We start from the raw sequence: 144179 nt of genomic DNA, 5'->3' as shown, positions 1-144179 counted from the left end.
ACCCAGCTTAAAACGCCTCTATTCTTGTCGCTGAAGAATGCCATCGGACTTGCGACATGAAGTTCGTTTACCTTTCGCTAGTTGAGCCATCTTTAAATGTGCTGGGGGTGGGGACCTCGAGTTCTTTTCGATTTTTTAAGCGGCTTTGCAAAACAAGTAAAATTTGCATAAATATGAACAATTACAAAAACATCCAAAAAGGAACTTCACACGTTATAAACAAGGCGTAATTTGCATAAGAGTTCAAGGAAGCTTAGCTACCAAACTTTCTTTCAATTTCATTTGAAACTAGTGGTACCCGCACGGCTTTGCCCGTTATAGAAAAATTAAAAGGTCTTTTGGTTCGCCAGTATATTTACAAATAATGTGTGGTGAATTTTCTCGCCAATTGACTTACCCATGCCACGGTTCCACGTTATGATAATTTCGTATCTCGCCAATTGGCTTGTGCCCATGTTACGGTTCCACGTTATGATAATTTCGTAATTTACTTGTCCATCTTATGATAATTTTGTTCTTAAAATTGGAATAGAAAAAGAACCACATCAAATTTTCGAAAAATCGCTTCGAGGTACACACCCTCATGCTACAAACTAACTTTGCCAAATTTCATGAAAATCGGCCGAACGGTCTAGGTGCTATGCGCGTCAAAGAGATCCTGACAGACAGAGAGAGAGATCCGGACAGACAGGATCCTGACAGACAGAGAGAGATCCGGACAGAGAGACTTTCAGCTTTATTATTAGTAAAGATTTCACACATTAGATGGAATTTACTCTATATGCATGTAAAGATGAGATGTGAAGACAATAGCGCTCCCACATTTTTTGTTAGAAATTAATTCCTGATAATAAGTAATTAGTATGTTTCTTGTTCAATATTTTTCTTTGTTTTCATAAACAAGATTTGTACAACGTACATTGCTTACTCGTGTTTTGGGGTTATCCTGAAAGGAGAAATTCCATTTCAACGCAAACAGTTTAGTGACAAATAATGATCACTTGCGGAACCACTATCAAAGTTCCGTGGAACCCAGGTTGAAGTTGAAGTATTGGAGATATCTGTTTTAGGCAAACCCTGTCATCGATATTCTTTGTACACTAAAAAAGTATGGCCACAAATAACAAACCAGAAAGTTCTCGGTAAGAGAAAAAAATTAGGAAGATCATTTTCCTTTTTTTTAAAACTTACATTAATCACAAAAGTTCGAAGAATGGTAAGACTCATCAAATAACAATCACCATAAATTTTGGGAAAAGATAAGACCCGCCCAATACACTGAGCGACAAGCAATAAAGATCGTAACGTTTCAGTGGGGTAACATCTTGAAAGGTGCAATGGGTATTTACTGTCGCTTGACAGGAGTCCTTTTCGCCGTAAAGATTGCTTCAGCTAAGATGCTGATTACCTTAATCGAAGGTGAAAAAGCATTCCATGGCTGCAGGGGAGCACCTTACTAGAGATTACGTATCGTGCTGGGTATTAAAATAGGCACAAAACGTCTTTTTTTAAAAAATTCTTTTCCTAAAGTTTTTTTTAAAGGTGCTTTTATTTTTAACCCTTCATAAGAGAGTAGTAAGTAATTTCGTACCAAGTTCAACAAGTGTTAGTGTCCTAAGTAACCTATAACTTATTCGACCATCTGATTAGTTAGTAGGGGAACGTGGGGCAAAGTGAAATAGCGGGGCAAATTGAAAAGGTGAAATATTTACTCTGCGTTTAGCGCCACCAATCTGGTAATGTTTTAACAAAGTCTATTGCGGTCAGGAAAGAAATGCCGCCGAAAATTAAAGCATAAGATAATACAGGCAATTTTCAGAAATTGATACTCGTATTGTTATTTACTGTAAGTCAAAAATTATTTTTGATATTGCAAAATTATAAAGTTCTTGTTATTATTATTTTAAATATTAATTGTGACCTTCTAATATGTGGTGAAATATTTATTAAGTTAATATTAAGCTTATTTGTATTTTAAATAGTCGAGTACATGCGGGTCAAAGTGAAATAGCTTATTTTGTTTACTCACTACTCACTCAACATTTACTAAAACACTTACGTATTCATTTGTTAATAGATTCATTTGCATTCCTTCATTTACTAATTTACTTATTTATTCATTTATTCACTTATTTTCTTATTCATTCACTCTTTTACTCACTCATTTATTTGTCTTCAGACATTAATTAATTAATTAGTTAATTCGTATTTTTTCTTTTCATTTATTCATTCAAAATTTTATTTACAGATTCATTTGATCAAAAATACTTTTTACAATCAAATAGAAAATATTTCATTAGAAAAATATTTCACTTTTCACTTTGCCCCATGAAAAAAAAGTGAAAATTTTCCATTTTTTTTGTGAAAGCTCCAAATTACTGCCAAATAATAATAATAATAATAATAATAATAATAATAATAATAATAATGTTTCAATAGAAGTTTTATTTTAAACACACTGTTCTTTCTTTTTGTACTGAAATTTAAAAAATAAATTTCCAACTTGTTCATTTTGAAAAGGCTCAGTCATCATAGCCATTTCACTTTGCCCCACATTCCTCTACTTTTCCAGTGTTGATGGAAGTATAATCCATGAACGTTTTAACCCGGGAGAAATAGAGAATGTTTATAAAGTTCTGCACTGATTTATATATATATATATATATGTATATATATATATATATATATATATATATATATATATATATATATATATATATATATATATATATATATATATATATATATATATATATATATAAATATATATATATAAACATTCATTCATTCATTAAAAAAAAAGAAACTACTCTCACCAGGCACTTGCGCAGCCAGAATTCACCTTCTGAGGGGTGAACGTTCTGTCATAGCAGTCCTGAAATGGATATAAACTGCCACATTAGGATTGCCAATGTGTGTGAAAATAAAATGTTCTTGGAGACTGATCTTCAAAACCCCTCCTACGGTGTCCCAAGGCCCCCCCCCCTTGACATTTTCTATGTCTTACATGCTATAAAACAGTCTAGAAATTTTTGCTATTAGAAAAAAAAAACAGTTAAAAAACTTCAGTTGGTTTTGCTGACTAATTTTCAAAAGCAAGTCTTCGTATGGTTTCTATTAATAAACTTTTCCTTCTCTCTTCAATCAAGTATCAACAATCTACTGTCACTGTTTGAACATATTTTTATTGTTAAAATATGGAAGCAGACCCCTTCTAAAACATCTTTTATTTGTCGGAAATCAGAATATTATGTCACAACCGCGAGTTTAAACCAATTAAAAAATAAAATCAAAGAATGGACGGAAGTCTAAAACGGTCAAGTGCAAAAAATAAGTAATTCGTGATTCCTCAAAAAAAAAAAAAAAAAAAAAATCCTCGCCGTACTCAAGATGGTATTAGTATTATATGCAAAAGTATCAAAAATCTTTTTACGAGATGGTTTTTTTCTCAACTTAATTGTAAAGCAACGGTTGGCTCAAAATAACCAAAATTTGGAAAATGAAGTTAAATTATGATGCTAATCACAAATAGTATGTGATCAGAAACGGAGATTCTCGTAGAAATTTTAAAGTTGATGAGTATTTTTGTATGAAGACGACCCCTTAACAACAGTAAAATAGCAGAATTGTGTGCAGTACATGATTTCTGAAAGGTAACACCTTTAATATGTCTCAAGTGTTAAAAATCTTCGAATACGAACGAGTTTTCGTTCTTCCCACCCATGACTGTTCATAATTTTAATCACTTTCGAATTTTTTAGCATTTCAAAAGCTAGATTTATTTACAATATTTCAAAAAGTTACTAGAAGGAGGATAGGGGTGAAAACAATAAATAAAAATAATAGAAATGTATAGATAACTCAGTACCTGCAACAGAGCTTGGTGCTCCTACCGACCTTAGAGTGTGTTGTTTATTTACCTTAAACGAGCTGATGTGTGCATCACATGACTTCCTTTTACACGATTTTAATGTTATTTCCCCATTATTGCAATTTTAATGTGATTCAATAGTTAACTCTCTAAATATCACCAACAGTGGCCAAATTGAAACCAGACCTAAAAAAATTAAAAAAAAAAAATCGCCAAGTTTGCGACAAAATTGGCGACCAAAAGACTGTCGGTATATCGCCAAGTGTCCGCCAAATTATAGCTTCACTTGAGTTGTACCGAAATTAACAATGATTTCCCCCCAAAAAAGGGCAAAAAACCCCTTTAGAAACACCCGAATGCAACCAAAAGGAGAGGTGCACAACTAGACCCCATTAGAAATCTACGTACCAAATGTCAAGTTTCTAGAACATACCGTTCTTGAGTTATGCGACAAACATAAGCACAAACACATACGCACATACATACGTATACGTACATACAGACGTCACGAGAAAACTTGTTGTAATTAACTCGGGAAACGTCAAAATGGATATTTTGGGCGTCTATACGTTCTTAGGTATATATGCACGTGTGGTCGGGTCGAAAAAAAAAAAAAAATCAACATTCACTCGGGGGTGAGCAAAATGGAAATTAAGGTCGATTTTTGAGTGAAAATTTTTTCGAGAATACAATATTTCTTTTTTTTGTAAAAGGAAGTACAGTCGACTCCCGCTACAACTCGATTCGACTTACGCGAAATGGCTATAACGCGAGTTTTTCCCGAGTAACGAATTTTAGGGCTAACACGAATTCCTCGTTGGCAATGCGAATTTTTTCGGAAGGAAGTATCGGTTTCCTTATTGGTTCCTAAATATTGATTTCGTGAATATATTTTATCCCTATAGCGTTTCTGATAGCGGAAGTTCCCTTCACCATACTAGTCTACACATCGCTTTGTTAGTGCATCAAGTAACCGCTCGGCGTCTTTGTTTGTTTGTTTTTTTTTCTTTCTAAATATTAAAGTTGATGAAATAAAATAGCATCTTAGTGCAATGTTTCATCTAAAGTTTGTAAAGATGGAAAGAAAAAAAAAATTCCGGTAAAAAAAACGCTTAAGATATATTTGATATGTTTGAACAACTAAAAAGTACGTTGATGTAGCACAACAATAAGTATAAGTGATGTACGTACAATTTAGTTTTATTTTATTTCTTTCTCCTGCCATTGATCATTTATTTTGTTCATCTTAACAATTTTTTATGTTGAATGAAGCATCTTTTTATTCCAAAATAAGCATCATTTTTTTTCGTGAATAAAGCATCATTTTTCTAAGCACATTAAAAGTACAGTTCTTAACAGAGCCGGCCTTAGCGCATGCGGGGCCCGATTGGAGAATTCTAGAGGGGCCCTTTACAGAATAATTGTACAAATTGAACTGTGCCGTCGATTTTTCCAAGGCGGGCAAGGAATCGAAACTGCCGCAGTTATCCGTCTTTTTTCAATTGTTTGATTTTTACTTATATGTTTTTCTTAAAAAAGAAATCAATGAATGCTCACAAAAATAAGTGAATTTTTAGAACGTAGTTAAGTAACTCTGAGGTTCTTTATACACAATCATAGGCGGCTGGTGCAAGAAAAAAGTGTGTATTGTGGAGGTGGGGGTTCAAAAAAAAGGTTGGCAAGCAGCGCCCCGATGCTAATTTTTTCCATTATTTTTGTGTAAAATCGGACTAGGTTATGGGATTTTAACATGCTAATTGAATAACTTCCAAAAAATGTGGAATACAGGCTCCAAAATCCGGACGGATGACCAACGTAGACTTCCCTCTTCCAACCCAAAGTTCTATTTTCGTGAAATAACAAGAGAAAAGTCCATTTAGTTAGAATTTTTAGTCCTTATTTGTTTTCGTGAAATAAGTCAATGCACCCAGTAAAAATCTCTTTTCTGTCGATCATTATTGTTTAACTCTGAAAAGTGAGGGAGCAAGTCCCTTCACTCTTGGAAATAAGCGGGAAGTTGCCCCCCCCCCCGTACGAGTCGCCTATGTGCGCAATTTATAGTTTTAACGGAAAAGCAAAATGCACCAAAATTTACCAGTTCTAAAAAAGCAATTTTAGACAGTCTTTGTTATGTCAGAAGTACAAAGAACGGAGTTGTAGGGAACAAGGAGCTCTTCTCAGAAATTTTTCGAAACTGAAGTTTAAGAAGGTAGTTTTGGTATGGACGTGAGGTTGGGGGGGGGGGGGACATTAGAGATCAGATAAACTGCGAACGGCTCCCGGAAGTTGTCGTCTGAAATCGCAAATTTCAGCAATTTTTTTTGTAAAACTAAGGGAAAGGGGGAAGAGCCGGAGGTTCCCTTCCTACTATTTTTTGCTATGCCCTAAATTTTTATGCCCTAATTTTTTCCGAAATTTTAATCCCAGTTAGGTGATGTTTGATGAAGATAGGGAATAAAGGGAGTTTGGTGATCCCCTAGAAAAACTTTCAAAATCAAAGGCTTTAATGCGCAATTTGTACTATCATCGTTCATCGATAACGTTAGGGGATTCGGTACTCTTCGAAAAATTTTCGATATTGAAGTCGAAAAACGCAATTTTAGACCCTGTTTGGGAACGACAGAGAAAAAGCGAAAGGATTCCTTCAGGAATTTTTTTTGAAACTGAAATCAATTTTATGCTACCCATGGGAAGGAAGGGTTCGTGGGCAGTATTTTCTAAAAGGGAAATTTTAGGCTGCCCTGATGCGAAGGAAATGGGTCATTAGTTAGGAAAAGGGATTCAGAGACCTTCCCCCGGAAATCTTTCGAAATTTAAATTTTCAAAATACTATTTTAGGCTACCTTTGGAGACATTAAAGGAGAAGGAGGGGAAGAGGGTTGTGTAACTTAAGAATCTTCCTTCCTTGAAAATGTTTTAAAATTGAAAACTTAATGATGTAATTTTTGTCAGTTTTTTGTGATAAAGTTGAGGTAAGGGAGGGCGTTCAAATAGGCGCTCGAGTAGCCTTCTCCTGATTTTTTTTTTTTTTTTTTTGATTGAATTCTTAAAAACGTACATTCGGTCACGTTAGAAGAAATATCTGGATTTGGTAGCTGCCCCAAGAAATTTTTTGGCATTGAAGATTGAAAAACCTAATTCCAGGCTGTATGTATAAGCGTTAGGAGAAGAATGGAAGCTGTAGGCAATTTGTGTTCTTTAGAATTGTTATGGAGATGTTTTACGCATATCAAGCATGCATTATTTGAGGTTTATTATTTATTCAATTATTTATTTATTTTTCGGAATTGCACCAATGTCAGTGTTAATTGTATATTAGAGAAATTGTCATTGCTGTTGAGTTTTAGCATTTTTATCAACACAAGCAAAGTAAAAAAAAAATAATAATAATAATAAATTTATAAATGAAATAGTAGATAGCTTTGGAAATTCCTAAAATTTCGGGGTCTCAAGGCAATTTCCGCATTGCCCATGAAGAGGAAGATCCTGGGATAGGGACCCTTGGCCATTATGTTATTGCTCATTGTATTAATTGCCGATAATCATAAAAAAATTGTACATTGGTTCTCCACTCTTAGTTCCTTTCTTTTGACCAGAAGTTATAGGGTACAGCGGGTGCGGCCTTGGATGTGAATTTTAAAATGTTCAACTGACTATATACTTTCATTTTTTCTTCTAGAAATTTATTTGAAACCAGTAGTTTTGGAAATATATTTTGCTAACTTTAATAGAGATGCTAAAAGCTACAGGAAATTCCCCTACTCCCTTAATCGCACTGAAAGTAGCTCCATACTTCCAGATTAAATACCAATAATTAATATCAGTTAAGTTCATTTGAACTTTTTATTTAATTTTTTTCTCATTTATTTTCGTGAGGAATGAAAAAAAAAAAGGGTTTGTTAGTACGGGGCCCCTGCTGGCGCGGGGCCCAATTGGGTCCTTTTGCTCTAATCGGCTTAAGGCCGGCTCTGGTTCTTAACTATAAGAAACTTGAGTGTATAGTTGAGAAATGCTTTAAATCAGTGTTTATAAGTGTGTTTATAAGTGTCTAAAAGAATTTGGTATAGTTCAAAAAAATGTTAATACATACCCTTTTCTACAACGCGAAATTTCGACTTACGCGAGGAGTCTTGGAACGCATCCCTCGCGTAAGTCGGGACTCAACTGTAAAATAGAAAAGAATAAAACCGACTTCGGTTAAACGAGGACTCGCCACTAGGTTTAAAGAGCTTCGGGGCGAGATACTACTGTATGATGAAAAAAACACTATGAGTGGGTTTAATTTATCATCCAGACAAGACATAGGTTTCAGAGGCAAAAAATTATTTTTAAGGAATTTATTTCGCAGAAGGAGATGTGCCCATTTGTTCACACCTCCACCTATAGGGTACGAAAGAACGTGTGTCGTGTGTATGTGTATACATTAAAAAATGAATTTGAACCTGAATATCTCATGTCCAATGAAGAAAAATGTTTGACTGTTTTAGCGCAAATAAAAAAATTTTAAATCTTACATTTTTCCATTTTTAGTTCAATAATTAGGATGATTTAAATAAGAAATTGAGACAACGAAAAGAGCCATTTTTGTAGTGCTGCCATCTAGGACTGCTAGAGGGACCAAAATAAAAACATTGGCAGTTTTCGCGCTTAAAGTTTTGTTTCCGAAAATTTTAAAATTGACTTTTAAAATTGGCTAGACTCTAAATTTTTTTTTCAAGATGGGGGGAAGGAGATTTTCAAGGGTTTCTCTTTTCTGGTGTGTGTGTGTGTGGGGGGGGGGCTCTTGTTTCTATTGGGGTTTTCATGGTATTGGGGCGGGGGGGGGGATTCCATTCCGTTTGAGAGATTGAGGAGATGGGCACAAAACTGGTCTGTGGGTAATAAATTCAGTTCTCAGTGTAAATAATTGCGTAGTAATCAGGGCCGTCGCCAGGTGCATTCGTTTGGGGGGGTGTTGAAAAACTGATTTTGCCGACTGACTCCAAACATTTTGCCGACTGCAGTGGAACAACTAGAAAAAAGTTTTTAGGGGAGGGGAGGGGGGGGGGCACATTGGAAGAAAAATGTTTTTGAACTGATAGGAAAATTTTTGAAACTTGTAGTTATAAAACGCAATTTTGAACTTTCTTTGCTGATGTTAGGTGGAAAAACGGTACAGGGGTCTGAGCGGAAAAATCTAGAAACTGAAGCCTAAAAAACAAGATTACTGGTCATATTTAGTGACGTTAGTGAAAAAGATGGAGCTCAGAGACTGTCCCCGATTAATTTTTTTTAAAAATAGATTTAAATTGACTCCTCCTCCCACTCCAAATTTTCGAAATTGAAGTTTCAAAAACGTAATTGCAGACAAACTTTGAATATTTTACGCGAAAAAGATTATGGAGCTCTTCTCTGGAAAACATATCAAATTTATAGTCCTAAAAACAAAAGCAATACTTTATGTTCAGGGCTATTCCACTTAAGTTTTTTGTAAGTGTAGTTTAAAAAAACCTAATTTTTTTGAAACATTAGAAAAAGGCAGTTCGGGGATCCTTGTTCGAATATTTTCTGAAATTCAAGTTTTAAAAACACTATTGTAAGACCATAGTTTTTAATATAAGGCCCAGTAATTTTTCGAAATTAAAGCTTGAAAACGCAATTTTAAGCAACTTTCGATATTTTCGGGTATTGTCCGTTTTTTACGAGAAGGCACTTGACTACGCCCTCGTCACGTGGTATTCGATGATTCTATTTCGCTGTTTTCGACAGAAGGCATATTCGAATCATAGCATTTTGTCTTAAAAGCAACAGCTTTTAAAATGTAAGAATAACGAAAGCAGCAACAGACAAGTGAAGGAAGTAATGGTAAGGACACTGACTTTTTTTGCACATTAAAATGCACGCCAAAGTTAAGGATTTGCGTTCAAAAAGGTAGGGTGAAGAGCCTTCTCGTGGAAAACAGAAGATATTTGGGACCGTTCTCCTGAAAATTTTGCGAAACTGAAGAGCTGGAGACGAAATTTCAGATGCTCTATATCGCTTTCGGTGTTTATGTGTGGTGTGGGGGGACTTCGGAGGACTAGCATTTTGAAGACCTTATTTTCAGACGAACCATAAAAAAGATGAGAAAAAGGACGGAAATAGGGTATGTGTGTGTTGGGAGAGACTTAGCTGACCAATGTGCAGTAACTATTGAACATTTTTAATTCAAAGATTTTTTTTAAAAAAGGAATTATTAAGATTTTCCCCTAACATAAATATTTTTTTCCTATAAAGATCACTTTGTTTTCACAAGTTGTGGTCTTTTCTTCACTTCAATAATAAAGAATAGTTTTTGAAAACATTCAACTTAGCGTTCTAGGGGGACGGTCCATGTACTCCCCCTCCCTTGTTGCGCCACTAGCCGACAGGAAGGGAAGAATCATGGAACCTTTCTTTTCCTTTAACGTCACGAAACAAAGCATAAAAGTGTAAGGCCTTCAATTTCGAACAATTTCCCCCTCCTTTTACGTCTCTGCACATAACCTAAAACTGCACTTTTGAAATTTCAGTATGGTTATCTTTCCATAGTAAGGGTTCACTTCTGCGCGGCATCTCTGAACATGCAACGCATTGATAAAACTTAAAGAGCTCCCAGTGTCTATGAGTGCATTTAGCTTCACTCCATTAATTTCCACTTGAGTGACCGATTTTTGAAGGCAATGGGGGAAGACAGAAGCAGAAGCGAGGATGTAGGACGAAGCACTGGATTGTTGTGATTTGCCTTGTTGAAATGGGGACTTACATGATCTCTGGAAATGTCCTTTCTTTCCACAATTTCGACATATCGAATCCATTGTTGGGCAAGCACTCCGAGGGTGGTATTCATTCCCACAGAAATAACACCTCTTAGAGAGATTTGGGGTAACTGCTGCAAGCTGATGAGCATCATCATCTTTCGAGCTCTCCGTGGTTGCCCCAGTGGTACAAGGGTTTTGTAAGAGGTAAGAAGCTGAGTGATGCTCAGCCAGCTCCAGGGCTCTGGCTTGATCAAACGCATTCTCCAGGGTGACAATGGAGTTCGTCAGCAGTCTTTCGCGAATGCGCGAGTTCTTGAGAACACGAATGAAGGCATCTCTGACATACTCGTTTTTGTTCTGTTCTGCATTGACAGCTTTGAAACTACAGTCCTTGCTAAGTTGCTTGAGAGCTTGAAGGTATTCCTGTATTGACTCACCACTCTGCTGAGCTCTTGATGCCAGGCAGTGTCTCGCAAAAATTTCATTGCGCTTTGTTATGTACAAAGAATCTAAGACTGCTATGGCATCTGTATACTTTGTGCAATCATTGATTGATATACATATAAACTGTTGCAGAAACATAATTGCATAATAGGGAAAGCTTGTTACCGTCTTGGATGTTCTTAATTTGCGAAATGAAGTTAGAAAAGTGCTTCCACTTTGCCTCTGCGCCAACGCTTGTAGGATCCACGTCAAACCTTTCCAGTTTTAGTAATTGCTCCATTTAGTTGCTTGCTCTAAGGTTATCAGTAAATAAAATTGTTATAAATAATCATTACAACCAGTGGCGCAGCCATGGGAGGGGTTTTGGGGTTAAAACCCCTCCCATAACACAAGCACATTCATTTCCTCCCTTAAGATCAAGGGAAAAAGCAGAGTATTTAAGCTTTTCCAAGCGGAATAGGTTTCAACAAAATATTTTACTGCTTTTAATAATCGGGAAGCAGTCAGAAATTACTTTACAATTCTTAAATATAAAAGTTGTATTTCATGATGAGCACCCCACGTTCCCACTGGTATAAGATAGCTAAAATGGTGTCAATAAAGCTCTACATGGTATCATGGTCCCTCAGCACTTCCATCTCTGCACAAATCCTTTTTAGGGACATCTAGAGAGAGGAAACCTATCGCACTCGATTTTCTGAGGAGTAGTGGGAAAATGGGGGTTCTGGGCCTTGAGGCGGCTCTGCAGCTCATAGCCGCCTCCCAATCCCCCTACTCAGCCTCCACCCCCTCCCAACTCCTCTAACTCCCCCTCTGACCTCGGGTTGTTCTTCCTCCTGATAGCCGCCTCCCAGGGCCGCCGCGAGGACTCCTAGAAAGTTACGAGGTTTTTTCCCCGCGTTTTTGAATATTTTCGCGCCTTTTTTGGACTTTGTCGTTTTTCTAGTCATAGAAGACTAGGAGGTTTTTCACTTTTTGAATGGCAACGTCAAAGTTTTTGGTTGTTATTACAACCAGAGTTTTTTAGTTTTCAGTTGGCAACACTTGTTGCTATGCTTTAACTTATGCTATGTTTAACGTTCGTGGCGCCATCTATTGAGAGGTTGATTTTTATTTCCGGACTTTTGAATATTTCTGGGAATTTAATTATTTTTATTTTTACAGAATGTCGCGGCCGGGAATCGAACACGCGTCCACCAAAAAGCATTGACGCTTTAATTGACGCGCGCATGCCAATTAAGCCACCAATGCTTTCGATCTAGAGGAAGTTAAAATGAAACTCAATAGAATTTTTTTTTCTCATGCTGAAATGGAAGATTACTCAAAAACAATTTATCTGAAAAAATCCTAACAGTGCTTTCATCTAAAATAAAAATAATAATCATATCAAAGTTTTTTTTTCTAATTTTTTGCTATCAAAAAAACATTTGTATGTTTCTGTTTTTTTTTTTTTTTTTTTTTAAGTATATGTTAGAGTTTGATAATTTTCTCGCTTGTTTTACCTTTATCCTTTTTTTTCCTGATATTTTTAAACTTAGAAATTTTTCACAAGTAGTGACAGGAATCGAACCTTCAAATTTTTCGAAACGTTATCATGTCTTCAATTTTTGCAATCATGTCAAACTTACAATCAATTTACTCGTAGTAGTAATTAACACTTATCATTAACAAATTTTTACGGATTTAAAAAAATCAACTTAATTAATTTTTTCCAGTAAGCAAATTTCGCACTCAAGTTACATTCCAACACTGCATATACGTTTCAAGAGTTTCATTGAATTGATCACATTCCATTTAATTAACTCTAATAATTACTTTTTCATTAATACTTAACTTAATCATTTTATCATACATTTATTCCAGTTACAAAATTATGCTTAAAAGTTATTTATTTTTCTTAGCACAAGAGATTTTAACATGTTCCTACTAAAATGCTTTTCACTCTAGTTTGAGTTTACTAAAATAGCAACTCATTTACGATTTAGATTCATTTAATCGTCTTTGATTCTTTTTCATTGTTATTATTTTACATTATCACATACGTTATTATTTTTATACATTTATCCATTTAATTTTCCAAAATTTACAATCAATTTACTTTTCGTATTAATTAACACTTATCACTATCAAATATTTTCATGAATTTTAAAAATTATCTTCTTAAATAATTTTTTACTGTAACCAAATTTCCCACTCAAGTTATATTTTATCACTACATATGCTTTTCATGAGTTTCATTTAATTTATCGCATTTCATTTAATGAACTCTAATAATTATTTTTTATCATCGATATTTAAGTTAATCATATTTTCCTTTCTATATTTTTTTTTTCATGCAAACACTCTTGATGGAATAAAACAAAATTTTCAACTTTCATGAATTAAATCCCCTCTGACTATTTTATTTTACTTTACCATACTTTACTATTTTACTTACTGCGTTTTACTATTTATCATTCATTACAGCTTTTCCAAAATATTACTTTACAACCAACTAATTTCATTAACAGAATTTTCATTACAATTTATAAATTTCACTTTTATTTAATTATTTTTACCTACGGTAAAATAAAACACATCACATAAAAATGTTAAACATCAATGAAGAACCCAAGAAATGTTAAAATTATAAGTCGAGTATAAAAACTTCATGTCAGCAAATTTTAAAAATAGACTTACCGAAAAATAACTTCTACTGAAGTTCATTTCAAAACTTGGAATCAATTTACTCTTAGCATTAATAAACACTTATCATTAAGAAATTTTCATGGATTTTCAAAATCAACTTATTTAATTTTTTTCCAGTAAGCAAATTTCGCACTCAAGTTACATTTTATCACTACATATGCTTTTCAAGAGTTTTATTGAATTTATCACATTTTATTTAATTATTTTTTGATTTAATTATTTAATTATTTTTTAGTATTAAACTTAGTCATTTTATCGCTTAGTATTTAACTTAATCATTTTCTTGCTTGTTTTTACTTTATCGTTTTTTTTCCGTTATTTTTAAACTTGGAAATTTTTCACAATTAGTAACAGGAATCGAACCCACAAATTTTTCGAAACATTATCAGGTCTACAATTTTCATCCAACTAATTTAATTTAAAAACTTGCAATCAATTTACTCTTAGTAGTAATTAACAGTTATCATTAACAAATTTTCACGATTTTAAAAAAAATCAACTTATTTAATTTTTTTCCGGTAAGCAAATTTCGCACTCAAGTTACATTTCATCACTTTATATGCTTTTCAAGAGTTTCATTTAATTTATCACATTTTATTTAATCAACTCTATTAATTATTTTTTGATTAGTATTTAACTTAGTCATTTTATCGCATAGTGTTTTACTTTATTATTATTTTTTTTTTCATACAAGCACTCTTGTTAGAATAAAACAAAATTTTCAACCTTCATGAATTAGAATCACTTTGACTATTTCATTTTCCCAATAATATTTTACTTTTACAACTAATTTCTTTAACAAAATCGATATCATTTATTTTAGTCTTTATCCTTTTCGAACGATACATTCAAATGGACAGCTATACGTTAAATTAAGAAACGTAATCTAAAATTTGACAAATTAAGTTATAGCTAAATACTGACTAAAATTAAGTACAAAAGACTAACCTTTTTGGGGTGAAATCCCTCAAGTACCAGCTATCGCGAAGTTATTTAAAAACAATGAATGAAATTGTAATAAGTGGATTGTTAATTATAACTCAATCTCACAAATTACAACTACACGCATGTTTTATTTGAAATCGCTGCATACGGCTGTTTGCCCATTGCCGATTTGCAGAAGGCATACCGTGAAATCGCAAATCAACGCGGCTGTTGAAAAAAACTACCGTAATCCCAAAGAACTTCGCATCGTCCACACACACCGATGCGAATTGAGGAAATGACTTTATCAATATTGCTATCAACCCCTTTACCGATAACAGATAACAAACCCCACGTGCGAGTGTTATTCATCCCCTAGCCTACGTCTTTCAAGTGATGTCACTGTTTCTGACCAATTAAAATTAGTTCACGTTTCTCAAATATCAAGCACACAGATCGACAAGAGCCTGATGTCAGGTTTTCCAAACAAAATTTTAGATTTTAATTCGTAGTTTCGAATTAATTTCTTTTTCATTTCAAACTTATAAAAAAAAAATTCCAGCTTGTAAGAATATTTCTTTCAGGAACAGATTTTTGATTCAGAACAGTATTTTTTCAAACTTGTAATATTTTTCTACTTAGAAAATGAAATCAAAAATTTTTGTTTTCTTTAATCATATAAAATGTTTTTAAGAAATAATTTCTCAAACTTGTAATATTTTTCCACTAATTAAAAAAAATCATTTTTTTTCAATCATATAAAAATAAATTTTCAATCTTACAACAATAAATTTTTCCGCAAAAATATTTTTTTCAAAACAAAATAATAATAATAATAATATTTTTGTAACATATTATATTTTTTTCTTTTCAATCTTTTTTTTTTTTTTTGCAAAACTATTTTTTTTTTTTTGCAAAACTTTTTTTTTTCAAAAATTTTCAAACTTACAAAATAAAATTTTTTCAACTGAATCTTTAAACGAAATGATTTAATTAAATTTAAAACTCAATATCACTTTACTCTTATTATTAATTACCAATAGCACTTAACCATTTACTCTTTGCACGCTAAGGGTTAATTAACACACACGCATTACAAATAATAATAATAATGTTTAAGATACTTACAAATCATCCACTCAAGCTTTCAAATATCCATCTAGCATGTTATTGTTCATTCGTGTGAGGGAACTTGTAATAAAACTTTACTCATCAACCGAAATTATAAGCGAAAATATCACATTTTTAGCACTTGATATAATCCTACAATTAACAAATTGGTTTTAACTTTGAATTTAAGAAAAATAAAAACTATTACACACTTAGTAACATTTCTATCGATGTATATTATTTCATGACAAATCACAAGTAGGTGAGGATCTTTTATCGATCATGTGACCAACTAAGTTAAGAAAGAGCGTTCTTATTTCATATGAGAATTTATAAGTCTTTAATATTTCTCTTTAATGTAAGTGTATTGATACGTACGAGTTTGTGTATGTAACTGTGTATTGTTTTCAAACCATTGACATGTTTAAGCTTTACGGTTCTAATTTTGACTTTCCACTTAGCATTAGTCGAAGTCCTTCGCATGTATTAAACTATAGAAATATCACAAAAATTATATTTTCATTCAGTCTTAATTACAAAACCATACAATAAGATGAAGACAACACCGATAGTATAAAGATTACTTACAAGAAAGTGCATATAAAAAATATATGTAAGAGTGATTTCAAAGTATAATCCATCAACCATATTCAACAACTCAATAAAAACACAAATCTCTTTTAAAATGATAAACACAATTTATTCACACACACAGTAAAAGACAATTAAATAAACTTACATCTTTAAGTAAAACTCTTCAAAACTTTCAAGCATATTTTTAACATCGATTGCATCAAATAAATCAGACACATGACATTTTAAACATGGACCATCAACATTCAAAGTAACGAAGTCACGAGTCAAGTTTTCCCAATTAACATTAAAAAGAGCTTGTTCGAAAAAAGTGTCGAACTTTCGACCCCTTGTTAATGATTCACATTCATGCACTCTCATGTAAAAAATGAATCCATTTTTACAATCCACACATTCTTTTTTAGAAAGGTAGTTTATGTTGTATATGAGCTCATCAAATAGTCACTTACGTAGAGAATCAGCCAGTTTACCAAATTCTTGTGATGTATATGTGCTGATTTTATCACATCGACAATCACAGGGATATTTTTTCTCAATTTCCGAAAGAATGCACTCTTTTAGAGTATAAGTCATAAGTTTGTCTTTGACACTACGTGAGATACAAGGGGACGCGTAACACAATTTGTCAATCTGGTTTTCCAAAAAAATTTTGAAAAAAAAATAGAACCGACTTCAAAATTGCTCTAAAAAGTGAAAAATAATTTTATTCTTTAAACACCATCGATAATACTTTTAAACATAATTTTTGAAGTTGGCGCAAAAACGATCGATAAAATCATTCACAGTCATAACTCAACTACAAGTATAAATTTAACCACGTCCAGTTTCTTCACTACCACATGCATTACGCATTGATGACAGCATATTTGAGTTACGATATAAATGTTCCGTTCCTAAGTTTGGATGATTTTTTGATAAAAATATAAACGAAGCATGGTTACAATGGATTTTACTTTTTGTTTTTGCGCCAACTTCAAAAATTATGTTTAAAAGTATTATCGATGGTGTTTAAAGAATAAAATTATTTTTCACTTTTTAGAGCAATTTTGAAGTCGGTTCTATTTTTTTTTTCAAAATTTTTTTATTTCATTCTTTTTAGTGTAAATGTAGACATTTCAGTAAAAGTAAGAAGTTACCTAGTAAGAAGTGCATCTCTATATCACTGTATTGCTTTAGAAAAGCCTTTATTCAAAATTATCATTACAATTACTATTAATGTTACAGTTATATGGCACCAAACTTTTATAACAATGAGTTTCATATTGTCGCGTAGATGAAGATAGCGAAGACAATGTGAAAGCCAAATGAAGCGAATACTCGTTAGTCTCAACTCGAGATCTTTATTCAGAACCACGAAGGAACGTTACATCTCCTTATATACAACTTGAAAAAGTGCTGGAACTTTCCAGACTTGAAAAGATACAGAAATTAATAGAACATTCGAGAAAATACGGGAAACAGTAGAAACGAAATTTTTGTAAAATTCACTTTGTCCTAGTCGGGATTTGAACTCGGATCGCTCGTGTGGGAGACGAGAATTCTACCACTGAGCCACCGTTATCCACGGATGAAAAGTGCGAACTTCGCAACAATATCATTTTAATCATTTAATAGGGAAATTTACTGTTTTTTGCCCATAACTTTTTTTTCTAAAGAACAAATATGGTCAAACGAAGTAATGGGACCTAAGTTGAGCCATCCTCTATCCATTAAAAAAAGAATCATCAAAATCGGTTCACTAGGTGGGACGCTATGAGTGGACAAACAAAAAAAAAAAAAACATACATACGGTATGAACTGATAACCGCCTCCTTTTTGAAGTCGGTTAAAAAGTAGAACTCTATCAGGCATCAACTGGAACACTTCTCGTTTCAGTTTGAACAATCTTTGCACACTAACACAGATGTTACCATTCGCACTCGACTCTCCTTTTTTATAACAAAAGCGATACACTGTCTTCGATTAATTTTTGATTTATATTTTTACGTAGGCTTGAAATAAGTTATCTCCTCACATCTGGTTCTAAGGAAACACCATCCTTAGTTGGTCGAAGAATACCATCTTTCCCACACATATATCTTCTAATATGCACGCGTGTACGTTTCCGAAAAGTATTCACCTAAAGTGAAAATACAATCACCCAAGTGTATCATATCATCAGGCTGTGGAGAAGCCTCAATGTTCATTTTCATGTTCGTTGCATCCCATCTGTTCATCTTCAGGCTTCAAAGTTTCAGAATGATTTTCACCAGCGATAGTCATTCTTAACTCTCATAGGATTAGGAGTCACAATACTAAAACAACTTCCTGTGAACTTAAAAAATAAATCAAACTAGGTTTTAACACTAGCGGGTGAAGAAAAATCCTACGTACATAGAATAAAATTTCACGACGTCTTTCAAAGTTCAGAATCACTCTGAAAATGATTCTCCAAACATCCACTATAAACCAATGAATATTCACTTTAACCAATGAGAAGTGTACATAAGTCTCTTGCTACAGACGTCATAGAATATCACACGAACTTTTGAGCAGAGTTGAGTTGTTTTCCCTAGTATTCAGATTTTTAGAAAATGCCAACACTTTGACTTCCAACTTCATCCTGACCTACTACGAGTAATTTTAAGATGGTAGTAGGTTTTCACATCACATCGAATACCGATGACGGTTTCGCATCTCATGCAAATTGACATGATCAATTACACGTGATTGACCATGTCATGCGCGAGATGCGAAACCGTCATCGACGTTCGGTGTGATGTGAAAACCTGCTACCATCTTAAAATTACTCGTAGTAGGTCAGGATGAAGTTGGAAGTCAAAGTGTTGGCATTTTCTAAAAATCTGAATACTGTGGAAAACAACTCAACTCTGCTCAAAAGTTCGTGTGATATTCTATGACGTCAGTAGCAAGAGACTTATGTACACTTCTCATTGGTTAAAGTGAATATTCATTGGTTTATAGTGGATGTTTGGAGAATCATTTTCAGAGTGATTCTGAACTTTGAAAGACGTCGTGAAATTTTATTCTATGTACTTAGGATTTTTCTTCACCCGCTAGTGTTAAAACCTAGTTTAATTTATTTTTTAAGTTCACAGGAAGTTGTTTTATTGGGTTGTTCGGAAAGTCATTTCGTTTTTTTTGGGGAACATGAAAGACAGTTTTCGTATAATGAATAAATATTTTATTAAATTATATATTGGCCATTCTGGTCCAACACCTTTTGCCATCTTTCTGGCAGTAACATAATTCTCCTCTCATAAAAGTTTTGGTCCTTGCTGGCAAAAAACTGGTTCAGGTCGTTTTTGACATCTTTATTTGAGGTAAAGGTTTTGCCATCCAAAAAATTTTGCAGGGACCGGAACAAATAGTAGTCGGAAGGCGACAGATCTGGAGAATATGGTGGATGTTGCAGTACGTCCCATTCAAACTGTAAAAGTTTTTGGCGAGTGACCAAACTTGTGTGAGGCTCCGTAAGGACATGGGGCACCCACACATCGAGCTTCGAGGTTAAGCCCATGCCTTTCAAATGGCCATAAACAGTCGAATTCGACAAATTTAATCTCTCACCGATCTCTCGTGTGGTTATTCGCCGATTTGCATCAACTAATGCCTTTATCGCATCTTTGTCAGCTTCGACCGGCCTTCCAGACCGTGGTGCATCTTCGACATCAAAATTGCCGGATCGAAATTTTGCAAACCAGTTCTGGCACTGGCGTACTGTTAACACGCCTTCTCCATACACATCCGTCATTTTTTTTCTCGCTTGGACAGCATTTTTACCTTTTCTGAAGTAAAAAAGTAAAATATGACGAAAATGCTGCTTATTGCTCTCCAAATTTAAAAGGGCACCAACCAAAAACTACTGCGTAGAATTAATAGAACTTTTTCACACACAAGCCTTGCAATATCAGCTCTCAAGACATATAATGGTTATGCGGCTTAAGTGTGAAGTTGGTTTCGAAAAAACGTAATTAAGTCCTCTGACGGGAAAAAACGAAATTACTTTCCGAACAACCCAATAGTATTGTGACTCCTAATCCTATGAGAGTTAAGAATGACTATCGCTGGTGAAAATCATTCTGAAACTTTGAAGCCTGAAGATGAACAGATGGGATGCAACGAACATGAAAATGAACATTGAGGCTTCTCCACAGCCTGATGATATGATACACTTGGGTGATTGTATTTTCACTTTAGGTGAATACTTTTCGGAAACGTACACGCGTGCATATTAGAAGATATATGTGTGGGAAAGATGGTATTCTTCGACCAACTAAGGATGGTATTTCCTTAGAACCATATGTGAGGAGATAACTTATTTCAAGCCTACGTAAAAATATAAATCAAAAATTAATCGAAGACCGTGATTTCGCTTTTGTTATAAAAAAGGAGAGTCGAGTGCGAATGGTAACATCTGTATTAGTGTGCAAAGATTGTTCAAACTGAAACGAGAAGTGTTCCAGTTGATGCCTGATAGAGTTCTACTTTTGGAAAGCCAGATTGACAAATTGTGTTACGCGTCCCCTTGTATCTCACGTAGTGTCAAAGACAAACTTATGACATACTCTAAAAGAGTACATCCTTTCGGAAATTGAGAAAAAAATATCCCTGTGATTGTCGATGTGATAAAATCAGCTCATATACATCACAAGAAGTTGGTAAACTGGCTGATTCTCTACGTAAGTGACTATTTGATGAGCTCATATACAACATAAACTACCTTTCTAAAAAAGAATGTGTGGATTGTAAAAATGGATTCATTTTTTACATGAGAGTGCATGAATGTGAATCATTAACAAGGGGTCGAAAGTTCGACACTTTTTTCGAACAGGCTCTTTTTAATGTTAATTGGGAAAACTTGACTCGTGACTTCGTTACTTTGAATGTTGATAGTCCATGTTTAAAATGTCATGTGTCTGATTTATTTGATGCAATCGATGTTAAAAATATGCTTGAAAGTTTTGAAGAGTTTTACTTAAAGATGTAAGTTTATTTAATTGTCTTTTACTGTGTGTGTGAATAAATTGTGTTTATCATTTTAAAAGAGATTTGTGTTTTTATTGAGTTGTTGAATATGGTTGATGGATTATACTTTGAAATCACTCTTACATATATTTTTTATATGCACTTTCTTGTAAGTAATCTTTATACTATCGGTGTTGTCTTCATCTTATTGTATGGTTTTGTAATTAAGACTGAATGAAAATATAATTTTTGTGATATTTCTATAGTTTAATACATGCGAAGGACTTCGACTAATGCTAAGTGGAAAGTCAAAATTAGTACCGTAAAGCTTAAACATGTCAATGGTTTGAAAACAATACACAGTTATATTCACATACACAAACTCGTACGTATCAATACACTTACATTAAAGAGAAATATTAAAGACTTATAAATTCTCATATGAGATAAGAACGCTCTTTCTTAACTTAGTTGGTCATATGATCGATAAAACATCCTCACCTACTTGTGATTTGTCATGAAATAATATACATCGATAGAAATGTTACTAAGTGTGTAATAGTTTTTATTTTTCTTAAATTCAAAGTTAAAACCAATTTGTTATTTGTAGGATTATATTAAGTGCTAAAAATGTGATATTTTCGCTTATAATTTCGGTTGATGAGTAAAGTTTTATTACAAGTTCCCTCACACGAATGAACAATAACATGCTAGATGGATATTTGAAAGCTTGAGTAGATGATTTGTAAGTATCTTAAACATTATTATTATTTGTAATGCGTGTGTGTTAATTAACCCTTAGAGTGCAAAGAGTAAATGGTTAAGTGCTATTGGTTATTAATACTAAGAGTAAAGTGATAGAGTTTTAAATTTAATTAAATCATTTCGTTTGAAGATTCAGTTGAAAAAATTTTATTTTGTAAGTTTGAAAATTTTTGAAAAAAAAAATAGTTTTGCAAAAAAAAAAAAAGATTGAAAAGAAAAAAAAATATGTTACAAAAATATTATTTTTATTATTATTATTTTGTTTTGAAAAAAATATTTTTGCGGAAAAATTTATTGTTGTAAGATTAAAAATTTATTTTTATATGATTGAAAAAAAAATTGATTTTTTTTAATTAGTGGAAAAATATTACAAGTTTGAGAAATTATTTCTTAAAAACATTTTATATGATTAAAGAAAACAAAAATTTTTGATTTCATTTTCTAAGTAGAAAAATATTACAAGTTTGAAAAAATACTGTTCTGAATCAAAAATCTGTTTTTGAAAGAAATATTCTTACAAGCTGGAAATTTTTTTTATAAGTTTGAAATGAAAAAGAAATTAATTCGAAACTACGAATTAAAATCTAAAATTTTGTTTGGAAAACCTGACATCAGGCTATTGTCGATCTATGTGCTTGATATTTGAGAAACGTGAACTAATTTTAATTAGTCAGAAACAGTGACATCACTTGAAAGACGTAGGGTAGGGGATGAATAATACTCGCACGTGGGGTTTGTTATCTGTTATCGGTAAAGGGGTTGATAGCAATATTGATAAAGTCATTTCCTCAATTCGCATCGGTGTGTGTGGACGATGCGAAGTTCTTTGGGATTACGGTAATTTTTTTCAACAGCCGCGTTGATTTGCGATTTCACGGTATGCCTTCTGCAAATCAGCGATGGGCAAACAGCCGTATGCAGCGATTTCAAATAAAACATGCGTGTAGTTGTAATTTGTGAGATTGAGTTATAATTAACAATCCACTTATTACAATTTCATTCATTGTTTTTAAATAACTTCGCGATAGCTGTTACTTGAGGGATTTCACCCCAAAATACTAAAATATAATACTAATTTAATACTAAAAATAATTAAATAATTAAATCAAAAAATAATTAAATAAAATGTGATAAATTCAATAAAACTCTTGAAAAGCATATGTAGTGATAAAATGTAACTTGAGTGCGAAATTTGCTTACTGGAAAAAAATTAAATAAGTTGATTTTGAAAATCCATGAAAATTTCTTAATGATAAGTGTTTATTAATGCTAAGAGTAAATTGATTCCAAGTTTTGAAATGAATTTCAGTAGAAGTTATTTTTCGGTAAGTCTATTTTTAAAATTTGCTGACATGAAGTTTTGATACTCGACTTATAATTTTAACATTTCTTGGGTTCTTCATTGATGTTTAACATTTTTATGTGATGTTTTTTATTTTACCGTAGGTAAAAATAATTAAATAAAAGTGAAATTTATAAATTGTAATGAAAATTCTGTTAATGAAATTAGTTGGTTGTAAAGTAATATTTTGGAAAAGCTGTAATGAATGATAAATAGTAAAACGCAGTAAGTAAAATAGTAAAGTATGGTAAAGTAAAATAAAATAGTCAGAGGGGATTTAATTCATGGAAGTTGAAAATTTTGTTTTATTCCATCAAGAGTGTTTGCATGAAAAAAAAAATATAGAAATGAAAATATGATTAACTTAAATATCGATGATAAAAAATAATTATTAGAGTTCATTAAATGAAATGCGATAAATTAAATGAAACTCATGAAAAGCATGTGTAGTGATAAAATATAACTTGAGTGGGAAATTTGGTTACAGTAAAAAATTATTTAAGAAGATAATTTTTTAAATTCATGAAAATATTTGATAGTGATAAGTGTGAATTAATACGAAAAGTAAATTGATTGTAAATTTTGGAAAATTAAATGGATAAATGTATAAAAATAATAACGTATGTGATAATGTAAAATAATAGCAATGAAAAAGAATCAAAGACGATTAAATGAATCTAAATCGTAAATGAGTTGCTATTTTAGTAAACTCAAACTAGAGTGAAAAGCATTTTAGTAGGAACATATTAAAATCTCTTGTGCTAAGAAAAATAAATAACTTTTAAGCATAATTTTGTAACTGGAATAAATGTATGATAAAATGATTAAGTTAAGTATTAATGAAAAAGTAATCATTAGAGTTAATTAAATGGAATGTGATAAATTCAATGAAACTCTTGAAACGTATATGCAGTTGTTGCGCGCCAAAGTAAGTTTCTAAATTTAAAAACTCTTACCATCTATTTAACTTCTTCAACGCTTCCAAAAGTCGCGGGGCAATGAAATCATTTGTACTGAAGTCTTCAGATATTCCTTCGTGTAGAAATTGTGACACAAACACTTGACCTTTTTAACTTAGAAAAATTTAATTACAGCACAATAAACTACAATGTTAGTTGCAAATAAGGGGATATTTCGATAATTGGGAATCTGGCGCGGTCGTATCATTTTTGGCGTAAATAATTTTATTTTGGTAACCCAGCTGATTTATAGTAACCCTATGTGAATATGTGTTTCCAGTCTCTTTGTTTAGATTTATACCTCTCGCGCAGGCGCTGGAGCAAAAAATTAACGCCAATGAAGAAAGATCGCCAGATTCCCAATTATCGAAATCTTCCCGCAAATAAAAACTTGTTAATTAATAAACACAACATAATGAAGATATCGGCAACGAACTCTCTCGAAAATAAAATCTCAAGAATTTTGAATATTACATACTGCTATAAGAACTGCTACGAGGTGCGCGAGTCCGGCTAATTTATTTAAACTTAACTACTCAGTTCAGTTCAGTTCTTGGGCGTTTTCCACACTCCCCACCTTGAGTTCAGGGCTCGGGACTCCGGAACTCAACTTCAATGCTGTCAGGCTAGGTGATGAACTGGTGGTGGTGGTGCAACACAAATCCTCAAGAACAGTCACAGGAGGGGGTTTTAACTTTTGAAGCTCACAAGATGACACCGCTCCCAACTCCAGAGAACACAACTTTTTAACAGGACGAATGAAGACACCCGTTTTTGTCTTGACTTTAGCAACTCGCACACATCCATCCTTACTTGTGAACACTTCTAGAACTCTTCCGAGTGGCCAGTCAATTCTTTTACAGTTATCTGTCCACACGATAACTAAGTCACCAACTTTTAGAACTGGAGAATTATTTCTATTAGTCACAGGTTGTCGCAACTGTCCGAGATATTCCACTCGAAATCTCGAACGGAGATTTTTTCGTATTTTCTGTGTATACGCGTGACGTTTATTTAATTTCTGATGATCCAGCACATCTAAGTCTGGAACACCGATTTCTCTAATCTCTTGCAAAAACATAGAAGGTGTAATCGGGGTAAGATCTGGAACGTCATCACTAACGTAAGTCAACGGTCGCGAATTTATGATACTCTCACAGTCGCAGAGGACTGTTAACATCTCTTCATAATCCAACGATGTTTGACCCAAAACTTTTCTTAAAATTCTCTTCAAAACTCCTACTAACCTTTCCCAAAATCCTCCCCACCAGGGGGCAGAAGGGGGGATGAAAATCCAAGCAATAGAAGAAGCAGTAGTTTCATCTTGAATCTTTTTCCAATCAATCTTGCTTAATTGGTTTTTTGCGCCAACGAAGTTCTTTCCGTTATCGGAATAGATAATTGACGGTCTGCCTCTTCTCGCGATGAATCTCCTCAACCCCAAAAGAAAGTTATCTGTAGACACTGAAGTCAACATCTCAACATGAACAGCTCTATAAACAGCACAGGTGAAAATCAAAATCCAAACTTTTGAGTTATCTTTGAGTATCAAGGGTCCTGCTAGATCTATTCCTAGAATTTCGAAAACTGATGCATCTTTTACACGATTTTCCGGTAAAACACTTTCCTGAACTTCGGGCGGTTTAGAGTTGAATCTTCGACACACAATACAGGACTTGATTGCCTTTTTAATGGTTTTCCGGCTCTTCAAAATCCAGTACTTTTCTCGAAGCGCTGACATAAGCAGTTGTACGCCACAATGTCCTAACTCTTTATGTTTCCACCGAATGAGACTAAGGACAACCGGGTGTTCGGAGGGAAGTACAACTGGAAGCTGAAAATGCATGTCATCATCTCTAAAAAATATCTTCGTTTTCACTCGAATCAAGGCATCGTCGCCTACGATTGTATTGATCGATCTTAATCTTGCGTCAGGATTTCTTCCAAAAGCTTCTGATTGAATTTGCTTTAAAATTACTTGTTCAGCCTTTTGAAGCTCTTTACTGTCAAGAACACCAAATCGTCTATCTTTTTTGAATTTTTTACAATTTTCTACAAATCTGTAAATCCACGCGGTGATTCGTAGTGGTTTAACGTAAGAAGAATATCTGTAGTAGTATTTTCCCTTATCTTCGGAGTTAGTAGCTGTGATTATAACTTTCTTCGTTTCTGCGTTCACTACTTCCATGGCAGGCAGAAATTCGTCTTTCGGCCAATATTCGGCAGATCTCTTCAACCAGTCCGGTCCGCACAGCCATTCCGTACGCAATAGCTTTCCTAAGGTACATCCTCGGGACGGAATGTCAGCTACGTTCATTACTCCTGGTACGAATCTCCACTGTTCAATTTTTGTCAGTCTTCTGATTTCTTGAACACGATTTTCTACGAATGTTGCCCACGGGCCTTCCTTTTTTATCCCAAAATAGCACATCCATAGAATCTGACCAAAAGACAGTTTTTACGGCTTCGAGACGTAAGTCGCATATGATGGTGTTTGCTAATCTAGCTCCAATCGAACAAGCTAAAAGTTCAAGACGAGGAATCGTAATCTTTTTTAAAGGAGCAACTCTAGCTCTAGCGGCAATCAAATGACAAGTTACTGGGGATCCAACCTGTTCCACTCTAAAATATATGCACGTAGCATAAGATGTCTTGCAAGCATCACAAAAAATGTGTAAAGTTATGTCTTTAAGAGTAAATGGCAATTTGGATAAACGTCGGGATATTTTTAGACTGTACAATTTTGCAATCTCATTTTTCCACTTCTCGAAACGCTTCACTAATTCATCGGGAAGCCGAGAATCCCACGAAGCTTTGATTTTCCAACATTCTTGTAAAATTATTTTGGGTATCAAAGTTATTGGGCAAGTAAAACCAATCGGATCGAAAATTTGATGTGTAACGGACAAAATAGTTCTTTTTGTGATTGGTCCATCTATTGTTATTTTTCTGACATCGCACGACAGCGTGTCTTCAGCGGTGTTCCACAAAAGTCCTAAAACCGACACCGGTTCACTTTTTTCCAAGTTAGCGATTTCAGGAATTAATGCATTACTCTGCCAACCTCTAAGATCAAATTTTGCGGATGATAAAAGCCTACAAGAATGTTCACGGAAATTTTCTAATTCTGCTACGCTGTCTACGCTAGCCACACAATTATCCACATAAAGAGAATCTCTAAGTTTTTGCGCAGTTTCTTTAAGTTCATCTGGGGCTTGATCGAGATGGTAAGCAAGTGTACCGGCCAGAAGAAAAGGGCTGCAACTTACGCCAAAAACGACACGAGCGTGGCGATAAATTAGTGTCTTTTCTGGATTGCCCTCTGCCCACCACAAAAAACGCAAAAAATCCCTATCGGCTGATTGCAAAGCTATCTGTAAAAAAGCTCGACGAATATCAGCAACCACCCCAAACTTTCCAATCCTGAAACGGTTCAAGATGGTAGTGATCAATTCTATCAAATTAGGCCCTTTCTCGATGCAATCATTAAGAGATAAACCTCCTGGTAAATGAGCGGATCCGTCAAAAACTGGACGAATTCTAGTAGTCGAACTTTCCTTAACTACTGCTCTGTGTGGGAGATAATGAGAAGCAGTTTCAGTTTTATTTTCTGAAATTGGAATTTTTTCTATTATTCCCTCTGTTTCCCATTCACAAAAGACATTTTCGTAGTCCCCCAAGTTTCTTGTATATTTAAGATTTTTTACCGTATTTTTCAAACGTTTTTCTGCCAAATTTTTATGATCATTTAGCAAATGAGGATCTTTTACCCACGGTAAAGAAACAATATATCTCCCATCCTCTTGCCTTCCTATTGTATCTCTAAAATGCTTTAACGCCAATTCTTGGGATTCTTTTTTATTTATTTTCTCACCTGGATCAAGAATTCCCAAAGAATCTAAATTCCACAAATCATTTATTTTAGCGTCATTAACATGAAGAGATAACAGTAACAGTGAATTATCTACGTTAGCTTTATTTGAGTCTTTTCCCATGAGTGTCCATCCCAACTTAGTTTTAACAGCAACTAAACCGTTCGAAAAATGTCTGATTCCATTCGTGTATAATTTATCCGCTATATCCGCTCCTAACAACATGTGTATTTCATTATTATTTTCTTCATACAAACATGTTTTACTCATTGACGATATATCACTCAAAAATATACCAGCCCGCTTCAAAATTTTAATACACTGACCTGTCTTAGCCTTCGGAATAAAAGCGCAAATTTTCTTCTGATCCATTACTTCAATTTGAAAACTATGCTTCCGATCAAGACTACTCAAGAGCACAGAATAACGATTATGCTGTTCTGTAGTTTCTATCCCTCCAAAAAGCCCATGCTTAACAATTTCAGTTCCCGAACTCTTTAACCCCATTTTATTTGCAGCAAATTACGAAATGTAACTTTTTTGTGACCCTGAATCGACAATTACACGCAGTAAATGTTCTAAACCTTGATTTCGAATACGCACAATTAAAGTTTGCAAATAAACTTCATTCGACGAAGATTGGTTTGAGAGGACGGAATTTTCAGGAGGGACATTCTTATCTACGTTAAGTTTCTGCTTATATTTAGTAAAACACATTAAAGAAGAATGTTTTCCCTTACAATGCTTAAAATTTACGTTTGCTTTACAAAACCGAGAAATATGCTTCCTAATTTCTAAACACTTGAAACACGCTCCCTTTTTCATCAGGATATTTTTCCGTTCTTCTAGCGATAAATTACTGGCAGATTCACATTCAGAACTGAAATGGGTAAATGAATCGCAAAATACGCATTTAATTTTTCTGGGATTTTCTATCTCATCGGTAGAAATCAGTTCAGACGCGGTAGCGATTTGTTTCCTATTCTTCCTTGAATCATTTCTAACACGGTTTTCGACAGTGTTTTGCCTATGTGGCGCGAAAGTCTCGTTGGGGGAAATTTGATTTATGTTAACTGACATAATATGCATTGCTCTTTCTCGCGACATCAAAGATTTTGACAGAAAATCAAGTAAGTTTGTCAGATTTGAATGGGTATTACTTTCTAATTTGCTATATTCTAAAACTAAATCCGCAGGAAGGATTTTTAATAGCAGGGGGCATAATACACTAGTGTAATTTTCCGATGACAAACCTAATGCTTCTAAACACCGTATTTGCGTTGTACAGTTGTCATAAAATCTTCGAAATGCACGAACATCATTAGAGTCTCTAAGAGGTTGCATATTGATGATATTATTCATATGAGCACTAATTAATAAGTCAGTTTCAGCATATCGGTCCTTCAATGCTCTTATCGCGTTATCATAATTTTCAGCTGTAATTGGAAATCCTTCAACTGTGTTCATGGCAGTTCCACCTAAATATGCCTTTAGGTAGTTGAATTTGTCAACATTGTTCAAAAGTTCATTTTTATGTATCGCAGATTCAAAACTGTTCCAGAATGTTAACCATTGGCTCACATCTCCGTAAAACTTCGCGATAGTCAATTTCGGAAGTTTAACTCGTATAGTACTGTTGCTGCTTGTTTCAAAGCTTCTATTTTGATTTTCGCTGATGCGACTGACTTCCAACGAATTCTGACGCATTTCATTAATTCGTTTAGTAGCTCGAAACTTCCAAACAGTCACTTTCTCGCGATATTCTTCCGAAGTTTCAATTTCTTTTTCGAGTTCGTTCGGTTCAAAATTAGCTTCTAGTTCGCTATCTACAGCGCTTAGCATTTCAAATTTTAAAGTTAATATTTCTACAAGTTCTTCCACGATGTTTGCATCCACCTCACTCTTTGCCAATTCTGTTTCTAGCTTATTTACTGCTTTTGTTACAGCAGCTCGCATTACAGCTCGCTTTTTACATAAATTTTCTACACTTTTTGACATTTTAGGTTGAATATCTTCATTTGTTTTAGACATTTCAACAAAGTTCTTAACTTTTAAATACAAATCAAATAACTTCACTGCAGTCCCGGCAGGGATGCCATGTTGCGCGCCAAAGTAAGTTTCTAAATTTAAAAACTCTTACCATCTATTTAACTTCTTCAACGCTTCCAAAAGTCGCGGGGCAATGAAATCATTTGTACTGAAGTCTTCAGATATTCCTTCGTGTAGAAATTGTGACACAAACACTTGACCTTTTTAACTTAGAAAAATTTAATTACAGCACAATAAACTACAATGTTAGTTGCAAATAAAAACTTGTTAATTAATAAACACAACATAATGAAGATATCGGCAACGAACTCTCTCGAAAATAAAATCTCAAGAATTTTGAATATTACATACTGCTATAAGAACTGCTACGAGGTGCGCGAGTCCGGCTAATTTATTTAAACTTAACTACTCAGTTCAGTTCAGTTCTTGGGCGTTTTCCACAGCAGTGTTGGAATGTAACTTGAGTGCGAATTTTGCTAACTGGAAAAAATTAATTAAGTTTATTTTTTAAAATCCGTGAAAATTTGTTAATGATAAGTTTTAATTACTACTACGAGTAAATTGATTGCAAATTTGACATGATTGCAAAAAATGAAGACATGATAACGTTTCGAAAAATTTGAAGGTTCGATTCCTGTCACTACTTATGAAAAATTTCTAAGTTTAAAAATATCAGGAAAAAAAAGGATAAAGGTAAAACAAGCGAGAAAATTATCAAACTCTAACATATACTTAAAAAAAAAAAAAAAAAAAATATATATATACTTAAAAAAAAAAAAAAAAAAAAAAAAAAAAACAGAAACATGCAAAAGTTTTCTTTGATAGCAAAAAATTAGAAAAAAAAAGTTTGATATGATTATTATTTTTATTTTAGATGAAAGCACTGTTAGGATTTTTTCAGATAAATTGTTTTTGAGTAATCTTCCATTTCAGCATGAGAAAAAAAAATTATATTGAATTTCATTTTAACTTCCTCTAGATCGAAAGCATTGGTGGCTTAATTGGCATGCGCGCGTCAATTAAAGCGTCAATGCTTTTTGGTGGACGCGTGTTCGATTCCCGGCCGCGACATTCTGTAAAAATAAAAATAATTAAATTCGCAGAAATATTCAAAAGTCCGGAAATAAAAATCAACCTCTCAATAGATGGCGCCACGAACGTTAAACATAGCATAAGTTAAAGCATAGCAACAAGTGTTGCCAACTGAAAACTAAAAAACTCTGGTTGTAATAACAACCAAAAACTTTGACGTTGCCATTCAAAAAGTGAAAAACCTCCTAGTTTTCTATGACTAGAAAAACGACAAAGTCCAAAAAAGGCGCGAAAATATTCAAAAACGCGGGGAAAAAACCTCGTAACCTTCTAGGAGTCCTCGCGGCGGCCCTGGGAGGCGGCTATCAGGAGGAAGATCAACCCAAGGTCAGAGGGGGAGTGAGAGGAGTTGGGAGGGGGTGGAGGCTGAGGAGGGGGATTGGGAGGCGGCTATGAGCCGCAGAGCCGCCTCCTGGCCCAGAACCCCCATTTTCCCACTACTCTGAGGCTCTTAACCAATTCTCATCAAAAGATTGAAACCGTTATTAGCTAGCATTCAAAAATACATGAATGTATTTTAGGAGGAGCTTTTAAGTGATCTCGCGAAAAACACGCAAAAAATGAATATAAGATTAAAGTAATACTAATAATAAATATTCTGTGCTTTTCCCACTTTCTTCCTTTCATAGTGACATCAATACGAATTATTAATTGTTTTTAAGAAGTTACTTAAAATGAATGATTACTGATCTGTAGAAATTCTTTGATATTGAATAATTACGCACAAGGGCGCCCATATGCAAAATTTTAAGGGGGGGGGGCTCAAAAATTTTCCCCGTGAAAACCGATTTCAGTGCAGATTAAAGATGTTAAAATTTGACATTTTTTATAACTTATTCATTATTGGCTTATATTATTCATTAATGCCTGGAAAAGAAATTTTTATACATTTTTGCAAAGAAAAAAACACTAAAAGCAAGGAAGTTCTCATTTCTAAGGGGGGCTTGAGCCCCCCTCTTGCCCCCCTTTATAGGCGCCCTTGATTACGCATTGTAAATAAATGGGAAAGAAAGCAACAATTTTTTATTTTGAAAACCCCTCCCAGAAAAATTGTCTGGCTGCGCCACTGATTACAACTTAAGTATGGCTTAAAGAATAAAGCTTTTATTTACTGAAAACCAAGCTAGATAAATTAACTAAGCTTTCTTCAAACATAAAATGACAAAAGAACAAAAGCTATTGTTGCCAAATAATTTAATTAAAATCAATATTGCCAAATAGCGTAAACAAGTATTATATTACAGTACTCCAAAAATGATTGAAATATTAGTACAGAAATCCGTCTTTTGCGGATATTTTACGTTAGGCGTAAACAACTTAGTATTATACATTTTTATTTAGGTTGAGGGTTCGGCCACCACCGCACTAGTGTGGTGTATATTCGGCTTCGTATTAGAAGTGATGCTGCAATTCTAGTACGCTCTTCTGAGGCTAAAAATTTGGTCCTGAAAAAGGACAGACAAATCAGACACCGAATCCATTAATAATTAAGACGCAAAATTCAATCTTTACCGACCTATAAACTAAATCAGAGAAAACTTTGTGATTTCTAATTTTTATCTGTTGCTATCTCATATTTATTACCAAATTTAAAATGTTTGTAATTAATTTTAGCAAGATTTTTGAAATCAGCCAAGTCCGCGCGCAAGCGCAGTTGAAATGGCAAATTTGTGATAACCGGGATTTAACGTCCGGTGAACAACCGTGTTTACTGTGAAAATGAATGTAAATGGAGGTTTCATTATTTATCTTGCGCTAAGTACCAAAAGGTTAGATATGTAACTTTGCTGACTTTTCGTTTTTAATTTTTTAATTAGTAAATGCTTTGAAATTCCGAAATATTGAAAATGCCGACTCAAACTGATTTTGCCGACTGGATGAAATCACTGGGAGGGTGAGACACCCCCCTCACCCCCTATAGCGACGGTCCTGGTAGTAATATTAAAGAATCGCTTCAAATACCGTCCCGTAATGGTCTAGGAAGATTGGGCGCCGCAGATTGGTCACCGTAAATTGGGCGCCGCATATTGCTCGCCGGGAACTTTGGGCGCCGAGTGTTTTGGGCGCCGGAACTTTGGGCGCCGAGTATTTTGGGCGCCGGGAACTTTGTGCGCCGAGCATTTTGGGTTCCGCGTAACGTTATGTGGATAGCGTTCCTTAAATGTTTTTTCACTGTAGGAAAAAGGTTTGGAGTAGAACAATTTTCATTTACCTTTAAAAATAAATTTATGTTAATGTTTAGGATATTAATGCATATATGCTGCTTTTCTGTATCCTTCTCTTTTTACGGGGTCCTGAGCCAGTTGCCAAGGACGAAAATTTGATGCCGATTTAAAAAATACGTTTCAAACAGCAATGCTTTAGCTGGTTATCCCTCTTTGAGCGACGGACCACCCCCGTCAAAAGTTACGACACTCCTCCAAGAAGACCCCCTTCCTCCCCCAAATATACAAGGACCGTAAGACCCTTTTAAAGTTATAAAGAGAAATTCCTCCTTAATGTCTTTTGGAAAGTTGGAGTTGGGCAGTGGCGTAGCTAGACCCGACTTTCGGGGGGGGGGGGGGGGTTACTTCTTTTACATATATATAATATATATATATATATATATATATATATATATATATATATATATATATATATATATATATATATATATATATATATATATATATATATATATATATATATATATATATATATATATATATATATATATATATATATATATATATATACTAGCTGACCCAGCCACGCGTTGCTGTGGCAAAAAAATTGGATTAAAATACATTTTTACTCATTATTTTGATAGAATCAAATAAATATTTTTATTAAAGCTTAAAATTGTATAGCCGATTTTAAAATATATGAGATTGATAATGGGCGTGATTCAATGTAAAAAGGATTCCTAAATGCTCCTGGAAAATTATGGGCAGCTGATGTGGCCAATTTCTGCCAATAACATGTCATGCCAAAACCCGGAAAGTTTTCCGATAAAAGTTAATAACGTTCCTGAAATCATTTCGGAAGCCTCTTGAAAAATTCGAAGATCTTCCCGTTTGAAGTTAGTCGTGTTTCTGGAACTTTAATGTAAACTTAGAAAGGGATACAAAAAAAAGCTTAGCACCTTTCTGATTTACTAAGGAACTTCTAAAAAGCAGTAATGCAAACATAGCCAAAGCTTAGCCAGAACTGCAAGCAAGTATCGAAAATTTTTACTCAGTAACGTTTCGGATTTTTTTTTTTTTTTACAGTGCAGGCTGAAGAAAGTACTTATTGAATTCAGTAAGTACTAACTAAATTTTCTATGGAGAAAGCACTATACTTACGCTTAGTAAATTTTGTAAGTATGACTTCTGCAAAAAAAAATAATAATAATAACTTGAAAGTGATAGCAAATATCGAAACTGATTGTAAAATACCAAATGGAGAAACTAAGGGTAAACCACCATACACTTTTAGATTCTACACTACATTTTATTCACCTCAGCTTTCTCTATAGTTTGTAATCAAAAACTTCTTTACAAAATACACTAACTAAATTAAAAACATATAAAAATTAAATTTTTTCAATGAAGTAGATAACATTGACTTCGAACTATTGTTTCTATTATTTGAAAACTGAAAACTGTCTAAGCACTAAGTTGTGCATAATGTTCTTGCTTAACCAGTCTTTTGCTAATACGAAAAGTATGATAACTTTCCACGTGTGAGTAGGCGATATATGGTTGCCCATAACAGAAATATTTATGTTTCATGTCCAAACCGAAAGAAGACATTGTTTGTTCTTGAAATCTATTTATGGTCTTTGCAAAAGCTAAACGAATCAGAAATTGAAGCCTTTCAAATGTGTTTGAAAATTATGACGCTATTAATGGATTACGTGGCAACACAAACATTTCTCCTTTAAACTTTCCCGACAAAATTGTTGACTTTTGATGAAGAAACATGTACCGTTTCGTAATTTAGGTGGGTTTAAATTGCGAAAAAGAATAAATTGTTCAGTCAATTTTCAACCGGAAATCGTGTAGTCGCATTCCTGGTGTATCCAGGGAATTTAAAAATTCAGTTTTAATGTTTACTGCTTTGTTTTCATCGACAAATGTATTAGACTACTCAGCATCAATGGGGAGCTTTTTTTCCAGCCGTCAGTAATGGCTCATTATTCGCAATAATTGTAGCTAAGACAGCGTCATTGCTCTGTTGTTATACGTTGCAAATCAGTGTTAACTAAGTCGGTGGCCCAACTCTCAAGTGACGGTATATCATAATAACTAAGTGGCAAATTTGAAATTGAAACGCAAAAACCTTCAGTTAAAACTAAAGCTTCATATTGATCTCTGGTGTAAAATCTGGATTTGGACATTTGTGTGTTTGTTAAACTTTATGAAATACGTCTTCAAACGTGAAAGTTATGTAGTTTCTCCTTAAAAAATAATGATTGTGTTGGATAGTATTTCGTCAAAATTGTTTTAAACAGTTGACGAATACTGTTTCTCCTTATGTCAAACCTGCATTAGAAAGTGTCAACTCCCAATGACTTTGTGCGACCAATAAATACAATTTGCGACATGCATCAGGATATGTATTTGACAGTCGGCAATTGACGATCCACAAATATTCCTGTCTGTTCGGAAATGTTTACCGAAAACAAAACTGCTACAAAACCAGCGCGATTACAGAGGCAGTTATGATTTAAAAAAAAAAAAAAAAAAATATCTGGGAACAGACTCTCAATTAGTTTACTTTTCGTCTCAACGGCAGTGTAGACATTGTCTGGCTATTTGTTGTACTGTATATTTTGATACAGTTCAATTTCACAGTTTCCAATACCCAGCAATTGCTTAGAAAATACTTGTGTGATTAGATTATTTTGCGTTTATACTCGCATGTTCATGGCCAATCGCATTATCTCGACTTTACGCTATAAAAACGATTGTTTTAAACATGCGTTGATTTCATCGGAATAACTGCTAATGTCTGCCGGAAGTCTCCAGACAGTATTCAGACAATTTCGCCTAAAAGTTAATCGTTGCCGTTCGAATCTTGCACAATCCTATGATGTGCTTCGAGTGAATGCTTTTACTCATGAGCCATACTACACTTATCCCAAATTATAATTTCACTCTCTTGCAACACTGCAGCCATTCCACGTTTTTTTTTCTTTAATGTTACACATTGCGTTTTGTTTGCTATGAATATCTAATAGGCAACTTTAAAGCTGAATGTGCTGTTCGTCTACCATCTAAAAAAAGTAGCAGCATTGCCTGACGATGCAATTGTCACTGCAGTTTTGTGTTGCGAACGTATCTTTGCAAGAATTAATGATATTAAAAATTTCTTGGGGAACAAAATAAAGAAAAAAATTGTTTTCCGCTTAAATTCATTAACCTTCCTGAAATTAACCTGGAATATTTTTGAAGAATTCAGTAGTCTTCTTGGTTAAAGGCAGTTATGATTCTCGCACCTTCAGAGAAGCCTAACGCACGTTTAATATAATAGCCCGGAACCTTCCTGCTTTTCTAAGAAACCTCTCAAAGCATTAATACACGCATTGCCAACGCGAAGACAAACTCTCAAGCAAGTAGCTCGAATGCAACGCTTCGTGATCCATATATCTTTTCGCACTCATTAGGTGCTGAGTCAATCTGGACGAACCGTAATCGCTCCGAAACCGATACACCTATTAAATATGTTTAGATAATCTTGATACTGGTGGAGAAAAATACTTTTCACAACGGTGTGAAATCTGCGATTTGTAGCAATTCAAGGAAACGTTTTGAAAAGTATAGTTGATTTTCTCAGGAAGTAAATAATAACCTGTAATATCCCGAAACGTTATATGGAAATTCTAAGCAGCATTTCTGAGTTTTTTTATCATGGTGTTTTTTAGCAGTAAGTCATACGATGTTAGAGTTATATCGATTAATTAACTTACACCGCCATCTATTAAGAATTTTTAGAACTAAACAATTAATTCACACTATTATTGCATAATTAATATGAAATTTGCAATAAAAAATTATAAAAACCATCCTATCCTTTAAGTTGGACCAAATGACACATAGATATGAAATTTGAGAAAAATCGGTTGAGTAGTTTCGGAGTTTACCCCGAACAAACATCGTGACACGAGATTTTTATATATATATATATATATATATATATATATATATATATATATATATATATATATATATATATATATATATATATATATATATATATATATATATATATATATATATATATATATATATATATATATATATATATATATATATATATATATATATATATATATATATATATATATATATATATATATATATATATATATATATATATATATATATATATATATATATATATATATATATATATATATATATATATATATATATATATATATATATATATATATATATATATATATATATATATAATCGCTTGGAATTTTTTCCTTTTCTTCTTTTTTTTCTTTCTCTTCTCTCTTCTTTTTCTCTTTTTTTTTTGAGACTAACGTTTCGGGGGGGTTTTGTCCCCAAAAACCCCCCCTTAGCTACGCCCCTGACGGAAATGTGAGTAAACCGTTGTGGATGGAGTTAAATTATAGTCAAATAGAGTCCCTGTTTGAAAGTATTTTTCAGGCAGGGACTTTAGAGTTTATTCATGGAGGAAATAGAGTTCTTAACTGTTAACTTTTTTTTAAGGCAGAACTTAGACTTGAAGTGAAATGAACAAAAGGCGATCAAAATACGCAGTTCCCGCGTAAATAATGTTTTTATTAAGATTATATAATAGATTCAAATAATCCTTTATTTTTTTAATTTAGGTAAAAACAAAGAGATTTCTTCTATTACTAAACATGCCAGAGATCCAAATCAAGCATGTGGTTTCTTTCAGCAGCGAGGATAAGGTTAGAGATTTTCTTTTGGAAACGTGTTGTATGTAAACAAACAAAACTTCAACTTTTTTTTCCAATATATCTTTTAAATTTCTGTTAGACATAATTTTTAAAACTATGCTTACTATGTCTCATCTTATTTTTCATACACTCTCAAAAATTATTCTCGTTGTTTTGAAAGTGATTATGATTTTGAGAATAGTTTTTTGATTGTTGTAGATCCACAAAGCTGAGAACATGATTAAACCGGAGACGTACAGAAAGTGGAAGTGTGCCACTCCCGGCGAAAAAAACGCTACCATTGTTCTGCAGTTTGAAAAAGCTTCACAAATACATTCTATTGACATAGGAAATGAATCTTCAGCTTTTATTGAAGTTTTAGTGGGAAGATCTTCAGACTCTCTAAATAATTTTCAAGTAAGATATATTTCTTTTTGTGCTTAGTTAATGTGATTTATGTTAAAATTGTAATTTTAGCTGTGTAATATTTGTTGAATTGTTCAAATCAACAAAAATTTAATTTGAAAGCCATCACTTGAATTTCGAATTTCAATTAGTAATATCCAACACTGCCTGATCTGCTGAAATGCAGGATTGGCAAGTTTTTGAGGCAGGACAGGATCTGCATACCCGCAGACCCTGCAATGCGGAAGGCACTTAAAGGGCTCAACAGGCCAAGAAGTTGAAAGGGAGTGGGGGGTGGGGGGGAATTGAAAAACTGGCACTAAGTTTTTTTTTTTTTTAATGTTGCAAATACATACTGCTGGCCTTACAGATTTTGTTGCAGGAGGGCCCAAAATTTCTAGGTCCGTTCTTGTTTTGTGAAAAGACAGTGTTCTACAGTGTTAAACACGTAGTTTTCAAAATTGTCATGTCAAAAACCTCCAATTTCAGTTATTGTAAATTAGGGCTGGACGATATCTGGATTTGTATGTTGCGATATATCAGAAAGTAAACATCATATCTATACATCAGTATAATCAGCTGTATACATATAGAGGAGGACTTATCATGGCATCCCTTCTCCACACCTTTATGAAATACATAGCAAAATCAGGCTCTCATTTTTTACAGGATCATACTAATAATTCCTTTTTTCAATTCGAAACAAGAGTTTTGAAGAATTTCCCAACCTTTATAGGTATAGTACAAGAGCGTTACAACACACACCTTGAGATCATTTGCATCAAAGATTTTGGCATTATATAGACAATTTCTAAAATTTATAAAATACTATTCAGATACCAATCAGCCAATCACATCAGAATACAGGGGTGCCAATCGCCCCCCCCCTTTTCTCAACCCTCTCCCTTTTTTATTTTTTAGATCTCCTTTTTATTTCATTAATTTTTTTAAATATTTATATATATTATTGGTTTATTATTATTTTATTAGAAAAGTTCTGTGTGCTACGAAAATGACACCCACCCACAAACTAAATAAATAAGTGAAACAAAATGTAAACAGAACAAAATGAATAATTTAAATTAAAAATAAATCAAAAAATTATCCCCCCCCCCGGGGCCAAAATTTTTTTTTTTGATGGCGCAAGTCGTGCTATACCTCCCTCCTCCCCTCCCTGTGAGTACCCCTCTCAGAATAAGTTTTAACTATATATAACTTATAGTGATATAAATTGCATCAAACGGTCTAAAAGCGTAAACTAAGAAGAAAGTTAAAAATAGAACAAAAGGAACAATAAACAACGATAATTATTTTAAAATATGTAACAATAACGATAACAACTTAGTAAGGAGAACAGAAAAGAAAATTAATAAAGCGTTAGATAAACCAAATGAATGGTTCCAAATAAAAGCTTAGTGATAAAGTCGGTGAAGCTCGCAAAGGTGAAAAAACTGGTTTCAGCAGCTTCGACAAGTTCGAAATTGGAAACGACGAAGCTTGCTACCAAATACCGGTATCGTTAGGCGTGTCCCCTCCCACCCTCCATCCACCCTGGAAGCAGCGCAAGCGTGGTCCATGCCAGATGCACCGATAACGTAACACCAGAGGTCGAAATTAGCATCAGCTACTTATGTGCCATTGGCAACCAATATTTTTTTCTTAGGTGCCGTTATGCTTTACTTGGTTGCAATTTGCAAATGCGTTCAATAACATGCTGAAATTTATACTAAACTATAATATGCATGAAAAGAAGCTGATATATATGTACAATGCATTAAAATAATGCATTTTGAAATCACCTGCTAAGTTTATACAAGTACCATAATTACTATTAACTTAATTTAGTGACATAAAACCAAAAAAAAAAAAAAATTCTAGATTTTAAAAGTATTAAAAATATTGACAAGATGCAAAAGGATTGCAATCTCGAACACGATACGCAATTTTCCACAAAGTACAAGTTTAGTGTTGGAATGATTTCAAAAATAAATTTATTCATTAAAAAGAAAAACAAACGCAGAAAATAGGTTAATCTGAAGTGGCATGCGACTAATTGTCAAAAAATATTAATATATTTACAAGATGCAAAAGGATTGAAAGGTCAAAAGCGAGAATACACTTCCCGCAAAGCACGTGCTCATTGTCCGCATGTTTTGAAAAAAATAATATATTATAAATTAAAATAAAAAAGAAAATAAGCTAACCTAAAGGTAGCATATGTAAAAATAACTTCTAGATTTTAAAAGTATTAAAACATTGACAAGATGTAAAAGGATTGCAATCTCGAACACCATACACAATTTTCCACAAAGTAAAAGTTTAGTGTTGGAATGATTTCGAAAATAAATTTATTCATCAAAAAGAAAAACAAACGCAGAAAACAAGTTAATCTGAAGTAGCATGTGTCCAATTGCCAAATAATATTAATATATTTACAAGATTCAAAGGGATTGAAAGGTCAAAAGCGAAAATAAACTTCTAGCAAAGCACGTGTTCATTGTCCGCATGTATTGAAAAAATAATATGTTGTAAATTAAAATAAAAAAGAAAAAAAGCTAACCTAATCGTAGCATATGTAAAAATAACTTCTATATTTTAAAAGTATTATAATATCGGCAAGATGCAAAAGGATTGCAATATTTCAAACACCGGAACTATTATTCCGAGAAGAACGTGTTCAGTATTGAAAATTGCATTTATGATGTGTTTTGAAAAACAATTAAGCGCAATTTAATAAATATCTTTAAAAATAATAATAAAAATAAAAAAAAGCGAATGAACTGCCTGCACTAATCAACAAGAAAACTACTTATTGTTTCGAATCTTGCAGTAGGACAACCATCGATGAATCCAGTATCTTCTTTTTTTCCAAAATCTTTAGACTTTACATACCACCAGGTCTTCACCCTTTCTTTCCAACCACGGAAACTGCTTTTGCAGGGTTCGTACGCTCCGGGAATTCCGGGAAAACCGGGAATTGTCAGGGAAAATAACACTGTCAAAAATGTCAGGGAAAAGTCAGGGAGTTTTTAAATTTTGTCCTCCAAAAATTTTTTTTCCATTTTTTCCCCCAAGGAATTAAGTACCATGAGATCTAATCTTCGTTTTTATTGTGATTTCACGAAAAAAATTGTAAATTTTTATCTAAACCAACGCTTAAAAACTGCATTCGAAAAATGAACTTTTTTTTCACAACGAAAACGCGCCAAAAGAGCGAAGATTTTCTTACACGGAGTTAGTGAGGGGAACGCATTTCTTTCTACTGCCTAAAGTTTTAGATGGGTTGCCACAACATTCTGTTCGTTTTTTCCCAGGAAATTTTGTTTTATGAGATCTAATCTTCATTTTTATCGATGTATTTAAAAAAAAAATTGTAACAATTTTAAAGCAATGAAAAAAGTGGCGACCCAAAAAAAATCTTCAGCAGCCGCCATTTTTGGCTCTCAGTAGTTCCCAAGAAAAAAAAATCAGGTGAACAGGAATTATGCACAAACTCAACAGTTGAGAAGACAATTTACTGCTTCGGAAGCACAACCTGTAGATGGGAGAGTCGATCGGGGAAAATCGTTTTTTTTTCTTCCTTGATCGGAAAATCATTTCAGCTACGTGTGAAACGTAGTCGCCATCTTTGATCTTTCATAAGATGGAAGTAGATACGATCCTAAAATGGCTGAGTTTCTAAAACAAAGCAGAATTGGATGTTTTCTTTCATTGAAAACTGATGAAAATAACAGAAAATGGTCTGCAAATTGTTTTTCTATTATTATTATTATTTAAAATAATTTTCTTGAGAAATGAAAAATTTTGTTCTTAAAACTTATTCTTTTCCTCACTGCCTCGGACGCAAATGTGACAAAAATTTTTCAATGAATTGTAGTTTCATGAAGATTTATTATTTTTTAATTGTCTTCATGCGAAAAATTAAAAAAGTTATTTCTTATTTTTGGGCATAGCCGCCATATTTGGTCATTCCTAAGATGGAAGTACACAAGACTTTTTTAGTGCCTAAGTTCCCGAAAACGGCATTGGATGTTAATTGCAATGCTAACTATTGAAAACAACACAAATTGTGCCTTTTTTCCGGATAATTTGTAATTATTTTCTGGAAAAATGCAAAATTTAATCTTCATAACATTTTTTTGTTTAAATTGATTTCGACTCTTATGTGCTAAATACTGACTATTTTGCTTTTATTGTAGTTTTTTAAGGATTATTAATTATTTATTACTACTTTTATTACTACAAATCCAAAAATCAACTCATTATTTTAAATTTTTTACTTTGTCGCCATATTTGATCGTTTGCACAATGGAAGTAGACTTAAACTTCCAGAAACAGAATTGGATGTTTATATCAATGTGTACTATTGAAAAGAACATTAAAATGTGCAAAAAGTTATGAATTTTTGAAAATTGACTATTACTTTCTGGAAAAGAAAAGTTGAAATTTTAATGTAAGCGTCCTTTAATATGTGGAAAAAAAAGATTATTGGCATTGGCCTAAAGATCGGCGTATGTTGATTTTCGTTACTATGCATTATATGGCATGCCGATTGATGCAACAAGTTAATCATATTTATACTGAAATTTATCTTTGCATTTTGCTCAATATGTTTTGTGTAACCTACTAATAATAAAATAAAAAGAAGTATTGTAAACCAAAAGTTGATGCTAAAAGGTTGCTGCAGGACTACAGCAAAACGCTATAATATTACGCATGACATCAAAGAAACGCTAAAATAAGTTGAAAGTACTCTGTTTTCAACAAATAGTAAACAAATTAAAACAATTTTGAACAAAATGTTTAAAAAAAACTTAAAATTTTGACAGACAAAACAAAGGAAAAAAAAAATTCCAATTTTTATTTAATTTCGAATCTAAGGGGAGAAGTTTTAGTTCTTCTGCATTGCTACTTTAAACAATTTTAATTATTTTGAAAATATTACTATTTAAACTTAAATTTTGAATGAAGCGAGTAACCTGGAATTTTCTAAAAAACAACCTGGAAAACCTGGAAAAGTCAGGGAACTTTTTTTAACCAAAAGTGTATGAACCCTGTTTTGCCACTTGATGAAAGTGGCAGCGTTGACACTTTTCCGTGTACATTTAGAAGTTGCATCTACTTCGTCATTATTTTTTTCTATTTCGACTTCATCGGCAATCCTTGGCCGTTTATTTCCGCTAGTATTTAGTGGCGTAAAATATGACTTTAAGTTACGTTTACTCATATTTTCAACAAATAAAAAATGATGGTAGCGATGATTAAAAAAAAAAGAAAGAAAAAAAGATGAGCGAAATCCTGTGCGAAAAAAAGGAATCCTCGTGCTCGCCGTGCGTTCGTGTTACGACGGGGGGTCAAACTTGAAACATGAAAAAGATCAGACTATCTGCTCAAACAACCCTGAGATGAGTCCGGTTTTGGAAAGGTGGGACGATCGGGAGTAAACAACACTAAGGGAACAAAGGGAAGAAAAGATTACTCCAGAAAGAGGAGGAATGGAGGGGTGTGCTTGCAATGACACTGGCTGCTACAGTTCACGGGCGAAGGTGGGGGGGGGGAATTGTTCAAGCTTTTCCGACTGAACGCGATACTTCCAGGAAATTTTCCGCGATCGCAACGCACGCAGATGTTTTTGGAGACAAATCTTCCGAAAGTGAAAGCTTAGTAGGGGGAAAGCTAGGCGTCACAGTGACGACTACGTTTCAAATCGCGGTCGTCAAAATGAAATTTTACAGTTGCAAAATACGACTAACGACCGCTAATTTCGAGCACTGCGTAACACCCCTCCGTTCGCGCTATGTGACGGGAAGTGATCGTGCGGTGGAGAGGGGGGGAGGGGGAGCGTAGTCTTCGAATCAGCAGGTCTCGGATGGGGAATCACCAATCTTCAGGCAAGTCGAACCTCCGTCGGAGAGATCGCAAATCAACCGGTTTTGTGCAGCCGATTCCAACGTCGGTGAATTCGAAATTCGAAGACATCGGTTTCGTTTACGATATACCACCGGCTGTGATATATCATGGGTTCGATTTTGAAAAAACCGGTTTTTATGATATGGCTATGAAACCGGTGTTCAGCGGTATATTGATATATCGTCCAGCACTATTGTAAATGTGACAACTATTATAAAAATATGTTAATATTGTTTACACCTGAAACAAAGCATTAATGAGATGGTTAATAATAGAATATGATCAATTATTTATGTGACCTTTTTTGTCATAAATGTATCAATTTTGTGCTTTAAATAGGGGCATGTTTTATTAAGATTAAAAATTTGGAAAATGGTAAGAGATTTTTTTTGTTTCAATGGCAAAAGCTGTGGGAAGCCATATCCCAAAGGAGAAAAAAATGCAGATGTAATGTAAATTGGTTTCCAACAAATGTTTTTTTTTTTGGTGGACCGCCACTCTCCCCCCCCCCTTAATCCAAAGATAGTTCCCCTTAACATTTTTTCTAATTACAGCTCAGTATATAGTCGGCTCATATGAGGGGGCAGGGGAAGCAGCTGCCCCCTAACATTTAAAAGTAAAGGGGCTGTGCCCCTCCACTTTTCTAAGTTCAGAATTAAAACTAGATAAAAAAAATGTTAAAATTAATCGATTCACGTATTTAAAGCAAGAAGAATTGATTTAAAAAGTAGGTTTTTTTGTTATTCTCAATTTATTATTTTGCAAAACTTTAATTGAAGTTGGTTGTTGGTTTTGAAAACTTTAATTGAAATTGGAAGAAAGGAGTCTGAGGTCATCCATTCTGATCTTTTAGGTCGGGTCCCTATTTTTTTTCTAGGTCATTTAATCAATAATAACGTTAAGCTTCAATTCATATAAAAAGTCTGCTGTAGGGGCGCCCCGCTGCGCCACCCGTCTTACCCTCACCCCCCGCACCTCCTTTGACCCCCCCACTTTTTTAGTGCACCAGCCTGATATGATTATTTACTCATGGTGAATGCAGTATAGTTTTCCTTGATTATTCTCAACTAATGTTATCTAATGTAATGTATTTTTTACAGGTCTTTCTAGTTGCCTCTTCTTTTATGAGTCCAATAGAAAGTCGTAATGAATCCCACAATAATAGAGTACGCATGTTTGGGGTTGATAAATTTTCTCAACAGTTAGTGAATGAAAAATGGGATTGTGTGCAAATTGTGTGCACTCAACCTTTTAATAAAGTAAAGTATATTTCAAGTTTACTAATTTGCATGATGTTTTAATTTCAATTTTTGTTAATAGTGTTAATGTACCACCTTAAAATGTTCCTACACTTCAAATTGTGTGTGTTTGCATGCACAGGGGGTAGTCAGAAAGATCTTTTTTTTTCAGGTCCCTCTCAAACTTTGTTCTTCAACCATACTTCTCACTATTTGTCTTTAAGCTCATATCTTTTGTCTCGAATGAAAGATGCCTTGTAACTTTAAAACTAGGAACTTGTGGTATCACAAGAGCCTGCTGTCAAGCAGCTGTAATGTCAATTTTTTTCTGTATTGTTACCATATTACCCCCGCATCTGTGCATGCCGGTAATAAGCAATGTTGTCCAGCATGCTATATAATTCAAATTTTCTGGCATGCCGGATAATTCGGGGTTCATTTTGAAACAAAAAGAAAAACTAAACTGAAAAAAATGTGTTTATTTGCTTAAGGATGTAATTATGTACAGTTAAGCAAGAAGCAAGATACATTAATTTGTTAGTTATTAACATAGGTGAGTTATATGCCAACAAAATGATTAATTTAGAGGCAATCCGAGCAAGGCCCTCCCTAAGGATTTCAAATTTTTAGCCAGTATATTCGTCAAATTTGTAAAGTCTTAGCCAAAGTCAAACTTGAACTGATATTAATGAATTTTTCAAAAGAAAAAAAAAAAAATCAGAGAACCAAGTATAATTTTATTAAACAATAATCCAAATCGCATTTGCGTATTTGCATTTGCATCTGTAATAATCCAAATCGCATTTGCCCAAACAGTTTTTCTTCAGCAATCTTCCCACTGTCGTCGTCGTACAGGATTTCAGGTCCAACTTTGACCTCAAGTCGGCACGGGTTCCCGTTATTTTATAGCAATAAAATTTTTTTCTGATTTTTCTGAGGTGAAAAGGAAAGAATATGGAGGGTATGCGTTAGGGTGTGTCTTATAATGCACTTTTTTAAAAAGTTTTGAATTTCTTATGGGGCACCCCTTTAATTGCTTCCTTTTGATGAAAAAATACACACATAAAAGTTTCATAGAATTTGAACATAATTTAGGGGGTGCTACCAGTGATTAAAATTGCATTCATTGTGAAAAAAATGGTGTAAAAATCAACTCCCCAATATATCTTGTCATAATTTTAATCAACATGAAATTAGGTTGGTTGGGTTTAACATAACAGAAATACCTATTTCTTATATATACAAGAAAATAATAAGCATTTCATGGTTGTCATTTTATGTAATAATGTCAAAAAAGCATCCGAAAGTTCGGTAATGCCATTCATATCACAGGTTTACACTTTCGGTCTTTTACATTCAGCAATATTGTAATTTTTCTCTTTGTTACTTCTATGTGATAATACAAACTTTTCACTGATTGCTACTTATTATCCAAACTAAATAAATAAATTAAAAAATAAATAAATAAAAAGAGAGAGGGAGTTGACAAATTTTGCAGCAGTGGTAGCACCCTCTAAATATTATTCAATTTTTATTTTTCAGATATGAGAATTATTTTTTCATCCAAAGGAACAAAATGAGAGGGTGCCTCATGAAAAAATAACACCTTTAAAAATAAGATACACCCTAGTATGCGTATTCGATTTCCCAAATTTTTTTTCGCAATTATATCTTGGAACACCCTAATCTGTATTTGCTAAGTATTTTAACTGTTATGTTGAATAGACCATTTTTATGCACCAAAATAAAATGTAACACTGCAGGCTCCCTATGGGTACCATTGAGCATGGTTTAACCGACTGGTTGGAACTCTGAAGACAGTTCTATTTTTTGATCCCAACCAGAAACCGAGCAACCCCAGAAGTATTGGTTTGAAATAGAAAACGTGGAGAATTTTGTCCTCTACAGATTTTATGTTCATCAGTCACCATTAGCATGCACAGAGGATATGCAAATGCTAGGCAGCAAACCCACGACTAGGACTGCAGAGTTAGAGGGAAAATGAGTGATTTTGACTCTTTTGACTCCTTTACCCCAAAATCTGTCTGACTCTAACTCTACAGCACTTGCTGAGTTGTGGACTCAGTGGAAAATAATCAACTGCAATTTCTGGGATTTAAAACCTATCACTCCAAAATATTGTTCCTTTAACCTAAAATCAGTCCAACTCTGCTGACGGCCGTAAGCCTAGATTCTCCATTAACAAGTCCCTTGATTTACCAATCAGGCAAGCTTTGTAAAATGAGTATGATATACTAAATACAGTCGACTCCCGCTACAACGCGATCCGACTTACGCGACATTGCTATAGCGCGATTTTTTCCCCGGTAAAGAATTTTAGACTTAACGCAAATTCTCCACCCGCAACACGGAAATTTTCCGAAGGGAATCGGGGTGTGAAAGTCTCAGCTTAGTTATTGGATACTAAAAAAAAAATTTCCGTGAATGAACCTTCATCTCTTTGGCATCACTGAGAGTGAAAGTTCCCACACCATACTAGTCTGAACATCGCTTATACAAATAACTACTCCTCATTTTCCATTTATTTTTTTCATTCTGTATGGGAAAGTTGATAAAATATAATGACACCTAAGAGCGCTGTTTCATTTAAAGTTTGAAGATAGAATGAAAAAGAGGAACTTTCTGATAATTAAAGGAAAGCTAAAGATTATGTGCTTGAACAATTAAATGCGTCGAAGGTAGCTCGACAATTAGGTATGAGTGAAATTTCCATATCTGCAATTAAAAAGTAAGAAAAGGAAATCCGTAAAAGTTCACCGAATAGTTTCTAAGCAAAATGCAAAAATTATGAAAATAGAAGCTGCTCTTGTATTGTGAATTTAAGAAACCAGGAAGAATGGAAACATTATGAAAGAACTGGTGAAGCAACTGTATTGCACATTTAAAATTATATAAGAATAACAGTTTGATCACGCAGCATAAATCATCACCATCTGCAACTTTTTAAGTTAAATATCATTACTGGATCTATTGTACAGTTTACATACAACAGACTTGCCAACTTTCCGGATTTAGCCCGGTAATGCCGGATTTTTGCCTCATCTTCCGGGTTACCGGATTTTTGTGATTTTTTCCCGGAATTCCTCTAATTTTTCCGTCGATAATCAAAAGAACGTGTACGGATTCGAATTTTCTTCCGTTGTGGACAGCGACTTTCCTTTCCCTACCGCCCGTCTGCAATTGGTCACCCTTCTAACGATCGCTATTCAACATGACGTCATAGATCGCTCTGTGTGGCGCCAAACTCAACGCTGTTTCCCTCCTCCCCCCGCCGTTGTTGGCGATCCGCTCAGCAGGATGGTTTGAGATGTTTGGCATCGTGCCAAGTAACGTGTTCGCTTTCGCACGCGCTTGCTACTTGGCTTACATTAGCTACTGCAGAGTGTGTAGGCAATGGATGTTAAGAAAGCTTCGGAAAAGTTTTGAATTTTGGTGGAACTTGACGATGTCTGGAAGAAAATACAATTCTATCTTTAACAAGTCTTACAGTGTTGATCATCCATGCATTATAGAATCAAGAAAAGGTCAACAGTTTGCGTTTTGCTCTTTGTGCTGTTGCGATTTTTCCATAGCCCATAAAGGAGATGGTATTTCTCATATCCGCACAAAAAAACACCAGGACAGTAAACAAAGTGTTGAAAATAATCAAACTTTGAGTTTTTCCCGACCTAGTAGCTCTTCTAATGCTGGTATCCAAGCTGAGTGTTTGTTCACATCGTTCTTAATTGAACACAACATATCATTAAGTTCTGCTGATCATGCAAGTTCACTTTTCAAAAAGATGTTCCCTGACAGTGAAATAGCTAAAAAGTATGCTTGTGCACGGACTAAAACATCGTACATCATGAAAGAGATAGGGAACTCGTTTAAAAAGGAGTTGATCAGGTCCATGCAGAATGGTCCATTTTCGATTGCTACTGATGGAAGCAACAAAGCTGAGAAATACTATCCAATTGTTGTCACCCTCTTTAATCCTTCACATAAAACAGTTCAATCGTCTCTGCTTCGTGTTCTTGTTTTAGAAGGTGATAGTACTGGGGAAAACATCTTCAATTTACTTAATACCACATTCAAAAGTGAAAATGTGCCTTTAGAAAATTGCCTAGCTTTGAGTGTTGATAATGCTAATGTCATGACTGGTAAATTTAAAGGACTTATAGCTTTTTTTAAACTTGAGGTTAACCATATTGTTTGCATTGGATGTCCATGTCATCTAATCAATCTAGCTGCAGAAAAGGGTGCAGCCTGTCTTCCTGGTGAGGTGGAAGATTATTTAATCGATATCTATTATTATTTTCAACGAAGCTCTAAAAGGAAAGAAAATTTGAAAAATTATGTGATTCAGAAATGAGGAAATTACTAAAACATGTATCTACAAGGTGGTTATCTTTAAGTAAATGTTTGTCAAGATTATTCGAGCTATGGGATCCTTTGTTAACATATTTTAAAGAAGAAGTAAAAAAAGATAAAGCTACTGCAGTGGGAAATAACCTAAAGTTCTGTACCATTCCTAAATTGAGTGAAAAAATCTGTAGTGCTTCCAATAAGAGACAGAATGAAGATCCAGCTGAAAAATTAAATAAGTTTGCACATGGCAAAAAATTGGTGAAAGAAAGTGATAGGGGTTCCAATAAGAGACAGAATGAAGACCCAGCTGACAAATTAAATAAGAAGTTTGCACATGGCAAAAAAATTGTGAAAGAAAGTGATAGAACCCCTAAAGTAACCATTCATCAAAACAAGCATTCTTCTGACTCTACCAAAATACTTACCCGTGAAGAAAGAATCTTCATGTTTTTATCTGATGACTTGCACAAAGCTGTTTCCGCATTTTTATTATTCATTTTACCAACGTTTGACAAAACAAATGTATTGTTTCAAAGCAGCAAGCCAATCATACATTTAGCTAGATCAGCGGTTCCCAACCTTTTTCTCTTTGCGAACCCCTTGGAACAGGCAAAAAAGTTCGCGAACCCCCTGATGTTGAAATTAGTAACATGTAAGAAACAATAAAAAAACAGCATGTTTGCTTTCCATTTTTTGCAGCATTTAATTGCAATAAACAAAAATACAATTGTAAAATATCATTAAGTGCAAACATTAATAAAAAGTTAAAACTACATCTACAAGAAAAATTATAAACAAGAAGTTTTATAAACCAACTATTTTTTTAAGCATACTTTAAATTGGGGAAAAAATCCTTAATGTGATATTTGTGGCTGTTTGACGGAACAAAGAAACTGAAAGTTTGGTTCAATGTCTGACAGTTTGAGTCTTAAATCAGGCTCTGCATTCAATCTGCTTCGGTATTTATCTTTGAGATAAGTATAGGAGGAAAATCCTTTCTCGCACAGATATGTTGTACAAAATGGTAATAAAATTCGAATTGCTTTTTTGGACAAAACGGTATAGTCATTTCTTACACTGAGCCAGAAGTCAATTAACGAGAGCTCTTTAAAGGTAGTTTTCAATGAATTATCACAGGATAACTCGATGAGCATTTCCTTTTCAGGTAATGTCAGGGTATTCTCTAAGCATGGATTTCCTTCAAAAGGATTGCGTATCCAGTTGTTTGAGAGAGGGACGTTACGCCTATTAGGAAAATACTCGTCAAAAGTTAGTTCAAGATGTTGCAGACGTTCACATACATTTCTTTTAACGCTTTCATCAAGTTTCATTGAGTTTTCTGATAAAAAACTATTAAGAGAAGTGAAACAAGAAAACTCACCCATTTCCAGGCATTGGATCCAGAAATTCAATTTTTTTACCATAGCTACAATTTTATCATATACAACGAAAATATTAACAACTGCACCTTGCAAGGATAGATTTAATTCATTTAATTTTGAAAAGATGTCAGCTAAATATGCAAGCCTTTGCATCCAAAGAGGATCGAATATGCAAGTGGACAAGTGAAATGGATGATCAACAAAAAATGCTTGGACTTCTGACTTCAATTCAAATAAGCGTGTCAAAATTTTGCCACGGGAAAGCCATCTAACTTCTGTGTGAAGATGTAAAGTAACATGAAGGCTTCTCAATTCCTCACAAAGCGCGTGAAATAGACGGCAGTTTGTGGCACGTGATTTTATGAAATTTACAATTTTTACCGCATCATTCAAAGTAGCGGATAATTCTGCGGGAATACGCTTACATGCTAATGCTTGTCTATGAATGCAGCAATGAGTCCATTCAATTTTCTCGTTGATCTTCTTTACTCGCACCACAAAGTCAACAAATTTTCCTGTCATTGATTTTGCACCATCCGTGCACACACCCACACACAAAGACCAATCTATTCCATTTTCTTCAAAGTAACTGTTGACCAGTTCGAAAATTGCTTCTCCAGTTGTGTTGGTTTTCAAAGGTTTTGCAAATAGTACATCTTTAATTGTATCGTTAAAAATATACCTAACATAGACAAGTAATATTGCAGCGTTTGCTACATCAGTCGACTCATCAAGCTGGATCGCAAAATTATTCTCTTTTATTCTATTCACAAGTTCTTTCTCCACATTACTTGCCAAATCAGTAATTCTGCGTGATACTGTGTTGTTTGATAGCGGAACCAGGTCAATTTTTTTTGCTGACTTTTCTCCCAGCATACACTTAGCAATATCTTTAGCAACACGGTCCAATTAAATTTTCTGCAATTGTATGTGGCTGTTCAGATCTTGCAATTATATAACTGACTCAATATGAAGCTTCAAGGGCCATTTTACTATCTTCGTTGGATTCTAACAGGAACGTAGAGACGCTACACTTTTTATTATATTCCAATTTTCTTTTAAAATATTCGATAGGTTTGTCCTTGTGTGTCGGATGCTTTATTTCGAGGTGTCTTCTCAGAAGTGACGGTTTCAAACTGCTGTTCGCTAGAACTTCGTTGCAGAGAAGACAAAGCGGTCTAGGTTCAGACTCTTCTCCAGTAAAATAAAAGCCCATTTGTAAATAGTCACTGTCATATTTTCGCTTTTTTCTCCCCTAGTTCACTTTTCTGTTTAGTCGGGGGAGGCGGCAGTTCATTACAGCTATCTATTTCAATATCCTGTGTTGATTCGAAAGTTACTGCTGATGTTGAGGGTTGATCGATTGACTGCTTGTCCATTTGTCGCTCAACCAAACTACCAGTTTTCAACCATCGATCCATAACAGCAGAAAGTTATTAAATCATAAAAATTATCAACACGATTATAACTTCACAAACAGAGTATCAAGTTCACGTAGCAAAACCAATGGCAAACAAAATCACTTGTTTTCAAGCATCTCTAAAGTATCTCTAAATACGTCTGTTAACAACTATTTCCCCAGAACTATGAGCATGCTGATGTTATATATTTTTGAAAACGAACAGATGGGTAAAATCCAGTAATAAATTTTAAGTTTGGAGCCTTTTGCTGTCATGTCTGCTATTCGATGACTGAATTCGACGGAAATTCCCGAGTTATATTTCAACCAGATTAGAAATAATACCCCTATGATGCATTGTTTGAGAATTCTTTATTTTTTTCGACATATGTATATTATGTATATTGTTTGATTGACTCCACGCGATGGCGCCTTTTTAAGGTCATCGTGATCCCCGCCACAGCTTAATACAACGTTTCTGCATGGCGCCTCGCAATAAAGAAGGAAGGATATCTCTTTTTGTTGTCTATCAAAAAAAAAAAAAAAATGAGAAAATTTCTTTTTAACCAAGATTATAAAACCACTGAAAGATTTTTTTTTTTTTTTGAGCTTAATACAAGAGTCTGGCGCGTTTTCAAATTAAAAAAAAAAAATTAGTAACTATGTGCAAATTGAATATTTTATAATTTTTTACCAAACTAGGAAAAATCCGCCATTGCACCGAAATTTTCGCGAACCCCCTTCCTGCACCTCGCGAACCCCTGGGGGTTCGTGAACCACCGGTTGGGAACCTCTGAGCTAGATCATTTCTCCTGAATCTTCTTAAAGATGTCTTGTCCAAATTTGTGTTGCCATCCGTTATAAAAAATGCTGAAATGATTAAAGCTGTAAACTACCATGCTATGGAAAACCAAAGTCGTGATGAAGACATTTTCATTGGTAGAAACACAGAAAAAATAGTTTATTGTTTGGCTCCATCAAAGAAGATTAAATTTTTCTCAAGTGTTAGAGAATTTTATGTATCATCATGTGATTACATCATTCAAAAATTTCCAATTGATGATGAAATATTTATAAATGCTGAAGTAGCAAATTTAAATCAAATAGAAACAGCATCATTTTCTAATATACGTTTTTTTGTAGATAAGTTTCCATGCATCTGCTTAAAAGCTATTGATGTTCCTAACGAGGATGAAGCTCTAGATACACTTCAGGCTGAATTTTGTAGTCTTCAGCTTGAAAACATTCCTAAAGAAATATTAGAAGAGGAAAGAGCCGACACTCAATGGTGTTTAATATCTGATCTTAAAGATGATGTTGGTGCTCTTAAATTTCTACATTTATCAAAAATCATGCTCATGATACTAACTATTCCGCATAGCAATGCTGAGTGTGAAAGGATTTTCAGCTATGTAACTAAAGTCTGCACAAAATTTAGGTCTAGTATGTCGAGAGAAACTATAGAAAATTTACTGATAAACAAATCAAATCAAAGGGGTCACTGCTGTGATCAGAAATTTGACTCTGACTTTTTGAGAAGAGCCAAATCATGCACTGCAAATGCATTAAATAAAAATTAAAGAATTATTCAAATATGTATGGTAAAATATTATTCTAGAATAACTATAATTATTATTAATCAAGATGTTAATGAAATATATATTAAAATAAGAACAACAATCAATGGAATGTATTCAATCATATTAGGGATGTCTCAATAAATTAACTCTGGTAAATATTACAGAATTTGTTTCCTTAGTATCAATTCAATTTTGTTGTAATATGTGTTGAACACAATTTTTTAGTATTCGTTGGAAGAGTTGCAGGATTTTCTCATGTAAATTGCAGGATTTTTCATTTTTCAAGGTTGGCAGGTCTGCATACAACTATAGTGCATTTGTTTTTCTTACTACATAATGTACATACTGTAGTGGTTTATTTTACATCTTTCTTTCCCATTGATCATTGATTTTGTGCATCGTAGCAGTGCCTTATGTTGAATAAAACGGTTTCTTTTTAAATATAAATAAAAATTCAGTTTTTTATGTGAGAAACTGATGTATAGTTAAGAAATGGTTCTAACAGTTTGAGGTGGTGTTTACAAGTGTCTTTAAATATATGGGTATGTTTACAAGTTTTTACACATACCCTTTTCCACAACATGAAATTTCGACTTACGCAACGGGTCTTGGAACGCATCCCTCGCGTAAGTCGGGACTCGACTGTACTGATCAATTTCAAAACACTTAAGAAATAAAAAGACAAGACAAGGAAAGAAAAATGTTTTATTTATCATGAGTACCCGATGAATCTCTTGTCCCTGAGTAAGATATGTGTTAGCAATTTTGATTGTTCTTTGCATGTTTTGTACTGTACATACATTCTTCTATTGTTACATTCATTTACTTAACTGAGGTATTAAGCATTTTGGTTTTGTACTATAATTATTTTCAAAAGTTTTTTTCTCCATCTTTTTAGAATTCTTTAACCAATTATGCATCAAATCTTGCCGTTTCATTTTAAAAATTTCCCCTAACATAAATTTTTGTTTGTCCCATTGAAAGACTTACAGTTTTCGGCCGCTATATAGCATAGAATATGCTGTATGACTCTTGCAGTTTCTGCTATATAGCATAGAGCATACTGCATGACTCTACTACTAAATGATACTTGTCAACTACCACTTTTGAAAACCTTTTTTATAGGACTTAGTATATTAAAACTTATTTCTCCCTTCCACACACAAAAAAAAAAAAAAATCTTTAAGGTATAGAATATAAATCAGACTTGAAGACATTCTTGGTTAAATAGTATTTTTGTGTGATAAAATCTTACATACAGTGAAACTTCAATTAGCCGAAGTTTCAGGGAGTGTGAAAAAAATTCGAGTTATCGAAAATTCGGCATATCAAATACGAAACAAATCTATAGAATAAAATAAAGTATTACTACTGAGACTCATTAAATTTATAATATGAGCAAAAAAGGAATATAAAATGTATCAAAGATGAGATCCTTGACTCAAAGTACCGTAGCATATCTTACTGTTAATACTGGGATTAGATGTCTTAATTTTGCTCTGAGGTGACAATATATATACTTGACATAATTAATGTCAAGTATATATTGTCACCTCACAGCAAAATTAAGCACACTTCTTCTCAGAGCATAAATCTTTAAATTCAAGAGTTTTTATAGGTTAGAAAACAAATTGTTAACAACAATTTTATGTTGGATACAACAATTTTGACCTACCTACTGGGATTTTTAAATTTTTTTTTTTAATTCTGTTTTCTGTTGCTTTGTACTGAAATTTGTTCTTTCATTAAATAGTCCTTGGACACTTTTAAAGCATCAAAGAGGGAGTTGGAAACATTTGAACGGGATTCTATAGACATGCGCAATACATCTGTAGCTTTAATTGATTTTTTTTTTTTTTTTTTGCATCTCCGAAAAGTTTCTTCGATTTTGTTTTAATATGGTTGAAAACTTGGTGGCATATCAAACTTCTTTGCATTTTCTTTCTTCTTTGGTACGCCATAAACGTATAAGCTCAAAATATTTTTGATAGGTTAAAATTTTAAATATTCTCTTAGTCTATTTTAAAGTTCTATCCCAAATGTTCAGGAACCAATGAAGCAGCCACACAAACATTAGCTTTCTTTAACAACGAAAGAAAAAAGCCACTCTTGGAAAGAGCAGTAGCTTTGTAAAATACGGCAAAATCCCCAAAATAGTTCGTACCCCCCTCCCTTTTTGACAAAAGTGAAATCATTCCATCCCCCCCCCTCTAATTTTTTCCATTCCATTTTCAGGCTACAGTAAATCAGAGCTTCGATTTTCCCCATGTACAGGTTTTTCTTTTCTACCGAAGGAAAGTATGTGAACAATAACAAAAAAAAAGCCGAATTTATGCAAATAATCGGCTTTAGAGAGTTATTTGATCTAATTTGTCTAGACGACTTTTGATGCAATATAATGCCGCCGATTTCTTTTTTGATCTCACTTTTTAGCATCTAAAAAAACAAACAAACAAACAAAAAAAAAAAACAAGATTTTGACATATAGAGTTATGTTAGCAAGGAAACTTTCACGACAGTGATGAAATAAAGTTTGACTAATCAAATATTTCGACTCAAAAAAATTCGGCTTATCAAAAACAAATAACATTAACTCTCCATTCAGTTAGGCAGGAATAAATTTTCACTTCGACTTATTGAAGTTTTTGGCTCATCAAAGTTCAAGTTACCGAAGTTTCACTGTATCTATCAAATCTTTCATTTTTTAGCCTTACTTCATTTTTTTTTTGAAAAAATGTTTGGAATAGATTAATTGAGTTTTTATAAAGTATTAATTATTTCTGATAATATTTTCAGAATATTTCGTATGGATTGTCATTCATTAAATTTCATTCTCCTCCAGAAAAAGACCAATCTGCAGAACCTAAAGCAAGTGATGTAAGTTTCAATTTCTTTGTGAGGGATTTTAGCGATATGTATGTCTACTACTGTGTTTAAAAATGTATTTAAATAATGTACCTGCGAAGTTTGAAATACAGCATTCCATAAAATACCGAGGAATTGTATGTAATGTCTAAAACTAGCCGGCAATATATGCAGCAATTTGTATTTAATACCATTCTTGGACATTCTATAGAATGCCAATTAAAAAACCGGCAAAGTATAAAATACATTTAGCAGTAAGTTATCGCCCCTGAGGCCAGAACTACATGCGATGTACCAGGCAGCCCAGTTATCACATCCAGAGTCTGGATGTGGGGACTGGGCTGCCTGGTATATTGTATAAAATACATCTCTGATTATTGAACTTTTGTAAATTAAACATAGTATCCACCGTAAGTTAAAATATTATTCAAGCTTGCCATGTTGCAACTAGTAGGATAATTTACTAATTTTAATTTCTCATTTTTTTTTATAGCAAAGTTTTGTTTCCCTTAATTGGAAAAGTTTTGTTTTGTACAGCTTTCATTTTTCTTTATGTATTTTGAATAATTATTTAAAAATATCATTCTCATTGTTTTTCCTGAATAACATCTGTATTTTTAAGAATGTACTTCATTTACATAATAGCCTTATGTAGACCTTTTTCATACTTTGCCAAAATAGCATTTGTCATTTTACAAAATGCCTGGGTATTATGTATACAATGCCTACGGAAAGTAACATAATGATTCTCATATTTAAGGGGGGGGGGGGGGGTGCATTTTCAAAAAAGAGTTTTTTTTTTTTTCTTTTTTGTTTTGTCTCATTGTTAAACATTTCAAAAATATATTCCCAAATTTCAAGTTATTTTGAACAAAATTCTCAAAGTTATCAAGTATTCAGTCTCCGCTCCTTCAAACTGTAGCTCCAACAGCTGCCGAAAAATGCAGCAGTTCTGACAGCTGCGGACGCTCAGAATGTCAGTACTGCTTGCTTAGGGTTAGTTAAATATGATATAAATAAATAATGAAAAAAGAATAAGCGTAGGAAATTGAAGCTGCAACTGGGACTGTACTCTATGGAGCTAGAATTGATGCTTTTTAGCTTCTGAAACTGTAAACATGTTTTTCTCAAAACCACTTTTTCAATCTATGTTCACTCCCATTTTAAAAAGCAATTGATAGATTCATTTCAAATTTAGGACACACATTCTGCATATAAAAATCTCTCCCTACTTTTAGTTTTTTTTTTTTGTTTTTTTTTATTAAGATTTTAACTAACAAAATTGCGTAATTTTTCGGGGAAAAATAGCACTTTTAACTTCAAATGGCCGTCAAAAATTTTAAAGTCAAACAAAACAAGATCTGAGAACGTAGGGGGGGGGGGAGGATTAATTAATACTTTTACTAAATTCAAATAGAATTTAATTTCAGATAAATGTCAGCTGAGATACAGTGAACACCGCAAATTACTCTTTCTCCAAAGGTACTCTGGGAAAAGCTGTCACCGGCTTGTCTGTGGATACTTTTTGAACAAAAATTTATATAATATTCTTAAAACCATACATAATAATGCCAAAAATATTTTAATAAATTTAATCAAACTATTTTCTTTAAAAAAATCGTAAAAAAAGTTAATTTTTTGATACTAAAAACCCTCCTCCCTCTTAATACTTTGCCTGAAATCCTCTGGTATTTATGTATTTATTCGGGAAGGTCAAACACACAATCCTTTCTGGTTGGTAACACAGTGATACAATATAAAGTTTACAGGAGATTCCTCTTTTATGTAGAAAGCAATAAATATAAATACTTCGACAAAATTACTCTCGTTGCTGGTCACTCAGCTCTTCATCAGTTACAGAAAATCAAGAAAACCTCAAAAAATAAATGAATTTTCGCATAAAAGTATTGACTTTTTGTTTAAAAAAAATGGTAAAATGTTTAATTTACTGCCTCAAAAGTTTAAAAAAAAAAAAAAAACAAAGACTGAATTACATGAATACACAAATCTTTGTTTTAATAATCTAAAGTTTTCAAGAAATAGTATTAGAAAATTTCTTAAAATCTTGTAAATTACCTTAGAAGTTCTTAACAGATTGTTTTAATAACTATTCTACGGTCTTTTTAACGGTGAATGAATTTTTTCTACAATCAAAGCTAAGACCTAATGTGTGAAAAGGTCATAGCTTTGCAGTTGTGACTGCAAAGCTATGTAAACAATTCTGCAAACAAACAACTGTTCTGCAGTAAATTTTAAAATTTGGTTTTGCATGCCTATGCCAAACAGCTTCAAGATTAAAGTCATTGGCGGATAAAAGGGGGGAATCATGGGGGTATAACCCCCTGGCAAACCCACAACAGTATTTGAATGTTTGCTCGAAAAAATAAACTTTATCGAAACCGTCAGTGGGTGCATGGTGGGGTGAGGGGGGTCATGATCCCCCCCCCCCCCATCAAAATCTGCGACAATACTTTGTAATCTGTTTTAAGGTTCATTGCATTTGTGTAATGAAAATGACTGCTTGAAAAAAAAAGAAAAAAAGCCAGACCGAAACCATAATAAAAACAGTAAATAATTTTCGAATTCTTTTATTTTTTGGGTATTGTCTTTTTAAAATATGTAGACAGTAAAATAGCTTTTCTTGGGACAGTTAGTTTGCGGCACTGTGTTCAGGAGCCAGTATAATGAAAAGTAACAAAGAAGTGTCTAACGCCCAATCACTTCTTATGCAACAAATTTAATCAACAATAGTTATTGTAAAACTGCAGGCATCGCTTCCATCGATAAAAGATTTGAGTGTGTAAATGTTTTTTATGTGAAGTCCAGGGTTCGCCAATATATATCACTCGATATATATCATGATATATATATCCAATATTTATTTTGAAACTATGATATTTCGATATTTTCGATATTTATTTTTTCAACTATGGTATTTTCAATATAAAAAGTATATTAAGCATAGTAATATTGTTAATTTATTATTAAAAATAGGCAGAAAGTTATGTACTATAGTTTTATGATGTATTATATACATCATTAATACAACAAAGATATATAATTTTCCTTTTTTATTGGTATTTTATGTTTCATAAAATTATTTGTAATGTAACCAGGGTTGTCTTTCTGCCGTCAGAAACTAGTTTTTGCCGTGCCAGTGGTAGAAACTGGTTATAACCGGTAAAAACCGGCAGCAACTGGCAAAAACTTAAAAGCATCTTTAATTACTAAAAGTGATTACTAAATGATATTCGTTTAAGTAAACTAAAAAATTAAACTTCATTTCATCATTAAAAAAAAAAAAATCCTATGCTAATGCCCTTAATTTAGTTCGAGAAGGAAACTTTTCAATTGCAGATGCTCGTAATGTTTGGATTAATCTAACAAAGGACGAAAAATCATATAGGTGCTCAGGAAAGAGGAGCGACCTACAAAATTAAAAGACATTTCTGATTTTAATTTGCTTGCTTATATGCTTCATTAAAATTGTTTGTGATCGAAATTATCACGTGCTTTAAGAAGAAAGTGCCAGAATTTTAATTGCCAATATTAATGTAGATTTTGTACCTAATGTCACAGCTTTGCAAAACAAATTGGCCCAATTTCTTGAAACTTATTTTTCCAGTTGAACTTCTCCCACCACCCCAGTTACTATATGGTGGACCAGTTTAAAAAAATATATATATACAATAGATAAAAATTTCACGAACATTGCTTGTTTCTTCATGCATTGCCTGCTAGCTCTTCTGTTGCAGGAATATTCTAAAGTTTCTCATTTGTACATCTTAGATTGAGAAACTGTTTAGATTTTAGAAAACACCTTTTCTAAAAAGCAACTGCAGGGTCCAAACAATGTAACATTTGATTTTAAATTGTGGTAATATCGTAATTAAATTGTGCTTTGGTTAATAATTATTTTTTCCATGCACTTTCAATTGCATGTCAATAATTTAATTTTTTTCATTTTGTGAGTTTTTGCCAGTTTTTGCCGCAAATGTGGCAGAAAGTGGTTTTTGCCATGCTGGTTTTAACCGGTTTCTACCAATGGTTTTAACCGCCTCAGCAGAAACTTGCCAACCCTGAATGTAACAATTTTAATTCATATTAAAAGTGCCTAATTAAATATTAAACACTGCTCAGAAAAAAAGAAAATGTCTTATGACTGTGCACAGACTGTTATTAAAATGCATATTATTTATTTCTGAATCATATATCTGTAAAAGTAGATAACAGAAGAAAAATGAGTAAAACAGCCAATGCTAAATTAACTCCATTAAAATTGATAGAAATGTAAAATGAAATATTAGGTTAAAAAAAAAGTAAGAAACATTAATTTTAATTCTACAAATTGTAATTATAATATAAAAAATAAAGAGTAATTTGAGGATGCATTTACTATTTTAAAGACTTTATTTTGTGCTGATTGAAAATATCAGATATATATATCAAAATATCCAATATTTATCAAAATATCGGATATTTTCGAACCCTGGTAAAGTCTCTGTAGATTATAATTTCTTTCTGTCGTAATTTTTAGATAGTTTGTCTTTAGTCGTGCTGAGTTTATTTTTGAATGTGCTGTAAATAGTTAACCCCTGACTATAATGGAAATAATGAAGCGCTCGGTTGACAAAGCTGTGCAGTCTCTTTTTTTTTGGAAAGTTAAAAAAACTGATGAACCCAAAACTGATTGAAACATATCCGGAGTTCTTGTATCAGTCTCTGAGACTGCAACGTCTCTGTCAACCTCTGATTTTCTACTGTTTGAATTAATTAGTCGGTGAGTAATTTATCGAGTATGAATTATATTTTTAGAATATTTAACTTTTAATTAGATTTTTTCCGCATTTTTTACTATTGTTTTAAGTGATGTTATTTTTTCTGCAAACAAGATGGATGTGTCGAGTATCATGCAAATTTATAATCTAAGATGGATATGTGTCAAGTATTATGCAAGTATTTAATCAACCAGGAATTTTGTGATCCGAAAAATTTCAGTTGTCGTTTCCAAAAATTTTATGCTTACTTTCTATAACTGAAAAATTATTTTAAAATATGGTTTTTATCAATGATTTTGATGATTTTTGTAAGCATATTTGGCGAGCTTTTGTGATTTCAATGATTTTTGTTTGTATATTTGAAGAGTTTTTATGGGGGAGGGGGGTTGTTATTCGTTAAAAAAATTATTGTAAGAAAGGCTACGTTCTTGAACATAGCCCCCCCCCCCAAAATTAAATCATGTATCTGCCCCTAATTAAAGCTACCTGTAAACCAAATGGGTGATAGTTTCTAGTTCAATGATGCAAATATGCTACAGGCACTTTTATAATTGGTAGAGATGAAGATTCTCTGGCAAAACTATTCCTCTCTTTTTGCTATCATCATATGTTTATCTATTTCTTTTTGTTCATATTTATAATCATCTTGTATGAAATGATCTACTTTTGCCTATAGAGCATAGCTGATTTTCAGTGGAGATGGGCAGGGGTCTGGCCAGAGGATATTTGGGTCCGTTAACGGACCCTTCACAAAAATCCGATCAACCAAAACGGACCTTTCACAAAATCCAGATCAAACAAAACGGACCCTTCACAAAATCCCGATCAAACAAAACGGACCCTTCACAAAATTCTGATAAACAAGATCGGATCTGTCACAAATTGTTTATTGAAAGAGCAAATCTGAAAGCAAAATAACGCATATTTCTGTGTATAAACCGCATATTTCTGTGTATAAACCGCATATTTCTGTGTATAAACCGATAATTTCGGCTAATTTTGAAAAAAAAAAAAAAAATCGGCACTCTTGCGATGCTCCTGCAAGAAATAAATAATTGCTACTGCCAAATAAATATAATGGTTGTTTGTTTTATCACAGCTAATTAGCAGCGGTGTTGTTGTAAACTTTTTTGAAAAGGCATTAGCAAGCACTTTTCTCCGCTCATGATTTAATAAACAATAATAATATATATCTGCGAAATGAACTTAGAACAGCAAAGGGATAGTAAGGGTGAGGAAAAAATATGATCGCTTCAGATAGGGTTACCAACTTTAAAGCTATCACCACTTAGCGTCTGGCCTGAACCTTTATAATGACTTGATTAGAAAATATTCTCATCATTTTGTTGGCTTGTCAGTATTTGCGTTTTTACGGGTGCAGTGCAATGTTTAACTGTTATTTTGGGAGAAAATTATATGGGTTTTGATTTTTCGATGCTAACAAGGATGATTAACTTTAAATAAACTCTTTTAATTACCGTTTTTTTTTTCTTTAGATGTCTACATTTTGAAAAATGCAATCTTTTAACATCCGATATGAGAATCATATTTTGTTCTTCTTTCAAGCTAACTTCGCTTTATTAGGATTCAAATAAATGAAAAGTCTTTTTATGTCTGTAAGAACTCTCATTTCAAGTTTTTAAAGCAAAATTCTATTTTCTGTTATGAGTCAAAAATTAAAATGCTGAATAGATGGTTTATTTTATTATTATTATTATTTATTTATTTTTTGGGGGGGGGGGGGGGTCAACTGTGTCCACTGTGTCCAGATATTAATGATATGTTATCATAGGACTCTAAAATGCAATTTTAAAATAATTTTATCAAAAATATTTCTTTTATAAGCCGTTTTTATACTTTTGATGCCTTCACTTTGAGAATTGCGATCTCTTTGCATCCGCTATGGAAATCCGATTTTTCGAATTTTTGATGATTATTACGCTTTGTTAAGAGGTAAACAATTGAAATATCTTTTTATTTTTGTTAAAATCACGGAATTTATAAGTTTTAAACGAAATTCTGTGCTTTTTAAGAGTGTCTTGGGTCAAAAAGTTGAATGCTGAACCCTATTCTGAATTTTGTTTTATTTATTTATATTTTTGTTACAATTATTTTAAATACTGTACAGAAATATATCTAGTATTATTTAACATAATGCAGAATGGTAGATAAATATTGATACTTGAAAGAGCGATGCCCCCCCCCCCCCCCCGCCAAATATCAGAAAAAAAATCCAGAATGATTTTCTCGTCATAGAAGAAGAAAACACTCAACTTTAAGTTTAATTGATGCAGTTTGTGCCATCTCTAAATTCTAAAATTTTGTTTTAACAAAAAAAGAAACATTTTTGGCGAAATTTTTTGATTTTTTACAAAATTAATTCATTTTTCACAAAATTATTTGATTTTTCACAAGAAACGGACCCTGTGAAAAATCCTGGACAGACCCCTGATGGTTGTTTTTTATTTTCAGCTACATGTCTAAGCTCATTCTCAAAAATCATCAACGTTGAAAAAAGCATACAATTTTGTAAAGAAGGCAATGTATATAAATATCTGTCATAATAGATGGAGATATTGTCACGTAGATGGAGTACACACTACAAGATGAAAGCTGGTTTTTTCTAAACAAGCGAGCTATCAGCTACAAGGTCGCAACTGCCAACACTCAGCTTGAGCGATAGTTTTTATACGGAAACTTAAGAACATTCGAGAACAATGAAAAATAAGGCTATTTACATATATTCATATTTCTACAAATTTAGAGAAAGGAAGGAAAGTAAAAGATGAATAAACAAGAAAGTCACACCTGAGGCCCGAACTCGGAATCTTCAAATTTCCAGTTCAGCACTCTAGCTGTTTTGCCAACCGGGCACTCGCTTACTGAGCGATTTATGACAATATTTATGTATTTTTATTTTATAAAAGGCACTAACTTTTTTAAACATTTATGCAGGGTTTGTACGAGTCATGGAAATCCTGGGAAGTCATGGAAAAAAGGATAACAGAGTTTCAGGCCTGGAAAAGTCATGGAAAATTGAAATTTTCATTGAAAGTCATGGAAATTTATTTCAAGTCATGGAAAAATGTCCTGGACAGAGAGAAAGTAACAGTTACTGAAGGAGCATTAGAACTCTTGAGTGATTTAACAGTATAGCACATAAAAACTATTAAAAGTGGAAAATTGAACGACCCCAAAATCAAATCTGAATTTTGAAATGTCATTGCATCCACTTCTGTTGCAGATGCTTGCCTTTTTTTGCGATAAGATTTTACTGCTTGGACGTCACTTATTTTGAATGTTTTGTTACTTTCAACACTTGTTATGTTTCATATTCTGTTGTAGCAAAATTTCATTTTTAGTTTTGCCATGCCCACTTAAAAAAAGCAATTCAATTGCATCAGAGTTCGATTCCATCACTCATAAGGACTTTATTATTAAATTTATGAGAGTTTATCTTAAGTTGTTGAAGGTTTTAGAAAAAAAATATCTTTAGTCAGGCAATAGAATAACAAAAAAGAAGAATTCTAATACTCTAAAACAGTAATGCCCAACATACAGCCAACAAAACTTATCTAAGTAACCCACTGCTAAGTTCAATGTCAGGAATCAAACGTGTTCTGGAATTTCTGAACCTATTAATTTATATGCATTTGAAAAAGTACAAATTTGTAAACAAAAACAAGTATACTTTTGAGTCAGATGATTGATTCATTACTGAATGGTTTTCAAAAAAGATATGGTTTAGAAACATAAAAACTAAACTATGTGGCTTTACTTTAAAGAACCAAAATACTGTCAAGTTACGTGGATTATTAAAGGCACTGTTGACACTAAAAGGCAACTTTTGAAGCAAATTTATTGAAACTTACTGATGACTCATTCAACTTTTGTCCCATTCAATATCATTCTGCCTGTTTTTAAAAAAATATTAGACATTTTAGCATCATCATATTCGTTTCACTGCATTTTTACTTTACTTAAATTTATATGATGAAGACAAATAAGAATAGTTTAGTTTTTTAAGTGTACACTTATATTTTTTCCATTACAAGTAAGTGCTTTAATGAGGCTGTGGCATTCATGTAGATGTTTTGCTGATGCTCATTACCAAAAAATTAGCAAGTTTGAGAATAAATAGTGCTATTCTCTTTGTGTAACGAGGTCATGAAAATTTTCATTGAAGTCATGAAAAAGTCTTGGAAAAGTCATGGAATTTTTTCATCCAAATAGAGTATAAACCCTGTTTATGGTAAAAATATTTCATTTTCTAAATAAAAAGCAAAATTTATTTATTATTCTTAGTAACTTGTTTTAAAATGGTTAACAATTCTTAATTAAACATTTAAAAATTTTTATATCTTTCAAAATGTAAAATTGTTCATATTTTTTAGAATACAGAAAAATTGGGTGCCTTCAAATTAAAGAATTCGACAGACGATACAGCACTACCTGTTGGAACATGGTTCGGGAAAAAGAAGGAATCTGAAAGCACACAAAGTAAGATTAAAAAAAAAAAAAAAAAGAAGAAAAAACTTGTGGACATTTAAAGTAAACTTTGTAAAACAAAAAATATTTTCAAAGAAAAAAAAAAGAAAGAAAAGAACTGACTTTAAAACTGCAGATCAAAATTGCTGTAAAAATTGAAAAGTAATTTTAATCTTAAATCACCATCCATAACACTTTTGAACATATTTTTTGAAGTTGGTGCAAAAGCAAACTCATGTGTAACCATACTTCCTTTATATTTTTCAGAAAAAGCATTCAAATTAGAAATGAAATATGTACACCATTATACAAATATGCTCTTAGCAAAGTATAAGTATGCGAGTGCTATTGAAGCACTTGCACCTGTTAAAGTTTGTACTTGCAATTGAAATAGGGCTACAAATGATTTTTTTTATCGTCTTTGTGGCAAATTCAAAAACTATGTTTAGAAGTATTATCAATGGTGTTCAGAGAATAACATTTTTTTCGCCAATTTCCATCTGCTGTTTTGAAATTGCTTTCGTTCAAAATTTTTGTTATTATTACTGTTAATCTTTCAGTTGCATAGCAACAAATTTTTATAACAATGGGTTTTATATTTAATCCTTTAATTGGGAAATTGCATGAAGTTTACTGTGTTTTACCCAAAAGTTTTTTAAACAAATATGATCATGCAAAAAAAATGGGACCTAAGTTAGACCATCCTTTGTCCATTCGAGAAACAATCATCAAAATCAGTTTACTCAGTGGGATGCTGTGAGCTAACAAACAAACAGAAAAAAACTATACATGCAGTATGAACTGTAACCGCCTCCTTTTTAAAGTCTGGTAAAAGTGTAAGTAATGAAACAAAATAGAAACGGAAGTTGAATCACTAATTGGTGGCTAAGTGGTGATATTTTCCCCGTCAAATTTGACAGGGAAAAAGATCCAAATTTCAAAGTTGGACATTTTTTTGCAAGGTTCTCATAGTTCTCTTCGTGAAACAATTGAGATTTCGATTGCCAATTTCTGTAAAACTCTTTCTTGCATCAGTTTGCAACAATCCAATAAGTATGGGTATTAAAATGTTCCTCTTTTCACTCTACAACACATTTGTATTGTACTTTTGGTTCCTTTTGCATTATGAATGGAGTTTTTAAAATTGCAAAATTTTCTCCAAGTGTGAAAGTGTCATTCACTAGATTATATAATACTCGGATAGAGGGGTGTAGGTGCTTTAGATGCTCCTCTAACCCTCTTCAGTCATATTTGCTATATTTTGTGTTAACTAATATTTGTTCTGTGTTAATACTTCTTTTAGACAATGCTTTTACAATTTTAGCTTTCAATTTTTAAGAAAGAATTGCTTTGTTTTTTCAAGAGTGTTATTCTTTTTGCCTATTTTACCATACCTTTAAAGTGATTTAGGCACACTAATTGCTCCTATTAGTATTTGAGGTGAAATTTTAGTTTGTCTTTAATGAAGGATATTTTTACAATCACGACAAGTCACTTTTTTGTTATGAAAGCGAAGTTTATGTTTAATAAAATACCTTATTTCTGGCATTTCATAGGGATTGTGCCTATTCGTTGTATTCCGCGCAACACATTCTCTTTCACCGTATCAGTGAACATCATTTCTCTCGGCAGGAACTCGAGTAAAAGACAAACTTCATTGTATCATACCTTGCTTGCACAATTGTCTTTCCATGTTGAAATTTCCTTCTCATCTTTTAAAACTTAACGAGCTGATGTGTGCATCACATGACTTCCTTTTACCCCAATTTAATGTAATTTCCCCATTATTGGCATTTTTAATGTGATTCAATAGTTTGCTCTCTAAATATCACCAACAGTGTCCAAATTGAAACCGGATTTAAAATAAAAAAATTTAAAAAAATCGCCAAATTTGTCGCCAAGTTGGAGAAAAAACTTGGCGAGCAAAAGACTGGCGATATATCGCCAAGTGTCCACCAAATTATAACACCACTTGAGTTTACATCGAAATTAACAATGATTTCCCCCCAAAAAGGGGCAAAAGACTCCCTTATAAACCCCGAACGCAACTAAAAGGGGAGGTGCGCAAATAGACCCCACAGAGTCTATGTACCAAATTTCACCTTTCTAGGACATACCGTTCTTGAGTTATGCGACATACATCCGCACTTGAGTCGAAAAAAACCTTAACATCCATTCGGGGGTGAGCAAAATGGAAATTAAGGTCAATTTTTGAGTGAAATTTTTTCGCGATTACAATACTTCCTTTTTTTGTAAAAGGAAGTAAAAGACGAAGAAGAAAGAAAAAAGTGAACGAAAGGGGCATTACTTCTAAAATGCGTGCATTACTGTCACCTATTTTATATCATTAGAGTTATCATTACTATTGAGCAAGATTTGCTACCAAAGAATTCTATTGCCATTCTGGCATCAGCTGAAACATTAAATGATGAAAAAACGTTATTTCTGAGTCCAAAGTGCTCTCTTAGTTTGTATTGGATGGTGATAAAACTGATACTTTGATGAAAAAAATGTCATCTCGTAGTATAAGTTTACAAAATTAAATTTTGCAAACCAATTTCTATTTTGTACAACTATGAATAATGAATCATTAAATTGCTGTCACAGTTAAAGGTGTGATAATGTTATGAAAAATATTTCAAGAAACAAATTGAGTTCTTTCAATTTCAAGCATTTATAATTCTATACTCATAGATCTTTCATTATTAACACCTACCATAATTAAAGAGAAAAATAAAGCAGTTATTTAGTAGCAGTTTAATTTAGTAATTCTTTCTTTATTACTGTCAATAATCTTCTTTATTATGATTTGTGTTCTACATTGTGGACATGTTTATTTATGGCATATGTATTTTAACTTTTTGAATACTTTATTATTATTTTAATATTTCTAACAATGCTTAAATAATTGCCACTTTGAATAAGGTTTTTGAGGGGCAGAAAAAAAATGCATCCTTTGTACAATTAATAAGAAAAAAAATCTTCTCAACGGTTACATTTGTTTATTTGGTCCAAATAATACGCCTACAAAGTACAAAACAAAAGAAATCGGTGTAAGTATTTATGTATGTCTAAATACTACTGCCTATCTTTCTGAAGTAACAATAAAAGTTTCTTCAGAGATTTGAATTCCCTTTGAATTCCATAATTGCATGTGTAGCTGCGGAAAGCTCTGTAAGGAATTTTTTCTTCATTATTCATGCTTCTTTTTCGCTTCATTTATGTGAGGATCTCTTGACTGAATGTGTCTAAAAGAAACCTAAAACAGCAAACAATTTTGATTGACAGCAAAATTGGTCAACTATATGTAGTGATGTATGATTATCTGTTAAACTTGAGCCTTAAACATTAAGGTCCTGCATAAAATGTTTGCAAGTTAATTAGTTGCATAATTTATAGCCATCATTTGAGGTGCATGGAGGAGGGGGTTTGATGTTAAATCCTCTGAACTCTCAATTTAAGACCATGTTGCCAATCCTGGTATGATAATCTAGAAACATATGAGAAACATTCGGATCATTTCTACCCTAGGTAAAAAATGATATGTCCGAAAAAAAAAAAAAAAGTCTCTACACTCCTTAAAGGGAAAATTCTGTCTGCATTAAAATTAAAAAATAAAATTGAAGCTAAAGAAAAATTAAAATCAATCAGTAAATAAGTACAGAAATAAAAATCATGTGAAAATTGCATTCTTTTTTTAAGGTCCCAGTGCAAAAGTAACTCTACCTGCTATAAGAACTGCTCCTGATCCTGCTAAATCACCAATAGTAACTTCTCAGGTAAAACTTAAAGTACATAATACTGTATTCTGTTACATTTCATGAGTGTAAAAATGCTCATAAAATAGATCTACATTGTACTTCCGATCATCCGTGTTAGTTAATGCACGGATAATCGAAAAACACAGATAATCCAAAAACGACCAAGCACGCAGAAAAGTGTATTTGGAGGTTATACGTAAAGTACACAGTGGCATATAATATATTTCAGGTTGAGTTACGATACTCTACTAATACAAAAAGTAATACATTAGTACTAGTAATGAAGTATGAAATAAAATTTAGCATAATTTTTAGCTTTAATTTATTTTAATTTTTTTAGTTTAAATTTTTTTTACACGGATAATTCGCAAACTGGATAATTCCCTCACGATAATCGAGAGTACAGTGTATTTCAAGTTTGAGTTTTCATAGTTGAGTATTTAAAAAAATATTTTACTTTTTAGTCCTACATTAATTTTATTTTATATTTGTGTGTTTAGGCAAAGGATTTGAAACGGAAGCTTGAAACTAGAGAGAAGTCTATGGAGCCTCCCTCAAAAAAAGAATCACAGAATGTTTCTACATCTGCTCAAAACCAGAGAAATTCCTTGCCAGATATTTCTATTCCAAATCCAAAAAATTCATTACCAGATCTTTCTACTCCAAATCCAAGAAATTCATCATCAGATATTTCTATTCCAAACCCAAGAAATTCACTGCCAAATACTTCTAACAAGAATATAGTACAGAATCAGAAACAAAATGCTAAAGTATTGCCTAAACCAAATGGTACTGAAAAAATGTTTTTTTCTCTCTCTCTTCTTTATGTTTTTTAATCTTAAGAAATTTGCACTGTATTGACCTGTGAACAGAAAGATGTGTGTGTGTATAATACAGTTGAGTCTGCTTATTAAAATATCAGTTCTAAAAAATATGTTTAATGTAATACATTTTCAACGTACTAAACCGTTGTTTAGTAGAGCCAAAAAAATCCAAACTAATTGAGTGATTGAGACCATAGGTAGTTCAAACTTTCAAGTTGTTTGAATTGTTTGAATTTTCACGGGAGTTAGGAAAATAATTGGCCATTTAATCAAATAATGTAATCAACGAAAGATATGTTCATAATATACAATACAATACATAATGCTACAGCATGTAATTATGTTTTTTGGTAAAAGCTATCCAAAATTAACTCTCATTGTTCGCTGAACATTAAGGAAAATTGTTGAAACTTTATAGGGGTGTGTTGGGTTTTTTTGAGGTCCTATTGTAATTTGTTATTTTCATCCTAGATAATAGAATATCTGGCATATTAGAAAATTTTTTCATGGCAATTTGCTTATTCTATTAGCAGGCTCGCCTGTGCATACACTAAGTTAAAAATAAAATGTTAAATATTTTGCATTTAGTAAGTAAGAGGAGCAGAATGATGTGTGAATTAGAATATGAGGTATAAATTCAAGTTTCTACAGTTTTTAAAGTTTTAGTCTATAAAAAGCTCAGAAATGCATTTTTAATACATTTTTTTGACTTAGAGTAGAAAATAATAAAAAATCAATAAAAAAAATAATAAGAAATCCATTATTTTCATGAAGTTAAAAGTAATTATGATTTCTGCTTGGTCAGGTCAAACTTGATTGTTTCTGCTTAGTCAGACCAAAATTGAAAAAAGTATGTTTTCATTTTTTTTTCTTTCTTTCCTTTTTTATTTATCCAAACAATGTTCTTCATCTTTGTGAATGAATGCAATTTATAATTTTTTTGAAAGTCTGATTAATTGTCTTAAAGTTTTAACTTCAAACATGGTTCGTACGCTCCTTCAAAACTCCTCCAATACTCCTTCATTCAAGAATTTTTTTTGAAGGGCCCTTCAAAATCCTTTATTTTGGTTTTAACTCTTTCTTTTTTAGTTCAAGACTACATAATTTTCCTCTATGACAGTAACTTAAGATACTTTGATCGACAACTTAACATCGTCACAAGGGCAAAGGCACATGGACGATTTTGATGTAGTCATTTCATATGTTTTTTTCAAAAGATGTGATTTACAAAATGATCATAAGAAGTGGTAAAAGTTGAAGGTGAAAATATTATTAGATGACTAAGACATTTCATTAGTGAAATAAAACATGCTTAAATGGTGCTTGGCTATTTTTTTAAATTTTATGATTATTGCTTTTCTTCCACCAAACTCTCAGCTCCAAAAGTCAGTTTGTCTAATTATTATTTCAATATTAAGTAGATGTACTACATTAAGTGACTGTTAAAAGAAAACAATTGTTTAGTAAATCGCTGTTATGATATTGTAAAAAGAGTCATCCACATCCACAAGAGATGTCATGCCTTGAGGGGAAGACAGATTCATGAAATTGTGACGAGGGGAAGGGAGAGGGTAACAAAAAATGACATCACACAGTTACTGTAATAATATGACGTATGACAAGAGGAGTAGTAAGATGAAGTGTGACACTTTGTGACAAAGGAGAAGGAAGTGAAATATGTTGAAAAAAAGTGCAGCATCATTTAAGGATAGCCCATTAGTACTCCTTCAAAATCTCATTTTGCTTTTCCAAAACTCCTTCATTTTATTTCTAAAATTGAGTACAAACCCTGTTCAAAGATATATAGCTTTGGAGTGTCATATTCATTCCTTGACATGCCAATAAAATGACTTACAGTTATTTTAACTTCTTGTCATACAATAGTGTCTAGGAGATGTCCGATGTAGACTTTGATGTCTCTGAGACATCATTCATTTCATGTGTCATTGTAGACTCTGACATTTTCATGATGTCATTTTATGCAGGGCTTGATTTCTAATGCAGGAGCCATATATTAATAAAAACAAATGCAGTAAAATTAGTCTACAACAATACTGTCGAGACCTAAAAAAATATTGTTGTAGACAGGTTTTATCGTAAAAGACAGTTTGAATATTTATGCAGAATTCTCCTCGCCCTACATATCATGTGCGTTTAATATATTAAGTTTTATTCAAAAAGAAAAAAAACTAAACTTGATCCGAGTAATATAAAAAAATTTTTCCTTTGAAGTGTAATAATTCGATAGTATGTAATTTAATCATTGGGTAATTTTGAGCTTTTCTAACTGAATAAAAAGAAATTCATAATTCAAAATGTAAGTACATACTAAGCAGGAACATTTTCATTACTATCAACATTAGGAACATCTTCACACATAAAAGTTTGGTCAACATTGCCATTAAGGAAAACTTTTAAGTCATTTTTGCTTAGTGCCAACTTTAATTTTTCCTACTGCATTATCAATCTTTTTACAGCTATGGTTAACGAATAAATTCCACATTTTTTTCGTATCAGCTTGTTTTAATCTCTTCTCAATTGAACGGTAGTACATTTTAGTTCTCCCACCACTTGTCCTAAAATCATTTTTATTCTTGTGCTTCCATCTTTACTTATCTCATATTTGGGACGTAGTATTTAATATATAAAAAGCTGTGATAATCAAATAAATTATTTTTTTTTGTAACTTAAAAATTATCTATGGGACACTTATTTAACCTCACTCCATATTTGTTATTGATTGAAAATTTGATTCCAAAAGAGTATGTTATGCACGCTTTTCTTACTTTTCTTTTCAGATAAAGCTAAAAAGCCAACACCTTTCCACAAGATTTTGGATAAGGTAGTTTTTACTCTCAGCGGGTTTGTAAATCCACTTAGAAGTGAAATAAGAGACAAAGCACTGGAAATGGGAGCAAGATATAAAGCTGACTGGGACAAAACCTGCACTCACCTCATGTAAGCTACTATGTTTTGCATGTGTATATTGTTTTTATATTTGATTTTCGTACATAATTTAGTATACAATTAAAATCACCTGGCAGGTCATAATATCTCTTTGGCATGATAGCTTTTCTCAAACCAGTAGCATTTTAAACTATGGGAATGAAATTTACCGATTAATGTTGAAAATTGAATAGTTGAAGTTTAACAATTATTTGCCCAATTTGATTAACATTTTCAAACTGACAATATGTGGTTCACATGACTTTATTTTAGAATTTCATCACAACAAATCTATCAATCCACATCACTACTAACAAACAAATGCAGAACAAAACAAACTGTATAGTTAAGGCAAACCTAAAGTTTCAGCGTCGCAAGGCCCTGTCCAAAAAGAGGACTTTAGGGGTTAAACCCCTTCCATTGGAAAAAATAATAAAAAGCAAAATAAAGAAAATGTCTAAATTCAACTTAAATTTAGTATTAATGTCTACTATGTAGTATCAATGTCAAATAAGCACTGGACACTAAGTTAAATTGAGTGGTTAATGCTTATTTTTTAAAAACATTTTTTTTTTTTTTTGAAGTTTAGCTGAAACATACAACTGATCTCCTCTTTACTGACTGAAATCATGGTTTAGAAACCAGTGGCAGAAGAATTGCTTAATGATTAGATAATTCAAAGCATCCATTCATTGCATGAAAAATGCTTTTTCATGAGGTGGTCATGATGAATCTTATTTTATAAAGAGAGAATGTTGTCACGAGGAAAATACATGGTGTTTGATAATAAAATTTGCGTCTTCACGTTACTGCTTCCTGTTTGGTTTATTAAGTATTTTTTCATAATATAAAACCAAATATCATAATGTGTTGTAACAGAATTTTATGCAAAACTTTTAATACTTTGATGACATTCATAAAGGTTTGTCACGGAGGTGAGGATCTTTCCATTAATATAGGACTAAAAGATCCATTTTTCATGGAATTTTTTTTTTCTTCGTTGCTGCAATCTGCACATGTTAAACATATGAAAACATGTTGAATTCTTTTTTTACATTAATTTACATCCCTGAAATTCAAGTTCATGGAGGTGAGAAGTAATACAAGAATAACCACACTAAGTTTTTAAAGCAAAATCTATCTTGTTTTTAGACAAAAATCTCACAACTTCAACAATGGCTGAAAATAAACAAGGGGGCTGCCTTGTATCACGGAAAATAAAATTTGATGTCATTACTGCCACGTGTTAATGAGGAATGGTATTTTGTGTTTAGGTAACGGATGTGGGAATTGATTGTGGGACATGACTAATTGTCCTTCCAAAACAAACTAAAACACTATATTGAAAAATTAAATATACTTAAACAATTAATATTTGAGACACTTGTGAAAGGAACAATAAATAAGTATATACTTTTAATTAAACAAGTTATTAAGCAACATAAACAGTCACACAAGGTGTGTGGCATGCCACAGAGGTGAGAATTCACATATTGTGCATCAAAAATATACTTAAATAAAAATTATTATTAAAAAATTGTTGGCAGGTTTAAATATATGTGTTCTTGATGAAATTAAAAATAATTGTTAAATTAATTGTTCCTAAAAATTTTTTCTGTAAAAGGCGTGTAACAGAAAAGTTACATTTTTTGAAGAATGACCCATATAGTCATATGGTGCTTCTGCAACGATGAATTTGCTTTACTGAATCCATTTTTTAATGGTGAGAAATTTAATGCGTATATTATTTTGCTTTTTGGTAATTTAGTTATTATATTTAATTAAATAATGCAAATTATTTATTCAATAGTTTATTTTTTACTGTTTTTCGTTCTTGAGAATTGATAAAATCAAGTCAATATGTTTGACGGCGTATTGGGGTATAATATGAGAATGAGGCTTTTGATCTTTTGGACTCTCCCCTTGCAAAATTCCTGTGTGCGCCACTGGTGGTGACGCAAAATTGTGTTGTCAGCGCTTGGTGTTCACTCTACAGCGAGCTTTTGAAATGTTCCTTTTAACCTTTTAAAGTTTTAACAGCCTTTGGCTCTTTTAATATTATGTAGTTTTATCAATTATAAATGTTGTATTGAAGGATAAGTTTACTCATCCTTAGGTAATTAAAATAAAAATTTCGGCTGAAACCCGAATGACATTTTTTTCATGACTACAGTATTTCCTCTACAAGGTTCCTTACTTCATAAGGAAGTAAAAAAGAAGTATATAAATGTTACACTACATTAACTCTAGTTATATGTATTACATTATTTTATTTTTCTTAAAATTAGCTAACACTGCTGATTAATATATTGGTTTGTGATATGTCGATTCTAAGGTTAGACTGATTTGTAATCCATCAATGTATTCTCGTTTGAGAGAAATGTTTTTATAAAAATTTCCTTATGTGTTTTGTTGATTTTGTGTGACCTTTTTCAGTTGTGCTTTTATAAATACTCCAAAATATATCCAAGTAAATAAAGAAAGTGGTCGGATTGTTTCACAAGACTGGATCCACGATAGCTATAAGAATAAAACTCGTATGCCATGGATGAGGTAAAATCAATTGATATTATTTTAAGTTTTCCTTGTTCTCTTGATTATGGAATATAGACTCAGTAAAAATGTTCTTAAAATATTAGTATTATGAAGCAAAGCAATCAAAAACTTTTTGAATTGCCCAATTGTGAATAACTTTGCATTTTTTGCTTAGTATATTTTGTATTGTCTACAGTTTTAAATGTAATAAGTAATATACCTTGAAAACAAATATCAGATGTTAAAAATAGTGATTCAATTAGGAGCATCTGTGTTTTAAGTTTACACAAGTGTGCTTTCCATTTGCAAGTGCAGGGTTCCTGTGGCCTTGAAAAGTTCTTGAATTTCATTTTGATTTTCAAGGGCTCCCCAAAAGTACTTGAAAATTATATGAAGTCCTTGAAAATTTTGAAAAATCCTTGAAAACTATCAAGGATTTCTATCTGATTTCTACAAAAGAATTCCTTCCTTGTTCTGAAAGAATTCCTCTCTTGTGCGCTGAAGCACATTCTTCACATTCCAGCTGAGTAACCCAGTTGAATAGGAAAAATCAATAGTGCATGCTCAGTCTTATTTTCTCTCTCAGCTCCCTAGGAAGCAGTTAGATCTTGCATACTTGCAGCATGTGTTTCAAATTTTTTGCATTGTGCTCTTATTTTAATTATTCTGAAATTAGAAAGTTATTTTACAGTATGCTAGCTTAGAAGGGCTCTTTTAAAAATACTTTTTTATTTTACTTATTAATAAATTTTTTGTGAATTTTGTGGTAACAATCCAAATTTGAAAAAAATTATCTTAAAATTGTGATTTTCTATTTATTTTTTAATTTAAGTAAAATATTTGTAAACAAACTTTTAAAAATAGAATCAAGCACTTATTTCAGTTATTTTAAAATTCATAAGTTGATTTGTTATAAGCTAGCTTAGAAGAACTCCTTTTTTTAATAATGTATTACTATTTTATTTATTAATACATTTTTGGTAGTCGCATATTTTTCAGGAAAGAGCAAATTTTGAAAAGAATAATCACTCAGTTTGAATTTTCATTTGTTTTTAAATTAAGTAAAAGTTTTAATGAGAAACTTTGAAAATAGAATCAAATATCTAAACAATATTTAAACATGCCAATACTGAACATGTGCTTAGCAGAAAGTTGCTTGCTGTATTTAAAAATATTTTTTAGAAAACTGTATCAATATCAACTTGCATGAATTTTTTTTTTTTTTAATTAATTACACAAATAATTTCATGTCATGTCCCTGAAAGTCTCTTATTTTATAATTTTAGTCCTTGAAGTTCATTTTCTCTTTAGCAATTAGTACTAAAAGCCCTCAATTATTTCATAAAATCTTATTATTTATATTTTGCTTTTAAGAAATGATTCTGTACTAATTATAATTTTCAACTTTAAGATATTAAAAATGTACTTAAAAAAGAGAGGGGGATATTGAATGCTCTTGTACAAGGGCAGTTACAGAATAATGTCCCCCCCCCCCCACCCGTGACCAAATTTACTGTTTGAAGCATGAAAAATTTCATAAACTGCTATGGAGGTCAAAAAAAAAAAAAAACTAAATTTTGGCCAGGAATAAGTGGACATAAAGATTAGAAATTACTTCTCTAAGCAATGAAAAAAAGTAGTATTTCAAATATTTACTTTCAAAAATAATTACTGAATTGAAAAGACTACTGAAATTGTTTACATTGTATTCATAAAGTACTTTAATACTGTAAAAGCGGGTGATAATGGTATGGAGGGAGAGAATAATACAAACCTCAGTTTTGACGTAATAAGCGTTCGTTGTGCATTCTGGGCTAGCTCAGTTTCATAAAAACTTTTGTGCAACCTTCTCTGGTGATGAGAGAGTTATTATCACTGTCAAAACGGCCCGTCAGACGAATAACCTGGTGATTGTGAATTTATTTGTTGTGAGCAACTGGTGTTACATGTTTGTAGGTACCTCGGAAATTCATATTGGTGGACTTTTCATATGTACCTTCCGCTTTCATGTTATATAAAGAATGTTATTTCCAATTTTCATTTAAAAATGAAATATTTTGATGTTACTACAGTTACAAATGTGTAAAGTTTACAATTTGGAGGCTGAGTGTGGTACAGTAATGAGTCGAAATTTTGGAGGGTGCGTTGGGTTATCAGGGAAAAAAGTACGCAGGAAAAATCACTGGTGTAGATGCAAGTGAGTTTGAACTTTCAACAATGTTGAAGCGAGGTAAGTTTTGGCAGTGACCTCACAAAGGTAAGATTTGGTATCCGTCTTCAAAAATTATGAGGAAAATAAAGCCTTTGTTTTATCTTGATTTTACGATTTACCTAACTCTCCAAAGTTCAATTTTCAGCATAACTTACATCTACAACTCTCCCGTCAAAATATAAGAGAGGTAGAGCATGGTACAAACCACCAAAACCTATATAAAAACGATGAAACATGTGCTGTACCTTTCTCACCTGCAATGAGAGGGTGAGAACAGTACAAAGAAAAGCTGCTCTGGAGGGGTGTGGGTAAAGTTTCAAATTATTTCATGGTCAGAATCAAAAGCCAAGGTCCTAAACTATAATAATAATACAACTTCATTTTTTTTCGGAATGAATGTTGAGTAATTAGTCAGAAATTTGCTAAAACTACCATAATCACCAGCTTTTACGGTACACTATGAACATATACTAACTATCGTCAAAGGTTTAGGAGGGGTCATGTCCCCCTTCTTGTATCCGCCCTTGATCTTGTATCAACAATGGCTATAAATTATTTAATTACTTCATTAATAAAGCTTTTAAATTGCTAAATGTCCCTTCCATGTACAGCAAATTATCCTTTTTAGCTATTTTGATTCGGTTCTGTCATGATGATCCAATGTTTTCTACTAAAAATCTAGTTCAACCATCCAATTTTCTTTTTATATATGGTAGACTTTTTTGAATTCAAGCTTAGATAAGCCAAAATATCAAATATTTCACTCTAATGTACATTCTCCTAGAATTTTCTTTTTTATACTAATGCAAAAAATTTGTTTTTATTTCAAAGCATTTCACAATTTTCAGGCTTACAAATGTATTGCATATCAAATCTGAAAATAATCATTATAGTTCATTGATAATAATTTTATTCTTGAAGCTTATCATTTTTTTTTTTTTTTTTTTTTTTTTTGCATATGCTTTATTAGTGTTCAAGTCCCTGAGAAATTTTTTAATATACTTAAAAAGTCCTTGAAATGTACTTGAATTTTATTTGCAAGATAGAGGGGGAACCCTGAAGTGAAAATTTCAGTTGTATTTTGTTTTATTTTGATTCTATAATTGGTTTCTCTTACATTCACATGCTTAGGTAAATTTAAATTAGTAATAGTTTTTAAGTAAATTAGTAGTTTTTAAGTAAATTTAATGGGGGGGGGGGATCTAAAAATTATAAGTAGTTATAGTTTACTAAAATTTCAAATATCAATTAACAGTTTGAGAGAATGAATATCATATAAATTTTTATCTTAACGAAGTCTTCTTTTTGCATAAAAGATATTTTCAAAAATCTGTTTTGAATGTTAACCAGGAATATTTGAAATAACTTGCTGCCTGAGCCAGTAGAGAGAGGGGATGATTTAGTAGCTGTGTGCTCAAAATGTAGCAGATTACCTAATGTTAAGACCAAATAAAATGTTATACAATATTTGATGTACAACATTAACAAATTCCATCCATCCCTGCTTTTGCTATCTCTGTTTTATAGGTATTTTAACCGTTGGATCAATAAGTTTCTTGTTGTCTGACATTTTCCAGACAGACCTTGTATGGATATGTAATGTGTGTTGAGGACTAAAGCAACCTGTGAATGTTTTGTGTACAAAATAGCTGATGTTAGCATTAGTTTATGTATTGAATTAATAAATTTTTTATCAGAAAACATACTTGCTGATAACCCAATGCAATTTTTGGAGAACATGAACATAAATAGGAAAATTCCTTTAACTAAACATTTTTCATAACATTTTTTACTCTTGCAGTACTTAGTTTCAAAAAATGGTTACTTTTCATTATTAAATACCATGTGTTTTTTCCTTTTGATTTTGAAAAACTTTTCCTAAATTATTTTATGCTTAACCCATTAACCGCCGAAACTCGAAATTTTTTTTGAATAAAAATCATAAAAGTTATCATTCTGAACCTATATAATAGTAGCATAATAGTATTATGTTAAAAAAGAACAAAAATGCACTTACTTTTACAAATATAGGTTGTTGCGTTGACGCAACGTCAGCGGAAAAGGATTATTAATCCTAAGTAGTTTTAATCAGAAATTCTTCAGCAGTTTCAATGCTTTTTATACAGAGGAAATTTTTATAATCTTAGTTATGGTTCTTAAACATGCCGAGCACTTTAGAAGAAACTGAAATTTATATAAACTAAGCACATAAATGCATTTTAGAAGTTTTAAATTTTGAGGAAAAATCGATTTTTTATAGTTACACATGATAAGCTTCGCTGCAATCGTGATGAAGTGCAACCTTACAAACATTGCAGCGATATATAGTTTGGCTTTGGCAATGCTTGCAGCGTAGTCTTTTATTGTCTGTCGACCTTACGATAAAATGTCCCCCAGATACAGCCAGGGGCGGCAAATAGGGGAATCAAGAGGGGGCAGTTGCACCCCCCAAATTTTTTGAGAGGAATGATAAAAATGAGCAAATTTAATTTATGTAAATCGCAAATCAATGTTCAAACCAGACACGAGCAAGTGTTTTCCGTTTCTTAAATTATTAGAAATTCATCAAGCTTTTACCGGCCTTTTCAGAACAGGAAAAAACTGATGAGGAATCATGGTTAATTCTAACTAAAGACTTAATTTCGTCATATAGGCTAAATAGCTCGTTCTTGTGTGCTCTGTGTAACGACGGTTATGAGAGGCCTGTGCAGTGGTGTGGCTGCATGATTTTCACAGAAAAATGCCTTGGTATTTTACATTCATTGTTACACTAATGTTTTAAGTGTGTCTATTTAATAAGTGTTCATCACTTTCTTCTGCTAGAAACACATTTCAGCTGCTCAATACATAGTATGCTTTCATAGATACTCTTTAGAAATATATGTTATTTTTGAAAAAAAAAAAAAAAAACTCACATCAACAAATATCTTTTCTGGAGGCTCTTTAACTATACAGTCTGTCCCCCCCTCCCTATCATGATTACTAGCTGTTAGCCAATGTGTGTTTTGTCCCATACTGAGTTAATTCATGTTTAAGAAATTCGACCCCCCAAATGAAAAACTGAAATGCCGGCCCTGGATACAGCCATTGGTAAGCTGAATTTGCTTGGCCATCCTGTAGCTGGACTTTTCTTTTTCATGTCACTATCATAAGGAGTCTGTAAAAGTTGAAGTGCAACTTCTTGCCTAAAATCCAATTGTGACTTTCTATTTTCTTCTTTCGATAGTTTTGAAAGTTTCCAAGCATTGGTTAATGCAACATCAATATAATTGGAGAATATTGGCCACCACCATTTTTTCCCTCGGACTCTAATTCTGTAATTTGAAAAATTGTCACGCAATCATCAATTGTCACGCATTTTCATGTTGTATTGCTCAATTATACAAGGTTGAGGAACAGAAATCTTCTTCTGGTTTCTGGAATAGCCAGAATAGCTTTTGACAGGCTCAATTTTACCATAGGTTGAACCCTTAGTCACAACAGCATTGTCATTCCATCAAACTACAAGTATCTCATGTTTCTTTTCATATTGAAAGTCATAATACCCCCTTTCTTTACTTTTAATACACTTTACTGATTCCAGGGGACAGTTGTCGATGCGATTTTTTTCTCATAGTTCCAATGGCATTGAAACAATGGGAAGAGGCCCCCCAAATGGTCTTGGAACCCAATGGCATTGGAACCCAAATATTTAAGATGACAGAGAAGAGAAAATGAAGTGAAGAAATTATCGAAGTAGATGGCATGATTTATAGGAGTTTCAATCACTTTAAGCAAATTCATAACTACACTCCCTCCGAGGCCAAATTTTTCATACTCTGATGAGTTTGCTTTGGTTGATTTTCCTGTATAAGTGTCAAAGTTGCCATCTGAGGAGGCTAAAATCTAAGATTTATAGCCAAATCTTATCGGTTTCCCTTTTAAAAACATTTTCGCTGAATGTTTCCCTCTATACGGAATCATTTGCTCATCAATACTTAAATTATGAGAAAATACACCAAATTGTTGGAATTTCTTATTTAGTAAATTCAAATATGGTCGTACTTTGTACAATTTATCATTATCAATGGCCGTATTGTCAGCCAAGTGCAAATTCTGCTTCATTGTTCTGTATTGAGAGCGTGACATCGCTTCTCGAACAATCGGAACAGAAATGTCTTTATCAAGTGACCAATATATTTCTGCTTGTGGCAATGAATGGTACCCTCTTAGCAAAAGAATTCCGATAAATCTTCGCATGTAGGCATCCGTGACTTTAAATTCTGGACGATTTTTTTGCTGGGCATACAAATTTGTTTGTTCTACAAGATGCGATAAAACATCGGAATAAAAAAAAAAGATTAAACATATCAACACTAGCTTTACCTTCTAGAGTGTGTTTTACAGCTTGAATGGGGACCTGTTCTTCATTTTTTGGTTGATACCTATAAATTGGTTCCTGTTTCGTCCATCGCCAATCTTCTGTTTTTCGTTTTTTAATTTTTTTAGTACGGGATTTGGAACAATTGAATTTTTTTTTTACGTGGACTTCAACTTCGCCTGCAGTATCGCCCGGTAAAACTTCATTATCATTATTTAAAATGTTGTCATTGCCTTCTTCTTCATCACTAGCTTCTGTTATTTCTGGTGGTACAACAACAATATCTGTTTCTTCATTTTCATTATCATCATCATCTGAGTTTTGTTCGAAAATCTGTTCCAATGCTTCTTCCAAAGTTAGATATCTTGTTCTGGGCATTTCGAAAGGCAGAGACGAAAAAAAAAAATCTTCCACAGTCAAAACGAGCAGAATAAAAATGAAATATAGTTCTACCCTAAAGCAATTGAGACAGACAGTCAGTCTACCCTTTTTTCACTGACGTTGGTTGCGTCAATGCAACACCAGTTTTTGCTTCCCCCTCCTCCCCAGCAGAAGCATTTTCTTTGAGGAATGTTTTGATAAAAAGTGACCTTGACTAAAAGTATTTCATAACCAAAACTGTCCCATAAACCAAAACTTTTTTTTATTTTTATTTTTTCTGACAGAAAACTGGATCACAAATTTAGTCAAAAAAAAAAAAAAAAAACCATGTGAGAGAAACAATTTTTATCATATATATAAAAAAAATAATTTAAAGCATTTTTTTTATTTAACATATTTTTACTAGTATTCTTAAATTCAAATTAGCAATCGATAAAAAAATTAGATTTCTAGTGTAGTTTCTATGGATATTTGTTATAAACCGCTGCGTCAACGCAACACCAGCTGGTAATGGGTTAAGGGATGAGAGTGTTTTCCAGGCCACCGTCAAGTTTGGGCTTAGGGTATCTTCTTAGTTTTCTCTTGTGGTAATCTAACATTATAGAGCTTATATCAGGGTTGGCAAAAACCCGGGTTTTTTTAAAAAAGCCCATGGACCCAGGGTTTTTTGGGTTTTTTAAAATAAAACCCAAAAAAACCCAACTAAAGCTGGGTTTTTTAAAAGAAATGTGGGGTTTTTTGTCTTTTTTTAGGGAAAATGTAGGGTACTTGTAGCATATTGTAGCGTAAGTATATGAACAAAGCACAAGAATTGTCTTGGGGTAAAAAAAGCTAGAAAACTAGTTAAAATTCAGCGTTTTCTGAAGAAGAGTATGAAAGACGACGAAACCCAAGAATGGTGAAGTTTCAGATTTTTTAGTTTCCATGATTACCAACAGTTAAGGCAAAATTACTTCTTGAGTGATAAAATCTATTGTTCGTTTTCAATTACTACTATTTTTTTTTTTGCATTTTACTTTATTGTATTTCATTTTTTTATGCAAAACTACTGTAGAACCTCTAGTAGTTTAAATCCCTATTTACTGAATTCCAGCTTAATCAAGACATTTCTTTGAATTTTATGTTGCCTGTTTTTCTATTTCTGTGTACAGATTAAGAAATATTAAACTTTTTTGTAAGATAATGAAAATACTGTACATCCTATTCTGTTTTCTGTCCGACCATTTGTAAAACCTGTTAATTTCTAAAAAAAAAAATATAGCTTGTTAATTCGAAATTTGTGACGTGTCGGGTTGCAGAAAATAATTCACATGAAAGCCTTTTAGCTAGAGTAGTTTCCTCTGTACAATCTACAAATATTGAGAAAACCAGACGTGACAGGACTTAGTCAAGATAATTTGAGTTATTTATTGACCATTTAAAGATAAAAGTTAAATATATATTTTTTAAATCTTTGAAGTATTTTTAATGCTGTTAAGAGTTAAGAAATACTATTAAAGTTCAAAATTCATTTTTTATGTCCATTGTCTGTGGTGAAGAACAAATAAAATAGAAGTTTAAATTGTAAAAGTATTTAAATTAATTACTTTTTTTAAAAACTTCTCAAAAAATTTAAAAAAACCCAAAAGTGGGCTAAATAATGGGTTTTTTTAAATGGGTTTTTTCAAAAAAACCCATTGGGTCCAACCCAATTGGGTCCAATCCGGCCAACCCTGGCTTATATAATTACAAATATGTAGTTAGCAAATGTTTAATCCAAGTTGTAGTGATGTCTGTTTAGTTACGTTTTGTACTTTCATAATCTTAGATACATGCTGGGTAAATCCAATGATAGCAGTGATGAATCTGATGATTACAAACCTGATGACTCTGAAAGTGAAAGCGAAGTGTCTGAAGATGAACCTGAACCACCTAAAAAGGAAGCTGTCAAAAAAGTCGTGAACTCAAAAAATGGTAAGACCATCCATCCATCTATCCATCCAACCAATTTATTAATAAATAAACATAAATAAGTAAGTGCTAATTCTTAGTGGTGTTGAGTTGTAGCATTTCTGAATGTTCCAAGAAAATATTGCCTCTGTTATGGGGCATAAGTTTTTTGTGTGAAGGAATACAGGTTAGGTAGGTATGTAAACACTGTAAAAGTTGATTTAGATTTCCTCCTTTTTGCTCTATGATCACTCTCATCCCTGTATGTTAATGCTGTCTGTCTGTATTTTGATAAGAACTTGCTCTAAATAGTAATCGTAGACTTGCTAACATGAAACTCAAGTACAGAAAAAACTCTTTTCTGTTACATCACCATTTTATGAAAGCTTTTAACTGAATGCAACATCTGCTTGTTTTGTTTTCTCAGAAGCATTGACAATAATTAGCATCATCTGTTAGTGAATATAGCATTATCATCCCAACTTCTGTTCAGGAGCGTGCACAGAAATTTTGGGGCTCGTAATAAATGAATTTTACGGGCCCCCCTCCATAATGTTTCCCTCTAGGTTTCTACATATATTCTGTTCCTCATTTTAAAAATCTTGAGCCCCCTCAGACTCAGGCCCATGCCAACAGGCCCCCTCCCCCCATGCACACCCTTGCTTCTGTATATTACCTCTGCAAATATATATTTTAGATGAATACATTTATACATCTTTTATAACACACCTATGCAATTGGCACGCATTTTGACTTTGTGTATTCCGTGTCTACAATATGCATGTCTGTATCTTGTTTTTACATTTGGTTCAGTTTTTTTCAAGTACTTAAGTTATGTAGTTTCTCTAATTCTAATATAAACCATTCGTTTATTTAATAGTTAGTCTTTTTTACAAGAATTAATTGAAAACTTTATTATTTTTTGAGGTACATTATGTATACATTCGAGCTGCTTCATCTCATATCTAATGTAGTACTTATTGATGTTATTTTGATTGAAGGTAAACCCCCAAGAAATGAAAATGAAGCAAGCACTTCACAAAAAGTACAAAAGTCACCCAAGAAAGTATGTATTTTTTAAAATAATTTCTTGATACTTTTAAAATTATAGTTGATGCAAATTGTATACTTGATTTCTCAGATTCAATGTAATTGACTCTCAAAATACAGTCAAACCTCGTTAACATAAACTCGCTTAACGCGAAATTTCGCTTATTGTGAAATAAATGCTATTCCCCGTCAGATAAAGCTACAAATTTGTGTTAAATCAATCACTTAACACAAAGAAGATTTAGACGAAATCCCGCATAAGACGAAGACAATTTTAAGGTCTTGAAGAAAAAAGAAACTCCCCATACTTTTACATGAAATTACTTTCGAAAGTCGAAAAACAATTCCTCTTGTGTAGGAAAATGAGAAAATCATGTTGCTTCAAGAAAGTACGAACTTTTAGCTGTAGACTATGCTTACAGTAAAAAAGCTGGGATGAAGGGTGAAATCTTCACCAAGTGGCTGACAAACCTAGATTTTAAATTTCATCGAAGTCTAATCTTGGACACCTGTTCTGCCGATGTAGATGTTTAAGGTCTAAAAGCGATAAAGTGTTTTTTTACCCATCAACATTACAAGGAAAATCCAGTCTTGTGATCAAGTAAAAATCAGATGTATGAAAATGAACTGTCATAGAGAAATGATCCGAATAGCCGTTGTCTGTTTCAAATTGCTTGTGTTTATTACTTAAACTATAAGTTTTGATGCTTGGGTGTACACTTTTGTACAAAGGTACTTTGGTTTCTATATTTTCTGAGACACAAAAACAAACAAACAAACAAAAAAAAACTTGTCTGCTTACACGAAATCAAATAAACTTCAAAATTGGTCAACAAGAAATATTTTGGCGTCCCCATCGAGTTTGTGTTCACGAGGTTTGACTGTAGTGTCCGTGTCCATATCTTAGGATGTCCATAAAAGAGATGTTTCTAATACATTAAACGCAATGCATAACTGTTGGGGAATTTAAAACTGTCTGCAAACTGTACCTTTACAGTTTGGAAAATGAATATTGAATATATTACTAATAAGAGTAGAAATAAATACCCATGCATTACTTTTATATAATGATTTACCTATAAATATTAATGCTGTTGTTGTGATAAAATGCTTGAAGCTTTTAAAAAATTAAAATAAAATTTTACTGATTTGATAGGCTAATAAAACTCAAACTAGCCCCAAGAAAGCTGATGTTACAAATGATTCTGATATAAGTGCGACAGATGATGAAAGTGCTGTGGAAGATTATATGGCTAAAACTGATGCTGAATCTGATTCTGGTGGTAATACAGAGGATGAACTTAGAAAGTGAGTCTTATTGTAATATTATCTTGTCTCTGTGATGTTGACACCCTAACTAAATTGCTGTATACATTTTTAGTGATATGTACCTGTTAGTTATATATTTATATTAATGGTATGCCTTTTTAATGATGTGATGTTTCAGGGCAGAAGGAAAAAATAAAACCAAAGAATTAACTGAAAATGATGTTAAATCCAAAAAGGATGAGTATCCAACAAAAGCAGATCTTGCTGATTTGCCACTACCTAATTTGCCAAGTTTCTTCAAAAACAGGCATTTTTTCCTTTATGGGAAATTCACAGACGAAAAAGAACATGACTTGCAGAGATACATAACATCGTATAGTGGGTGAGTTTTACTAAAAATTCTGAATATAGCACACCTGCTGATTCTTTTGTTTTTGTTGGAGGATCCCCGCCTTTTTTTACTTACTGACCCCATAACATTCTGACCAGAAAAAAAAATTAAATATTTTTCTGACATTTATTTAACTTTTTCTTCAACTTTAATTCTATTTTATAAGGAATTTGCTAGTTTGAAAGTAATTATGTAAGTAGTTGTCAATGTTGCTAGCTACGACACAGTGTGGTAAACTTTCTTAGGTGTGCAAATTTACTTTTATTTGGGCTGCCCTTAAGTACCATTTTTCAGGTGTTCTACAAACATTTTTTGATAAGAGTAAGTAGCTATCATTATGAATCAAATATCTTCAATGTTTAATTCAAAAAAAAAAAAAAAAAAAATGTGCATCTTTAACAAGATCTGGGGTTTTTTGCTTTTAAGCTATTTAATAATTGTATACATATCATCTATCCATATTTTAGTATATTTTTATGCACATTCTTAAGGTTTTTCTTTGTGTGGAAAAAAATTGCCACAATATTGTAAAAATCAATTAGTTCATTTTCAGTATAACTCTACTTTAAATAGTAGACTCATACTAAATGGAATAAATTTGCTTGCAAGAAAAGGATTTGTCGATCCTTTTTGTTCCCTATTGATGGAAGCATTCCTTTATTTCATCTGTATCTGCTGTTTGCAATGCAGAAGTTTGGTATCTCTGGGAAGAATTGTAATTTTTGTTGTTAAAGCATTTAACTATTGTTTTAATAATTAAAATTAGTTCTTTCAATTCTTTCTAACCTGTTGACTGAGTGAACCTCATCCCCAGAAAATTTCAATAAATGTGTAAACATTTTGAAGGATATCTCCTTTTCCCAGTAATGCTCATTTATACCGCATTCAGTTTACAAAATAACTTCTACGTTGTCAATCAAACTTTGCCAATTTAGATTGCCCATATGACCAGTAGTGCAACCAGAAATAACCTTCTGGGTGGGAATTTTAGTCAGTCATGCCCATACATATAAACTATTGTACTAGAATTTACAATATGTGTTAAAATCAAGTCTTCTGAGTGGGGTTTTGACCCCAAAACCTTTTCCATGGCTTCACCACTGCAAATGACCAATACTGACTATTATGTGCAATAAAAATTGGTACACATTTTATCTGTTACACATTGTTATTTATCACGTGTAAAAATTTTAATAATTTATATTTAATTATTGATTTGTTGTTTTTTTTATTGTTTGTAGAAATATTTGCACCATTTGTTCAAAATGTATTTTTACAAAATGTTATGCTATTTTATTTTACTTACATAATGTTAAAGTGAAAGTCTTGTTTTGATGTCTTTGGTGTGTGAATTTGCTGTCTGAAAGATGACATTTACCAGATTTCAAACTTTCACAGTAACATAATTGTGATAGATTAAAGCTATAATAATATATATATATATATATTTTAATATTCAAAGGAAAATTAAAAGCTTACAACTACCAGCATATTTGTTTTACAAAATGCATGTAAGCATCTTTTATTTGTTTCAGTGAAAAAGTTGTTATAATCTAGTTTTTCTTTGTTTAATGGAAATCATTTATTTAAAAACTATTGGTGAACTGGCATTTAGAACAATTGTTGAGCAGCATATAAACTTTGTTTTTACAAGGTATGGATTTCAATACGGATACAATAAATTGGGTATAATGACTTGTTTCTCTTTTTTTCCCTTACCCCATTTTTTCTATGGTGTTTATTTATTTATTATTTTTTTTAAAATTATTTGCAGCATTATTGAAGATTATATGGATGAAAGTGTAAAATATGTGATTACAGATTCAAGATGGGACAAAAATTTTGATGAAGTAAGTAATGATTTGGTATTTATTTAAAACTATGAATTAATTCATCATTTTAAAAAACCTGCTGAGAATTATAAGTTGCATTCTATATTGTATTCAAATGTCAAAATTAATTTTTTGCTCATACATAAGGTGTAGGTTACATTTTGTATTAAATTCTATAAAGCATTGAATTCAAGATTGGGGCTGGCAAAAGCAAAACACAAGTATTTACAAACTTCAAGTTACAATGAGATAAAGGTGACAGAAACATTTTTGCCAACTTTTACGAATTAAGCAGAAATTTATGCTTCTTAGCTGATTCTTTGGCTTTTAAGCATTGTTCTCAATTTTTTACGGGTTTTAAAATTCAATTACATCTGCCTCTGTTAAACTTGCACGTTTTTACCTGCTATTCGATTCTACCATGTAGACATCACTTAATTTGTATTTACAGTATAATCATGCTTTAACGATTGTCAAGGGACTGGAAAAGGTTATTGTTAAATCGGAGATATCATTAAATCAAAGATATCGTTAAATCAAAGAGCATAGATATTCAATGCAGTCAAATCAAACCAGTGAAATGTATCATTAAGTTGAGAAAATTGATAGATCAAAGTTATACTGTCCCTTTATTTTTACTCTTATATTTCATATTCTGTTCTATTGTGAAGGTTTTGCATATTCTTAACTTTGCCTCGCCCACTTAAACATTTATAGCCAATTTAATCGGAGTTGGTTCAAGCCAGTACCACTCGTAAAAGTTTGAATTTGATTTTTACTTGTGTTTATTTTGGGGTTTATGAAGATTTTAGAAAATAAAGTTGGTTTTTAATTATAAAATATTTTAGCCCTATTAACCCTTAACACTCACACTTACACATCATTCTTATTTTTGTTGAACCTTAATTCAATGTAAGCTAACTTTAAATTGGATGACAGGTGTTCCAGTAGAAGTTTTACTAATGCCCATTTTCAAATATGGGTAAGTATGTAGATATAGTAAAATCTAAAAAAAAATCATCATGCTGCAAACACATGGCTTTATACCCCTTTTTTTGTACCATACATCTTTTGGCACAAATAAGGTAAAATATCAACATAAAACAGAATTCAAACTAAAGTGGCGTCAGAAATTGCTGGCTAATTGGTGCCAGGTTGATAACAAATTTGCTGCCAAGAATAAGATGTTGAATCCAGTTTAGCAATATTTGGTGAGATCCCCATTTTTTAGTGAGCCCACGGCCCTATGAGTTTAATATATTGACATTCTACCCTCAATTGCTAAAAGCCCTTAGTGACTTATTACTAAATTTCCTTTAAAAAAAAGGATTTAAATTGCTTTTATAATTTATTTTTTAAATACATATACCATAAAGGATTAACACTGGTAAGTTGAAAAGAGAAATCTGTTATTACGGATTGAATGACACATAAAGGCTAGCCTAGTATGTAGTTGAGCTCTGTGTCTGTGGTTATTTTTTGTATTTCTTTGCATTAAGTTAAAATATTTATGTTTTCTTTTTATTTGAACGGTTTAAAGAATTTTGTTCTTTTTAAGATAAATGAAAAAAGGGAAAATGATAAACAAAAGTGTTTGATATACACAACAGAACATTTAACAATAAAAATTATGAGTTTTTTTAAGAAACAAATTTGAACAAAAGAAATTTAAAATTTAATCTCATTTACAATGCAAAATTAGTATCTAGTTAACTAATTATATTTTGTCTGAATAGGTGCAAAGTTGTAATTTTATCTATTCAAAAGTACATCATGTTTCATATTGGATGTGATAAAAATAATGGTGTAGTACAGATTCTGCAATGGATCCTTTTTAGCTGAAACAAATTGATTTTGAAGCTGCAATTATACAAGTTTTACATTGTAACAGAGAAAAATCCCCCTGTTTTAAAATTGCCACTAGGAACACTTTTATTCATAAAGGCGCCATTGATGCAGTAGAAACTTGAGAAACCAGATTGTAATTTACAATACCCTTTATCAACATTAAAAGATATTTACATGCAAAATTTAGTGAAAAACCACTGCATAGTCACAGTATCAATTGGCGGTTGAAGTGCTTTCGGATTCATAGTCAATCCCGCTGCTTGATTGGTCATTTTAGGTCAAACATGTCATTGCTGTGTTGTTCACTAAGATCCCAAGATCTAGCCCCTTCTGATTTTCTTCAATGAAACTATGGCAAAGAAGTGTTTGTGCCAACATTTCTTCAGGACTTACTCCTGTGAGTCCCCAGGAAACAGATGCTACACTCTAAAGCAGCGGATAGCTGAAGTGCTTGAATCTTTAACCAAGTACACTCTATCAAAGTGGTTCCCAACCTAGCCACAATAAATTCATCAGATATACTGGAGGGCGATGAGTACTCAAAAAACAAGATAATAATAAGAAAAAGCTATCAAATATTGAAAATTGAAAAATGTAAACAAAACCGATTGTTCAGAGTTCAGACAAGCAGTCACAAGTTAAAAAAGGAAACATTCAGGAACAGTGCGTAACTACATACCGCAAGAGTCCGCAACGCTAGGGGGCCCAAAGTCATATGGGGCCCGAAAATTTTTGAGCTTTATCTTCATTTCATTTTATCAAATTTTTCCGTAATCAAATTTAGTTTGAAAAGCTTAAATTGGTTACGGAGTACCAAAAATTTGCACTTCTTTCCTATGTAAGTTAAAACAGGACCTGATATAGATATCAGGAGCCCCAGGTCAACCACTTTTTTGAAGCCCCCTCTAACCAAACATGACATTTTTTTCCATTAAAAAAATAGTTTTATCCATTTGTTGGGACCCCCCAAATAGCAGGGATTATAGGCCACAGCTTAGTTCTCCTATTCAGTACAAGCCCTGATTAGAAAGAGGTATCCAACCTTCATGCACAAAAACTAAACCTTGGCTCGGGGCAAAAAGTAGCATAATGAAACCCCCCTCCCCCTAGGTCTCCTGCCACTTAGAGAAGAAAAAATCTGAGTCCTGACCACACGAGGACCCGGAAATGGACAGCCCAGAGAATTTTTTTTTGGTAGGATCTGAGTTGGAGGACCTGGAAGTCAGCACTATGACCCAGCCTCCTGCATGTCACATATTAAGTAAAATTTATGTTCGCGGAAATTTGTCAAGGTTTATATAGGGCCCGAATAACGAGGGATAGGGGCCCAAGCTTCGCAAATTTCAACAATTTATAACTATTGTCAAATTTCATTTAAAAAATGAATATAGCTACTATAAGTTAGATTCATGTCCATTAGCTAAGTACATCTACAGCGTGGAGCCCGATGAGGAGAACAGGGAAAAGTGGTGCTTCACTCGCCCAAGTTTTTAAAAAAGGGGCTGAAAATTAGATTTTAGTGTTGCAAAAAAAAAGGATGGGGGGAACTTCGAAGTGATAAACGTTAAAAATAAAGAGGAAAGAAAAGGGGGGAAGGGGGAGGGGAATAAGGAATGAGTAGATAAATAAAAATACAAGAAAAAAAATCCCTGTAAATTTTAAATAGAAATGGAATTTAAAAATATTATTTAGAAATGTCAGAGAAACTGAATTATTTCGAATTTCCAAAATATATGCTGCAATCAAAAATATTCTGTGCATTATGAAAACCTATGGCAACCCACACATGATAGCTTCATAGCGGCAGTTAACATGCTTACATTTCTGTACTTTTTCAGCTCGTAATAGCTCAACAAAAAGCTCGGCTAAGTGGAAAAAAACACATGGGTCACCGAAATTATGTTCCAAATAGAAGCCAGGGCCGATGAAAAGTCATGTCAGCCTAGTCAGAAACTAGTGACCAGGCCCTTAGAGGGTCCCCAATCAGAACCAGAGCAGTCTAAATTTTATGTGAGACGGAGGGTTAGGGGACCAAACTGACAAGGGGCTCGCCTTTGCTCTCGGTGGTCAGTGAAAAGAGAGAGAGAGAGATTTAAAATATTGTAATAGTATAGTAAGTAGCTCTATCTAAATATTTGAGGGTAAAATATGAAAATGGTCTAAAAAGGCATTTTAGGACTTTAATTTCGAAATAATTCGGAGAATAATTAATATCATCCAAGATTGTTTTAGGAGCATTTAGGGGCAGAGTACCCAATTCAATCTTTTCTCCTAACGTTGTCAAAAGTGGCTTACAATTGCGTTTTCCGGAGTTCCAGCTTTAATCCAAAACTTTCAGAAGTTCAACAATTTTGGAGGAGAGCCCTGACGACCCCCCCCCCCTCCTTTTATTTATTAGCATTACCGAAGATCGTCTAAATCCATGTTTTGGGAACTTTAATATCAAAAGATTCTCAGAAGAGTCACTGACTCCTTCTCCCAAAGATGGCTTACACGTAAAACTAAAATTTCAAAGATCTTCTAAAATTGCGTTTTTTGAATAAATATCAATCTGTTTTTTAAACTAGAATTTTAGAAGAATTTAAGAAATTTCCCCCGACCCCTATTTTGATAAATATTATACTTACAATTAAATTCATATAGTTAAATTCTTTTTATCCTTATATCATGACAATTCTCCAGATTTGTGTGGCAAAGGAACACTTTTTAAACCAAAAGCTCAATCCTCCCTGTCTTTCTCCATCTATATAATATTTATCTGAGAGAAAAAAAAACCCTAAAAATATTGCTTAATACGATTTTTAGTTGGGGGGGGGGGGGGTAAAATGAGATTTTGTGGGTTAGCCGAAGATTTGAAGTTACGCTACTGTACAGAAACTTCCTCTTCACACCTTGGTTGCACCTTAAGAAAGCATTTCATCATTCATCACAAAGATTATGAATTCTCAAATTTTCATTTTTTAAAAAGTTTTATGTGTTAATGTTTTTAGTTCTTCTCAAATTCGAAAAAAAAAAATAAATAAAATAAAATAAATAAATAAACAAATAAATAAATAAATGAAAAATACAGTAAAATAAATAAATAAATAAAATGAAATAAAAAATAATAATTTTATAAAAAATGTACTTCTGTTTTTTGAAAGTATTTTCCTTCAAATTCTTATCAATTCCTTTGGGGGGGGGGAGGAGAAAAAAACCCCTGAAAATGGTATTTATTTATTTTATTTTGTTTAAGTGCTTGGATGAAATTGCTTTATCATATACATTTCACTTCAAACCGAAATTATTCATTTATGTTTTCAATAACATTGATGTTCACTAGTGCCAAGTTATGGTTGTTTCATGGGAAAAGGGGGACAATAAGTGTTAGTCGACATATTGACTGGGGGGGGGAGATATCGGCTCAAAAAGGTTTGGAGTCACTGCTCTATCATCTGTGAAAATAACTAAAATACCCCATAGTTATCAATAGTGTCACTGCTAGGTCACACACAGAAATAATATCTATGAAAATGTAAGTAATTGTAGTTTGACTCTGAACTTGGTTTATTAGAATAAAATAATTACATTGGTCACTAGGGGACTGAATGGGACAAAAAGAAAGCACAAGGTGCTTTCTTTTTGTCCCATTAACCATGTATTTAATATAACTGCTTAAAAATTTGTATTTTGCAAAATAATATTTGTAATATTGAAGCTTATTCAATATTTCTTTCAGGCTCTCGCAGAAAATGAAGATTTGGTTTTTGTTAGATCTCAGTGGATTTTCAAGTGTCATGAGTTAAAGAAGCTTGTTCCTTATCAACCATTTATTGTCATCCCAAGCTCCTGATGAATTTGTTTTAAGAACATTGTATTAATTTACTACCAAATGTACATACACATTTTTGTGAACTTGTAAAATTATTAGCTTTGTACATATTTGCATTTTAAAGTCACAAACTACAGATTTTTTACAAAATTAAAAAAAAAAAAGAGTTTGTTGCTGCTTTATTATAATTTTTTTTTTTGAAAATTGATCGGCCCTGCTTTTTGTGCAAAAAGTAAACTGAGTCAGTGACAAGTAATAGTCCAAAATCCCAGTGCAAAATTTCTGTCCCACCTGTTTTTGAATTATACACAAAAAAAAATGTTTAAAAAATAAATAAAAAAAAAGATAATTAAATGCTATTCAATTTTATTTATCATTAAATGATTTTACTTGCAAGTGAGTAGTTTTTGAGCTATAAAACAAAAGCTGAGAAAACACACCTGAAATCCGAGATGGCAGCACAAGTTCCCCTGCTTGCGCCCATCTTTTGATAGGCAACCCAGCAGAAACATATTCCTCGAATAAAAGTTGTATTTTGTTTAAAAAGACAGTTGAGGGCAAACATTTGCACTGACTGAATCGTCACTACATTTTCTTTAGATAGTTTATAGCATCTAATTAACTAATCAACAATTGAAGTCTAAGTTCACTTTGTAAAGAACTGAAAAACACTCAGACTAGCAAAAATTCTGAGTCAATACAATGTTCAATTCCAGAATGATGTTTATTTTGTATTTCAGCCTTTTGTATTCAAGACTTTTGATGAAGTACCTTGTGGTGCACTCAGGTAATTTGCTTGTGTGGAAATTCAAGGGAAGTACAGTAGAGCCACGGTTATCCAATTCCCCACTAATGGAGTACCGGATTAACTATGTAGGGGGATGTGGGGCAAAGTGAAATAGCTAAGATGACTGAGCTTTTTAAAAATTAACTAATTGGAAATTTGTTTTGAAAATTACAGTACATAAAGAAAGAACATGGTATTTTAAAACTGCATTGCATTAGGTTTTTTTAATTTTTGGCAGTAAATTTTAGCTTTAAAAAAAGTTGAAAAATTTCACTTTTTTCCATGGGGGGGGGAGGCTCGGTGAAAAAATAAATATTTTTGTAATGAAATATTTTCTATTCAACTACAAAAAATATTTTTATCAAATGAATAAGTAAATAAAAGGTTGAATGAACTAATGAATAAATACTGAAAAAAATAAACAAATAGTTAGATAAATTAATGTAGGAGGATAAATAAATGAATGAGTGAAAGAGTGAATGAATAAGAAAATGAATGAATGAATAAATATAAGTGAATTATACTAACTTAAGGTACATTAGTAAAGTAATAAAAAATACATAAGAGATTTAATAAATGATTCAATAATTAAATGAAATTAACTATTTTACTTTGTCCCTCATGTACTTGTCTAATTCTATAAAATTATTAAAATACAAATTAGCTTATTATTCACTAAATAAATACTGCCCCGAATATTAAAAGGTCTCAATGTTACAAATGTTAATTGCAAGAACTTTATCATTTAATAATAACAAAAATAATTTTCCACTTACAACAAAATATTACAGTATGAGTATCAATTTTTGAAAATTTCTTGTCTTGCCATATTCTATGATTTTCAGAGGTAATATTTTCTTGACTGGAATAGACTACACATGTTACTACATAGTTAAAATATTACCAGACAGGTAGGACTGATAGCAGAGTAAATATTTCACCTTTCCCCGCTATTTTACATTGCCCCACAATCCCCTACATTAATTTTTGGAAAAAAAAAATGTTTGTAAAAAATTTGTTCTAGTCTTCCTCAAAAAATATTTTAACTGGAACATCTACTCCAATTTAATGGCATAGCAACAGATTTCTCAATAGGGGTGTCTAGGCTAAAAAATGGCCAACTTTAATTCATGGAAATGTGAATAGAAGTAATTATAATGTTAAACATAAGTTTACACTTATAGTCCTGCATGCTTAAAATTGATTAAATGGTGAAATTTCTTTTTAAAAGGCAATAACTTTTATTTTCATTATGGGAGTTTGGTTTTTAGCTTCAAGCTGGTTCGCACTGGCTCGTCTGCCCCAGGGCAGGTGCACCTCTTTGCTATTTAACCACATTGTTTTTCAGTTTTTTCAAGAAATACACAAGGAAATAAACTCTCGAATAAAAAATCTTCTATTCAAGTGAAAAAAACACATTGCACTTCCCACTTAAGAATGAGCGTCATAATTTTGTCTTAAATGTTCCCTTCATCAAGGTAGTCTCTTTTTAGAAGCAATTACCGCCACACACACTGGGAGCATTATATTGATTAGTTTACCCAAAATTTGAGATCCAATGTTATTCCAACTGAATTGGATCCCTCCCGTATATGATTTTGGTTAGTGATATTTAAGTTTATGATGCCCTGTATAGACGGACTCAAAGCAGTTAAATAAAGCTACTGTCTGGACTTAGGGGCTATCCAACCATGTTTTGGAACACTCATTGACATTGTTTGGATTGGACTTACTTTCTTGTATGTTTTGGGTAGTGGTTTCTTGTTGTAAAATGAATCCAGAACCAATTAAGCGAGTGCCCGCGAAAATAGAATCTCACACAAGGATGGGGTGATATCGTTTAGAGTCCATAATTCTATCTATTTTTACAATATCACCTACTACACCACCACCAAAACATCCTCAACGCATGATAGAATCCTCTCCTTACTAGATATTTGATTGTATAGACAATGTAACACCTCCTAGACCCAAATTTTTGGTGGTGAAAGTTTTCAGTCTTTTAACTGACTTCCATTAAAAAAAAAAAACCCGAGTTAAATGGAACAAAATGAAAGTGGTAATGAGTTAAATATGAGAAGTTGACATAACTTTTTTTTTATTTAATTTGTATTTTGTGATCATATTTTTGAGAAAAGGTGCTACACATTACCTAATGGTGAAAAATAGATTATTCTTAAACTAGAAAATCGCCCATCAAGGTATGACGGGTGAAAATTGCTTCTCCATTTGAACACAGCAATTGTCTGTTTGGTGATATTTTGATAGTTGAAATTTTAACCCTAACTCCAGGGGATTAACATTCAACTCCAGTAGATAGCGTTCGTTGTTGACCCCTTTTTGGTTTCGTCATTCTCCTAAAATAACTCTGTTACCAGTAAAACAGTCAAGTTACCGGATCCAATTCAGCCTTGTCAAAATAAAGCATTTCCCTGCATGGTCAAACATTACCAAAGGTGAATTCCAGTTGAAAGGAGCCATGACACTTGAGTTTTAAAAATTAATATTCTATCACTTGCCATATACCATTCTCTACAGAAATGATTTTCTTGAATCTTAACCTGTTTTTCCCAAATAGTTTGATGACTTTCAGAAAATCAAGTGCAAAATCAAGTTTTCTCTTTGTGTTCTTACAGAGCAAAAAATCTCTGTTTTGTTACATACTGTAACTTCAATAAACTTGGTTGCAGCATATAATATTTTGGTTGACTTTTATCTTTTGAATATCTAGTTGAACTTTTTGGTAAGCATAATTTAACATTCTTTTTTTCTCAACCATGAAATAGGTCCATTACTAAGGTAATAATTTGATGTCCTTCCGTTACCAAAAGACTACGTTTCAGTTAGTTCACCACGAACCTATTGTGTATAGAAACCAGGGCCGTTCCAAGAGGGGGGCGAGCGGGGCAATCGCCCCGGGCGCCACGAAATGAGGGGGCGCCGCAAGGTCCCCCTCGTTTAGACGGAACATGACGACATTCACATAAAATGAGGGGTGCCCCCTCATTTCGTGTATCACGTCATCATCAGTCAAAAACATACAAAATACAGAATCATTGCAATGATTCTCTATTTTTTTCCTAGGGCACGAAAATATTCCTCACTCTGTCTCCAAAACATTAGTTTCCTTCGTATCATTGAAGCAGATACAATTTGAGAATATAACTGTTTAAAATCTAACAAAAGGCACTTCTCCTTTTTCTAGGTCTCACCGAAGATGCTTAAATTCTGCCCCTGCGTGCAGTGACGTAACCAGAAAAAAGTTTTAAGGGGGCACCTTGGAGAAACAAAAAAAAACAGAAAAAATTTTTTTCTCTGTATGTGATCGGTTTGGAAAAAAAGTTAAAAGATGTCCAGTCAAAATTTTGAAACTTCTAGTTTTAAAAACGTAATTTTAGCCTTAAAAACGAGATTCTAGGCAATGTTTATTGTCGTTAGGGTAAGGTAGGGAGCTCAGAGACTGTTTCCGATTGATTATTATTATTATTTTTTTGATAGTAAATTGAAATCAATTCCGTCTCTCCCTGCAAGTTATCGAAATTGAAGTTTCAAAAACGCAACTGTAAACAGGAGGATCTGGAGCATTTCCCAGGAAAATTGTTCAAAATTATGGTTTAAAAGATTAAAGCAATGTTTTACATTCAGGGGCTATTCCACTTACATTTTTTGTAAATTTCGTTTAAAAAACCCATTGCTTGTGATATTAAAGAAAGGTGGCAAGGGGACCCTTGCGTTAATAGTTTCCTAAACTTAAAATCTAAAAACGCAGTTTGTAAGGCCCTATTTTGTAATATTAGGGCCAGTGATTTTTCGAAATTATAGCTCCTAAAACGCAATTCTGAGCGATTTTCGATATTGTTGAGTATTTGTGGGCTTTTCCCTAAAACTTACAAATATTTGATGTAAAAGAATAACATCTTTGTTTGTAACATATATGAAAGCTGGTGGGGCATTTCACGGTATTTTTGCCATTTATGTAGAGTCCCTAACGTGACCTTTTTTTACCATAACTTTTTAATTTACAGGTTGATTACAAATTATTTTCATTTGAGTTGGTGTGTTGGTAGGAAAAGCTCAAAATAAAATAATATGCTAATCAAACAGTAAATTAAAAAGTTATGGCCAAAAAAGGTCACGTTACGAACTCGACATAAATGTCTAAATTATCGTAAAATGACCCTGGTATTAAGTTACTACAAGTAAAACCAAAAAACTCTTGAAAAGAATCATTGGATGAGTCCAGATCAAAATTTAATTTTCATGTAATTTACTTCAATAAATGTATTTTTTAGTTATAATCAGCAAATTATTTATTTGTGTTCTTAGCTTGATTAATATGAATAACCAATTCAGTTTTAATTATTTGTTTTCTATCTGGTAGGACACCATTTGAATAGCTAAATATTCGGATTTTTAACATTTCCATATTTCAAAAAGTTTTTGGTTCATTTATGTTTCAAAAATATTAAAAACAAATTCATTACTTGTGTTTTAATTTGTGTTATGCATAGCATATTAGTGTATGCATCTGTTCATTAATGTGTAAAAAATTCAAGTTTGTATTATGCACTGATGTTATAACTAACTTGATTTTTTTGTGTGTATAGGGGGGGGGGGGCGCCAGGAAACCTTCGCCCCGGGCGCCGTCAGCTCTTCAGACGACCCTGATAGACCCTTGTCAGGGTAGCATAGTTAGAATTCTAATATAGATTTAATTTATATGGTTTTTCATGGTAACAGAAGGACAAAAAAAAAAAAAAAAAAAAAAAAAAAACAGTAACTGAAGGACATTTAACTATTAGCTGGTACAGGGTAAATTTTAGAATGCTAGTACAAAACAATTATTTAAAGTTAGTAGTCACATTTAAAACATATATAAGTAATTTTTGTACAAAAATTATGTGTGCTTTTATTTAAAAATTTAACTTTTATTTAATTTTTTAAAAAACTGTTTTGGGATTTTATTTCTTCTATTTTATGTGATGAAATTCATGAAAACTACACTTAAAAACTCCTAAGCATGTGAAAATCATTTTGGTATGACATGTTTGTGATATGACAAGCCAATTCAAGTAGAAACATTTGCTTAAAAACTTGAAATTTATATTGGAACAACACAATATTGAAACTGCTTTCAGGTTTGTTGCCACAAGTCACAGGAAAGGACTGTTGAGAGCATTGATTTAACCGTTAAACGTACTGCGAAGAGATCAGTAAATTCATAGATCAGCTTTCAAAAAGATGGAGAAAAAATTATCCAAAAATATCCATTCTCATCTTGACACACAAAATATGCGCTCTTTGAATCCTGTAACAAGTTATGTTATTGAATATAAGTACTTCAACAAATTGAAGGATATTTCACTTTAAAGTCAGCAGACTAGTTTGAATTTAAAAAAAAAAAAAAAATTCTTAGCTTTGGCTTCTTTTAGCAACTTACTATGATGTGTATAAAAGTCTATGCATCAGTTTTTGAAAAAATATGTATTTTGATATGCTTACAGACAGAAATGCATCGATTGTTTTTATAAAATTGTCGTTCCGTTACCGCTGGAATTCACCAATTCTGGTTTCGTCTTCTCAGCAGACATTAAGATCATCATTATTCATTTCAATAAATTTTAACAGTTGAACATCCAACCCCCCCTACGAGTTTTGGGAAATGTATGTACTCAAATTTACGTGGGCGTTGTTTTATCCTTTCTCAAGACTCAAAAAACATTTTTCTTACGGTTAAAAACACAAGCTGAACAACAACTGAATATACAAATTTTGACTTCATTAACAAAACCACGATGTCTGAAATTTCCATAGGTTCAGACATGAAAATTAGAAAATTTATTGAAAAAAATCCTCGCAAACGTGCCCGGTCCACCCTAATTAGTGCCAATACCTTGTAATGGCGTATCATTAGACATGTAATTATTTCAGTAGCATTTTTTCAACTTTTAATTTCTGTGGGTCAAACCTCCCTCAAATGGGGAGGTTTGGATGTTTATAGACAGTTTCCATGAATGCATTACAGTACGTTCAAGAGAAATATTAATATCAAGATTTTTTTTTTTTTTTTTTTTGACCGCTCCTCTTTTATGTCCGAAGCAGCCTTAATAAATTTTAAAACATGAATATAACTATTTTAGAGCAATATCCAAATGAAATACGTTCAAAACTAGTTGTTAAATTTGTGCTGAACCTGATGGGAAAAGTAAAACTATCTCCTAAATATCTGCAGTCAAATCACGCATCCAAGCCCCTGGCTTTAAGACTCCAAACATCAAGAAAACAATTTCAAGAGGAGATAGCGAAAAGAATTTGTCATTGTGTTAGTAAATGCAAGGACTGGCACTAGACACATAATAAGTGGAAAAAAAAAAAAACTTTCCGCTGACAAATCAAAGTTTAAAGTTCTTGCAGGGTGAAAATTGCGAACATTCTCAAGAAAGAGGTTTTATGAAAGAAAAAAGGTGTGCCCCAGATTTAATATTTAAGTAAAGCAAAAGGGTAGAATACATCACTTTATACTTTTTTTAAAAACACTAATTTTCCTCGAAAAGTGTTAAATGGAAGATATTATCAACGCATTGAAAGACAGAATTATTGTGATTTTTCAAGAAATAAAGTTATAAGAAATTATTCCACTTTATCCTCATATATATAATAGTCAATTCACTGATCGAGTAACGCTCCTGACACCACCAACAATGAAACTCGCGCCATAGCATGCCTGACAGAATGAAAATAATGCTAACGAAATAATGCTGTCAAGCATTATTTCATTAGCAACAATGAAATTATGCTTGACAGCAACGTTTCATTGTTAAAGCTCCAAAAATTCAGTAAGGTACTTATAAAATCCTCGTATATTAAATATCCGAATCACTCACTAATCGGGTAATGCTCCTGACGGACGTCACCAACATTGTGACTGGTCCGATATTCATTTGGTAACTCTAACATGAACCAACAATGAAACTCGCGCCATAGCATGATAATTTGATAATTGTTTCTTTCATCGTCTCAAACTCCTTAAATCTCCCGCTAGTTTTGAAATTATGAAAAATTACTGCCTCAGTAAGATTATAAATGTTTGAAGTTGTTTTGCCCGAAGCTGTCATTTTATGCAGTGTAGTGAATAGGAATAGTTCTCAGTGGTCTTTTGATATTGATTTGTAAATAAAAGTTTTTAAGTCTAATTGGGTCCAAAACTTGTTGCTGGCCGTCTCATTTGTATTTGATTTGAACTGGAGTGAGGAATGGCAATGGGGTTGTTTCCTTCAGTCAAAAGAACTACTTCTAGTCACTGAAATTGATAGAATAAGCAAAAAAAAAAAAAAAAAAAAGCATGGACCCGAAAAATACTTTTATTTTTTCAAGTTAGGGTAGATTGACCAGTGAGTGAACACCACCAAGTGAATGAACAGCGCGTCACTTTTTAAAAAAAAATAAGCTTCCAAATTTTTTTTTCTGAATGAATTCACTACAAAAGCGTTCTTTATTGATATTCTAAGCTATCTGACACGTGATTGGTTACTTTGGATACGTATTTTTTTCCTGGAAAAAATTTAAAATTTTTACTGCCGTGAATCGTTCTTTCTTTCTTTCAAAATAATAAGGCTGGTTTCGTGCTAGCAATTGTTTTGATACATATTATTTTTATCGATAAATTTTATTTTTTAACTCTACGAAAGAAAAATGAAGTATACATATTTAGGCTATGGATTTAAATTGTTTCCGTCAATGCAGAATGCGTAGATTTTCAGATAGAGGGGTGTTCAATCACTGGGTACGAAAAATTGCGAAAACCCAGTGAATGAACAAAGGCAAATTTCTTTTGATTTAAAAAGAAATTTGAAGTTTCTTTGAGATATTTTCATTTTCGTACTTTTTTGTAATGTAGATAGTTTTATATGCTTATTTATTTATGTATTTCATTATATAGTATTTTATAATTTCTTTATTTTTGTCTTTGTAAACAATGCACTTTTTACTGAGTTTTATCTTTTATCTATCTATATCTCTATCTGTATATTAACCTACCTACCTAAATCTATCTTTTTATATCTTTATCTCTCTTGATAGATAGTGAGATAGAGAAATAGAAATATATATACGAAGAGAGAGAATAGATAGGTAAATATGTATGTATGTTTGTATATAGATAGATAGATAAATAGATAGAGGAAGATATAGAAATAGATATATAAAAAATAACAGGTAAATAGATATATAGGTAGATAAATATAGAGATAGAATAGGTATGTAGATGAATAGATCAATAGATTTATTCATAGATAAATAGATAGGTAGTGGTTAATAGATAGGTAGGTAGATAGGGAGACTAATATAGAGATAGATAGCTAGGTAGAGAGACTGATATAGAGATAGATAGCTAGGTAGATATATAGACAGGCAGATAGACCGATAGATATAGATTGGTGGATAAATATAGATAGGTAGATATACTGATAAGGAGATAGATAAGTAGATAAGTGGACAGATAAGGAGATATATATATATATATAGATAAGTAAATAGATAGATATATATATATATAAATATATATAGATGGATAGATAAGTAGATAAATAGATAGATAAGTAGGTAAGTAGATAAATAAGTAGATAACTAGATAAACAAGTAGATAGATAGATAGATAGATAAGTAGATAGAGAGATAGATAAGTAGATAGATAGATAGATAAATATATAGATAGCTAGATATAGATAGATAGATAGATAGATAGAGAAGTAGATAAATAGATAAGTAGATAGATAGATAGATAAGTACATATATAGATAGATATATATATAGATAAAGTAGCTAGATAAATAAATAAGTAGATAGATAGATAGATAAGTAGTTAAGTAGATAAATAAGTAGATAATTAGATAAATAAGTAGATAGATAGAAAAATAGATAAGTACATTGATAAATAGGTAAATAGACATAGAGATAGATAGATAAGTAGATAGATATATAGATAAGTACATAGATAAGTTTATATATATATATATATATATATATATATATATATATATATAGATAGATAGATAGATAGATAGATAGATAGAAAAATAGATAAGTACATTGGCAAATAGGTAAATAGACATAGAGATAGACCGATAGATGTGTAGATTGAAAAATAGATAGAAAGGTATATTGATAGATGGATAGAGATATAAAAAGATAGATATAGATAGATAGATATAGATAGATAGATAAATAGATAGATAGATAAATAGATATATAGATAGATAAATAGATATAGATAGTTGTATAGATAGATAGATAGATCTCAAAGAAACTTAGTTTCTTTTTGAATCAAAATTTATCATGTTCATTCACTGGACCAATTTGTGTTCATTTACTGGTTCGAGGTGTTCATTCACTGGGTCGTTGTGCCATTTTTTCTTTAAACACCTAAAAAAGTGGGAAGCGGTACCATTTAAGTTCCCGCGATTTTTTAGAGATATTTACATAGATCAATAAGAATGTTTTAGCTATCACGATCTGTATAGTATAAAATTTAAAATTACTAGGATTTTTAAAAAATGAAATTGTTTTTAACTGTTCATTCAATGGTCGGTCTACCATATTTTTTAATTAATGTTTTTTAAAAAGTCCGATTTTTCAAACAAGGCGTGGTCTTGATGACGTCACAAATGATGCTCTTTGGCGCATCTTTCTTCCACTTTCCCCGTTATGATAATCAAGAAGCGAATTGAAATTGCGCGCTACGCTTCCTATCAGCTATATCGTTGCCAATACACGTGAGTAAAGATGCGAATTAAATATTTTGTTCTGTGAATGGAAACATTGAATGGCATTTCACCATTTGTGATGTCAAACGACAGAAGTTTAAACAATGAAAGCGCACCGATTTAAGTAATTTTTTTAAAATATTAAATTTAGCCAAATTATTTAAAGAGTCGTCAGATCCTATATTTTTAAGCATGCTCTTTCAGAAAAAAATACTTTTGAAATTTTGGAAACGACCGCATTGATGTAGTGAGAATCAAAAACATATATAACTGCCAATCTTAAAATTTGGAGATAACCGGTACAAATAATAGGAAAACCTCTCCTCTGCTTTGGGGCAAGAGATGGTACTAGTAGCTCTGGTGGGTGCTGCTACTAGCTACACAGCATGATTTAGGTGAAAATTTCAATGAAAGCCTACCTAGGATATGAACTTGAAATGTGTTTTACAAGAAACTTCAAGAAGTCCACTTACATCCATTTTGCTTCTGCTGTGTTGTAAACAGGTTAATTCTTGCAAGCTTTCTCAAGCAAATTCGTTTTGAAAGGACAAAGGTTCTTGATTAAGTTCTTCAATATGAATTCAAAAGAAAAAAAATATTTCAGTTTCACAACCCCTAAAGTACTTTACAGGAGTTTGAATATTTTATTTTAAAAAATAGGGCTGAATTTCAGATGAATTTTAACTAAAATCCAGGTTGTGTGATTATTTTTGTAGGAGATATTTAACGAAATTAAAAAAAGATCATGTCACTGGAAACTACCAATCTCAAATACAAGAAAATTGAGACGTCACATTTGGGCGAAATGATATTAATAAGTAATCGTTTTGACTGCTCAAAAAAAGGAATTTATGGAAATTTTGCGCCCAAAAGATTTAAGAGAATGAATTTCATTTCGTTTTTACTCAAATTATTATTATTATTATTATTTTGCATAAAAGAGATACATTTGTTTTTTAGTAATTTTTTTTAAGTGTTAAAAAGGTGTAGTTGAAATGTTTTTCTGCTTAAGACTAAGAGATCGAGATGAGCTGATGTTAGAAAACTGATGTTGATGTGCGGGAAAGCAAGCTCAATTAGTTCTAGACGACATGAACTTCTTGTTCATGTTTCACACGTGTTTCTAGATAACAATGTTCCATCTAATTATAACCTCCCAAGATACAAAATTTCCTGTACTTTTCCATAGGCGGATTTAGGTCGAAATATTTGGGGGTGCAACAATAACAGGGATCTGAGGAGGAGGGGGGGGGGGTATTCCCGAAATAACAAAGCAGTGGCGAAATCAGAAAATAATTTTAGGGCGGGACACACATTTAAGTCTAAAAAACGCAATGTAAACCTTCATTTAGTAAGATTAGGGGATGGGCAATTTTTAACATTTCAAACTGCAGAAAAAGTCTTAAACGAAAGTCGATATTAGAAGCAATGGGTGAATCTAGCTACTGGTTTGGAATGGGATTCACGCCCCAGAAAAAATTTAAAATAGTAGTTTTGAAAACGCAGTTTTACAGTTCTTGGTGATATTTTAGAAGCAAGAAAGGTACGTGTGGCTCCAAGGCTATTTTTAGAAATTTTAGTCTTATAAATGTGATTATAGTCCATATTTATAGTTTGGGTTATGAATGAGACTCATAGACTGTCTCCAATCGATTTTTTGAAAAGCAGATAGAAATACGTAACCCCCTCCCCTCCCCCACGCTACCTCTTTAACTTTTCATAATTGAAGTTTCAAAAATACTACGGAGGACAATTTTTGATGCTATTACCGGACGGGGTGTTCTGGAGCTCTCCCCTGGAAAATTTTCGAAATTAAAGTCCTAAAAATGAAGTTCTTCTGCAATAATCCGTGGTATTAAAAAAAAAGGATTCTCCCACTTAAATATTTCGAAATAGTTGTTTTCAAAACCAAAATATTAACACTCTTTGATGATAATAGAGAAAGGGGGGGGGGTGTCAGAGGCCCTTGTTCGAATATTTTCCAAAATTGAAGTCTTAAACACATGAGTGTAAGACCATATTTGGTAACGTTAGGGACACTGCAGTTTTTCAAAACTGAGGCTCCAAAAACGCAATTTTAAACGATTTTCGATGTATTTAGGTGATTAGAAGATCTTCCTTGGAAATTTTGCGAAAGTGCAGCCCAAGAAACGAAATTTGAGGTACTCTGTAATAACTTTAACTGGAGAAAGGGTTTTGGAGAAGAAACATTTTGAAGACTAATAGAAAAAATGAAAACAAAATAGAAAAAAAAAAAAAAAAAGAGGGGGAGATATGAAAGAAAGAGGATTGTGCGAGAAGGCACACAGTTTGCCGCCAATAATCTGAAGCTGTTGAAAAAATTTTATGTCAATATTTCTTTTTAAAATAGAAATTAAGATTTTTTCCCAACATTTTTTCCCCCGTAAAATAACTGCGTTTTCCCAAAATGAGATCTTTTCTTCTCTTCAATAATACAGAATATGATTTTAAAAGCATCTACTCAGCATTTTGGGGGAAGGGTCACCAATCTTGTGCCCCTTCCCTCCTGGATGCACAACTGCAGCAAAATGTCCGGAAGTCCTCCTTCAAAATTTTTTGATTATTTACCTTAAAATTGTTGGTTTTCGGTTGATTTCGGTGTAGATTTTATTGATCAAGTTTCTTGCAATAGCCATGTTTTTTTTTTGAACTTTTTTAGCCATTGTTGTTTTAAAATAGAAGAATTTCTATTGATATACGAATAAATACCCAATTACAGAACATGCAATTATTCTATACAATAACACAGCACTGAACAATAAATTGTTTGAGAAGTTTCTTCATTTGCATGAAATTATTTATTATTTTTTTTTCCGAATGGATAAAATTACTTTAATTCTTAATATGAGCACAGTTATGTTTTTCTTGCACTAGCGACGTGTGGTGATACACTGGATTCAAATATATTTACTAGTATAGCAGCTATGACTTTCCCCCCCCCCCAACTGCGTTTCTGAGTGAAATATACTAAACTAATTTTTTTTCAAAACCCAACCAAAAATTTTGGGGGTGCGGCGCACCCCCTGTCAACCCCGTAAATCCGCCTATGTACTTTTCTTGTATTATAAAATTAAAAAAATGTATAAATAAATAAAAAGTATACATAATGGCGGAGCAAAATCTTTTTGATATTTCTTAGGATTTTGGATCCTTCCATTTCACTACCTTATAACCTAACCGATATTTCCCTTTTTAAAACCTGATTTTACGTGGACGCATGTTCCGAGTTCGTCGTTGGAATTGCATTATGCATCCTCGCGCTCCATTAGCACGAGTAATTCCATTTTCTTTGTTGGGGAAAAATGTTCTATCTATCGGATGGGGTGCTTCGAACAAAAGTCCTTTTTGAAGTACCTGGATGTTCTTTCACTGTAAAATAACTCCATTTATATATCAGTCTAGCCTCAATACATGATTAATGGTTCACTTTGGAGGAAAGGGGCGTATGAAAATAAAAATTTCTCAGCTACGTTATATTGATTTTGTTCAGAAAACTTCTTGTGTATGTCTGGCTTTGGTACGGATATATTGCAATTTAGATCCTATTTGAAGGAATAACATTTAAAAAAAAATGTTTCCCGATCTTAAAATTTTTCTTAGAAATACTACTTTAACAGGGCCGCAAAGAGCCAAGGCGGGCCCCTTGTCAGTTATGTTGCCGGGCCCCTCCCGTCCCCAAAAAAGAAAAGAAAAGGGGGAAAAGAAGAAAAAAAAGGGGAAAAAGAAAAAAAGGAGGAAAAGAAGAAGAAAAAAGGGGGAAAGAAGAAAAAAACAACTGCTTACTAGAAAACAATAAACTCTATTAAAAAAGCCATAACAGTAGAATAACCAAAAAGTAAATTTTTGGTTATATAACATAACATAACCAAATTTGGTTATATAACTTTACATAAACCAAAAGAGTAAATTTTGCTTAATTTTTACTTTTTTTACGTTTTTTCTTTTTTCTTTCTTTTTTTCTTTCCTTCTTTTCTTGCTTTTTTCTTTTTTTTGAGTCAGTGTTACCGCCCCCCCCCCCCCAAGGCCCCGGGCCCCTAGTTTCCGACTAGGCTGACATGGCTTCTCTCCGGGCCTGTACATTGAACACCATAAAAATACTACACAAATAAACTGTAAATTACCGTCCTTAAGCCAGGGCTACAGAAAAAGTACATGTATGTGTTGTAATATACAAATGTCGTTATTTTTCATACCTACCGTATATTGAGACATTAAGCCCGATATATTGCGCGATTTTGACTTCTAAGGATTAGGGGTTAAGAAAACAAGGAAACCAGGAAACCCTCTCAAGACATTTTACATTTTTTTCATTGCAATATTGCCTCTCCCCCCATCCTCATTATATTTTGCATAGCAATTGAAAACAGGTATTTTTATGTGTTATAAATTAAAATTAGCACTGTGCATTGAGATCTGGTGCACAAACTCAAGATTGGAACACGCAGGGGGAGATTTGGAACGTCACATTTTATTTTTAGCCATACGGCTAGGTACTAAACTTAAAGAGTGTGAGAAAAAAAAAGTGGTTGACTGAAAAACTTCACGATTTACTGTAAGTCAAATAGCAACAAATCTAAATAGACAGAGATTGGTCATTTAGAGTTTTCTGAAAAATCTCGGCAAATAAGGACCACAAGGATGAATAGGTAGGAAATCTTTGTTATTTGCATGTTTGAAACACATGAAAATAAGAGACGAGCATGCTCAAAAAAAAAAAAAAAAAAAGTAATGAGATATTAGGTGGGAATTTAAGTTACGATGAAGTTCTCAAACTGTTCAACATGTTTAACAAAAAGAGAAAAAGTTTCATGATGAGAAACTAATGTCACGGAAGACTCATGAAAAGGTTTATAGGGAGACCAAGGGTTGATTGTGCCAAAAATGCATTCTAATTGATAAAAAATGAGGTAATGTAATCTTTTCTGATGAGAAAAAGTTTATTAGGATGGACTAGATGGTTTTTGCTTCTTCCGGTACGATCTCTATGAAAGAAAAAACAAATTTCAAAACGTACATTGGAAGGCGGCTCAGCAATGGTCTGAAGAAGTTTCGCAGCGTGTGGGAACTATACCAATATTTTTTGTGCGGAATGAATTCTGAGAGTAATGTTGATGTACTGAGCAATAATAATAGTAACACCTTTAATTACGAGTTTAAACAATTTGTTCCAGCTGGATAATGCCTAATTACACGTTTCTCAAACCTGAAAATGACTTCTTTGTGCTTATTTCGTGAAATAACTGTACTGCCGGACAAAAGACTCGATCTATGTTTGATGGAAACATTGTGAGGCATTCTGGGACCCGAAGTATGAAAAAAAATGGTAATCGGTCAATATCGAAACAAGCATTAACTCATTTTCTCCACCGAAAAAGTCAGGATAAAAAAAATCCAAGAACGTTCTTCAACTTCCATGATATCAAGACTGATGAAAGTGACTGAAAATAATAAGGATATTATTGGTAACTAGAGGGTTTTAAGGGCAAAACGCAAGTTTCCTTATAATTTTTTCCAGTTTTAACAATGACATTTTTTTAAAATCACGACAAAACATTTATATGTTGTATTTTCAAATGTTCTGCATTCCACAATGATTTCTCATAAAAAAGCATTTTGTGTATTAACTTCACTGAATTATTTCCGAAATAATTTTTTTTACTGTGCAATTTTCTGTGTGTCCTTATAATTCTGACCACCTGTTCAAAAAAGAAAAAAAAAAAAAGAATACAAAAGAGATAGAAGAACTACTTGACTGTGATTTTATATGAAGAATCAACCCAGTTCGAAGTAAAAATCCCGTTTGTTTTGCATAAAATAAATTTAATAGAATATCCCCTCCTAAATTTTGTATAAAATAACAGGCACAAAATTTATCTCTGCAAAGGTCTTTTATAGTGACATGATGTAGCGGAACAATTCAAATCTTTCATTGTTAAGGATTTATTACCGTTATCTGAATATAATACCTCTTTTATGTTATATATTATGGATTCTTAGACGTTATGGCTCATAAAAATTTCAGTAAGGCGTGCATTGTTTTCTATGGATAACGTATCCCCACATTCCCTAAAGTGTTGTACAGTTTGCTCGCGTTTAAGAGCTTTGGTATTTGTACTAGATCATTTTGCGAAAAATATTAGCTGTGCACTCCAGACGTTTTTGTCTCTGGAATTTTTACGATCCCTATTATTGAAGCATTGAGCAAATGTATTCAAATACAAGTAATATAATTTTTTTTTGAAAAATCAACTACTACATAAATCAACAAAGAAATTTTTAATTTTAGTTACTTTTCATTAAATAAAGTTTCGCCCCCAGTTTCGCCGACACGAGATTTCTTTCCCCTGTTTTGCAGTTTCAAGTCTCAATTTTACCTTTTAATACACTGTAAAAACGATTCAGAAACGTTTCTGGAAAATAATGGGCAGCTGATGTGCCCAATTTCTTCCAGTAACATATCTTGGAAAAACCAGGAACACTTTCCGCTAAAAGTCAGTAATCTTTCTGAAATTAACCTCGAAACTTTATGAAGACGTGCGAAATCTGCCCTATATAAACCAGCCATGTCTCTAGAACCTTCTAGAAAAATTAAGCAGGTTTAGTGTAATTGATTAGAACTTTCGTAATTTACCAAGAAGGCTCCATGAAAATCAGAGCGACCACGGCCTAAGCTATGCAAGAAGGAACCAAGCATATCGCTTGCCTGCAATTCCTGCCCTGCAAAGCTGTAGCTATCCATTGACATTTTCGCTCTCATTGGGAGCTTAGTCAACCTGGACAGGCTGTACGCAAACTTAGGCCGATACACTTAATAAACACGCCCATTCAATCTTTAAACCGGTTGCTAAAAATATTTTCCACAACAGTGAAAAGTCTGCACGCGTACAACTTGTAGCGATTCAGGAAACTTTTTTGTGATGATACTTGTTTTTACGGGGAAATAGCTGAAAACGTGTGAAATACCGAGACGTTCCACGGAAATAACCAGTAACGTTTCGGAATTTTTTTACAGTGTATATTTCAGGGGGGAGGGGGAATTGTAAATGTCGGCGAAAGTTGGGGGTAAACCTGATATCAATATTTCTTTAAAAATTTGAGAAAAAAAAACTTGAGCCTATAAGAAAAAAGTGTTTAAAATCCGTCCTGGTCCTATATAACTCAATGAATAGACTTAAAAAACTTTCTCCATGACAGATAGCAGTACTGACAGATAGAGGCTGGAGCATGAAACAAATTTTCTGCTATTCCCACCCTTTTCTGATTGAGGTTATGATTGCAAGTTGTCTAAACAGTTCTTTTTTGTGTCTGCAAAGTTTCACATGTAATTTCATGGAAACATATCGTCAAGGTCAATATAGTTTTATGTTTGCATTCTATTTCTAAATAAAAAAACAGTGTTTTAAGGTTATAGCTATATAATTAACACAGTTACTAATATAAGTTAGTATAAGTGCACTGGTTGTCTTGAAATGGGGCTACTTGAACCCCGCGTTCAAACAGCCCCAAACCACATTTCAACACTAAATTATGTTAAGTAAGGTCTTTTTAAAATAAAGAAGTTAGTTACTATTTTTACCCGTTTTTTGAAGGCCTGGGGACAAAAAGGGTCCGAAAGTAAAAGAGAACCCCTTGAAGTAGGAAATAATGCGGATTATTAAGAGGAAAAATTACAAATGTGTCCTGATTCAACTATTTCCGGAGAAATGTCTTAGAGAGTGGCATCATCCCATTTTGACTTAAGTACATCAACTCTAAAAAGGAAATTAAAAGATCGTTCACAAAACAAGCCTGGACATCCTGTAGTATTCCGTAGCTAGGAAGAGGAGGTATTAAATAATATCAGAGAAAAAAAAATCCTCTAAAGCCATTAAATTGAGGGGTTTCATTCTTTCTAATGTTTAAATAACGAGCATTTCAATTGGTTTTAGCTGTAGTTAGATTATGTTTCTATTTGAGAAATTATGTTTGACTAAAAATATGCTTTTATATATACGTTGATTTTATATTAATTTATATAAATAATTTGCAATTTATATAAATAGTTTGCTAACTAGAATGTACGTTTTGAGTTTATTTTTCAAAACCATTGGTTCTTCTTGATACTACCACCTGTTTTACAGCTTTTTCTAATGAATTTGCTGAGTGGGACCAAGCTCAGAGCTACTTGAACCCAATTTTTAAAAATAGAAAAAAAAATATAAAGAGTTAAAATTGTTGATTAAAAAAGACTTAAGGTGGTAGCAGAACGTCTGAAAAGTGCTAAAAACAAGGTTATCAGTTTACATTAGGGGTTTAACTAAGCATTCAGTGTAAAACTCGCAAAAAGTATGAAAGTTCGTATCCAAGTAACCCCACTTTACGGTACATTTTAATAAAAGCATTCTTCAACAATGACCGTGATCAACATTGAACTTTCAATCGAAGGCTCATCTACGTTTTAGCATGAAATTCGTTAAGAACAATTATAATTCCCTTTCTAATTACTTTAGAACATTGAAATAAATTTTATCTGATACAAAAAAAAAAATCAGGAGTTTCTATGGATGTTTAATTCTAATTTGTGCAAGCATTTTTCATCCTCATATTAGAAGATTTTTGCAAAAATGTTAATTAAAATTGAAAAAAAAAAAAAAAAAAAACTAATAATTGATCGTAAATTTATTAATTTGGTTAAAGAATATTGCATTGTCATCGAATCTGAGGTCACATACGAAATTTCAAAATAATCCGATCTCAGGGCAGTGGGTAAAAATTTCCTCTTCGCGGACCACCCGTACGGTGAAACCTAAGGCTGAAAGCTAAGAGGTGGAGTGTGTTCAGAGAAAAAAGGGTAAGAATTGATACAAGACTTGAACAAGATTGAATTGAATGAACTATAGTGTGCTGCATTAATAAAATTATTTTTGGAAGTGACTTCTTTATGCTGTAGGTATTGCTGCAGCATTGTAGTACTTTAAATAACTCTTGCAATTTTTCCGCGACTTCTTAAAAGTTATTCATCACTGAATCCATAAAATTAAAACAAAGTTGGAAATAAATTACACATCAAAGATAAAGATATTTTACTTTAGCTATGTTATTTTTCATAGTAACAACGCTTTTGTATTTCTATAAGAACTCGCGCAGACAGTATTTTAAATTTTGTGATTTACAAATGCTAACTTTATCAGTTACTTTTTTCTCGCAAAGTTAAACTTATTACTTCTGATTTTTTTAAAAAGTCACTTTAAATAATTTTTTTGATATGTTGTATCAATTTATTAATTTTCTTTATAAATTAGTTTTTTTAAAGGACTTTTTTTCCACAGAACTTCGTATGGATTAAATTTTCAGCAGCTTTTTTTCGGATTTGAAATTAAAATACTTTTTTTAGTGTATGCTGAGATGTAGTTTTATAGTTTCAAACATTTTTCATTGTTTACTTTTCACTTGGTGGTTCAAAAAATTTCCCAGGTTGTAAGTTAGGGGAGAAAAATAACGGTTCGAATACAGAAGAAATCTTTTTTTTTATAGAGACTATAAGTTCAGTAATTCAGATCTTGCCTGTAGTCTTCCAGTTTGAATTCAGCAAAAGGAGACAGAAAAGTTCAGATTTTTAGTTTCGTTTACACGTAAAATGATAAAGTTATCGTTATCAAAGCATGATTCAGACTTGCAATAACATTGCTTACACGTGTTTCAGGATTACAAGCAACTCCATATTCAATACAAGAAAAGCTTTCCTTTAACTATTCCTACTGTTCAGCCATGAAAGCTCAAAGTCATTTCTGCATTAAACTGTTTTTTTTTCTTCTTTTTGTTAGCTCGAAACACTTACCTGCAATATTTTCCCAACTGTAATTTTATTAACATTTATTTTTATCACCTTAGTATTTCTGTACCGAGGCAAAAACTTTAGTTTAATTTTTTTTGCTCTGGAATTTAGGTTCCTACTGTCTGTGAATCACTGTGAAAACGATTCAGAAATGTTCCTGGAAAATAATGGGCAGCTGATGTGCCCAATTTCTGCCACTAACATATCTTGCAAAATCCAGGAGCGTATTCCGCAAAAATTCAGTAGCCATCCTGATATTATCTTGGGAGCCTCGTGAAATATTCAGAAATCTTCCCGTTAAAAGCCAGTCTTGTCTCTGGAAAATTAGAGTAGAATTTAGGAAGGCATAATATAATAGCTTGGCATCTTCTTGATTTCTCAAAGGAAGTTCCAAGAGTATAAATGCAAACATGGCCAACGCTAAGCCAGAATTGCTCATAAGTAACGAGAACATTACTCGCCTGCAATCTTGTAAAGCAACGTAGTTCATACTTATTCGCTCCCTTAGGGGGCTTAATTAGCACGGATGAACCGTAGTTAAATCGCAGCCGATACACTTTATAAATACGCTCAGTTATTCTTTAAACTGGAAGATAAAAATATTTTTCACAAGTGAAAAGTCTGCATTTGTTAATCTTGTAGCAATTCAGGAAACTTTTTGACAATGATACTTGATTTTTCCAGGAAGTGGATAAAAAGCATTAAAATCCCGAAACGTAACACGGAAATACCCAGTAACGTTTCGGAATTTTTTTACAGTGATCATGTGCATATAATCTGCATTCCAATTTTGAGGTTTACTATTTTGAAATAATTTAATTTTTTTTCCAACTGTTAACAATTTAAAGGTGCACTGTATAATCATTTCACCTGTTACATTTATGAAATTGAACTATAACATTACCTTTACTTTAATCAAAAAGCAATTAAGAAAAAAAAAAAAAAAACTCATTCAAACTTTTTCCTCAAAAGCAGGGCGAGCAAACAATAAACAAGACATGCGTTCGATTAACGCTGAAAATGAACAATACTTGCTGCTGTGCTAGGGCATATATTTTTCGCAAGATAATTCGTGAAAATACATGCATCTCATGGAAAGAAATGTGCAAATTATTGAAACAAATGAATCGGATAAAAACAGTTTTCCTTTTTATGCTTTTTGTAAATCAAAGGAAGAAAGTATTTTCTTCAAGAATTATTCATACTTTGCTATAAATTGGACACATGAGAGATAATAGAAATCTTTCGGCATCTGTAAGGCATTGCATATGTTATGAATATTGATTTTTCCACTTCTGCAAAAATTTTCTCAACAGAATAAAATATTTCGTGAACCGAAATATTTGTTTTGATATGATTTATTATGAATGCATGAGAAGTACTCAAAGGAGTTATTTCAAAACTAGATTTCACGAGAATATATCATATAATCCACCGATTTATTCAAGAAAAAGTAAAGGTGAAAAGTAATAAGAATAATAACGCGTGATCTGTTCAACTGTGATCAGAAAAACAATCACTCTGCAAAAAAGAAAAAAGCATTGTCAACACCAATGTTGATATGGGTCATTGCCGCAAAAGATAGTACAAATCATCACCTACACTGTTTAATTTTTTTTGTCAGTTTAAATAGTTTCCGTCAACTAATCTTTTTTTTTTTTTATGTTTCTTTAAAAAAAAAAAAAAAAAAAAAAACCTTTTACGTCTTGAATTCAAATTATGTCATTATGTTTTTCGCGATCACGGGTTGCAGTAAGACCCTATACGTTGTGTTTATTGTTTCTACATACGGCTCCTGTCTCCCGGAATCAACTTTATAAATATCAAATGTTGTATATCGAAATTTTATATCCGACCCTCTCAACTTTACACAATTCTCTTTCGACGAAAACAGCATCCAACATACCTGCCCTCTGGTGCAGGGGCTAAAAACTCTGATTATGTTTTGAAACTGGTTGCTAAAAATATTTTTCACAGCAGAGAGAAGTCCGCATTCATGCAACTTGTAGCAATTCAGGAAACTTTTTCGCAAAGATCCTTATCCTTGATATTTCCAGGCAGCTGGTCCAAACTTGTAAAATTCCTGAACGTTGCCCAGAAATATTTTGAGACGTTTCGGAATTCACACTAAAACACTGATAAATCGGAACTCTTACAACGCGACACCATAAGACATAAAACAATATTTAAAAAATTAATTTCTTTTGCGGTAAAAAGTGTACGATCATAATATTAAATGCAACACACCGTGAAAAAAATGTAATGTTGAAAAACTAATTTTTAAGCAGCCAAAATGAAATTGAAAAACATTTTAAATATGTTTGAATAAATATCACTGGTATAACGAAATCCTAGAGTTAGATATGATTTTAAGAATGATCATATTAACATTTGTTCGCATTTAAGCATTTAAAGTAAAATGGGACGAAAAGGACAAAATCTCTAAATTTTTGTTATTACTAAAGTTAAATGCTTAGTACAAAATAAAATATACTAAGTAGTTAAAATTTGAATACATATTTTGAATTAAATGCAAAGAAATTTAAAGATTTTGTAGCCCCTGCATATTTGCTTGAGGAGGCAGTCCCGCGACGTGGCAGCGGTAAAGTTTGCTTCTAGTGGAGTTTCTATTTCAAACAATTTATTAATTATTTTCTAAAAAAATAATTAAATAGAAATAAATTGCCGCTCACTTTGAACGTACCCCACTATGTGTTGAAACCTACAGTAAAGTGCTGCCATCTAAACTGACTTTTCCCGAGATATGTTCGGGTTTGACAAAGATATGAAACCAAAACAAACTTCTCCTGATATAGAGCTACAGGGTTTTCCGTTTTAACCTGCAAGATCACTTTTGTCACAACCGTTAGTCCTAGATGCATACTTCCATTTGCAAAAATGTTCAAAATTAAATGCAGAGTTAAGACATTCAAAGTTTGAAGCAAAAATAAACATGAGTCAAAAAATACAAAACACTTTTTATACGGGCCCTAGGTCTTTTAACTTATATTTAGGGAAATAATACCCACTGAAATATATTAAACAAAAAAAGATAAATTGACATTTGTGCGACCAAAACTCAAGGAGATATTCGAGTTCAAAGTTTTAAGGGAAAGATGAGATTGGAACTTATCGCCTTTTCAGAAGAATGACAGGTTGTCGAAGTAAAAAAGCGAAGTATTGTTACAAATTCTGTAAATAGTAATTATTGTAGTAACGTAACCTGTAAATAGTTTCCCGTAATGAATATACAGCCCCTATACATTCGTCTGAAGCATATGGTCCTCTATTTTTTCATTGATAAGATTTGTGAATGAAAAGAAAGTGTGGAACGGTGTAGCATTTTCTAGAATAGTTGAGAGATCTCTTTCGGTGTGTATAAAAAGCCGTTATGCATGATAAAAAGTTTAGTTTCGATTGAGAATTTGTACTGAGAGTGTATTAGCTCTGTTTATTGCGAGGCATTTCGCTATGTTGTTTTTCGTATTTGGAAGTAAATACGTGTGTAACCGTTGAGTTTACGGTGTTGTGTGATATTTGCTTAATTGCTGATGATTAATTTAGCAGTTGTTGACACTCTTTCCTGTACATAGTGTAAATAAATTTCCCGTGTTTTTAATCAAGAACTGTGTCGTCCTTTCAAGAAAGTTGGAAGTCGCACCGGATCCATTACAGTATCTATGTTTTTCATTGCTATTCAAAAATAAATGCAAATGTTCTGCCATGATACTCAGAAACAAGCTACAAAACCTCAATCAATTTAAAAATCACGTGGTGTACGTCACAAAACGCTGCGTTTCATATCTCGGTGAATATTGGTTGTAGTAATGTAAATTTTTTGTGTTGGAATCATTTTTCAATGGAATTTTTTTCTCTGAATATAAATCAGGGGACCTAGGGTCCGTATAATAAGTTAAATTTTGTATTTTTTGACTCATTTTTTTTCGCTTCAAACTTTCAATATTCTAACTCTGCATCTGATCTTGAACATTTTTGCAGAAGGAAGCATGCATCTATTGCTAACGGTTGCGACAGTAGAGCTCTTGCAGTTTAAAATGGAACACCCTGTATATTTGGGCAACAATACAATGCACTCCCCTCTCCTCCCCCCTTCCAAAAAAAATCATGAAATACTCGTGCGTGATATTTGGGAACGCCAGTGCCGTGCCCAAGAGAATTTCGGGCGCGAAATATAAAAGGTTAATGATTTAATTTAATAAATGATTTAGTTAATAATGTTGAGTTATTTATACACGGGTCAACTTTACAAATAAAGTCACAAAACTTTTCTGATACCACAAATGAGCAATACATAGCTCCACATAATCTGTAATACAATCACGACTAAAGATTCCTTTTCAAAACTAAAAGAATATTATTGATCTCAACAGATTGCTTACAGCAATCTAAACTGGGAATTACATTTGATTTTCTTACGAAAATCGAAAAGCAACTTTTTCCACCAGTCGTTAAATGTTTTTTCCGTAGTTGACTATTTCCTTAACCATCACATTGATATTGCTTCAGTTAAAACGATAACGAACGAATTCTTTCCTTTTATCATGCTCCTGAGAATCGTATGGAACGTCGAAGTTCTTCCGAAATGGAACAGAAAGGGTTACCATACACTAGCTTGTAAAAGAGGGAAAAAATATTGATGATAGAGAGAGAGAGAATTACAATTTTTTGGCACCGAAAAACTTTCAACTATGTAGAACTTCTTTTTATGTTTTTCAAGTGTTAGATATCAAAAAACTTCTAGGACTAGTTTAATCGAAACTTCTAGAAGTGTTCTTCAAAACTTATCAAGCTTCTAATTTTTTCAAAGGAGTAAGCAAAAAATAATGCTCAAATGAACTGGAAAAGAAATTGAATTACAAGTTTCTCTATCGAATTAAGAATAAATAAATGTATAGATTTTTAAATTTTGGTAAGCTTTCCGAAACTCTATTTTTTAGATACTGCTTTGTTTTCTGAAATTCCATATTTTAAAGCGCATAAAAATGAAAACGCATCAGCAATGTTACCGAATATTTCGTGAAAGGACAGTTTCAAATGAAATAATTAACCCAATATTTCTGAAAAGAACCTATAAAATCAGTAATAATTGATTAATTATAATAATGATTATAATAAAATAAAATATAGTAGTAATGACAATAAAAAAATAATGATGATAATAAGGATACTAACAATGATAATAGCAATGATGATGACTATAGTAAGGAAAACAATAATGATGATGATGATAATAATGATGATAATAATAAAAATATTAGTAATAGTAGCAACAATAATAACAATAATTATGACATTAGTAATAAGGATGATAATGAAGATAGTAATAATGATGATAACAATAATGATGATAGTAAAAATGATGGTGATAACTATGACGAAAATTTTGACAGTAATAATGCTAATAGTAATGAGACTAATGGGGTACAATAACAATAAGAATATTGAAAGCAATAATAATAGTAATAACAGTGTAGTTAAAACTGACAATGTAATATATTAACAACAATAACAGAAATAAATGGTAAACAGAAAAAAAAAAAAACGGTGCGAAGAAACATAACTAGCAAAAAATAGAACTTCAAAATTAAATGCGTTGAAAACTGCACATCCTCATATATATAACAGCGATTGATCGAGCAACGCTCCTGAGATCACCAACAATGAAACTCGCGCCACAGCATGAATTATAATGTTTCTTGTTAATGTTTGACATGCAGGGAAATTCTTCATTTTGACATGACTGAACTGGATCTGGTAACTTAAATGTTTTACTGGTAAGACTCATTTTAGGAGAATGAAGAAACCAAAAAGGGGTCAACAATGAACGATATCTACTAGAGTTAAGGGTTAATCCGCTGGAGTTAGGGTTTAAGTTTCAACTATCAAAATATCACCAAACAGCGAATGGCTTCGTTCAAATGTCGAAGCAATTTTTCTCCCGTCATACTCTGACGGGCGAGTTTCTAATAAATTAAATAATTGCATAGTTTTTCCTCATTGACAATGTAGTAACCATAAATCTGCAAGAAAATTGATTTCAAAAAATAAAATATGAGTAGAAATCAGCAATGAACAACTACCAACTTTTATCTTAAGGTATCTGTTGTATTTTCAAGACTACACAATGACCGTTTCTTAATTCCACCATCAATCTATTTCTAGAAGTTGGGTAATAACTCTTCTACAATGTCTTTTTAAAACCACTTTATAAGGGGAGCTGACTTATCCGACAGTTTGGTTCGAAAATTGTCGGGGTACAATATTAGTATTTGTAGAAAAGCCTCGTTGCAGAAAATTGGTGCTCAAGCTTTAGATGAGTTGTCTGATTGATATTTGATTATTTTATTCTGTAAATGAAGAAGATTTAACTAAAACAAATAGGTGTGAAAATGAGGTTCATTACAATAAACATTTCCCGATACACTGTTGTTGAATTTGTAAACTAAGTGAATCTTCTAGATTTACCTTAAGTGACATTTTACTCAACTTATCATCAATTGTTTTACGACATAGCAACCAGAAAATGTTATAATGTATTTATAAATACTAGAAACAAGGTTGGATCCAAAGCTGCCTTGAAACCAAAATGTCGGATAAGTTGGTCTATTCTCTTATAGGGGTTCTATGTCTTTCGTGATGTGCGTTACGGAGCCCTATCTCAAGTTTTGTAAAGGTAAAGTTACAAAGCAATCTTTTATGCCTAAAGTGAGACACAAAAGCCGTTATTTTTACTCCCCTACTTTAGTCAGATGACTCCTGATTATGTGCCTCATGTCTTAAATAAATAAAAAAAATATAAGAAAAAAACCTAAGACAAAGAATTTAAATACCTCAGGATGCAGCAAGTAAGTTACGTTTTAGGTTAAAGTTTTAATGACGGCATTTCTTAAGTATTCTCACTGAAACACGTTTAGTCCATTACTTGCTTACAATGTCAGCAGAGGAGAAATTAGCTGGTCAAAAATGTTCCTGGTTAGGGCACATTAAAAAATACAAGAGCAGGAAAGTGGTGCAAAAACAAGGCCAAACTCGGTGTTTCACTAATTGACCTTATTTAATGGTGTTTTAATGTATTAATTGCAATTAATGAACTTGATTTTTTTCTTCACAGAAATTAACATACTTTCAACATTAGTTTACTTTAACAAGTGTATAAACTTTGCATGTTTTGAGCTATTTTAATTACAAGAAGACGGGTTTTTGTAGCAAGTTTTAAAAGTGGAGAACTTCACTTTTTTTTTTAATCTTAAGTTCTCAACTAGCTTTTAGTGTTTAAAACTTCGTGTTTTTCTTACTTGTTAACCATTCTTACATTCGACATGTATCGTTTCAGTTTTTTCATTATATTTGTTTTAATTCTTAGTTGCTTACTGGCTTTATTGACCTCCCATCTTTTACTGTAACTGTAATTATGAAGCAGTAGAATCCTGAAAAATTACGGTAAAAGGAGTATTTCGGCATTATTTATACACACACACTCTCGCGCGCACAAAATTAAATCCCTAGTACAGTATCGCATTGAAGAGAGCTCAAGTGTCTCCATCTGGTTTCAACTGGACTTCAAAATTATCTGTGGCATTTACATCCGCTCCTTAATGGTGGCACATGGATTATTACTAGATGCCATATCGAATGATCGCACTAGGTTTGCGAATAACTACTAATACGCGCAGCCCCATTAGAATTAAAAAAAAACCTTTGTTATACAGGAACAAATTCAGTAATCTTTCGTAGGCGTGATGAACTGAATCAGTGGACAACAAGGGAGAGAGGGGTTTAAAATGTTGAAAAAAAAGTGGGACGTCATTTATATAATTATATATATATATATATATATATATATATATATATATATATATATATATATATATATATATATATATATATATATATATATATATATACATATATATATATACAGTCGACTCTCGATATCTCGAAGTACGAGGGACCAAGAAAAAGATTCGACATAGCCGAAGTTCGAGATACCGAAAACTAACTATTATTTCCCTTTTGAAACAATTGTAAAAGTAATTAAACAAAACCACACATAAATGCTCAGATAGGAGAGAAAACTTGTATTAGTTTCCCAAAAAAAAAAAAAAAAAATACAAAAGTGTGTAAAACTTGAAGAACATAAGCAAAAATAATATTACTAATAAAAAAATGTATTTCTTACTTCACATTTAATAAATATTGCTTTATACTTGCTTGTTTTTTTGAATTAATATTTCTGCTATGTATGAAATCATTAATTTTACTCATGGCATTGAATATATCCTGTGGAACATTTTCCCGACTTTCAATAGAACGATGAATAATCGATAGTGCATTACTAACATCTGCGTTTGTTGGCAAATCATTATGTTCAGAAATTTCAATTTTCTCTTCATTGTCCGTACCATCTTCTTTAGCTGTTACTTCTGCAATAATATCTTCATCGCAAAGTTCACCGCAGGTAATGAGCTCGGAGTCAACGTTTACGAAGTCAGAAAGTTCCAATGATTGTTCTTGAAACACATCTCTGAACTCGTTGTCCAAACATTCGTTAACCTCATCAACAATATCGGGAGCACTTGAAGGAAAGAATCCGCATTTCTGAAAACAATGAGCAATTGTGTCTTGGGAAACATCATTTTGCCAGGCACTAAAAACCATTCGAAGAGCATCTAATACCGATATGGAACTTGTATGCTCTTTATTATTTTCAATATCGTTGATTAGCTTTCTAACTACTCGTTTCCTATAATGCACTTTTAAATTACGAATTACTCCCTGATCAGCTGGCTGAAGTTTTGCCGTTGTATTTGGTGGGAAGAATTCAAGCTTAATTGACTTTAAATTTTTTAACTTTGGATGTGCTGGACAATTGTCCACAAACAGCAAAACTTCTCGAGATTTTTTATGAAAACTCAAATCAAGTTTTCTCACGTATTCTTCAAACAGCTCGCTGGTCATCCAGGATTTCTTATTGCTTTTGTAATTTACCGGCAAAGATTTGACGTTTTTAAAGCAACGTGGGTTTTTCGATTTACCAATAACTAAGAGGGGTAATTTTTCTGATCCATCAGCATTGGCACCAACAAGAACAGTTAAGCGATCTTTGCTCATTTTTCCTCCAGCGCAGGACTCTCCTTTGAACATTAAAGTTTTTTGGGGAACACATTTGTAGAATAATCCGGTTTCATCAATATTAAAGACGTCTGATGCTTTGTAACCAAACAGTAGGGTGAGAAGTCTTATTCTCCATTCTTCACAAAGACTTTCCGGGACGTCTTTAGCTTCTCCATGTAAATTCCGAAAAACTATGTTATGACGAGCTTTAAACCTCTCGAGCCATCCACTGCTTGCTACAAAGTCCATGTGTCCAAGGAGTTTGCCAAAATCAAGTGCTTTTTCACGAAGGAGAATTCCACTCACAGGGATTTCAGTCCGCTTATGCTCATAATTCTTAAACCATTTCAAGAGTGCCGTTTCAATGTCGGTGTATGTGCACTCCTTGATTTTTTTACGATTAAGATTTGCAGAACCGCCCTTTGTTTCGTAATGTTCTAATATTTTTTCTTTGTTCGACATTATTGTCGATAATGTATTCGGCGGTATCACATATTTCAGGGCCAAGTCCTTTTTCTTAACGGTAGGATTATTCTCTACATCTTTAATTAAATCGACCTTTTCTTCAATAGTTAAAATTTTTAGCTTTCTCTTACTCATTTTTCAAAACGCTGAGCATGCAATCATTTACTAAATGCTAAGAGTGCTAAAAAGCTGAGATCAGCGAAGCTTCAAGTGAGCAGTTCCAAGTTCAATTGGTGGGTCACTAACTGGTTTAGCCCTCAACCCAGGGGGTATTATATCTCGAAGTTTGAGACAGACATCTCTTAACATTTATTGTCCTGATTATCAGTAGCGAAACCAACTTGACCGTAAAATGACGGAGAAAATTCTGCTATTTTCACCACCTGCTCCCTTTTGTTAGGGCTTTGAAGACGGGGGCGTAATTGACAGGTCGCCACCTCTTTTGACGAGAGAAAGAGCTAAAATGCACTCGTTCACGCGTTGCTTGTTCACGCTTCGATAAGTTCTTTTCAGTGGCTCTGTTAGAACGAGTACAAAAGGGAGATAGACCAGACGTTGATAAGGGATTAGCAAGAAAGAGAGCACGTGTAATACCCCCTGGGTGAGGGCTAAACCAGTTAGTGACCCACCAATTGAACTTGGAACTGCTCACTTGAAGCTTCGCTGATCTCAGCTTTTTAGCACTCATAGCATTTAGTAAATGATTGCATGCTCAGCGTTTTGAAAAATGAGTAAGAGAAAGCTAAAAATTTTAACTATTGAAGAAAAGGTCGATTTAATTAAAGATGTAGAGAATAATCCTACCGTTAAGAAAAAGGACTTGGCCCTGAAATATGGCATACCGCCGAATACATTATCGACAATAATGTCGAACAAAGAAAAAATATTAGAACATTACGAAACAAAGGGCGGTTCTGCAAATCTTAATCGTAAAAAAATCAAGGAGTGCACATACACCGACATTGAAACGGCACTCTTGAAATGGTTTAAGAATTATGAGCATAAGCGGACTGAAATCCCTGTGAGTGGAATTCTCCTTCGTGAAAAAGCACTTGATTTTGGCAAACTCCTTGGACACATGGACTTTGTAGCAAGCAGTGGATGGCTCGAGAGGTTTAAAGCTCGTCATAACATAGTTTTTCGGAATTTACATGGAGAAGCTAAAGACGTCCCGGAAAGTCTTTGTGAAGAATGGAGAATAAGACTTCCCACCCTACTGTTTGGTTACAAAGCATCAGACGTCTTTAATATTGATGAAACCGGATTATTCTACAAATGTGTTCCCCAAAAAACTTTAATGTTCAAAGGAGAGTCCTGCGCTGGAGGAAAAATGAGCAAAGATCGCTTAACTGTTCTTGTTGGTACCAATGCTGATGGATCAGAAAAATTACCCCTCTTAGTTATTGGTAAATCGAAAAACCCACGTTGCTTTAAAAACGTCAAATCTTTGCCGGTAAATTACAAAAGCAATAAGAAATCCTGGATGACCAGCGAGCTGTTTGAAGAATACGTGAGAAAACTTGATTTGAGTTTTCATAAAAAATCTCGAGAAGTTTTGCTGTTTGTGGACAATTGTCCAGCACATCCAAAGTTAAAAAATTTAAAGTCAATTAAGCTTGAATTCTTCCCACCAAATACAACGGCAAAACTTCAGCCAGCTGATCAGGGAGTAATTCGTATTTTAAAAGTGCATTATAGGAAACGAGTAATTAGAAAGCTCATCAACGATATTGAAAATAATAAAGAGCATACAAGTTCCATATCGGTATTAAATGCTCTTCGAATGGTTTTTAGTGCCTGGCAAAATGATGTTTCCCAAGACACAATTGCTCATTGTTTTCAGAAATGCGGATTCTTTCCTTCAAGTGCTCCCAATATTGTTGATGAGGTTAACGAATGTTTGGACAACGAGTTCAGAGATGTGTTTCAAGAACAATCATTGGAACTTTCTGACTTCGTAAACGTTGACTCCGAGCTCATTACCTGCGGTGAACTTTGCGATGAAGATATTATTGCAGAAGTAACAGCTAAAGAAGATGGTACGGACAATGAAGAGAAAATTGAAATTTCTGAACATAATGATTTGCCAACAAATGCAGATGTTAGTAATGCACTATCGATTATTCATCGTTCTATTGAAAGTCGGGAAAATGTTCCACAGGATATATTCAATGCCATGAGTAAAATTAATGATTTCATACATAGCAGAAATATTAATTCAAAAAAACAAGCAAGTATAAAGCAATATTTATTAAATGTGAAGTAAGAAATACATTTTTTTATTAGTAATATTATTTTTGCTTATGTTCTTCAAGTTTTACACACTTTTGTATTTTTTTTTTTTTTTTTTGGGAAACTAATACAAGTTTTCTCTCCTATCTGAGCATTTGTGTGTGGTTTTGTTTAATTATTTTTACAATTGTTTCAAAAGGGAAATAATAGTTAGTTTTCGGTATCTCGAACTTCGGCTATGTCGAATCTTTTTCTTGGTCCCTCGTACTTCGAGATATCGAGAGTCGACTGTATATATATATATATATATATATATATATATATATATATATATATATATATATATGTGTGTGTGTGTGTGTGTGTGTGTGTGTGTGTGGCTGGGAGATATGTTCCATGGATAATGGGATAATGTAGCTTTGCGAGGAATTACAGCCAAGTAAGCTTTTTGACGTGTGCTTGCAATTCTGCCTTTTCCTGGTAAATCAGGAAGATGACAAGCTATTGCTATAAACATATCTAAGTTACTTATGAAGGTTCCTGATTTATACCTGGATCATGGCTATCATTTATTGGGAAGTTTTCTGGCTTCGCCAGAAAGATTCCAGATTAATTTCAGGAAGGTTGCTGACTTTTAACGGGAACTTTCCTGGTTTCTGACAGATATGTTACTGCCGGAAATTAGGGGCATTAGCCGACCATTGTTTTACAGGAATGTTTTGGAATTATTTTGCAGTTCAGGTGCAGTTTTCTCTTTAATTTTTTAATATGCATCTGATGTAAAGTTTTTATTTTTGTAAATTGCTGACAAACTTTCATTTTTGATCTAAGATATTTTTTAGAATAGAGAAAGAACAAAATCGAATTTTCGAAAAATCGCTTAGAAGTTCTCATCTTTATGCTACGAACTAATTTTGTGTCAACTTTCATGAAAATTGACCGAACGGTCTAGGCACTATGCGCGTAATAAAGATCCAGAGATCCATACTTACAGCTTTATTTTAGTAAAGACATCACAACACTAAGCGTATACGTGGAATGCATATATGTGGGTGTTAAAGTCCATGTGTTTCTATGTGCTGTGACAAGAAAGGTTGTTTTTCTGAACTTAAAACTGAACATGTTGACGTGTTTTCTTTTGATTCTGTCAGGACGTAAAAATTTCATAGAATTTTGAGCAAATAGGCTAATTGTATTTTTTCTCTCTAAAGCGGATGTTTCGCGAAGTAATAAAGTTAGAAAAAAACACTTAAGCAAAAATTAGTTCTGAAATCCCCTCACTCTTATTTCTTTATCGTATTCCTTGCGAGTTTGTCTTCGTCAGTGAATTTAATTTCGCTTTCAAGAGCTTGCACGAGAAAGAAAAACGAATTTCGTTTTTCCCCGGGTATTAAAAGTACTCGGTCTTCTGCTATTTCGCGGGTGCGAAAGTGAAAAAAAAAAAAGAAAAAAAAAATCTTTTGAGTCGCAATCGGTTTGAATTCTACTGAAGTTCCTAGTTTCTTGTTGCTTTAAAGTTCTTGATTAAATTTAGAGCTTCGATAGTGTTATGCATTAATGCTGTCCTTTCTAATACAGAAGTTTTTTTTTTCTTTCGTTTTTTTTTTTCATCCAATCAGCGTGCTCTCTGTCTAGTATTTAATCTCATTTTCTTAACAATTTCGCTGTTCCATGAAATTTTCGGCCAATTTTTTGGGAATATAATGTCTATACCTTTATTAAGTATTTTTCTTTAGTAGTGTACTTTTTTGCTATGTTTTTATTTACTCGGTTTGGTGTCATGTCTGTTCGGATGGAATCTTGCAGCTCAATTTTATCTACTTCCTGTGATCAGATTCTTTCTAAATTTGGTATGCGAACTTAGACCCTATGTCAATGCAATATTTTATAATGAAATTAGTTAATTAATAATTTATTATTAGTTTATTCTAATTTTAATCAACATTTCTGCATAAATTTTCTAATATGAGGATGAAAAAATGCTCGCACAAATTAAAGTTAAATATCTATAAAACTTCTGATTTTTCCTGCATTAGATGTTCTTCATTAGTGTTACAAGGTAATTAGAACGTTTATTATAGTTGTTTTTACATAATTTTATGCTAAAATGTAGGTGTGTCTTTAATTCAAAATCCATTGTTGATCACGGTCTTTGTTAAACAATCTTATATAATTAAAAACTGAGCGTATCTATGTATGTACCTCTGTATCTATGTATTTATATCCTTGTTACTTCTCCCGAACGCCAGTGAAATCATGACCATAGAACCAGGTATCGATGGATTCGTTATTTTCCCGTCTTTATGTTTGGCTATTTAAGAGAATCATCCGATAATAATTAGCGGAGAAATCAATTAAAAACTATTAATTATGATGCTTAGATTTCGACATAAAACCCCTATTTTTCGAAGTCTTTCCTCCATTCAAATCATTATTCAATGCTTCATCTCAACTTTCTGTAACAATACTTTTATTGAAATTTGTAGCGTGAATAAAATCATTGCGAAGAAAGATCTGTTGCCATTTTCGTTCTCGAATAAGAACAAATGAAGTTCTTTGTTTTGTTTTGAGGCTTTTCCTGTAATCGAGAGATTTAAAGTGTTTCCTTTTTAGTTATTTTCCCGTAACCTACTGCAAAATTCTACTGATTTTTTTTTCTGTTCAAGCCTGACTGTTGAACACGCGTCACTTGACATAACTTTTATTGCCGAGGTAGACCTTGCAAAGACGGGCGACGCAGCTAGTGCTTTTATTAAAATGTGCCTAAAATTTGTAAAGCAATATAAATATGGCAAATAGTGTATGAAAGAAATATCACAGATTGGCGAACTTTGAATGTAAATGCTGGAAAATGTAAGTAAAATGTGTTCGGGTGAACTACAACTTTATTAGAATAAGAGTTTTTATTTCTGCATACCTCATCTCTAGTATATTTTTGTAATCATTTATGTGTTTCCAGTTCATTCGCAAAGAAATATGTGTATGATATTTGTTTATAACACCATATCACAATTATTCAGCTTACAATGAACCTATGTTGCATGTAGAAATGTATATAGAACTAAATGTATTTTTAGGGTAACAGTATTATTTATGGTGCAGTTTATTGTTTAAGTTAGTTTTACTGACTGAATAATTTTACCAAACTCCTCCGTCGACAATTTAACCGTCTCTGTTAATTTCCGATCGAATTATTTTAAATCGAATGAAGCATTTCAGATACACAAAGAAAATATACTAAGAGCAAAAAATATTGAATGGAATAAAAAAGTTTCAACATTCCATGTTTTAAAAATTAAAATAAACGCACAAAACAATTTCTCAAAGTTTCATGTAGATTTAAGGCTCTGTACAGTTTCAGAATTTCTTACAGATTGTCTGGAAAATTTGTTATTGTGAGATTTTAATAGTTATCAAAATACCCACAAGCTTTAAAAGGAAAAACATGGAACGTATGTATACTGCATAACTATAAGTGTGAAGGATAACTAACAATTAGGAAGTTTACACCTCAGTTTATATTATTTGCAGAGCGATAAAAGTTAAATCATAAATGCATCACTTGTCTGTTGCGTGCGCCCCATATTTTTCCTTTTGAAGCTATTTTAATAGTTATTAAAAACTAGGGTTCGTTGATTTAAAATCAGCTTGATTTAAATCGCGATTAAAATCATGATTTAAATCAAGTGATTTTTTAAGCAAAATCATTATTTAAAACAAAATCCTTTCTTACCTATTATAACATATTTATAAATCTTGAAAATGTATTGAATAGTTAGTGAACTTATCTTAATTTTTAAATTAAGTCGAATGGATTTATCTGATGTATGAAATATATTATGTTTATAAATGTAAAGTAATTAATAGCTACAAATTTTTGAAGATTAAAAAGAAAATCTGATTTAAATGAAAACAATCCGAATTAAATAAAAAAAATCCGACTTTTTTGATTGAAAAAAAAAATACGAACCCTGTTAAAAACTCAATCACAAGTTTTCAAAACAACCTGTAAGAAATTCTGAAACTGTACAGGACTTTAAATATACACAGTGAAGCCCCGTTACAACGAATGCCCATACAACGAAATATCCGTTTCTATGAAACACATTTTCACTCTCGATTTAATTTCTAATACGTTGCTTGATTTCTATTACAACGAAATTTCTATCAGAAAGAACAACATTTGTGGTCCTTCGAAGTTCTTTGAATCGGGTTTTCACTGTTTGAAGAGAAGAGAAATTATTTTATAATTTTTAGCTCATTTTAAAAACATGGTACATTAAAACTTTTGTATTTCATTGGTTATTGAAATTACGAGTTGGTTAGTAGAACTTGATATTGAAGGTTGAAACTACTTACTCTGAAGGGGATCTGGAACTCAAAAATCGTCAGATTTCGCAATTGTTCTTTTATATTTTAAACTAGTGATACCCGCACAGCTTTGCCCGTAATAGAAAAATCAAAAGGTCTTTTGGTTCGCCTGCGTATTTACAAATAATGTATGGTGAATTTTCTCGGCAGTTGGCTTGCACCCATCTTACGGTTCCACGTTATGATAATTTCGTATCTCGCCAATCGGCTTGTGCCCATGTTACGGTTCCGCGCTATGATAATATCGTAATTTACTCGTCCATCTTATGATATTTGTTTTCTTAAAATTGGAATAGAAAAAGAACCACATCGAATTTCCAAAAATCGCTTCGAGGTGCACACCCCATGCTACAAACTAACTTTGTGCCAAATTTCATGAAAATCGGCCGAACAGTCTAGGCGCTATGCGCGTCACAGACATCCTACAGACATTCAGACATCCTCCGGACAGAGAGACTTTCAGCTTTATTATTAGTAAAGAAAACTTCTCTGTTTTTTTTTCTGCTTAAAAGAACGCGTGAGTATTGTTTCTATCTTAACTAGAACGAAAGGTATAATCATTTTTGTCGCATACATTTAACTAATATTATACTTAACTTGAAAACTTTAAACACATTTTTCTCCATGATGCAATTTTTCCCGATTTTTTGCATTCAAACTCTTATGAGTCAAGAACTGATAAAGATAAAGTAATGAAATTTGGAGCATATCTTTTTCAAACAGTTTATTTTAATTTTTATTCCGCAAATTTAAAAAAAAAAGTTTTCCGCAAAAAATATAATTAAAAAAAATATTTTCAAATTTTTCTTCAAATATGTTTCGAGTTTTAACGACTTAAAGCAACCCCACTTAAAAAAAAAAAAAAAAAAAAAAAAAAAAAAAAAAAAAAAAAAACCGTGCTTTGTTTTATCAGGTTACTGCTTTGTTGAGTTCTCTTTCTATGAAAGTAACATATTAGATTAACCGTCACGAAAAGAATTTATACCATGTGACGTAATGCTTAAATTTCAACAAATCTCGTTACAGCCCTTTTTTTAAATCCAATTAACATATTAGATTAACTCTTACCAAATGGGATAATATAATGTCACGTAACCTTTTACCTCCAACCAAGTTCGTTCGATTTCTTTGGGATTGCTCATTGGACAAGGGTGTGCCAAGATCTAAGGCCCCTATATATACGAGCTGACGCATCAGCTTAAGATCAGCCTTTTTGGATCGGAGCGCGTGTTTGAGTGGTTGTCTTTTCTGGCGAATTATCGCGTTGGTTCACTGTAAGCAATTATTAGCGGCCCGTGAATTGTTTATAAAATAAAATATTATTTTCTGCAAATTTGGCGAAATCCAAAACTTTGCTGTGGTAACCCAAGCAGTGCAACAATGAAAAATCCGATCCAAAATGGCTAAACTTAAGCTGATGCGTCGGCCTATCTATATAGCGGCTCTACCAATATCTGGTGTAAAAGATGACGTAGTATTTCATTTCGCGCTGATAACATATCGACATTAGAATATATTAATGCAATTACAGCGCCAAATTGCACAAATAGCAATAAGAACCGCAGACATGTGTTTGTTTGTTTTTTTCAGCTAACTTCTTTTAATAAATAAAAAATAAATAAACAAAAAGAGTTAGCCGATGAATGAAAAGAAATGGGTCATTCCTGCGAAAATAGTCGTTTGAATCGTGTCCTCACTTTTGAATGGGGTCGTTTCCAAAATTTTAAAAGTATTTTTTGCTGAAAGAGCATGCTTAAAAACATAGGATCTGACCATTTTTTAAATATTTTATTTATGTTTAATATTTAAAAAAAATACTTAAATCGGTGCGTTTTCATCGTTTACACTTCTGTCGTGTGACATCACAAATGATGAAATGCCATTCAATGTTGCCATTCACAGAACAAAATATTTAATTCGCATATTTACTCACGTGTATTGGCAACGATATGGTTGATAGCAAGCGTAGAGCGCAATTTTAATTCGCTGCTTGATTATCATTACGTGGAAACGTAGTAGAAAGATGCGCCAATAAGCATCATTTGTACGTCATAGAGACCACGCCTTGTTTGAATAATCGGACATTTAAAAAATCAATTAAAAATAACTGTTGGGAAAATGAAAGAATTTTCTGGGTCCAAGTTAATTTTTTTGCTTTTTCTATCAATTTCAGTGACTAAACACTAAAAGTACTACTTTTGACTGAAGGAAACAACCCCATTCAATTCAAGCAATTTCAAGACCTCTTTTTTTTAAATTGTTAATACAAATGTAACACAGTGGACATTCAATAACTCAAAATAACTCTCAGAAAAAAAAAGATTCAATTTGTTTGATAGTAAAATTCAACGTTGCTGAAATTGAGCATAGAAGTTACTCCAGGTGTTGTTAAAAATATAACCAGAAGCATCGTTATTATCATTTTCGAAATGGCTCTAGCCATCTCTAACAAAGTGAATAATTAGAATTGTGGAAAATATTTGGACATAAATAAGAATTCATTTTTCGGGAAAACATTTCCTTTTCTGCAGCTATTGATAAAATTGGTTTTATATGAAGACATAATTTAACTGATATATATTATATAGTTGTTGCTTTTCGTCACAATCTTAAATCTGATTTAACTCCTCATGAGTTTCAATTAGAATACGGGCCATTCTACAGGAAAGGGGAAAAAGTGGCAGAATTTTAAAATATTTTTTTTCTTACAAATTTAGTATCAATGGAAAGGTAATTATCTGAAGTGTATGGAAATAACAAAAATATACTGCAAAAGCAAAATTAATTAGAGTTCTGAGGCTTCAAATTAGGTTGTTATGACCATGTTCTTACGAGTAACTTTTTTTATATGACTTAAGCTGTTTGATACTTACATTGTCGCATTTTTCAAATATTCTCTTTAAAATATGCTTCTTAGAACTCTCTAGAAGAGTTATATATAAAACAATTGCACTTTAACTGCAAAACTTAATTTTTAGGGATTTTTTCATATAAGGCATTTTTGTAATTCTGCGTCCGACACCAAATTGGCTGAAAGTTTGTATTGTGTAAAGCTGAGTGGAGATTTTTACAAAATATTTCGTCTGCAAATAAAGATTTTATATGCAATTAAAAATAATCATTTAAATTAAATTTCAAAAAACTAGTTATGCTTAAATAATTGGTCTGAAAAATTTCTACGTCCGACACCAATATTTTCCTAACTGAAACTAGGTTTATAAGTTTACGAAAATTCCTGGTTAAATTAAATAATTTACACATTCTATGCATGCCTTATTATGTATTTATATTTATATTTTACATAACATAAATTTAAAGAACATATACACAATATTTTGACTCGGGAAAATATCTGAAGATAAGAAATGAGTCTCATATGTTTATCAATAGCGATTAACGTAGGAATGTATAAAATTATGAATATTTAAGAAGCATTAGGGGTCTCAGTTCAAAAATAACACTCCTCCATTTCCCAGTTTTCACTTAAAAACTCTCAGGTATTTTTGGTGAACTCACAACAACCCCTGTTTGTGCCTCAAAATGCTCAGTTTCGTTTTCAACAATTTGTAACCAACATCCAAATTTCTTATTATTTGTTAATAAGTTAGAGTTTTTTTCATTAAAATTCTATAAATCAATCTTCATTTCTTTTCACCCTCGAGATTGAGTTTTTTGTTGTTCACATAGAGATTGTAAAAAAAAAAAAAAAAGAAAAAGAAAAAAAAAAAACTTGACAAAATGCGTCCAATCTCTCTTGTTCTCTCTCTATAGTATTTTCTTTATTTTATGAGTGAAGACTTAAAATACAAATTTCCTGGAATGGTATACAGATATTGATACATTAGGGATGTCCATCTCCCCAAAAGCAATGGGATCCCCCCTCCCCCTCCAAATCCCTCAAGAACACCCAGAAGAATAATATTTTGGCAGAAAAAAAGAAATGTCTTGAAAAACATTCCCTGTAAACAAGTTCTCTGCCATCACTTGGGCCATGACCCCCTCCCCCTCCCTACATTCTTTTTGCATAAAATTTTTTAGTTTCAAATTATTTAAATTTTAACAAAATTATTTGATTTTTCACAAAAAATGGAGCCCTGGGAAAAATTCTGCACAGACCCCTGTTATGCATATTTTCCCCCTTTTTATGCTTTAAAATACCATAGTATATAATTCTATAAACAAATTAAGAGTTAAACAGCTTTTTCAGATGTTTATTTCATGTCTAACGTTGTCTGCTTTGCACATTCTACGTCCGACACCAACTATTCTACGTCCGACACCAAGGGGGAAAAAATTTGTGCTATTTATCCGTGAATTAATTTGGAGAAAAAGGAAAAATTTTTCATATTTCAGCTTTACTTTTAAACATTCAAGTAGACAAAAAATCTGAAAACAGTTCATTCAGCTGAAACTTGGGTTTTTTCAACGTAAGTCAATTTTCAGTTCTCGTTTCATCTACGTCCGACACCATGAGGTTTCTTATTTTTAATGTTTATAGTTTGAATTTTTTTCAGAAATTCTATAAGTTTTTATATTGTTCCTACACATATAAGTATTGAGAAAAAAAATTGGCTCAGTTCATCCATTTTAACTCTGAAAAATATGAACCTTTATTACTAAATTTTGTGCAAATTCTACGTCCGACACTGTGGAATTGCCCATATGTTATATTCTTCTTCCTGTTCCAAATCGAAATATTCTTTGAGCGTACTCTGATGTACAAACCATTGTTAATTGATTACATAATTGAATGGAAAAGCAATAAAAATAAGATAAACTGGTGGTAAATATTAAAATTTGATAAAAAATCACTTTTGTGAATTTTTTAAGTTGTTATGAAATGACAGCGTTAAATTTCACAAAATTACAGATTACTGCAGACATGTGTTCGGAGCTACAAGGAACAGGCTGCAGTAGAAATGAACTTATGGATGACAAGACATTCGACAAAAGCCTTTTGTTGACTTTTTTTCTTGGACTTTTGTCAGATGTCTTTTCAACCATAGGCTCATTTCTTTCGCATTAAAAAAGACGTTCCTTGAAACGCCGAAACACGTGTCTGCATTAGCCTGCAATTTTGTGCAATTAAACGTTGTTATTTCTTATTTCGCTTTTCAAGTACTAAGTTATTTATTCAACTCGTTTATGTTATTATATTTTTTAAGGGTAAGATTAAAAAAAAAAAAAAAGATGCATTTCCAGACGATCAATATTGTTACAAATCCTGTAAATAGTAATTATTGTAGTAACGTAACCTGTAAATAGTTTCCCGTAATGAATATACAACCCCTTTTCATTCGGCTAAAGTATACGAGCCCCTATTTTCTTTTCTTTTCATTGATAAAATTTGATAACGGCCTACGCATTTCGAGAAGCGTGTGGAATATTTGAGAAATTTCTTTTCGGTGTCTATATAAGCCGTTAGCGATGGATAAACAGTTAGTTTCGATTGATATTTCGAACTGAGAGCATTTTTGCTCTGTTTATTGCGAGGCATTTCGATGTGTTGTTTTCGTATTTGGAAGTAAATACGTGTGTAAACGTTGAGTTTACGGTGTTGTGTGATAATTACTTAATTGCTGATGAATAATTTAGCAGTTGTTGAAGATCTCTCCTGTACATAGTGTAAATAAAGCTCCTGTGTTTTTATCAAGAACTGTGTCTTCATTTCAAGAAAGTGGAAGTCGCGCCGGATCCGTTACAATTTGGCGCCCAACGTGGGGCTTCTTCTGGACTTTCTTGGAGTAAGTGTGACTTTGGAAAATTTTTTCATAAAGACTTTTTTTGAATTTGGACTTTAATTTTATGGTGATTACTCGGGCAATGGATGAACAATTAAAACAACTTCTTGATGCAATCAACTCTGTTAAAAATGAATTGGCGGCTAATCAAGACCAATTAAAAAGTGATTTGACTGCAAGTTTTACTGCAAATCAAGAACAATTAAAAAATGATATGGCGGCTAATCAAGAACAAATAAAAAATGATATGGCGGCTAATCAAGAACAAATAAAAAATGATCTGGCGGCTAATCAAGAACAATTAAAAAGTGATCTGACTGCAAGTATGTTGGCAAATCAAGACCAGTTAAAAAGCGATTTAACGGTGCTGAAAAAGGACTTAACGTCTAACCAAGAAGAAATTAAAAACGACCTTATTTCGGTAAAGACTGTGATGGAAAATAAATTTAATGACATAGAGCATCGAGTTGATGCTATTGAAGAAAAATTTGATACCGTTGAAGGCCGATTCAATGCTGTAGAAAATAAATTTGAAGAAGAAGATAGAAGATTTCATCTATTTAAAGAAGAGATCTTTAAGGACGTGGAAAGGAGATTGGCGACCGCGGAAAGCAGCTCTGTACAGTTTGGCGCTCCCACATCGGTTGCTCGACCGTCCATTAAACTTGCCACATTTGATGGGAAAACTTCGTGGCAGGTTTACAAAACTCAATTCATGATAGTGGCGGAAGCGAACGGATGGGACTCTGCTACCAAGGCCTGTCATCTTGCAGCATCCCTGAGAGGTGACGCAGCGGACATTCTCCAGACCCTTCCGGACAGCCAGCGCCTGGATTTCGCCGCCCTCACAGCTCCGTTGGAGCTTCGCTTCGGTGAGAAGTGCCAGAAAGATTTCAGCCGACTCCAGTTGAAGTCCCGTTTCCAGAAAACTGGGGAAACCCTGCAAGGAGCTTGCGGCGGACATCGAGAGACTGTCTCATCTTGCTTTTTACGACTGTCCTGCGGATGTTCGAGACAACCTGGCACTCAACTACTACATCGACGGGGTTCGAGATCCGGAAATCCAGAAAGCTCTACGGATGGCGGATGTCAAAGACCTGAATTCTGCCGTTGTGTATACGATGAGATACGAGGCCGCCCAAGAAGCAACCCGTGTGGATCGCCATCTAATCCGGACTCAGGAAGCTGATGAGTCTGATTCCAGGTCGTCCCACCTCGCTGAACTTGAGAGACAACTCGGTGACTTGACAAGACATCTGAGCAGCATAAGAGCCCAAAAGAAACAGGAGCAGAAGTACTGGAAATGCGGTAGTGAAGGACACCTGCGAAGGAGTTGTCCGGCTCGCCAAGCTACGCGAGGGAAGGAAATCACCACCACTAAAGCTCTGCAGATTTCCTCTTCTAGTAGTGGCAGTGATGGACTTTTCATTTACGCACATGTAAATGGGAACCTCTGCAGACTGATTGTTGACACTGGAGCCAATGTGACAATCATTAGGACAGATGTGGCTCGTGAATTTGGATTGAAACTGCTGTGGACATCGCCACGCGTAAGTCTCCAGACTGTGACAGGTGACAAAATTGAGATTGACGGTAAAGTGGACTTGGAAATAGTGTTTGGGAATGCCTCCTGCCATCATACGGCATTCGTCGCTAATATCACGGACCCCTTCATTCTCGGATTGGACTTTTTGAAGAAATATGACTTCACTCTCGACTTCAAGACTAATGAGCTGCACTCGATGAGAGAAGACATAGCCGTTTTCCCTGCAGAAAGTGATGTAAAATCCGCTCATCAAATAATAGCTCAAACAGATTTATCGATTCCCTCAAGGTCAGAATCATTAATACCTGGCTCCCTTGAAGAAAGCAATAGTTTTCGATTTGGACTCATTGAATACCCTAACCGAAGCAATAGCCTAAAAGGAGTACTGGTAGCATCTACGCTTGTGGACCTTTCTAAGGATGTAATTCCTGTGAGAGTCGCCAACGTGAGTGAAAGGCCAAGGAATATCCGAAAAGGTGAAGTGTTGGCAACTTGTACTCCAGTAAACTGCATCATTAGAAGAATCAATTCCTCCGAGACTGTGTCTTCCGAGTCCTTGACATCGAAGTTAATTGGGAGTGTGGCATTATCGAAAGATCAAAGAACTGCTGCGGAACAATTGGTGGATGACTTCAAGCATCTGTTTTCATCAGCATCGGAGGATGTTGGCCGTACGAATTTAACGCAGCATAGGATTTACACTGGAGAACACCCCCCTATTAAACAGCATCCAAGACGACTACCGTTCGCTAAGAAGGAAGAGGTTGAAACCCTCCTGAAAGAGATGAAGGAGAATGATGTAATCGAACCGTCATCCAGTCCTTGGGCCTCTCCCATCGTCTTGGTCCGAAAGAAAGATGGCTCCACCAGATTTTGTGTCGATTACCGACGGCTGAATGAAATCACCAAGAAAGACAGTTACCCTCTTCCACGGATAGACGACACCTTGGACACTCTTTCCGGACACAAGTGGTTTTCGACCCTGGACTTGAAGAGCGGCTACTGGCAGGTTGAGATACACCCTGATGACCGAGAAAAAACAGCGTTTACAACTGGACAAGGCTTATGGCAGTTTAAAGTGATGCCCTTCGGCCTCTGTAATGCACCAGCTACGTTCGAGCGTCTTATGGAGACAGTGTTAAGAGGACTCTCTTACGAATCCTGTCTGGTCTACTTAGACGATATCATCATCGTGGGACGCAGCTTCGAAGAACATCTGGCAAATCTTAGGAAGGTGCTGCAAAAGCTTAAGGAAGCCAATCTGAAGTTAAGTCCGTCCAAATGTAATTTGTTCCGCCGGGAAGTGAACTATCTTGGTCACATCATCTCTTCTGAGGGTGTGCAAACCGATCCAGAGAAGGTATCTGCGGTCAAGAGTTGGAGTCGTCCCGAAAACATCCATCAGCTGCGAAGTTTCCTGGGGCTCTGCACGTACTATAGGAAGTTTGTGAAGGGTTTTTCCAACATTGCACGACCTTTGCATAAGCTGACGGAGAGCAAGCAAAAGTTTGAATGGTCCAAAGAATGCGAAGATGCATTTCTACGACTGAAGGAGGCTTTAACATCAACGCCTATCCTCGCCTATCCTCAGCCTGAAAAACCCTTCATCCTGGACACTGATGCGAGCAACGAGGGCATTGGAGCTGTTTTATCCCAAGAAATTGACGGCAATGAACATGTCATTGCTTACTGGAGCAAATGCTTATCAAAGTCGGAGCGAAATTACTGCGTCACCAGAAAGGAGTTAGTGGCCATAGTGAAAGCTGTAGAACACTTCCATCATTACCTCTACGGCCGAAAATTTCTGCTTCGGACAGATCATGCCTCATTAACTTGGCTTTTGAACTTCAAAAATCCGGAAGGCCAGATAGCCAGATGGATACAGCGGCTCCAGGAATATGACATGGAGATCAAGCATCGAAAAGGGTTATCTCACGGGAATGCTGACGCTTTATCAAGGAGACCCTGTCCCGAGAACTGCCACTATTGTTCCCGAATCGAGAAACAGTATGGAACGACTAGCCCTACCGCCTATCAGGTGACAGTGACTCCAATATCATCAGAACCTGATCCATGGAGTGACGACCAAGTTCGAAAAGATCAACTTGAAGACCCCGACATAAAACCAATTTTGGAGTTCATGGAAAGTGACAGTCGGCGCCCTAGCTGGCAGGACGTTTCCATCTTCAGTCCTGCAACAAAAAGATACTGGGCTTTATGGAACTCACTCCATTCACGGAACGGCGTGCTACACCGGAAATGGGAATCTGACGACGGCAAAACATCTAGGTGGCAGTTACTACTTCCCCGATCAAGGATTTCAGATGTTCTGAAAGAAATACATAGTAGTGCGACTGGAGGACATTTTGGTGTCTTGAAAACCCTCAATAAAGTTCGGGAGCGCTTTTTCTGGAGCAAGGCGAAGGATGACGTGGAGAAGTGACGCCTGTGCTGCTCGTAAAGGACCGAAGAAGAGAAGCAGAGGGAAGCTACATCTGTACAACGTTGGAGCTCCTTTCGAACGAATTGGGATCGACATCCTGGGTCCTCTACCAAGAACTGCATTCTTGTTTCCATCGACTACTTCACCAAATGGCCGGAAGCATATCCCATTCCAGATCAAGAGGCTACCACCGTAGCAGAGACTCTAGTTCAACATTGGATCTCGAGATATGGAACACCTTTGCAGATTTATTCCGATCAAGGGAGGAATTTCATCTCTGCTGTGTTTAAGGGCCTATGTCAAATTTTCGGAATTGAGAAAACTAGGACAACACCACTACACCCACAATCGGACGGCATGGTGGAGAGATTTAACTGCACAATCCTGAATAATCTCTCACTTATGGTATCCAGAAATCAACAGGATTGGGACAAGAAGCTACCTTAGTTCCTGCTGGCCTACCGCAGTGCTGTCCACGAGACTACCGGATTTGCCCCATCTCAGATGCTCTTCGGACGAGAGCTTCGGCTACCTTGTGATCTCGTCTTCGGTCGTCCTCCGGATGCGCCTTCATCGCCTGAGGAGTACATCCAGGATCTCCAGTCCCGGTTGGAAGACGTTCATAACTTCGCACGAGAGCGAATCAACATCGCGGCGGAGAAGATGAAGACCCGAATACGACACGAGGTCTACTGGACATGAATTCAACGAAGGCGACAAGGTTTGGTTATGGAATCCCATCCGACGGAAAGGTCTGTCACCCAAATTGCAGTCGCATTGGGATGGACCCTACAAAGTCCTTAACCGACTAAATGACGTCGTAGTGAGGATCCAAAAATCACCTAATGCAAAACCTAGGGTTGTACATTATGATCGGTTAGCCCCATACTATGGCCATAGTTCATGAGTATTACGTAAACAACAATGGTTGTATAACATAAAGGTTGTAGATAATTTTATTTGCTTTTAATGTTTAGTAATATTTCTTGTTATTATTGTGTTTCCTATGCATTATTGGTTATTATTTAATGTGTGTATTTGTGAACATGTGATAGAAGTTTGGCACCCTTTTCTGGGGATTGTACTGCCCGGGACGTGCAGTCCTTAGGAAGGGGGCAATGTTACAAATCCTGTAAATAGTAATTATTGTAGTAACGTAACCTGTAAATAGTTTCCCGTAATGAATATACAACCCCTTTTCATTCGGCTAAAGTATACGAGCCCCTATTTTCTTTTCTTTTCATTGATAAAATTTGATAACGGCCTACGCATTTCGAGAAGCGTGTGGAATATTTGAGAAATTTCTTTTCGGTGTCTATATAAGCCGTTAGCGATGGATAAACAGTTAGTTTCGATTGATATTTCGAACTGAGAGCATTTTTGCTCTGTTTATTGCGAGGCATTTCGCTGTGTTGTTTTCGTATTTGGAAGTAAATACGTGTGTAAACGTTGAATTTACGGTGTTGTGTGATAATTACTTAATTGCTTATGAATAATTTAGCAGTTGTTGAAGATCTCTCCTGTACATAGTGTAAATAAAGCTCCTGTGTTTTTATCAAGAAACTGTGTCTTCATTTCAAGAAAGTGGAAGTCGCGCCGGATCCGTTACAATATTTTTTCAACAAAAATGACTCTGCCAATACATTAAGCTGCCATTGGGAGCACCAGAATATCTTCAAAAAATTGATTAATCATACCTGGTAATTAACTAAGTATATATATATCATTCTACTAATATGTACAATGAATATGAAGGTCGGATTCGTCATCAGTCTGCAAAGAACGGAACTTAATATAAAGAGATTTATGAAGAGGAATATATTGACAAAGGTTAATGTTTTGTCTAAGAATTGATAGCAGGTATGTTTGTGAAGCCATGATGCAATCAATTCTGTAACTAAGGAATAAGATAAATGATCCACTATATGAGATATTTTCGTGCTGTAAGCCTTTTTTTGTTC

General features: G+C 32.9%; 2 protein-coding genes across 2 annotated transcripts; one reads left to right on the top strand and one right to left on the bottom strand.

Annotated features, from left to right (window-relative positions):
• Positions 1-24964: 24964 nt before the first annotated feature.
• Positions 24965-25603, bottom strand: LOC129228507 (uncharacterized). Its single transcript, XM_054863187.1, has one exon. It carries the CDS (start codon positions 25601-25603, stop codon positions 24965-24967), a length of 639 nt encoding a protein of 212 aa, XP_054719162.1.
• Positions 25604-38198: 12595 nt separating this feature from the next.
• LOC129227566 (DNA repair protein XRCC1-like) lies at positions 38199-96069 on the top strand. The gene is made up of 15 exons (XM_054862148.1): positions 38199-38352; positions 38560-38757; positions 45756-45914; positions 57419-57499; positions 66660-66765; positions 70456-70532; positions 71015-71303; positions 74137-74296; positions 76721-76837; positions 85580-85725; positions 86703-86767; positions 87908-88059; positions 88199-88402; positions 90186-90261; positions 95810-96069. Exons 1-15 carry the CDS (start codon positions 38302-38304, stop codon positions 95921-95923), a joined length of 1995 nt encoding a protein of 664 aa, XP_054718123.1. The 5' UTR covers positions 38199-38301; the 3' UTR covers positions 95924-96069.
• The last annotated feature ends 48110 nt before the right edge of the window (positions 96070-144179 follow it).

This window comes from Uloborus diversus, chromosome 8 (genome assembly GCF_026930045.1).
Source record: "Uloborus diversus isolate 005 chromosome 8, Udiv.v.3.1, whole genome shotgun sequence".
In the NCBI taxonomy this organism is placed as follows: domain Eukaryota; kingdom Metazoa; phylum Arthropoda; class Arachnida; order Araneae; family Uloboridae; genus Uloborus; species Uloborus diversus.
Note: the sequence above shows the minus strand (reverse complement) of the source record. Positions and strands in the feature narration are given on the sequence as shown.

Excerpts from the sequence above, each read along its gene's own strand:
- LOC129228507 (XM_054863187.1), bottom strand. The coding sequence starts at position 25,603 with ATGTTAACAGTCCTCTGCGACTGTGAGAGTATCATAAATTCGCGACCG.
- LOC129227566 (XM_054862148.1), top strand. The coding sequence starts at position 38,302 with ATGCCAGAGATCCAAATCAAGCATGTGGTTTCTTTCAGCAGCGAGGAT. Across the intron at positions 45,915-57,418 it reads GCACTCAACCTTTTAATAAA|AATATTTCGTATGGATTGTC; the intron begins GTAAAGTATATT and ends TAATATTTTCAG. Across the intron at positions 88,403-90,185 it reads TACATAACATCGTATAGTGG|CATTATTGAAGATTATATGG; the intron begins GTGAGTTTTACT and ends AATTATTTGCAG.